The 144,179-nt window shown below is 40.5% G+C and overlaps 1 protein-coding gene across 10 annotated transcripts; it reads left to right on the top strand.

Moving 5' to 3' along the window:
- The first annotated feature begins 31,517 nt into the window (after positions 1–31,517).
- Positions 31,518–99,594, top strand: ATL2 (atlastin GTPase 2). Of its 10 annotated transcripts, none has more exons than XM_061432106.1 (14): positions 31,519–31,683; positions 60,044–60,288; positions 81,834–81,968; positions 82,215–82,319; positions 86,726–86,776; positions 87,075–87,131; positions 88,563–88,655; positions 91,290–91,428; positions 92,257–92,384; positions 93,521–93,577; positions 94,498–94,569; positions 95,207–95,638; positions 97,159–97,173; positions 97,274–99,594. In XM_061432106.1, exons 1-14 carry the CDS (start codon positions 31,566–31,568, stop codon positions 97,379–97,381), a joined length of 1,755 nt encoding a protein of 584 aa, XP_061288090.1. In that variant the 5' UTR covers positions 31,519–31,565; the 3' UTR covers positions 97,382–99,594. The 10 variants fall into 10 exon arrangements, with proteins under 10 accessions (XP_061288093.1, XP_061288090.1, XP_061288092.1 ...); XM_061432112.1 differs by lacking the exon at positions 31,519–31,683 and adding an exon at positions 31,877–32,227; XM_061432109.1 differs by lacking the exon at positions 93,521–93,577 and having other exon boundaries at positions 31,518–31,683.
- Positions 99,595–144,179: the final 44,585 nt, after the last annotated feature.

The raw sequence follows: 144,179 nt of genomic DNA, 5'->3' as shown, positions 1-144,179 counted from the left end.
TATCAAATAGAACTCTCTGTTAATTGGTATTTTCACAGATTTATGATGTAATGGTAAAGAATGTTTATAATGAGCCTGAAGTACTTGCTGAAATACCTTCTGAATCATCAAAGACAGATGCAATTTTTGCTTAATATTTTGATGTTAAGTATATTTGAGGCTCATTCTTAGAAAATTAATTATCATATGCCTAACAGTACCTTGTATCGGCAGATCAATTTCCAGTTTATTTACTATTTCATTTTATTGTTACTATTTTTATTTTTTGCTCTACCACATGTGGAATCCTAGTTCCCCATCCCTGGATTGAACCTGCACCCCCTGCAGTGGAAGCACAGAGTTCTAACCACTGGACCTCCAGGGAAATCCTATTTACTATTTTAAACAAGAATACTTTGGCATTTACAGTCTAAAGCTGGAGGAATATGAGACGAAGTGACTTTCCTAATTCCACAGGATATAGTTTATGAAAAAGCCAGGATCCCGGATCCAGGTCTCCTGTTCTCTTTCATAGCGGTTCCAGCTCTGTCACATTAATCAGTGCAAGCTCCCACCGGAGAGACTGCACGGTTTTGTGTCCCAAATCATATTTACCTGCTTTATTTACTTGACCTAAGTGGTCAATTACATTACTTCATAGTCAAGATAAAAGAAATAGAGACTTTCCATGAAAGAAAACAAAGTGTGACTCTCTGTTCCAGATGCTTAGATATTCTGAGTTCGGGGTTGTGCCCCTTCTCGGTGTGGCAGACTGGTGAACTGTAGAGATGAGTAGGTTGAGTTGTGATTCCAGGAGGAAGAGACATAGTCCAGACCCACTTGATGCCTAAGTGGCTCCCTCCTTGGCCATGCTGGGGCCCTGGTGGCTTTGTTGAAAGGTGCCTCAGCCTCTTTCCCAAGTAGACAATTTCCAGCCTCTGCACTCACCTCTGTCTTCCTAGTTTGCTCCCGGAGTGTCCAGTCCAACACCCTGAAGCCACCTGTCTCCAACTGCTACTTGGTTTCCAACCAGCCTGGTTTGGCATTGGGTGGGGTACAGGTCTCAAGATGAAGCCTCTCGGATCACTCTTCTCTGCTCCCAGGACACTTCAAGGGAACAGTTCACCCTTATTCAGTCACTCACAGCCCACCTTCCTGACCTAGCAGAGAAACAAGCATTGCCTGCCATATTTGCAAAGAAATAAGCATGGCATGACATATTTGCAAACTGTTAGGCACCTTGGTTAACATCTCCTGGTTAAGATTCGGGTTTGATCCTTGGGTTGGGAAGGTCCCCTGGAGACGGAAATGGCAACCCGCTCCAATATCCTTGCCTAGAGAATCCCATGGATGGAGGAGCCTGGCAGACTGCAGTCCATGGGGTTGCAAAGAGTTGGACACGACTGAGTGACACACACAGGTGAATAACAAAAGCCATCTCATTCTGTCTGGCCTGACAGCCTCTTATCTTCTTGTGCTTATTTGAGAATCACTCAGCACATCACTCTGGCGTTTATATAAAACCATCAATGATATGTGTAGTGCATACCAGGTGCAGTTATTTCATAGGCTTTACGGCTTCTGCAAACTTTATCATTTCAATCAGCTAAGCTGTTGAAGTGGAAAGGTTTTCTCTCCCCCTGCTCAGGCACAACACACTAATCTATAATTTAAAGAATATGCAAGTATAATTCTTCCTGCAAATATAAATCTACCTATGCTCCCTTCACTAATATTTTAATTATCTTTGATTCTTCCTTTGAAGGAATAAAAATTTAAAAGTACATGCTTCATATTTCTTTTGAGTCTTTTATCTTGTGCCTTTCTTGTCTTTGCTGATATTTTTAGAGAAATATATTAAAAACTGTCATTTTCTTTTCTGTGAGCCCCCAAAGAAGAGGAGGGAGACGGTTACAACTAATGATGAGCTGAGGGTAGAGAGGAGCTGAGCTGATGGGTGGGGAGGATGGCTGCAGACCCATCTCCACCAGGAGCAGAGTCCATCGTCAAACCACTAAGCCTGGGGAGTGAGGCTGTGTCTGATCCAGGCTGGGCTACTTGGCCAGGGTGGAGGTGGGGATTCTATCTGGGTTGAGCAAGCAAGGCACAGGGTGGTATTTTTAAGGAGAGTTTGGGTGTCCCATGTATATCCAAGATGTTTATCCAAGGGTCCATTTGTCCTGGGGAGGAGACTAGAATGAACATGGCCACAGCCCCTGGGACCAGGGTTCAGGGATAGGCTCTGATTCCAACAGGAAGGTGGAGAAGGAATTGAAGCCGAAAATGATGGCAGAGGACAGTTAGTCAGATAGGCCATATATGGTAATGGTGGATGATGCTTCTCAGAGACTCTGTGGAGTGTGTATGTCTCTGTGCCACATGTGGGAATGATAAGTGAGGATAAATTCCATTCAAGTCACAAACCAAGTCAGAAGTGAGACAGAAACAGGCTCTAAATCTCTTTACTCCTAAACTCAGTCTCTCTCTCAAAGGACAGGCAACACTGGAGAGTCTGGACCCCTGTTCTATTCAACTGGGATCAAAGAGCTAGTTATAAATCTCCTGCAGTAAAGTGTCCTAAAAATGATCAAAGGAGACACGATGCCACCAGTCATTCTTTTCTCATCTTTTGGTTTGTTTTCTAATGTCAAAAGCAAATGTTTTCGAGAAGATATTAAGGGTGGGATGGTCACAGAGTAGGGCTTTACCAAGTGCTCACCTTCACTCTCCCACTGCCTAATTCCAAAGGTACATAGAACTCTTAATCTGCGGATTATGCTCAGGGCCCCGGATGGACCTCAGGTTGCTGATCATAGGTCACATTTCTGCAGGCAGCTGAGTATCAACTGCAGTGGATCTTGGAGGCTCATGGCTTTTTGACTGTATCTGAGAGTAGACCAGACAGGTTTTGAGATAGGAAAGAAAGGACATTTTTCTTATCACTCTCTGTCTCAGGTCAGGTACCGTGGAAGCCATGCCCCAGGCTGGGTTTCAGTGTGCATGTCTTGATGGCACAGTGCTCTAGGAGAAAGGGAGTGAGAGAAGCTGAATGAGACAGAGGAAGAAGCTAAGCAAAGATGTCATCTGGGCTGGAGTCAAGCTTCAGTCTAATCCCAAAGAAGCATGAATTTAAAAATTGTGAATCACTATGTCATATACCTGAAACTTTTATGGTATTGTAAATCAATTATACCTCAATTTAAAAACAAAAAAGAAAAAAAAAAAAAAGGAAGCATGATTATACCACAGCTGATCCTACCTTCAGAAGGACTGCTGCCTTTTGTTACAAGAAGGGGCCACTCCCCATCACTCAGACATTGGTTAGCTGCCTCGGATGAGGGTGGTGGTAGAGCCTGCAGGATGAGGGGATCCCATGCAGCAGAGGGCATATTCTCTAGAGAAAGGAAGCTGGGTGCCCTGCAACCATCCAGCAGGGCATCAGCAGAGCCCACCGACTACACAAGGATGAATGGTGATCAGTAAGAGCCAGTTGGCAGAGGTGAAGTCATAGCGATGCTTGTCCTATTCTTGCTTTCTGGTAATAGACTGAGAAGCTATTATTAGAAGACCCATCTAGGTTTTGTGGGTCCTAAAGCTTATTACAATTTGGGGATCCTTTTAAGAAAAGGACACAGAACTGAATTCAAAATTAGGTTCACAGTCTGTGCAAGTGGCAGATCCTAAAGCTAAAGCTCTATTAGCTTCATCCATCTCTGGGTGTTTAAGCTCCTTTATGCAGAAAGGAAAACTAAAGTTTAGAGTTAAGTGGAATTGCCCAAGATCAGTCAAGGAAGTGGTTGGAGCCAGAGCCCATCCTTCTGGCTCATAGTCCAGAGCCTGCTGTGATAACACCAGCCAAGCCCACTGAAGAGGACTACATAGAGGGTGAAGAGATATCAAATGAGAACATGCTGTGTAAGCTGTCTCTCCAATGCCATGTGACTAGAAAGCATTATGATCAAATGGGAAATTGATCTGTGAGATGGGATCATGCCAACTTGAATAATTTGGTCAAAGGGGATATATATATATATATCCCCATATATATATATGGGCTTCCCTGGTGGCTCAGATGGTAAAGAATTTGCCTACAATAAGGGAGACCCAGATTCGATCCCTGGGTTGGAAAGAACCCCTGGAGAAGGGAATGGCTACCTAATCCAGTATTCTGGCCTGGAGAATCCATGGACAAGGGGCCTGGTGGGCTACAGTCCATGAAGTTGCAAAGAGCTGGACACGACCAAGCAACTAACACACACCTGTGAGCAATGGACAAAGACACACATGTATACATTCTCTCCCGAGTTTTCCACTCTGATTAACTAGGTTTGTATAATATTATAGCAGATATCCCTGACTTGATTCTAAGTTGCAAGCTTCAAAAATTGGCATGAATAATAAACAGATAAATATCCCAGGCTTGTGTCTACTCACCTAAGCAGGGAAACAAAAAATAGACTTTATCATAGAAAACAAGAGCATTCTTCCTTATCACTCCAGGAACAGTTGATGAATACTCAACAGTTCTTAAGAGGCAAGGCTGAGGAGATAATAGAAGTAAGCAGGGAGGAGCTCTTGAATTTTGGTGCTTAGCAGTGATGGGGTAGGTTCCTAAAAACGTGGCCTGTGTCCAAAAACTCTCTAAGTCCTGGATGCCACAGTTTGTGCCCAGTGAGTTTTCCTTCATCCAGGTTTTCATCAGCAGTGGATCAGAGGGGCCCACCAACCCCGTGAAAATATGAAAAAAAGCCTTTCAGAGAGCTTTTATTCACTTTGTTGGAAGTGAGGTCTAAGGATGGCAGGACTGGAGAATCTGAGTTGGTAGCGAGTGCTTAAGCCAACCTCCTACCCTATGTGGGCATTTCCTGTGGATGGTGGTTTCTGGCAGGTGGTCATCCAATCTCCAGTTGAACCCTCCCAGTGACAGGGCTCACTTCTTGATGCTGCTTCTTCATTGGGAGCTCAGGACAGCTCTTCTTATTCTGCCCTGGAATCTGCCTCCCTTTCACTTCTACCCACTGATATTTCTACCCATGAAGACTCATTTTAAAACTCAGACTCCTTGTCATCTCCTTTCACTACCTTGCAAACTGTTATACTTGCAATGATTTCTTTTTTAATTAAAAAAAAATTTGGCTGCCCTGTCTTCATCATGGCACAAGGCTCTTTGTTGTGGCATGTGGAGTGTCTCTAGTTGCATGCTTGTCTTGTGGTGGTGGGTCTAGAGTGCGTGGGCTTAGTAGTAGTAGCCTGAGGGCCTCTCTAGTTGCAACACGTGGGTTTAATTGTTCGGTGGCATGTTCCCCAACCAGGGATCGAACCCGTGTTCCCTGTATTGGAAGGTGGATTCTCAACCAGCAAACCACTAGGAAAGTCCCTCAGTGATTCCTTTAAAATTGGTCTTCCTGGTCACACTGCAAAGGTATATTTGGCTTGTTTCTCACTGTTGCCCACCACCTAGCTCAGTGCCCAGCACGTGATTAATGTGAGAAGTTTCTTGGATGAATGAATGAATGAATGAACAAAATTCATTTCTTTTTCTGCATGACAGCTTTTCAAATATTACAACAGAGTTGTTAGACTTTCTCTCCTATTCCCCTTCTTGCCTTTTTTCTAACAGGCTGATTACCCTTCAACAGCTCCTTGCATTTTTCAGACCCACCTAATCTTATCAACCTCCCTCACTGGCATCCTTATTAACTTGTGGTTTTTACCAGTGTTCACAACACCACAGATGAGACCTCCTCACTAGTGTGAGTAGAATACGATCATCTTGTAGACACCATGAACCTTTTTCAGAAAGAAGGTTCTGTGAGTTCTTTTCAGTATTAGACGGAGAAAGTGAAGTAGAAAGGGCTTCATGTCATGGCTATTCCTACTCAGGCTGCAGTATGTCCCATCACTGCCCTGGGAATCAGACATATCTGAGTTTGCATTTGTGTTCTATCACGTGCTGCCGTGCTCTTGAATAAGTTACTTGTTCTTTCTGCCTTTAGATTCGGTATCTAAAAACTGGAGATAATAAATGCTACAAGTCTGTTGTAAAGATGAAATGAAATTATATATGTGAAGTACCTGGGACATTTACTGACCTGTACCTAGTAGGCACTCAGTTCATGGGGGCTAGAATATTTTTCATGATCTTTGATTAAGGGAATACCAAGAGAATCAGTTAGATTCAGGTCAGATTCACGCAATTAGAATACATGATCTTTAAAGCATGACTTCCCTTTCACTTTTCACTTTCATGCATTGGAGAAGGAAATGGCAACCCACTCCAGTGTTCCTGCCTGGAGAATCCCAGGGACGGGGGAGCCTGGTGGGCTGCCGTCTATGGGGTCACACAGAGTCGGACACGACTGAAGTGACTTAGCAGCAGCAGCAGTACATAGGCTAACTTTCAGAGCCTTGGGTGTGAAAAAATATTCAATATATATTTTGCACTCAAAGAGAAATGTATAGAGTAATTATAAAAGCAACATGATAATACTCTGAGATGTCCCAGAAATTTTTATCATGTAATCTACAGTATAATCTTTCTAGGTCAGACAGGCCTGGGTACATCCACAGGGATATATAAGCTGACATACGCGGGAGATTTTGCTGCTCCAGTGGGCTACAGATTAGGCCACGGAACGGTCTCATATACTTTCTAGACTTCAAGTACAGGACACAGGATAAAGCTTACACCAACTTTAGAGCTGCCGGATGAGCACAAATAGTATAGAATTGGAGAACTTAGAGGCCTATTTCCTGGGACTGGTTTTCTCTTCTTCCTGTATAGTTGACTACTAGGCTCAGATCTGTGCTTGAAAGCTCTGACAAGTGGTCGCCAAGGGTACTTAAAGCTGAATCTCTGACCTTTGCCTTCTAGCACATTGACTGGAAGGAAGTGCTCCGAACTTCAGGCCCCAACCTCCCTCCTCCCTCCATTTCTTTTGATGGGACAGTGGATGTTTTCAGCTCCTTGGGGTCCCCCGCTCCAAGGTACCCAAACTCAGCCAGCTGAGAAAGGCCAGCTCTTGGATGGCCGATCTGCTAACAGAGGACACGCCATGATCAACTTGTAAGGTCTACGGCGAATAAAGGCATGAGAGTTTGAGACGTGTCCCTTGCCTATTTATGTCACTAGCCTACTCATCTTGCATGAGTAGAAATGACTGGTGGCATGCTATTTCTTCATTGTCTTCTAGCCTTTTCTAGTTTTCATGCTGTGAGGCCATTTCTTTCACGTCTCTCTCAGCTCCTAGGGGATGAGGATAGGGTGGGGGCATGTGGGTATTTCCTCTCACTCATCACTCTGTTTGCAGAGCTCCTCTCTGCTTGGCCTTGGAGAGGTTCTTCAGAACCATGAAGGTGTGGGAGGGGTAGAGGGATGAGTGAGGGTTGGGGTTAATGGGTATGATGATGCACAGAAGCTGAGGAGACTGGGTTTTCAAGATCCTGGGATTTTAGGATCTCGTTGATTCAAATGTGATGTTCACTGCCTAGACTGTATATTGAAGATCAACCCCTTGAAATAGAAGCGAGCCATTCACTGAGGCTGAGATGGGAGCCAAAGAGGGAAACACATCTTTTTGGAATCTTCCTAACTCTCCTTTTTGTGCATCCCAGGGCTGCAACCAACAGTCCTTTTGATGTTACATTGAATGAGGCATTTTGACTAGGAACTTTAAGTAAATAATAACCACAGCCAGTTGCAAAGAACTCCGAAATTAGAATGTACATGGTTCAGACTTTTGTCCATGGCAAGTGACATGCTTGCTATTGCCAAAAAAAGAACAAAGGTAACACAGATTGATTTTTTCTTTTCTTCAAAAGAAATGCCATGCAAACAGGAGAGGCAAGTTGGAAAGTCTGGACTTTCTATCTGTGCTAAAATTCTCTAACATTGACTAAGATCAGTAAGATGGAAACTGTTCTCATTAGTAAAATGGAATGGACAATGGACGTCACCTTCCTGCCTACTGTGATTAGAAATAATTGAAGTGTATTGGGACTTGCCTAGTGGTCCGATGGTAAAGAACTGTCTTTCAATGCAGGGGATGTGGGTTCGATTGCTGGTTGGGGAACTAAGATCCCACATGTTGAGAGGCGACTAAGCCTGTGCACCACACCTAGGGAAGCCTGTGTGCCTCAGTGAAGACCCAGCATAGCCAACAACAAAACAACACTAATAATGATGATAGCCATATAATAATAATAATAATTGAAGTGTGAGTGTACTGGGAATAATAAGACTTCAGGTGACCCATAGGCGTGGTTCCTATAGAATGGCAACCTCCCTCCTCCCTACATTTCCACTGATTGCACTGAAACTGGTCATGAGGCCAAAATGCCATGCCAAGAGCCCCTTTCCTTGGATAATATTGGAGGTGGTGGGAGCCAGTGTTTATCGAGCACATTTATGAGCTTTATCAATGTGTGTTAAGAGCTTAATCAATATTCTCTCACATTTCTCACGATAAACCTTTGTGGTGTCATCACTTTTTAGATGCAGAAGCTGAGACTTGGAGGTTGTCACTTGCCTGAGGTTTCACAGCAAATAGAAATATAATTCTTTCACTTCCTCCCAGTGTCCTTATTCACTTTGGCTCAGATCAGCTTTTTGCTGTTGTTATTTTGGTCCTCTGGTCTTTTTCTGAGGTTTTCACCTTAGCTGCCTGTTAATTTCATTGGAATAGTTATAAACTCAAGTGGATTCAGCTGGATGAATCTATCAACTTGCAAACTTTGTAAGAATAAGGAATTTTGCCTGTCATGTTCTGGGCCATATCTTCTGACTCATAGTAGGTGCCCTGCAGTTATTTGTCAAATAACTATTTGTTATTGGATGAATGATATATCTACAGAAATTAGATCCAGGGAATGTCTGGACCAAGACAGGCTTCTTGGGGCTTCCAAGGTAGCACTGTTGGTAAAGAACCCTCCTGCAATGCAGGAGACACAACAGACATGGGTTCATTCTCTGGGTTGGGAAGATCCCCTGGAGGGGAAGATCCCCTGGAGGAGGGCACAGCAACCCACTCCACTTTTCTTATCTGGAGAATCTCATGGACAGAGGAACCTGGTGGGCTATGATCAATGCGGGTCACAAAGAGTTGGACATGACTGAAGCAACTTAGCACGCATGAATGCAGGTTTCTTGAAGCCCGGGGTCTGGGTTGGCTGTCCATGGGAGATGCCCTCTGGGATTTGAGAGTCTGGACAGCCAATTTCTTCTCAGAGCAGCCCTGATAGAACCACAGATGCAGGATCCATGAAGGATATATATAACTGGGTTCTTAAGACTTTTTCCAAGAAAACGAAGTCCTGTAAGGTATTATAGCATTATGGTTCAAGAGATGTATGTCTATCCTCGGTATTAGGACCAGAACAAAATATGTTCTGAGGATCCTGAAAAAGAGAGTCTTGTGTGATGAATACACTATGTCTTCAATGAATGACATTCATGCCAGAGACACCATGGAGAAATTCTGTGGCACTTTCCTATGGCTACACTCAGTAGAGGTGGATGGCAGATTCCAGAAGCTCAATCAGAAGCCATCAGGCCCAGCCCTTGGAGGCCCCTGAAAAGGCAATCCTCCTCTTATTTTAACCATCCCTTCTCCCTGGCTGACTCAGAGGGTTTGGCCTCTGGGACTGTTGGGCACCCTGGGGAGATATCATTCTTTGATTGTTCTAAAAGCAGTGCTAGAAATTTAAACACATGCTCTCTCTGACCCATAACTTATCCTGAAATATGCTGGACCTAAAAGACCATTCCACTTGGAGGGAGCCAATAAGAAAGAAAAAAATCTCATTGCTTTCTAAATAAGATGATGGAAAAATGCAAAACAACACAGCCACAGCCACCCAGTTTGAAGCTGATGTCCTTTGTTCTGATGCAAATTGAAGACAGCCACTGCTCAGTGAAGAGAAAAGGGGCAGCTCAGGACCTCGCCCCCACCAAAATGTAAGTTGTCATTCTCTCTGGTGTGCTTGGCTGATGTGGCAGGGATTCGGAAAAGCCAGTTAATCCAAACTAGCACTTCTAAAATTCTGAAGCCCCCGGGGAGTCTTGCAATTTTCTTTGGAGTGGCAAAGTAAATTTCAGACCTATCATTTTGTCATTTAAAGCCCCAAGACCATTTAGAGCCAGAATGATGAGGGACGCTGGCAGAGGTGCAGGGTAAGAAGCTCTTTCCCAAGGCCTTGTTCTCTTCCAGGGAGCCTGCCAGTTCTGCCTGTCTGTCCAGTGAGAGATTGTGTAATTCCTAATAACCCTGCGAAACCACCGATCCTGCCAGAGCCTGCCTCCTACTTTAACCTGGTCCAGCAGGTCCCTGAGACAAAGAGTCACTTCAGCGTCCATAGAACCAGCTTGGACCACTCTGCTGGGTTTAAAGCTCTAAGCCACCCACCTACTGTTGGCTGGCACCCAACTACTGTACCCACTGGCAGGAGTGGCTAGGGAGTAGCTCTTTTCTCTTTGTGTAAGTCAGGATTTCTGAGCTGACCAGTGTTGTATGTCTCCAGGGAGGATAACATGAGAGGGCATGACCTCTGATTACAGCATGGCAAATATAGGTTCCACTAAAGGCAGAGTCCTGGCCAGGGCTGGTGATGGACACCAGGATGAGATTACTGATTAGTCTCTGAAGGAGGCAGTGCAGGGCGTTGGGCAGCTCTGATTGCCCTTTGAGCAGCAGGATGTGGAGTCCACTGCCTCTAAGCTATCATCCGGACTAGAGATCTCTTCAAGAAAATTTGAGATACCAAGGGAACATTTCATGCGAAGATGGGCTCGATAAAGGACAGAAATGGTATGGACCTAACAGAAGCAGAAGATATTAAGAAGAGGTGGCAGGAATACACAGAACTATACAAAAAAGATCTTCATGACCCAGATAACCACAATGGTATGATCACTCACCTAGAGCCAGACATCCTGGAATGTGAAGTCAAGTGGGCCTTAGAAAGCATCACTACAAACAAAGCTAGTGGAGGTGATGGAATTCCAGTTGAGCTGTTTCAAATCCTGAAAGATGACGCTGTGAAAGTGCTGCACTCAATATGCCAGCAAATCTGGAAAACTCAGCAGTGGCCACAGGACTGGAAAAGGTCAGTTTTCATTCCAATCCCAAAGAAAGGCAATGCCAAAGAATGCTCAAACTACCGCACAATTGCACTCATCTCACACGCTAGTAAAGTAATGCTCAAAATTCTCCAAGCCAGGCTTCAGCAATACGTGAACCATGAACTTCCAGATGTTCAAGCTGGTTTTAGAAAAGGCAGAGGAACCAAAGATCAAATTGCCAACATCCGCTGGATCATGGAAAAAGCAAGAGAGTTCCAGAAACCTCTATTTCTGCTTTATTGACTATGCCAAAGCCTTTGACTATGTGGATCACAATAAACTGTGGGAAATTCTGAAAGAGATGGGAATACCAGACCACCTGACCTGCCTCTTGAGAAACCTATATGCAGGTCAGGAAGCAACAGTTAGAACTGGACATGGAACAACAGACTGGTTCCAAATAGGAAAAGGAGTTAATCAAGGCTGTATATTGTCACCCTGTTTATTTAACTTCTATGCAGAGTACATCATGAGAAACGCTGAGCTGGAAGAAGCACAAGCTGGAATCAAGATTGCCAGGAAAAATATCAATAACCTCAGATATGCAGATGGTACTACCGTTTTGGCAAAAAGTGAAGAGGAACTCAAAAGTCTCTTGATGAAAGTGAAAGTGGAGAGTGAAAAAGTTGGCTTAAAGCTCAACATTCAGAAAACGAAGATCATGGCATCTGGTCCCATCACTTCATGGGAAATAGATGGGGAAACAGTGGAAACAGTGTCAGACTTTATTTTTCTGGGCTCCAAAATCACTGCAGATGGTGATTGCAGCCATGAAATTAAAAGACGCTTACTCCTTGGAAGGAAAGTTATGACCAACCTAGACAGCATATTGAAAAGCAGAGACATTACTTTGCCAACAAAGGTCCGTCTAGTCAAGGCTACGGTTTTTCCTGTGGTCATGTATGGATGTTAGAGTTGGACTGTGAAGAAGGCTGAGTGCCAAAGAATTGATGCTTTTGAACTGTGGTGTTGGAGAAGACTCTTGAGAGTCCCTTGGACTGCAAGGAGATCCAACCAGTCCATTCTGAAGGAGATCAGCCCTGGGATTTCTTTGGAAGGAATGATGCTAAAGCTGAAACTCCAGTACTTTGGCCACCTCATGCGAAGAGTTGACTCATTGGAAAAGACTCTGATGCTGGGAGGGATTGGGGGCAGGAGAAGAAGGGAATGACTGAGGATGAGATGGCTGGATGGCATCACCGACTCGATGGACATGAGTCTGAGTGAACTCTGGGAGTTGGTGATGGACAGGGAGGCCTGGCGTGCTGCGATTCATGGGGTCGCAAAGAGTCGGACACGACTGATGGACTGAACTGAACTGAACTGAAGGGAGGTTAGGACAGCCCTGTCACCAAGTATTTATTTGTTAAATGTGTCTGCTGTCAGCACTCTTGTTTCTTGTTGAAAGCTGTTGGGAATTAAAGAGTGCCGTATTAAAATGCCGTAATCTTGAGGAGGGTCCTGCCTTAAACCTGACTGGTGTTCTAGTACTGATTGTAGCGAACAGGGAGGAAAAGGCTGGGGGTGCAGGTTGAAGGGCCACCAGGCATGGCGAGGCTTAGACTGGAAGAGAGGTGGAAGAGAAGGCTGAAGGAGAAAATATTTTGTTTCTGGACTGCTCTGCCTTCCAGTGCCACCAGCAAGGGAAACAACACCTGAGGTCCCTCTGTGCTACTGTGGGTTGAGGACATAGCTGGCTTGAGGAGAAAAGGAGACAGGAGGAGAAGAGAAGGAAGAAGGAAAAGAGAAGGCTTCAAACGGGCAGGGTAGGGGTCAGCACCTATCACCGAGTTTTGGAGGCTGAGGGCAGTGTGCTCAGCGTTACCCAGCCATTGGCTCCCAACCGCAGTCATGGGCCACTGGGGGTGTCAGAAGGCATAGTAGTGTGGTGGAGGGGGAGTGGCCCCTGCCTGCGTGTCAGAGGGTCTAGGCCTGTACTAACTGCCTGGATGACCTCTTGGGCTTTTTATCCAGAACAGAAATGGGTTGGCCCAATGGTTTCAAAGGTTGCTTCCAACTGGAACAGTGTTGTGAAATGGTAATGATTTTGAAACTCTCTAATTCCACCAGCACCGAGGATCCACACCTGGCCCAGAAGACGCCGTAATTAACCCCAGGGAAAGGCTAGCTGGGTAGCCTGTGTCATCCCAATGCCCAGCCTAGCTGTTGGCAGAAAGTTTATTGGGAAAGTGCTTGGAAACTGCACCTAGCCTTAATTCCTCTCTTTAACCTTGAGATAAGAACGCCTTTGTTCAAGTCTCAAGCAAGTCTCAAGTTATGTAACTCACTCTTATTAAAACTCTCCCTGACTGTTTTATATTCAGCCTTTTCCCTGCCCTGGTTTGCAGCTTTAACTGAATAGGTGGCCTTGTATTTGTGCTAAGTTTTTTTGTCTTTCTCTTTCAGAACTTGACAGGATAATCACATTGGTTTGTTTAGTAAACACTGAAGGCCAGCTCTGCGATCCAGCGGCCTGACAAATGGCCAGTGATGGCTCTGGGAAAGAAAGCTTTGTTCCCCTTGCAAGACATGGCAAAGGCTTCCTAGGGGACAAGCCCTCACTAAGCCAAACCCCCTTAGGGAAGCAATTTCCTTCTTGTTTGTTGAGCAAACCCTGGGGACAAGATTCATTTATCCTTTACTTCTCAGAGAGGTTGTCCCTGATGCCCTGTCTAAACTACCTCCTTCCCCTCACCCTACCTCCCAGCTGTAGTCCTTTTAAAATGGTCTTCATAACACTTCCTGGGGCTTCCCCAGTGGCTCAGGGGTAAAGAATCTGCCTGCAGTGCAGGAGACCCACGTTTGATCCCTGGGTCAGCAAGACCCCCTGGAGGAGGGCATGGCAACCCATTCCAGTATTCTTGCCTGGAGAATCCCATGGACAGAGGAGCCTGTCAGGCTATAGTCCATGGGGTGGTAAAGAGTCAGACACGACTGAAGTGACTGAGCACACACAACACTTCCTACTTTCTGAAATCATCTTATTACTTATTTGTGTTGTCACGTAATAGTATTTGGCTTCTACATAAAGGTTTATGGCAGACAGCCCAGACTTCACCTCTGGGTTCAGCAGAGAATCAGGACAATGATTATATAGTGCTAATGATTAAGTTTGGACAATAACAACACATCCCTCAGGGGCAGTAGAGTTTTATTACCTGTCATGAAAATGATGAGGGACTTGAATTTTCATTTTGATTTAATGTCAAAAGCACTGACTGCTAGGCAATGTCACATATTTCACCCATAAAGGTAAATCTATGAGATGGTGAGTGAAGAATGAAAGTCAATTTTACTGTTTTTTTTTTTTTTAAACAGAGGCATTGGACATTCCAATATACAATAGATACAGACAAATCTGTTTGATTCCACCTACATGAAGTACTTAGAATAGTCAAATTCATAATCAGAAAGTATATTTTGTTAGATGTCAAGGGCCACGGTAGGAGGTGGTAGGGGGGTTGGGGAGGGAGAATGGGGACTTAGTGTTTAATGAAGACAGTTTCAGTTTAAGAAAGTGAAAAATTCAGGAGATAGTTGATGTTGAAAGTTGCACAACAGTGTGAATGCGCTTAGTGCCACTGAACTGTACAGTTAAATATGGTGAAAATAGTAGGTTTTGTATTATGTGAGGTTCACCACAATACATTTTTTCAAAAAATCCCAAAAAACAAACAAAAACAACCCCAGAGGTATCGAAAGTAATGTTTTCCTAAAATTTTCTGGAGAATCAGTGACAAAATAGAGAGTTTAGAACTCTGGAATTCCTGACCCTCATCAGAGACTATTGAAAGTTAATTTCTACAACTCTTTGGGGCTTTGATTTTCTACTAATAGAAATCATTAATAGAAAACTGTGTAAATCATATAGAGCTCAATGAATTCATACGAAGTGAACATACTCATGTAATCAGCTCTCTGATAAAGAAACATATCATTACCAGCACCCTATAATCCTCCTCTCAGCACTCATCGCAGTAACTACTCTCCCTAAATAAGGGTAACTGCCATCCTGTGTTTCACCACAATAGATGAGTTTTACCTGAGCTTTAAACAAATGGAATCATATATAATGTAGTCATCTTTTTCTGTCTGGCTTATTTTGCTCACATTATGTTCATAAGACTTATTCATATTGTTGCATATAGTTGGAGTTCGTTTTTGCTCACTGCTCTATAATAGCATGTGAGTAAGGTACATGTCTATTTGACTACTGGTGGTCATGTGGGTTGTTTCCAGTTTGGGGCTGTTATGAGCAATGCTGCTGTAACCACTTTTATCCATGTCTTTTGGTGAAAATATATATGGATTTCAGTAGCACATAAATCCAGAAGTAGAATAGATCATAGAATAGATTTACATTCATAGAGATAATTAAAGAGTTTTCCAAAATGGTTTAAACCAATTTATTGTCCCATCACTGATATATGAGAGGTCCAAATGATTCATATTCTTCTTAGCAGTTGGTGTTATCTATTTTCTTGTTTTAACTCTGCTAGAATGTGTCCTATGATAGATTTTAATACATTTAAACAATAATTAATTTAATTTTTATGATTTTATAAATACATTTGTGAAATGGTACATAAGGCATCTGACATTAGGTAGACATTACATCAGACAATTTTTTTTTAATTGTACTATAGTCAATTTGCTACTTTAAGTCAATTTTAATGCTCAGTTATAGTCTTGTGTTGTTCTATAATTCCTTTATATAATATAGGTTCAGCACACAGAGAAAGATGGACAGCTTCAAGTGGTCAAGGACTTTGTGTTCCTTTCATAGTTGTTATAGCCCTTCGAACAGTGCTGGGTACAGAGTAGGCATCCAGTAAATTTTGATTGAATTGAACTGAACTAAATGAAATGAGGCAGTTATGGCTCAGACGGTAAAGAATCTGCCTGCAATGCAGGAGACCCAGGTTCTGAGTTGGGAAGATCCCCTGGAGAAGGAAATGGTAAACCACTCCAGTATTCTTGCCTGGAGAGTTCCATGGATAAAGGAGCCTGGTGGGCTGCAGTCCATGGGGTCACAATGGAGGCAACCCACCTAGGTCTATGGAATGTCTTTCTATTCATAGTTCCCTGCCTAATCGGTCCACTTTCAGGTAATCCCTAAGGTAGTAAGGGGAACAGGAGAGAGTAATTCTAGAAAATGTCCAATTCCTTCATGTTTCTCTAGAGCCCACATTCTAAGTGCTGAAACTTCTTAGGTAAAATGAGCCCCTCTGTTTTCAAAAGGATTTTCCTGAAGCACATACCTAAGTCCACTAGAAAGTGGAACACACAGCAGACTGTCTTACCCGGGGTTGTCAGAATAGAGCATGGGTTGTGCCCTTCCATGCTGGAAGGGGTGCTCTGGACTCAAAATGTCTGGTCTTATTACACTAACCTGATTTCCTTATGGCTGCATCCAGTTTGATAGGAATTTCTCCAAAGGCCACAGTGTCTCTAGGATACTTAGTTCTTCTTCTTTTTTTTTTAATCTGTCCTAATTTTTAAGAACTATTTCTGTCATCTCATCAGCTAAAGGACCTGTACACAATTGCCCATTTCAACACACCGCGTTGTGTCATGTTATGCACATTTTTGTTCATACTGAATATTGGCTATTTTTCTATGGCTGTACTTGGCCTTCGATGCTGTGTGTGCTTTCTTTAGTTGCGGCGAGCAGGGGCCATTCTTCCTTTCCGTGCGTGGGCTCTTATTGTGGTGGCTTTTCCTGTTGCAGAGCATGGACTCCAGAGTGTGTGGGCTTCTGTAGTTGCAGCACGTGGGCTCAGTAGTTGTGATTCCTGGGCTCTAGGAAGCTGGCTCAGTGAGCTCAGAGTGCACAGGCTAAGTTGTTCCGTGGCATGTGGCATCATCTTCCGAGACCAGGGATTGAACTCATGCCCCCTGCGTTGGCACGCAGATTCCTAATCACTGGACCACCACCAGGGAAGTCCAAATATTGGCTATTTCTGGACCGAGATTCTGAGATGTTAAGTTAGTACATTTTAACTGTTCTAAGTTTGGAATTAGCACTTATTGAAAACAATTGGTGGAAATATCCACCCTCTACCTGCCTTCTTTCAGTTTTGAAATCTTTCTTTGGGAAGGTGGATCTAGAGGGAGTGGTCATAAAGGAAGGATTAAACAAGGCAGAAAATACAGACCTTGAGAAACGTGTATTGCTGATCAAACTAAGCCAGTTTTCAGACTCCATTTGGGCCCCGTGCTGTCAGGCACATCAAGTTAGAGAGTATGTGTGCTTGTGTGTGGTGACTGGTGGAAGAAATGAGAAATCCCTGAAAAGAATATTGTGATAAGATCCCTAGAGCATAACAGATTGTAACTGTATAGAGTCACTAATGGGAACAGGCTTGTTCTGCAATCGGAAATCGTGATCAGCAAGTAATCAGATCTAGTGCTCTGGGGCCTCTGCAACGTGGTGACTGTTGTAGAGTAGATCAAAAAACAATGGGCTGTTTGACTCTCTCCTCTCCTGGCTGGGCAGCTTCCCAAGACTGGTGTGGAGAGGGAGGAGAGCTATGAATTTCAGAATGTTTTTCCTTTGGGGATGGGCCTCACGTCTCAGATCTCCTGCTAGGAGATCACATGTCACATACGTATATGTTTCTCCCTTCATGTGTGAATTTGCTTTCCAATCTCAGATTGAACTGGCTATGACTCTAGGATTTATCAAGTCCATTAGGTTACTCCATGGGTATATTTGTTATGTAGCCAGGTGCCATAAGTTCAAATGCTGTGGTAGACAAGCAGGCAACATGAATATGAAGTGAGATTGGTCGCAAGCTGGGGAATCTATTTCTTTCTTTTCCAAAGAGAATATACTAGTCAGCATCAGACAATGGTTACTATATAGGTAGGCTGGCCCAGGCGGCCAGATTTTCTGATTTTTTCAAGAAAAGCCAGAAATCCAGATTTTTTTTTTAGAAAAAAGAGTGTGTAATTTGCTGATTTTTCCAATGTTTGTAATTAATTAAAAGAAATTATTTTGCAGTCCAACTATGTAACAAACAAAACAAATCTGCAGGTCTCATTCAGTTCCCAAGCCTGAACCTCCAGGTTAGATTGATTTTCTGGTGGGAAAAGCCCAACTTATTCAAGTCACTTCAAGTTATTGAGGACTATATAAACGGTCCCTGACTGGTGATAGTTTGACTTGATGATTTTTCAACTTTACAATGGTGTGAAAGTGATAAGCATTCAGAAGAAACTGGACTTTGAAGTTTGAATTTTGATCTTTTCTGGGCTACTGATGTGCAATATGGTCCTCTCTCCTGAGGCTGGGCACTGGCGGTGAGCTGCAGCTCCCAAGCAGCCACACCATCATGAGGGTGAACGACTGATACACTTAAAACTGTTCTGTCCCCATACAACCATTCCGTTTTTCCTTCCAGTCTTCAATACATTATATGACTATTCAACACTTTCTTATAAAATAGGCTTTGTGTTCGGTGATTCTGCCCAACTGTAGGCTGATATAAGGGTTCTGAGTACGTTTAAGGTAGGCTAGGCCAAGTGATGATGTTCCATAGGTGAGACCAGAAAGAGAAGAAATGACTTCGTGAGACTTTGAGGCAGTGAGAAGTGGGAGGAAAAAACTGAAAACTCTGCATTCAGGAGAGACCTTGGGAGCCTTTAAGCACAGGCAGGACTGCTTCGAACAAAGCATGGCAGGGCTGGTTGCAGCCTGACCTCTCTATCTCTGCACAGAATTTTCTCAGCTGTGGTACCCAGTGGACCAGAGGCTTTAGGAGCATCAGCAGTCTGTAGGCTTGGCCCAGATCCTAGTTCTCTCCATTGGCACTGCCAGCAAGGGGATGGCTTTGCCTTAAGAGCTCTGAAGAAAGTAGATGCTGACAGGAGGGAGTGTTGGAGGAGGTGGCAAGGCTAGGAGGAGAAGAACCCTGAACACCAACATGAATACTTGCTCAAGAAAAAACAAATTCACCTGCCTATAAATGATAACAGTATGTCGCACCCCCTTCAGTTTGGTGGAAATGAAAGCCCATAAAGGCTAAATACATTTTCAAGGATTCTTATCACAGAGTCAGAATTGCAGTCTGGAGCCCTGGCTGCTGCAGTTTCTGGGTTACCCTTAGCAAGTGTGGTTATGTTTAAGGATGAATTTCCATGGATTAAAACATGGCTGTGCTGGGAGTTGAGCATGCCTTTACAATGCACCATAGCTTCTGGAATGGAGTGGAGAAGGTGTACGTGATGGAGGGTGAGGTCAGCCACTGCCAGCATGGCCCAGTGTGCTATCCACAGGGTGGTGGCGGCTGATGGTGGCGTCTTCTCCAGCAACAGGTGACTCTCCTCTGAGGCAGTCTGGGCTCTGGATTTGAGAAGCAGACTACACCTGATACACTGGAACAGCAGTCTTACATTCTGAGATCTGCCACTGATGGCATGTGGTGACAAGGAAGGGACTTGTAGTGGGGGATAGTCAGGCCACCCCCAAGGAGCTATTGGTATCACACACCTGGAGTTCCTCAAGTTGCTATAGGAAAACAAAATTGATAGTTTCAAGTGTGAACTCCCAAGTTCTACCAGTGGGTTTAAAGCCTTAGCTCCGCTTTACTGCTGCTCTACCTGGGAAGACCCTCCATTATTTTATAAGCGTGTAACCTTTGGCAGGGCTTCCCTGGCGGCTCAGCAGTAAAGAATCCGCCTGCCAATGTAGGAGATACGGGTTTGATCCCTGGGTTGGGAAGATCCCCTGGAGAAGGGAATGGCAACCCATGCCAGTATTCTTGCCCGGAGAATCCCATGGACAGAGGAGCCTGGCAGGCCATAGTCCATGGGGTCACAAAAGAGTTGGACAAGACTTAGCCACTGAACAACAACAACAACAAACCGTGGGCAAATTATTTAATTTGTCTAGGCCTCAGGCTTCCTGGTGTAAAACAGAATACCTTTGCTTTGGAGTTGTGAAGCTTAACTGAAAAACAAGTAATATAACTATATTACCTTATTATGGTAACGTGAATTACCAGACATGTGTAAGTACCTGATAAATGTTACTTTTTTCTTTTGCTGTGTACAAGAAATGCACTTTATTTTTTTCTTCCAGTTTTATTGAGATATAATTGACATACAGCACTGTATAAGTTTAGGGTGTACAGCATAATGATTTGACTTAACAGGCATCATGAAATGATTGTCAAATAAGTTTAGTGAACATCCATCATCTCATATAGATACAAAATTAAAGAAATAGAAAACAATTTTTTGCCTTGTGCTGTTATAAGTCTTAGTAGAGGCTTCCAGGGATCCTCTCCTGTGACTTGAAGATCTAATTCTCGTATGTTAGGTTCCATGTTTCTACTTGCTCCCAGAGCACTTAGCTAAAGGAACAGGGTTGCAGAGTAGAGAGCTTACTCAGGTTTACCAGTTGTTGAGGGGAGGTTCCCAGATATACATCTGGGTCCCATTGCTCTTGTGAGGGGCCTCGCTGGACTGTGCTGTGAGGTGGCTTGGCTCCTCTTCCCTAAGCCCCTTGCACTCATCTGTGGAGCTGGAGTTGATCTGCTTGTGCTCTGTTCTCTGGGGTGTTCAGGACCCAGTGCTCTTTTTTTGCTGATCAGGTCACCTCGGTGTGGCATACCTGTCTGAATCTTGCCTGCAGCCTCCATCTGATTCCTAGCTTAGGCTGAACATGCTGTACTCACAAACGATGATGTCTGGTTCCCAACTCAGCTGCCTTCCTAGTCCTCCCTGGTGTACGTGGAGATGGCTAGACTCCAGCCAATGGATACTGAGAAGGAATAACCAAGCCCTGTTTCCACCTATCCCCATGTCCATCGTTTTTATCTTAATTTATTTCTTTGGCTGCACCATGCAGTATGAGGGACCTTACTTCCCTGACCTGGGATTGAACTCTAGTACCCTGCAGCAGAAACTTGGAGTTTTAACAACTAGACTGCCTGGGAAGTTCTGCACCATCAGTTTTAATCTGCTATGACCATTTCTTGAAGGAGCAAGGCCGCTCAATGGACGAGTTCACTCCCTGAGTACTGAATAAGGGGGAGGACACAAAATCCCTCTGGTTTCTGTTTAACATTGACTTCTTGACATAAGTCTGAAAGGGGCAAAGCAGATCACATGTACCCTTTGTCTCTCTGTTCCTGTTCTCAGGCTCAAAGGTGACAGAACCACATGCAAGGTTAGGACTTAAAGTGTCCCACGGGCCCAGCATCAGCAGTATGTATGTGGGGAGCAGAGGAAAAACGATGTGGAAAAGTCTTGAGCCAAAAACTAATCTCTGGAAAATTCTTCCAACCACTAGATGGGTAAAATTATAAAAACAGGATTTTGTCCTCATCAATGATGATGAAAAATGGAATTTCTCTCCTGTTAAGACTATTGAGAAAAGCAGCACATACAGTTATAAACCCCCGATGCATTTTCAATTCGAAGAGTATTTGAGATTCGTTGCTAAAAACAAAACTTGATATGCCCTGAAACCTGAAGCTCCTACATGAAAGAGACCTGACAGATTTTCCCAAATTTGACAGTAATCCTAAAAATTTACATGCCAGGAATAAAATGTTATGAAGCTGAAAGAGACTTTCCTAAGCTATCAATAAATGAAATTTTATTAACTCTGCTAGAGGAGAAATTAACTGTCTTATTATTTTCTTTTTGTAAAATGATACTCCAAGTCATATAATATGAAAAGCCAATCAAAGACTGTGCAGCCAAAAATGTCAGAAAGAAAGTATGAGATGTATATGTACATGCTAAGTCACTTCAGTCGTGTCCAACTCTTTGCAACCCTGTAGTACATAGCCCATCAGGCTCCTCTGTCCATGGGATTCTCCAGGCAAGAATACTAGAGTGGGTTGCCATTTCCTCCTGCAGGGGATCTTCCCAACCCAGGGATCGAAACTGCGTCTCTTAAGTCGCCTGCATTGGCAGGCAAGTTCTTTACCACTAGTGACACCTGGGAAGCCCATGGGATGTATGACATGAGGTTAATCAATATATAATTTTCCTGTATATTTGTGAAGTGTTAACATTACAAAATTTGTGATTTCTTGGGATTCCTTTTCTCATTCTAAATAAATATTTTTTTTCTGAGATTTCCCTGGTGATTCAGTGGCTAAGACTTCACCTTCCAATGCAGAGGGTATGGTTCAATCCCTGGCCGGGAACAAAGATCCCACATGCCTTGCGGCCAAAAAACCTGAAACCTAAAACAGAAACGATATTGTAACAAACTCAATAAAGACTAAAAATGGCCCACTTAACAATGCAGGAGACCTGGGTTCGATACCTGGATCGGGAAGATCGGCTGGAGAAGGAAATGGCAATCCACTCCAGTACTATTGCCTGGAAAATCCCATGGACAGAGGAGCCTGGTAGGCTACAGTCCAAGGGGTCGCAAAGAGTCGGACATGACTGAGAGACTTCACTTTCACTAAAAAAAAAATTTACTTTCAAATCTAATTTTAACTCATAATTTGTTGTCTTAAAAAAATTCTTCAAATTTACAGATGCTTTAGACCCCACAAATCCTGGATCTGCTCCTGATGGGAGTTGCATGGCCACGGTCATTGACAGTGGCCTCCAGTGGGTATTTGTGCGTGCATCGTAAGGGAACTGACCTGTAAGCAAATGCTGTATATCATCTGTATCATCTGTTTATTTGTCAAATAAAACAAAACAACAACAAATTAAGTACCACTGCTCTACACAGCAAAAGCAAACAACTATACCAGAGTGATATCCTGAATTCAATCTTTACTGTTACTATGTACTAGTTTATACTTTTACTACCTATATATGTTCACACACTGGTAGTATGCTGTGTCCATGTGGTCTGGTTGTCTATTACTGTATAACAAATTACCCTAAAACTGAATGTCAAAATAACAATCATTTCATTATGATTTATGTTAGCTCACCTTCTGGGAGGGCAATCAGGACAAGCTTCAGTTCAGTTCAGTTCAGTCGCTCGGTCGTGTCCGACTCTTTGCGACCCCATGAATCACAGCTTTGCCATCAGATCAAGTGGCAACGGCATTACGTGCAGATATCTCAGCTTGAGCATAGAACTCTTATGGGAAAAGAAATAAGGAACTCACTTTCTTGGTGTTTATACCGGAAGACCAACCTCAAGAATATTAGGGGTCAGGAGAAATGGCATTGGGCTGGGGAGGTGGGGGTGGAAGGGTGGGCAGTGTTGGAAGTGAAGTGCAGCTTTAACAGTTAGAATATAATGATGGAATTACACTGGTGGTGGTGAATCCAAGGATTAAGTAGGTTACAACAGGGACAATTAATTCTATTAATTAATCATCAAGGTGGAGTGTTTTGCCTGCCAACTTGGCAACCGGTTTTGGGGAGTCTGGAATTAAGCTTGGGTGTGAGAAAGATCTGACTGCTCTCTGGTTACAAAGAAAATATTGAACACGTTGATTGTGATATGCCCAAGTGGATATTGTCTTAATCTTAGAAGAGGCTAAGATGTGCAGCTCCTTCCGTGAAGCATGGATTTCCCACTGACTTTGAAGGCATTCCTAAGGATGGGAGTGATGGGGGAGGAGTGCTGTAAACTGTGTCTGGATGAGCTCTCTAGGGTGGGTATCATTCAGGGCCCTGTTCTCAGAGGAACTGAAAGCACGTGGCAGTGTTTGCTTTAAGATACTGGCATGTTTTGTGTACCCTGGGGGCTACATTCATTCCTTCATCGTTATTTTTGAAAGGATGTTATTGACTATAGTGTAGTTCCTAAAGAGTTCCCACCAGTGTTCTTTTGTATGCTTATCTTAATTAAAAAACCAAGTCACTACCTACTTTTCAAAATGTACGCCATCAAGTCCAGTTCATGAATTTGGATTTTTGTTTCTCCTATCACTAAACAATTTTAGTGACCACAAGACTCCATAGCATCTGTGAATTCCATAGACATTGAACATTCAGGTAATGTTTCTGTTGTTGTCACGGTGTTCCTGGGTGCCTTTTTTCTGGACTTGGAGTTCTGTTTACCTCCATTCCAGCCACTTGAAAGTTTCCTGGATATCCAGAAGCTGTTTAGTGATCAACATAAATGGTTCTTATGATTATAGCGTTTCCAGCATCTAACCCTGAGGCCAGTGTGTTATCCAGAGATTGATGGTTAAGAACATAGACTCTGGAGGAAGACAGAGCTGCATTTAGATCTCAGCTTTTCAATTTACTAAGCATGTGGCCTTGAACAATTTATGCCACCTTTTAAATTTATTTTTTTCTTTAGAATTCTGTTTATTTATTTTTAGCTGCACTGAACCTTTGTTGCTTTCCGTGGGCTTTTCTCTAGTTACAGCGAACTGGGGCTACTCTTCAATGCGATTTGCAGGTTTCTCTCTGCAGCGGCCTGTCTTGTTGGGGAGCACAGGCTCTGGGGTGCACAGGCTACAGTAGTTGCAGCATGCCCGCTCACTAGTTGTGGTGCACAGCCTGAGTTGCTCCAAGGCACGTGATGACTGAGTGACTAACACACACACACACACACACACACACACACACACATTCTTATCCACTGTACCACCAGAGAAGTCCCTATGCCAACTTTTAAAGCCCTAGTTTCTTCTTTTGTAAAAGGCTGATGGTGTCAATAGTCCTTACCTCATAGAGATTTTATAGACTAAATAAAATTATAGGTGTTATCATTTTCAATATGCTCCTGCTCTTCAATTCTTCTTAGACTTGATTGGAGTAATAATCATGATGGCTATCATTTATTGTCATGTGCCAGCCACTGGGCTAAATACTTTATCTATATTGTCTGTAATCATCATGAAAAAATGGCAAGAAGAGACCTTTATAGCAGAGGAAACTGAGGATCAAAGAAGTTAATTAACTTTCTGAAGGTCATAAAACCAAGCGGTATAGCTGGAGTTTGAACTCCAGAATTGGTGTTCTTTTCACTAAGTGACTCTGATGCTCACATATCCTGATTCAAATCACTACCTCTAAGGATGAATATGGATTGGAAGGGTCACTATTTCCTGTCACGTTCATGAGGGACAGCTGTCCCATGCTTCAGAGAACAATGGACACCTAATATTATGCAGCAAGCTGGGTGGAAATCCATCTGCCCACAGTGTTCCATGCAGAGCAAGTGCCTTTCATGATGCCCACAATTCTCAGCATGAGACCAGCCTGGCTGTATCAGAGAGGCATGTACGCATGTCCAGGGTCCTACTAGAAGTAGCCTCATGGAACCCTTGATGTTCTTCATTTGATTTCCTTTATAAGATATAATTCAATGACTCTGGCTTAGGTTTGGATAGAAATAACATTTCCCTACCAATCAATAACTCAGAGTCTATATTACTGTTCACAGCTGTTCCAGCAAGAACCTTGATTTCCCTCCTTCCCTGCAAAAATTTCCTCTTAGGCCCCTCCCTCAAAATGTTAATCCCAAAGAAAACCAAAGCCGATGTGGCAAATTGGTTGGATAGCCACAGTGGCTGTGCAACTTCTGAGATCAATCAGTGGCCACTGCTCCCGAGGTCAGTGAGAGGAGCCTGCAGAATCCACCGAGAGATGCCAGTTGATGGGGTCAAGCTCCCTGGTGCTCCCAGGCTGCTGGACCGATTTTCCAGCCTTGTTCTTCATTTTGTCAACTAGGCCCTGGAGCAGTCCTGCCTGTGTCCAGATTTAGTCTCCCGTGGCCTCAGGGAAATGACTCATTCATCTTCTGCCAACCACTGTTGGACAAAAAACACATATCTTCACATAAAGGAGCAACAATTTGCAAACGTGGTATGTACCTTAAATTAAATTTCTAGCAAACACATCACTGAAAGGATACGGTCTACAGAGATGCAATTTTCCTCTATCACAACCTTCGTCATTCTCAGAGAGCAATTTATCTCATTTTAGCCACAGCAATATCCAACTTTTCTATTGTGGCCTTTGTTTTACATTTGTTTTCTTGTTCCCCTACTCTAGCCCTGCCCCATCCATTTGCTGTCCCTCCCCTGAATCAAGGTAACAGGTTTCATTAATGGTTACCCAAATCTCTGACTCTTACAGGAAGGGAAGTTTCTGTCTGTCTTATACATTTCCATTAAGGTTAAAAAGATCTTACAATTGGTTCCCGTTAGATCTCATACACAGTAACCTGTACTTTCCTTCCCTAAAAGACTCAGAAGGAAAGTCTCCCTGAGACATGCTCCATCATATTTTTGACTACTTCCTTCATTTCTGCCACAAAGGTGATGCTCATGGCTCACCTGGTATGCATCCTACCCCAGCTCTGGAACCAGTCATTTCTCCAAGGACTCTACTTCTTTTTAGTAGGGAATAGAATTAAGAGCAAGAGTGGGCACTAGGTCATGATCATTGCTACTTGGGTGTCTGTGCTTATAGGCCTGTTCTGTGGACAAAACTAGGAAATATATTCATGTACATACACGTCTGCTGAAGTTGAAGCTCAAAACTTTGGCCACCTGATGCGAAGAGCTGGCTAATTGGAAAAGACCCTGATGTTGGGACAGACTGAAGGCAAAAGGAGAAGGCAGCAGAGGATGAAATGGCTAGATAGCATCATCGACTCAGTGGACATGAATTTGAGCAAACTCCTAGAGATAGCGAAGGATAGGGAAGCCTGGGTCGCTGCAGTCCATGGGGTTGCAAAAAGTTGGACGTGACTTAGCGACTGAATAACAACAACAATCATTTTTTTGGTTTGCTTTCAGTTTTAGCACCCTGTTCCCTTTCTTGTTGATTTTACTTTTTGATCATGTAACAGAAGTCAACACTAGATAAAAAGGTATTCTCTATTCTGTATTACTTCTACCTTATCCCCCTTACTCCCAACTCCTTGGAGGCAACTAACTTTATTTTTTCACCTCTCCAAGTTTCTTTTTGGATAGGTTGATAGATATATGTATGTTTTCTTATTTTTTTCCTTTGGCACAATAGGTAGGCTCTACAGAGGCTCTTTTGCAGTTTGGCTTTTTCTTACGAATGTCTCTTGGAAATCACTCTGTATCAGTTCATAGATATCCTCCTGTTCTTTCTTTACAGTTAAGAAGTGCTCATCATGAAGAATTATCATAGCTTATTTAACCAATCATTTATGCTCAGATATTTAGCTTCCAGTATTTCGCAACTGCAAATAACACTACAGTGAATAACCTTGTGCACAAAAATTTTTTTTTGGATTATTGGAGTTGTATCTTCAGGGTTAATGCCCAGAAGCGAGATTGGCATGTCGAAGTGCAAATGTGAATGAAATTTGTTGGATATTGCCAACTTCTTCTCCATAGGGGTTATACCATTTTGCATTCCCAGTGAGGATGCAATGTAGGAGAGTGCCTGAGTTCCCCAACATACTTGCCAACTGAGTGTAATCGTCAGCTTTTGATTTTTTGCCAACCTGATGGGTGAAAAATGGTGTCTCAGTGTTGTTTTAATTTGCATTTCTCTTATTATGAGTAAAGCTAAATGTTTTTTTATATGTTTAAGGTCCATAATTTGATCATTCTTTTTGGTGAGTAGTCTGTGGATGTTTTTGCCCATTTAGTAACAGGATTTTAAACATTTAAAAGTTGTTTATTTGGCAGAAATAGCTTTTAAAATAATTTATGCTACCTGAGAGAAGAATCCCAAAGTACCTGGCTGTGGATAAACTATGGATTCTGCCCTCCAGGAATTTACAGTCTGTAAGCTGAACACCATTACAGTGGGTATCAGCATAAGCTGTGGACCCAGACTGCCTGCCTTCAAATGCCAGTCCTGCCACTTAGGCAAGTTTTTAATCTCTTAGTGCCTCAGTTTCTCCATTTGTAAGATGAAAGTAACATTAGCATTTATCTCTTAAGATTATTGTTAGGATTAAATGACTTAGCATATGTAAAGTACTTTGAGCAGGAAACATTCCATAATGTTGGCTATCTTAAGTGTCAAAAAAATCCTCTCAGTATGTTGATTTAATCCCATAAGAATCTTGTTATATAGTTATTTATAAAAAATGAAGACCTGGAAGTGTAGAAACATTAGGTGAATCAGTAGATAGAATCGGAATTGTAACCCATTAATTAATTAATTTATTCATTTATTCTCAGCTATTTTTTGAGGCCCTACTAGGCACTGGCTTAGGTACTGGAGATATAGTCTGAACAAGACAGATCTTTGGGCTCCTGAATGCTCACTTTTTTGTGGTGGAAGAGGCCTGTGTAGGGTGTGGAAAGAAAGAAAACCGAAGGAAACCAATTTTGTTTTTTGGCCACACCATGCGGCATGTGGAATCTTAGTTCCCCAACCAGGGATCAAACCCGAAGCCCCTTTATTGGAAACATGGAGTCTTAACCACGGGACTTCTAGGGAAGTCCCCAAGGAAACCAATTTTGTCTGTCTTGTTTATCAGTAGTCTGTTCAGCACACACAACAGTGTCAAAATTCGTTTGTTTAAATGAAAGAATGAAGGAAGAAATGACAGAGTAGTGAAAAATGAGGCTTGATGCATAGGTAGGGCCCAGATCATGAAAAGCCTTGTCAACTCTTTTGAAGAGTTTGGACTTCATCCTGAGCAGAGAAATCATGTGAAACAGATTTGCATCTAAGAAACTCAAGTCGGTCTGTGTGGAGGATCTACAAGGGGAAGAACAACAGGGAGGTTGTTATAATAAGTCCAGCGCAAGATGATGAGGTCCAAATCAAGCGGGAAGCTGAGGGGATGGAGAGGAGATGAGCTGAAGGGAGGTTTAGAAGTCAGAGTTGACATCACCCGGACTTGCTGGGTGTAGAGGGAGGAAGAAAGCTGCAGCATCACTGAGATTTCACTGCGATGAGAAACTGAAGACAGGAACTTCCCTGGCGGTCCAGTGGTTAACACTATGTGTTCCCAGGGCAGAGGGCATATGTTTGATCCCTGGTTGGGAAATTAAGATTCTATATGCTTCTTGGAACAGCCAAAAAAAGAGAAAGAAATTGAAAAGGCATGACTGATGGGGAAAATGGAGAAAGGCTTTACAAAAAAAATTTTATTTACTTATTTTTAGCTGCACTGGGTCTTCATTGTTGCCCTCCGGCTTTTCTTAGCTGTGGTGAGCAGGGGCGACTCTGTAGTTGTGGTGCAATGGGCTTCTCACCGTGGTGGCTTTTCTTTTTGTGGAGCATGGGCTCTTGGTGCAGGGGCTTCAGTGGTTGTGGCTAATGGGCTTAGTTGCCCCACTGCATGTGGGATCTTCCCAGACCAGGGATTGAACCTGTGTCCTCTGCATTGCAAGGTGAATTCCCAACCATTGGACCACCAGGGAGGCCCAAGGATGGCCTTTTAAACTTATGGATTTGAGGTGACCACGGGACAGTGCTCAATCTCCTGACTGTACTTGCTTTTGGCTTCTTTACACTCCTTGGAGTCAGGAGACTGGGCCCTGTCCAGCACACTGTAGTGGCCCATGAGGTAAACGGTCTAATACTGGAAAGTACACTGGTTAGGGGCATTACTTTGCCAACAAAGGTACGTATAGTCAAAGCTATGGTTTTTCCAGTAGTCATGTATGGATGTGAGAACTGGACCATAAAGAAGGCTGAGCACTGAAGAATTGATGCTTTTGAAATGTGGTGTCGTAGAGTCCCTTGGTGGAGAAGGAAATGGCAACCCACTCCGGTATTCTTGCCTAGATAATCCTGTGGACAGAGGAGCCTGGTGGGCTGCTGTCCATGGGGTCGCACAGACTCGGACACAACTGAAGCGACTTAGCAGCAGCAGCAGAGTCCCTTGGACTGCAAGGAGATCAAACCAGGCAATCTTAAAGGAAATCAATCCTGAATATTCATTGGAAGGACTGATGATGAAGCTGAAGTTCCAATACTTTGGCCACCTGATGCAAAGAGTGGATTCATTAGAAAAGACCCTGATGCTGGGGAAGATTGAAGGCAGGAGGAGAAGGGGACAGAGGAGAGATGGTTGGATGGCATCACCGACTCGATGCACATGAATTTGAGCAAGCTCCAAGAGATGGTGATGGACAGGGAAGCCCGGCATGCTGCAGTCCATGGGGTCGCAATGAATTGGACACGACTGAGCAACTGAAAAACAACAACATTGCTTGGGAGGTCTCTTGACTAGTAGTGCAGCCTTAACCCCCCAGGGGTCCCTGATGGGGCGTGCTGGTGCTAAGTTTATTGCTAATTGTAACTGGAAGTTTATTCTTTGATGACAAAAATAACTCATCTTTGCATCTTCTCTCACACCTTAGAGGATGCATAATGCAGACTGCGGGCAATATTAAATAGATGTCTCATAGGAGATTAGGAAATGTAGGGAATCCATCATAGGAAATTAGGAAATCCATCATCAAGCAGGGCTCATGGCTTGGGGGGTTGCCCCAGGGTCACTGAGCCAAGATGGAGAGTTATCACGTGCAGGAGGAACTCCAAATCCCTTTCCATTGATACAGAAAACAGATGAATAAAGAGTTCAACAAAACCCCCTCTAGAATGGCACTCTGCAAGCTTTGATGACACCAGTGCTTTTCTAGAGGTCATGCTAGATGAAAGGCTGTGAAAAGACCAGGACAAGACTGCAATTGGACACTGGACACATGCCTTTACCAGAGAGAAGGAATTTCTGATGAAGCTGGTGATAGGGCAAAGATCCAAAAGAATAGAAACCATGTTTCACAGAAGCCTGCACAGGCAGATATTTATTTTTAAAAGTGACCCGAACTTTCTCTAGGATGTCACTGGATCCCCACAAGAAGGTGCATCAGTTAGGAAAGGACCTGTTACAATTCATTTTCTGATTACAGCGCTTTCTGGTTGACCCTATAAGGGGCTAGGAGCAGAAGGGCAAGGGTATGCGCAGTTAAGAAGATAGGAGGAGGGTCTCAAGCAGAAGGAAGCTATGATAAACAAAGCAGAGGATGGTCTCTAGATGGGAAACGGTATGAGAGACTTGTGCGAAGAAAGACCAAAAGGAAAAGCAGGCCACCAGCAATAGCTCGGGAATGGAGGGAAAGCGAGGGAAGGAGGGAGAGACTAGCACTGGGGGAGGAGGTAGGGGATAAAAAAGGAGAGAAGGAAAGGAGTATGAAACATTTGCGTTGCACGAGTCAACGATTATGGAGAAGAAACGTAAAGAGAATTGGGTTACTGAATTGGGAAGGGGGAACTTGGTTCTCCGGAGAATCCTGCGATTACACAGCGCTCGGGGGGTGTGGTCCTGAGTTTAGGGCGGTGGGAGTGCGAGAAGGTTGCGGTGAGGGCGCCGCCCAATTTCTCCCCGAAGTGGAAGCCTGGGAAAACCGAGGGGCAGGCAAGCAGGCTAGCAGGGAGGAGGCGGAGCGAGGGCGCCGAGGGGCGGGACGAGGGAGGGCGTGGGCAGAAGGAGGAGGAGGCACAGATTGCGGGCGGCGCTAGGACCTGCCGGCTCCCCGCCGGCTCCCGGGAGGTTGATAAAGCGGCGGCGGCGTTTGACGTCAGTGGGGAGTTAATTTTAAATCGGTACAAGATGGCGGAGGGGGACGAGGTAACGCGAAGCCAAGAACCGCACCAAGGGCTGCGGCGCCGGCGGCGGACCAGCGACTCAAACACCGGGGTTAACCACGTCTCGTCCACGACCCTCCTAGGTACGGGCCGGCAGGGTGGAGGCCGCAAGGCCCGCGCAAGGAGAGGGCGCGGGCCGCTCGGGCTCGCGGGCACCGGCCGCAGGCGGCGGGGTCGTCGTCCGCGGCTGGCTCCGCTCTCCTCCCGCCGCCGCGTCTGGCCGCCAGGCCTAGCCCCCTCCGCGCCCCGAGCTCCCGCGGCGCGCGGCCTGAAAAAGGCGGCCCTGGGGCCGCGGCTCCCGCAGCTGTCGGGTGAACGGGCGGCGCGCGCGTCTGCGTCCGACCCGGCCCCCCTGCCCGCCCGCCGCCGCGTGGCTGTCGCGGTGTCCGCCCCGACCTGAGGGGGCGGCCTTGAGCAGGGGCTGCAGACCCAGGGCGAGGGGAGGTCGGCGGCGGCGCGGCTCTGTCCTCGGGAGCTCCGGACTCGCCCGGGCGACCTGTCACCCGCCGCCACTCGCTGCCCTGTGTCTCGCGCGCGGAGAGGAAGGAAGGGTTAACCAGGTCGTGATGGGCCCGGCGGTGGAGGAGGACGCGCAGCGCGCGGGAGGAGCAGACACCTCGCTGCCAGGTCGGGAGGCTCTCCAGACACCCTTCCAGGAGGGAACCGCAGCCCGCAGGCCAGGGCTGCGTCCCCGGGCTTGGGTTCCGGGGCCCCGCAGTTCCCGAACCTATTCCTGTGGGTAGTGCGTGGCTAGGATGCAAGTTCAGATTTAATTGTCAAAACTGGGCTTTTGAGCTGTTTACTAGTTCTGAGACCATAGTGAGGCCCAGTCGGGCTGAAAGTGTCGGTGGTGTGAAGTCACCTGATCCTTCGCTCGCCGGTTTTGCTGAATGTGAGCTCCTACTGTACGGGTAAAGGAGCGCCCCTGCCCCTTGGAAGACGCACTTGGCAGCAGAGTGTTGTGTGTCTCTCTTACTCATTACACCCTATTTTTAGGAGTTTAGCATTTGATCTTTCACTGTGGTGTGAATTGAACGCCTGAAATCTTGATTGAGAATTTTGATGGTACTTAAAGGCATAAAGTTTTCCCAAGGCTTATAAATTAGTAAAAGCTTGAGCTTAGGCAAGTGTGGCCATGACATAGATAAGAGTTTATTAAGTATATTAAGTATGAACTGTGTTTTTCAAGTTTCTCTCCACAGTCTGATAAAGGTTTTGTGAGGTAAAATGTAAAACATTTTGATGAAGAACTCCCTTTAATAGAAAAGTTTATGTGAAATACATTTTATCATTTACGTTAGCCCTTGGACGTGTTGAACGTATGTCAGAGGTAAGGACAAACTGGAAGTTTTGTTAAGGTACAGGGAACAGGAAATAAAGTTGATTTTATTATTGCTTGCCAACCAAAGCACTTGACAGAGCTGTTTATGCAGGGAAAAAATGCCACCAGAGAAGAGAGGTATGCCTTAAGTCTATTCTGGTTGGAATTCTCAAGTCATTAGTTGTTCTGGAATGCCGATGGATTGGTTAGTTTAGCTCTTTTGGACCTGGGAATGTGTGTGCACGTGTTTGTTTACTTATACCGTTTTAGATGTAGTTTCAGAGCGTTTTATGTGCTTGCCTTATTAGGAGAAACATTGCTTTATGACTCACAGTTATGAACATCGTTTTTAGGCTATGGCATATTGAGAAGAGATGCTATTCTTAAGACTTGATATATCGGGGTCATCATTTATTAAATGCTCTGTCTGCTACTCACAGGTTTTTGTCTTGTGTGTGTGTTTGTGAAGTTAGTCCTTCACTTGAAAGCCATTTCTATCAAATGACTGCCCAAAATAGTCCCTCTCCCTGCTGATTTTCTCTGAATCACCCTTTACTACATTAAAAACTAAGTAAATTGGCTGAGATTTGTGCAAACAGGCTCTGAATGAGCAGGTTAGATTTCGGCTGTAGAAACTCTGTCTCCCTCTGCTTCCTGGATAAAGTTGAAGAGTTGGGGTGAGTCAGGTGCTGCTCTTGTAGTTCAGTCTTAGGAAGATGCTGTGTCTCTTCAGTGTTCATTCTTTTTAGGATTGTAAGACCTTTATAAAAGACCTAGGAACTCTTCCGTTGACTTTGTAGGATGATAAGAATCTGTGGATGTGATTAAATATATTTAGTAAAGTGTTTTGAAATCCTTCAGATTTTTCGTTTGGGGAAGATGGAGCTGCCTTATAGTAAAGAGGCACTTATTATAGGGCAGATAAACCACGACTTAAAATGAGATTCAGTCCTTAAATGGAATGCACCTGTTTTCAAATTCATTTTTTAGGTTGCCTCTCTGTTTTAACTTTAGGGTAGGGTTTTGGAATACTCACAAGTGAAAGTAAGTTTCTTGAAATTTTTAGACCCGTTTCCAAAATTGTGCCTTTTCCATTTATCCGCTATTAAGCAGCTACTAAGAGTATAGGGTCGTGAAGAGTCGGACACGACTGAGCAACTGAACTGAACTGAAGAGTATACTTGGAGGATTGTCGCCTAGTTTGATGCTGGAGTTCAAGACATATTTAAAATTGTGAGACCTAGTAGTAAGATGCATTTAAAAAATGCATCTTATGCACATTGTTTATGTTGTTTATGCTTAACTGGGAGACCTTTTTGACACACAGTTGTAAGTAAAGCTGTTTGGCAGTCTGTCAAAGGGCCAGAAATGTACGGGGTGGGAATAGAAGTTAGACTTTTTATAATAGTGACTTATAGCTTTACAGAAGGAGTTTTTCTCTAGAGTGGGTGCAGGGAAACAGCTTTTTAAAATTTTTTTTTAAAAAGTGTGATGGTATTGTCTAGCCATTTTGGGGTTGTATTGTTTACTCTTTGGGGCATTATTTAACTTTAGGAAGATAGATGTGAATATAGAATAACCAAACTTGATCCTCCAATTCATTACTGATGTAAGTTTCTTGCTATCCTTTACTCTTCTTTATCACCCATAATACAGAAGACCTATTGAGGGCTTTCTCCATAGCTTTAAAAGTGGATATCCAGAAAAAAAGACCAACCTGAGGATATAGTGTCAGCAGGATAATACTTGATACTTTATAAAGCACTTCAAACATCGTGCTTTGATTTTATTCTTAAAACCTTCCTCTGGAGGAATTAAGTTATTGCCGCTGAAGGGAGTGATTGAGACTGGTCTACAGTCACAGAAGTGACTCAGAGGTGCTCTTACTGCTCCTCACCAGACTTGGAGGAGGGTAGGGGCCTCTTTTCATTCAGATTGTCATGTATCATAGTCATGACCAGGTAAAATTTTGTTGAATGAAGTCTGAAATCATACTAATGAGATGATGGAGCAGTTAAAAAGTAAAGGTAGGGCAAATCACTTAAGTGGAGTGGGAAATTTTAAAGTAGGAAGGGAAAAGGTGGATATTGTAGAAAGAAGAATTAATAATGTAGATGTTGGGGTTAGTCTTCTGGCCAGTATAAGTAGAATCTAGGGGATTCCCTTTACCAGTTTAGTAAAGTTATTTGTACAACTTGTATTTCTATGATTGGCATCAAAATAAATAGTGACTAATAACTTGGTGAAATGTGTAACTGATGAAAGATAATTTAGGCTCTCTAGTGGTTTTGCCTTTTTATTATATAATACTGATTGTGGGGGCAATGTTTCTTTACCATGTCGCTCAGTCGTGTCCGACTCTCTGCGACCCCATGGACTGTAGCCTACCAGGCTCCTCCGTCCTTGGGATTTTACAGGCAAGAATACTGGAGTGGGTTGCCATTTCCTTTTCCAGGAAATCTTCCCAACCCAGGGATTGAACCCAGGTCTCCCGCACTGTAGGCAGATGCTTTACCATCTGAGCCACCAGGGAAGTCCAGTGGAAAAAAAATGAGGACTCCAAAGCTGAGTGACTTCATTTAAACTCTGAGCTTGAAACCCCTCACACGCAGTAGTGATAATCATCCCATAAGGGCTGTTGTGGGAAACAAATGAGGTGAGGGTACCAGTGTTTTATAAATTATAAAGCTGTGTGTAAGATACAGTAATGTATAGGTAAGAATATGCCAGTTGGACTACTTATGCTGTTATATTAATATATGTGTATATTTGCAGTCAGAAAGTTTCTTTTTTTTCCCCTGTAATGTGAAAGTTTAGTGTGGTCAAGAGTGGTGGGTGAATTTTTAACTTTATCTATAAAATGCTGATAATGTGTTCATGATTAGGGTTATTAAATGTGATTAAAGTGCTTAACTCAGTATCAAACATTCTATTTGGTGGTACTTACTATAATGTGTGGTTATTTAAGATGAGACTTAAAAATTAAACATTTAATTTTTAAAATAGGTGATTTGAAAAGTCTTTGTTTAGTTTTTATCAGATAAAAATAAACATATTTCTCAGCTACCTTTATTTTAATAAACTTGCATTTTAGAGAATCATTTAATCATGTGGCAGATAATCTTCTGAAGTTTATTTCAGTTTCAGGATTCAATATGAATCATGGCAGTTTTCAAGTAGAAAACATTGGCTTTTCAAACAGTAAAGGTGCGAAATCTAATTAATGTCTGTATGCACAAGAATGCCTGAAACAGTGATTGATTTGAAACCACACTAATCATGAATCCCATAAAAAGCTTTTTTTCCCCCTTTCTGTAGTCGTCATTCATAGAAGAGTCTTGGGTAGTGATAAGAAAGTACTTATTTTAACTCAAGACTTAATTTTGAATTTTGAGTAGTGTAGACTTCCATGGCCTTCGGAATGGAATAACATTTTTTCCTTCCCGAAGGAAATATCTACCCTAACAAGCTGGTGTCTTTTTTTTTTGGATTACTAAGTAGTTAATCTGTGGAGGTACTTTAGAAACTTTAAAGCCTCCTATAACGAAACTCTGTAAAGGGCTGAAATTGGCACCCCTTGAGTTGCTCTTTTCCTATTTGAATGACTGGGTTTATGAGCTGGATTAAAAGCTGGATTAAGTTCACTTTTATCAGAATGGTGGGAGGGGGTTTGAATTTTGAATAAGTTGGAGAGAAATTTTGACGAAATTTGAACGAAATTCACCATTGTTCTCAGTTTTTTTGATGTCAGTGGGTGATGCCATCCAACCATCTCATCCTCTGTCACTCCCTTCTCCTGCCCTCTGTCTTTCCCAGCATGAATCTTTTCCAATGAGTTGGCTCTTCCCATCAGGTGCCCAAAGTATTGGAGTTTCAGCTTCAGCATCTGTCCTTCCAATGAATATTCAGGACTGATTTCCTTTAGGATTGACTGGTTAGGAGACTTGGTCTCCTTGTAGTCCAAGGGGCTCTCTCAAGAGTCTTCTCCAGCACCACAGTTTGAAAGCATCAGTTCCTCGGCACTCAGCCTTCTTTATGGCCCAACTCTCTCATCTGTACTTCACTACTGGAAAACCCATAGCTTTGACTGGATGGACCTGTGTTGGCAAAGTGATGCTAGGTTCACTAAGTGATGCTAAGTGATCACTGTCTAGGTTTGTCATAGCTCTTCTTCCAAGGAGCAAGTGCCTTTTAATTTCCTGGCTGCAGTCACTGTCCTCAGTGATTTTGGAGCCCAAGAAAATAAAGTCTGTCACTGTTTCCACATCTGTTCAGTCTTCCTTTTGATTATGGAGTTATTTCTTACTGAATAATGCTGGCCAAACATCTTTCTAGATAAATCTTGACTTACAGGGTAAGGTCTTAAAAGTAGTTTTCAGGGTTCAAATGGCCTGTACAGTTTCAAAATTGAAGACCACATCAGCATATCCATTCAGAAAGGTTATACCCATTTATTCTGTCTCCATTTGTTCACAAATGAGTGTTGTTAATTAAAAATAAATACCAACAAATGGGAAAAATGGGGATCCCACTGTTTGTTTCATTTGCATTTCTTTGATTACAGTTGATATTGAAATTTTAACATGGTAATTGAATGTGAATTTTTGGTAATTGACCTGCTGTCAGTGTTTATCTTATCTTTGTAAAAGTTCTTTTATATACAAGAAATTCTTTTTCCTGTTTGCTTTTTGACTTTGTGGGTTGTTTTTGCGAAATACTATATTTAAAAAAAATACTTAATAAAATGGTTCGATATGAGTTCTTTCCTTAAATTGGCATCTCTGATGGCATGTCTGAACTTAGTAACTTAGTGCTAGTCTCTTGAATATTTAGGTATGCACACCTGGAGGTTTTTTCCTTCTTTTTTGTTTTGAATTCTTTGTGAGATATTGTTCCCATCTCTTTTTAATACCAAAGTATGGGCATCTGCTTCCCTGATAGCTCAGTTGGTAAAGAATCAGCCTGCAATGCAGGAGACCCTGGTTTGATTCCTGGCTTGGGAAGATCCTGTGGCGAAAGGATGGGCTACCCATTCCAGTATTCTTGGGCTTCCCTTGTGGCTCAGCTGGTAAAGAATCCGCCTGCAATGTGGGAGACCTGGGTTCAATCTCTGGGTTGGGAAGATCCCCTGGAGAAGGAAAAGGCTACCCACTCAAGTATTCTGGCCTGGAGAATTCCCTGAACTATAATATAATAGTCCATGGGGTTGCAAAGAGTTGGACACGACTGAGCGACTTTCACTCACATAGGCATCTGCTTCAGTGCTTAGTAGGGTGGTAGAAGCATCCAAACTTAGGAGCTGGATTCAGATCACCATCGTTTTTAAGCTTTGGCTTCCTTAACAAAACAAACAAACCCTACTTTAGAAATTTAAGGTTCAAAGATAATATTTTTCAAAGCTGACGTCTATTGAGTGTACAGGGTTACTCCTCAGGGTAAAGGAGAGCCTGAAGGGGCTGCGGCTAGTTTTTTCTTTTGGGGGTAAAGAGGTGGAGTAGGACAGTCAGGTAGAGGGCCATCCTTGGACAAAGAACTAGCTTATTTCTCCCCTTGATGTTATGTTGCTATATTGACACCTTATAAAAAGGCTTTCTGTTTCTTGTAGTGAATACCTATGTAGAAAAGTGCAAAAGAGATCACTCTTTTCTAAAGCTTTCATGTAGTTGGGAGATCAGATAGACCTTATGCATATTTGTGAGTAAAGTTTATCATGAAGTTTCTAATTTCAGAAGTAGAAATTAGTGTGTTAATATTGTTAAGGAAGACTTGGGGGAAGTTGGGCTTATCAGTCCTTGAAGTCCTTAGCAGAGTTGTAGGATATACCACTTGTTTGAAGATAGAAAGATAGGCTTATGTTGGGAAGCTTTAAAGTACTTGTTCCTGCTTTCTAAGAATTTTTCTAAAAAGGATGCTTGAAATATTTAAAAGCAATTAGAAGCAACTGAAAGATCAAATTTGTTAGAGCATGTTTAATAAAAAACGATATGAGTTTTTCTGTAGCCAAGTACAGCAAAGAATTGATTTAAATAACTGAATAACTACTAGAAAAACTGTTTGAATAGCCCCCCTAGCTGTACCTAAAAACTGTAAAGATGTGTGCTCCATGCCGCTATTTTTGATTATGTGTGTATTTCTCTGCCGCAGGAAATCCTGACACTTACTCTAAAATTGCCAAACTTAGAGAAAGAACAAAGGAGAGGATAGTGAGAAATCCTGTTTTTTTTTTTTTTTTTTTCAAATTAATCACATTTTATCTAGCTGGAAAGATGGTTATTTGTCCCTTTTGGCTCTACTTCCTTTTTACCCCTGCTTTTAGTAGGATTTTGCCTGCACTGAGCCAGGGTTGGGATTTGAGTATACTCTTTGCTTTCCTTTCTTTAAACTGTTGCTGTAATAAGTCATCTGAGGTTGAGAGTTGAAGCAAAGTGGAACGTAGTGTCTTGTTTACAGAGACTTGACACATACCTGTTTGAGATTTGTCATGAAAAGCCTATTCGAAATTTAAGCTTGAGTGTATTTTTTTTTTAATAACTTCTTTGCTAGCCTGTTACCCCAAATTTCAATAGCTCTTCTATGAGTTTAATATCTTTTATCTTACTGCAGAGTTAGTTGGAAGGCCTTCAGAGTAAATGATTAAACCATTTGCCTAAATTGAGGCAACGCACTCTGGTTTTGTTGGATTCCTGATTGCTTTGTTAAAGTCTTGGGAGTCACTGTAGCAACAGTACGTTTGGAAATGGGAATTCAGTGCTTTGTCGCTTTATAAAGGCTTATAGAGAAGAGAATGTCCCTTATAAAAAATATGGAATAATTTGGTATTATTTGTTGCCTACTCTTAAGAACGATGTTGAAGCTAGCTAGCTCTTGCATGCATCACTTTTCTATTTTTACTGTCACCTCTTGACTTTGAGCTTTTCACCTTATACTCAGGCTCCTTCGTTTGCTTTTATATCTGATTTCCCTGTTTTTAGACTCATTATTATACTTCTTACTCACTCATCACTTTAAGTTTATCTGTGCAGCACAGCTTTGATCCTATCACTCTGCTTCAGAATTTTCCATGGCTCTCCTCAGGATGATGCTTAGCATTTTTAAACTTTTTTATTCTTTTGTTTTAAAAATTTTATTTTGTGGCACTGGGTCTTAGTTGTGGCACATGGAATCTTCCATTTTTGTTACAGCATGCAGGATCTTCAGTTGCTGCATGTGAGACCTAGTTCTGACCGGTGATTGAATCCAGACCCTCTACACTGGAGTGCATCTTAGCCACAGGACTACCAGAGAAGTCCTAGCTTAAATTGTTTAGCTTAATCTGATTCTCATGACTTAGAGAAATGCAGCCTTCTCCAGGGTATCTTCATTGATAACCCTGGTTTAAATAATCCCATATTATCTCTTTCTCGTTATACTGTCACTTTATACTCATTTGTGTCAGAACTTTGAGTAAGGACTGTTAGTAGCAGATTGTACTTCCTCTCAGATCAGATCAGATCAGTCGCTCAGTCGTGTCCGACTCCTTGCGACCCCATGAATCGCAGCACGCCAGGCCTCTCTGTCCATCACCAACTCCTGGAGTTCACTCAGACTCACGTCCATCGAGTCAGTGATGCCATCCAGCCATCTCATCCTCTGTCGTCCCCTTCTCCTCCTGCCCCCAATACCTCCCAGCATTAGAGTCTTTTCCAATGAGTCAACTCTTCGCATGAGGTGCCCGAAGTACTGGAGTTTCAGCTTTAGCATCATTCCTTCCAAAGAAATCCCAGGGCTGATCTCCTTCAGAATGGACTGGTTGGATCTCCTTGCAGTCCAAGGGACTCCCAAGAGACTTCTCCAACACCACAGTTCAAAAGCATCAATTCTTTGGCGCTCAGCCTTCTTCACAGTCCAACTCTCACATCCGTACTTCTCTAGTGTCTAGCAATAGTGCCTTGCTCTCTGATGATTAGTCTGAAGTAGTTAGGTTGAGAGAATCTTCATGACACATCGCTGAGCATCGCTGGAATCAGTGAATAGGAAACAGTAAGTTGCGTATTTGTTTACATATACATATATATGCATATCTTACCAAAGATGGGAAAGTATAATTTTATTGCATCTTATGTTTTTAAAGTCTTCAATTAAAACCTGCCCTTCTAGAAGTTATGAAGGAAAAATTTTTTTCCTAATGGAGGACTGTATAAATGATTTGCTAACTATAAATGATTAAGTTTTCACAAGGAAATTTTTTGAAAAAATAAAGAGAAAGATAGCTGTACGCTAAGATTTGTTATAAAAAATGAGAAATAAACTTCTTTGCTTTTAAACAAACTGTATTTTTGGTAACTTTTTTTTTAACTTTATAACTTTATAAAGATCTTGAGCACATAAGAATTGACTTGTGAGTTTGTTCAACAAACATGCTCATTTGGCATAGTTGGAGAATGATGGATCTGACAGTTACAAAGACTGGGTGTACATTGTGATCTGACCACTTCAAAATGTTAGATTTTGTTTACATTAAGCAAACCTCAGTGTCCTCCTTCATACAGATACGAAAACTCTTAGCTGCTTTTGAGGCTTATATAGTTATTAGCATAGAGTAGGCATTCTAAGTGCTTTTCTCTCTTCTAAAGTAACATCTAAAATTATTTCGTAAAGTAAATTATTTCAAGGAATGAGAAAATTCTTAATAATATCCCTTCTCCCAGTACCCAATTCTTTCAGTTCTCTGTTCAAATGCCTCCTTATTGAGGAGCCTTGCCTGACTGTTCTGTAAAATGGCAACCCCTGTTTTCATTTCCCTTGACTGGTTTTATTTTTCTCTATAGCATTGGCTTCCCTGGTGGCTCACATGGTAAAGAATCTGCCTGCAATGTGGGAGACCTCGGTTCTATCCCTGGGTCAGGAAGATCCCCTGGAGAAGGGAATGGCAACCCACTCCAGTATTCTTGCCTGGAGGATTCCATGGACAGAGGAGCCTGGTGGGCTACAGTCCTTGGGGTCTCCAAGAGTCAGACACAACTGAGTGATTAACATTTTTCACCTCTCACATTTGGATCTTATGCACTAATTTTAATTCTCTTTCATACTTTATTTATCAGTAGATATTCAGGTTCCAAATTTTTTTTGCAGTTAGAGACAGTCCTCCATTGAAAAGGAACCATGTCTCTTCTGTGCATTTGGGTAAGAATTCCTCTGGCATGTAAATAACTTATCTAAAATTAAATTTAAAAAGTTTCAATACTGTTTACTCAAATTCTCTAAAATAGTGTACCACACAACAAAAAATGTGTCTCCCATCCCTTTTTTTTTTTTTTTTAAAGGTACAAAAGATGCAGGCCCCTTGGGGTGACTTGGGTGAGATTTTCTGTAAGACTTTCCTTTAGGAACGTCCTTTCCTACTGAGGACTCTTAAGTTGCAGAACCTAAATAGAATTTTTCTGAATTTCTGTCTTGTTGCTTAGAGCCTCCCAAGCCATTATTTATTCTAGCATTTCTTAGCTAGTCAACAAAATTCACTTCATAAACTGCCACCTTTTAAAAAATAATCTAATTTAATTTCAGTTGCAAATTTGTAATCTTAAAGTATATGCATGTATATTTAAATGTATGCTTTAAGAGCTGGTTAATATTTGATGATAAACTTTGAGAGAAATATTTTGTGATCTATTTTACATTTTTCTTCTATTTAGATAAATGCATAAAAACATTCTTATTCATTTTTTTTTAATAGATTCAGATTTTATTGTTTGCTCAATGTGGGGAATAATCTAAGTCCTCCATATTGAGGAAAGTCAACTTTGTTTTATATAAACTTAAAAGCCAACCAGAGTCAAATCATGTTTGATAAAATGAACAGTTTTAAATTAGAAGTGAGTATATAATGAACAGTTTTAAATCAGAAGCCAGTACTTTGGCCATCTGATGTGAAGAGCTGACTCATTGGAAAAGACCCTGATGCTGGGAAAGACTGAAGGCAGGAGGAGAAGGGGACGACAGCAGATGCAGTGGTTGGATGGCATCACCGACTCGATGGACATGAGTTTGAGCAAGCTCTGGGAGTTGGTGATGGACAGGGAAGCCTAGCATGCTGCAGTCCATGGGGTTGCAGAGTCAAACATGACTGAACAACATTTTTGTCTCCCAGAGAAACCCTGTATATACAGTAACTTTTAGTTACCTTGTCTTTTATTAACAATGTTTGGGCATACTAATTTTATCTTTTTTAAATCCTATTTTTAAAGCAGCAGTGGCAATAAGAAAATATCCTTCATTCTTGAAAATATTTTTAGCATAGTCTTGTTGTTAGTTGCTAAGTTGTGTCCATCTCTTTTGCGACCCAATGGACAGGCTCCTCTGCCCATGGCATTTCTCAGGCGAGAATACTGAAGTGGGTTGTTCAGTATTCTTTAAATGGAAACAGCAAAAATTCTATGTCATCACTGCCGGTTACTGTGGAAACAGTAGATTACAAGTGGGAAATAATGTTTGAGTCTTATAGGAAAACATTTTTTTGTTTATCTCATGATTTGAGAGTAATGAAGGAAGGAAATATGAACTACTGTATATGCTCTTTAAAAGTATTTTTAAAGCTTGGTGATTTAGGATGGTCTTGTTGGTCAGATGGGCAAAGCTGATGGGGGAAAGTATCTGATGTATGACATTAGTGGAAGGTCTCCTGGAGTCTTTAAAGTTTTCATTTTTACCATTTGCATCATAGTTCCAGTTTTATAGGAGAGAAATTTAAGTTATTAATAACAGTATTTTATAGGAGCAAATTGTTAAACTCTTTTTTGTGGTACCTGTTTGGCTAATAGCTACTTCTCTTCTTAAAAATGTTTGAAGTCCAAGTTTGTGTCTTTGTCAGTATGCTTATTCTGGGCTGCATCTGTTTGGGCAGGGAAAGGGAAGCCTGCTATTAGACGCTCACCAGGTGATTGATGATGGCTCCAGGCCAATACTTTTCAACCCTCGCTATATATCATATTAACACATTAGAAAAAATTCTATATTTATATTTTGAAATAGGGGTGTCTATGTACACTACCTCTTTTCACTTTATACAGCATCCAGAGTAGCTCAGCTAGAGTGGTTAGCAGTCTCTCAGGAAAATGGAGGATTATAGCATAGCTTGAAAACCTGTTTTCCTTTACTGAAAACGTTAGCATCACTGAATGCTACATGAAATAAAATAAAATGAATGGTCTTTACCTTCTAAATACCTGTACAATACCGTGATCATCAGTACTCTGTTCTGTTCAGAGGACCGTCAATGTTGGCATCACAACATTATCAAGTTGGGAGTTAGAAATGCAGTTTTAGCCTCCCATCCCAGGTTGCCTGAATCAGAATGTTCAAGAAGAGCCAGGTGATTCATATGCATTTAAAAAGTTTGAGAAACACTAATGTAGAGGAAATAACACTAAATAAAACCACAGTCAGGTCTCCCTCCACACGGTGGTCCAATCATGTGTTTTCCTTGTCTTAAAAATGAGTGAGTTTGGCTGCATAATCTCTAAAGCCCCTGTGAGTGATATATTAGATTTAATTTTAAATATGGAGGCTAATTTTTCAGCATCTGTACTAGAACTTGAATGCCCTAAAATTTCTTGACATTCTGGGGAGTGTATTCATATATTCTCTTTATGCGTAAACACTTGTAAGGAGTTTAAAAATGTCCCCCTCTCCAATTAAGAAAGCTGTTTCTTGAGTTCTTTTAAAAAAATATTCATTGTTTAACCATAATATCTTGGTGTGATGAGGACTCACAGGAATTGATTCACAAAGGAGTGAATTTGTCACTATTGGAGATACTCAGAATTACCTTTTTTGTTTTAATCTTTCGTGGCACCATCCTGCCCCTCCTGGTCACTAAAAATGCTGTGGAAGTAGCAGAAACATTGAGAGGTACAGTTTGAGAGACCTTTTCTCACTTCTAATAGCTCTGGTCTATATTTCTATCTTTTGTACTTAGATCTACTTCATTTCCTAATAAAGACTATTAGCCTCACCACATAAAAAACTTACTATTATGGGAAATTTCAGATATGTACAGAAGAGAACAACGTTAGAAACCTGTGTATAAACATCTACAAGATTAAACGATCATCAATATAATGGCCACTTTGTTTTATCTATTTTCCATACCCAGCCTCCCTACCAGATTACTCTGAAGCAAATAACAGATTATATGAATGTTCTGTGTCTTTAAAAGAGTAAAGGTTTTTAAAGAAACAGCCTTGGTACTATTACCATGCTAGAAAAATAATTCTTTAATACCACATATCCAGAGTTCATATTTCCTTGATTGCTTGAACAAGGCCCCCTCGCTGCCTTTGGTTGATACGGCTCTTAAGTCTCCTTCTCTTTTTTCCCGCCTTTATTTTTTCAATTGTTTGTCCAGGTTTGCTTGTCCAGTGAAATTTCCTATATTCTTGTTTTCTGACTCCATCTCTGTGGTGGTAGTGAATGCGTCTCTTTTCTTTCCCATAGTTAGATCTAGAGGCTTGATCAGTTTGATGTTTTTAAAAATTTTCCTCAAACATATGTCTTTGGTGGTATCTTTTGGTTTCTGATACATCACACTTCAGTTCAGTTCAGTCGCTTTGTGTCCAACTCTTTGCGTCCAACTCTTTGCAGCCTCAAGGATTGCAGCATGCCAGGCCTCCCTGTCCATCACCAATTCCTGGAGTTTACTCAAACTCATGTCCATTGAGTCAGTGATGCCATCCAACCATCTCATCCTCTGTCGTCCCCTTCTCCTCCCACCTTCAATCTTTCCCAGCATCAGGGTCTTTTCCAGTGAGTCGGTTCTTCACAGCAGGTGGACAAAGTACTGAAGCTTCAGCTTCAGCATCAGTCCTTCCAATGAGTATTTAGGACTGATTTTCTTTAGGATTGATTGGTTGGATCTCCTTGCAGTCCAAGGGACTCTCTCAAGAGTCTTCTCCAACACCACAGTTCAAAAGCATCAATTCTTTAGCGCTCAGCTTGCTTCATAGTCCAACTCTCACATCCATACATGACTACTGAAAAAACTATAATTTTGACTAGACTGACTTTATAACTTTGACTGACTAGACTTTTGTTGGCAAAGTAATGTCTTTGCTTTTTAATATGCTGTCTAGGTTGGTCATAACTTTACTTCCAAGGAGTAAGCGTCTTTTAATTTCATGGCTGCAGTCACCATCTGCAGTGATTTTGGAGTCCCCCCAAAATAAAGCCTATTACTGTTTCCATTGTTTCCCCATCTGTTTGCCATCAAGTGATGGGACCGGATGCCATGATCTTAGTTTTCTGAATGTTGAGTTTTAAGCCAACTTTCTCACTCTCCTCTTTGACTTTCATCAGGAGGCTCTTTAGTTCTTCTCTGCTTTCTACCATAAGGGTGATGTCATCTGCATATCCTGGCAGTCTTGAATCTAGCTTGTGCTTCATCCAACCCGGTGTTTCGCATGATGTCCATGAAACTTTTGATTGTCTCTTTGTAATGCTGCTGCTGCTAAGTCGCTTCAGTGTTTCGACTCTGTGCCACCCTGTAGATGGCAGCCCACCAGGCTCCACAGTCCCTGGGATTCTCCAGGCAAAAACACTGGAGTGGGTTGCCATTTCCTTCTCCAATGCATGAAAGAGAAAAGTGAAAGTGAAGCCGCTCAATCGTGTCCAACTCTTCACGACCCCATGGTCTGTAGCCCACCAGGCTCCTCCGTCCATGGGAATTTCCAGACAAAAGTACTCGAGTGGGGTGCCATTGTCTTCTCCGCTTTGGATATTAAGGGTGGGTTAATCTATCCGTTGTAATCTATCCCCTTTGCTTTTCACTCAGTTATCTTAGTAGTCTTGACTCAGTAGTCTTAGTAGTCTTCATGCATTGTTGCCTTTTGAAGTCCTCATTTCTAGGGAATGAAGACTACCTGGATTTTCTTCAAGACCTTACTACTTAATTGTTTCCTGGATAAACAGTCTTAAGTCAGATCATTAGTTCCTGTAAGTGTGTTTTATTTTCAGTTGAGTTTTGTTTTAGAGAATCTTTCTATATCGTGCTTGATCTTGAAAATAAATGAAAAGAAAATTGGACAAAAATTTTTCAGGCATTGATTAAGAATATAAACTAGACACGTAACATATAAATAAATAAATGAATGTATTATTACTTAGTAATGATCATATGGCTTCCCTGATGGCTCAGTGGTAAAGAATCCACCTGCCAGTACTGGAGACTTAACGTCCCATTCCTGGGTTGGGAAGATCCCCTGGAGAAGGAAATAACAACCTAAGTCCAGTATTCTTGCCTGGAAAATCCCATGGACAGAGGAGCCTGGTGGGCTGCAGTCCATGGAGTCGCAAAAGAGTCAGACAGGACTTAGCAACTAAACAATAATAATGATTATATATTTACTGCTACTACAACCTTTTAAGGAATATTTTTTCTTAAACTAGGGTTGCTGAATTATTAGATGGACCAGGGGTCGAACCCGTGTCTTCTGCAGTGGAAGCATGGAGTCCTAACCACCAGACTGCCAGGGAATTCCCTATAACCAGCCTCTTCTTAAGAGCAAGATAAAGTGCAAGTCAGGAGTCCTTCATTCCTTGGTAGAATTTGCTTTAGCAAGTTAAGTCTGCATTATTCCAAAGATCTTATAATTATTTCCAAAATTAATATTAAAATTGTTTCATATTTTTCTTGGTGATTCTTTAAAACTTTGAATAGCAGATGTCTTCAGTGATTACTTGCTTTTTCCACTTTGAAAGTGCTTTGTAGCTAAACTATTTTGAGTGGTGACTACATTGACCTACAGATCTCTGCAGCCTTCAGTTATATTTTCTTGTCTTTCACAACTGTATTTTGTTGAACATGATAGTTTGAACCTGAAAGATAACTCGTACTCTTTCATATCTCACTTCTGTAGATTTAAATGCCATCCTTTATTTCTAGAGTGACAATTTTTTTATTTAAGATTTTTTTTGGGTGATCTACTATTTTTATTTTTTTTTGAGATCATAGTTAAAGCAAAAAAGTTCCAGAGTTTGAAGAAAATATACAAAAAGCAGAGAGCAGAGTATGTATTTATGTTGAGCACTGACTCCAGATTTTTTTTGCTGGATTATTAACCTCAGCTCATTAGCCGATGATCCTTAATTTTGAGTTGTTCACAGTGTTTATAGTTATAGATTTGAATTTTGACCCTGATTGTGGTAATATTAATTGTAATAAAGGTCATGGAAGCAGAGTAGGGTTATTGAAAATAGAACCATTTCTTTCAGAGGCTTTGTCTGTATGTCTGTAAGAGAGGCAGCAATGGGACTTTAACTAGTTCTGTTGTGTGTTTACAGCCAGTTCCAGCTTTTTAACCCCATTCAGTTGAGAGAACCACAATTATTCTAATGGGAAAAACACAGTTTGCTTTATAATGTTAAATTGAAACGAAACATTCTTGACTGAGCATTCTGTAAGAAGTAAATCACTGATATATTATGCAAGCAACTGTACATCGACTAAATCTTCTAGTTTTCAGCGTTAAATTATGTGTTGTATACAAGGTACCCCTCTGTGCTCTAAAATATGCAAGCAGCACATGATTGTTTTTGAATTTAAAAAACTGTCTGCAAAATATACTGTTTAAGCATTTAATAATTTGCTACTGTTGAATTAAGGGGCTTCCCTGGTAGCTCAGTGGTAAAGAATCCGCCTGCCAAGCAGGAGACGTGGGTTCAAGCCCTGGGTCTTGAAGATCCCCTGGAGAAGGAAATGACAATCCAGTCTGTATTCTTGCCTGGGAAATCTTATGGACAGAGGAGCCTGGTGGGCTACAGTTCGCAGGGTCGCAAAAGTCAGACACGACTTAGCGACTAAACATAGAGTTAAAGTAACTTCTGGGTTACAGTTTATGACTATGTGTTTTCTTAAAGCTGCCTAGATTATGAATAGACAGTTCATACAAGAGGAAACAAATATGCATAGAAAAATGATCAGTCTCAGTCAAGGATATGCGTATTAAAGCAAAATGGATACTGTGACTAAAGAAATGAGTTTTAAATTTTCATTTTAGTTTATGTTTTAAAAACAATTTTGTCAGTATAGGTTTACATATGAATGGAAAGTGATTTTTTGGTATTTGATTCAGTTATTGGAAAACTTATGTTGGGAACACCTTGTGTATGTGAATCTTATTGAGTTGTAAATTTTATGAAATCTGAGTGATCATGTATTTTTAATAAGCATTTAATGTCTGAGTTGAAAGGTGCTATAAGTGTAAAATACACAGTGAATTTCAAAGACAGTGTGAAAGAGAAATGTATATGCCTTAATTTTAAAACATTGATTTTGAGTCAAAATGAGAATATTGACTATTTGTCATAATTTTAAAAAATCTTCTACATACTTTATAAACCCCACATTGCAGTCTATATTTTTGTTCTATATGATCAATTACCTTTTAAGGACATTACTTGGGGGAAACAACCAGTTTTTTATTTTTGTATCCATTTATTTGCTACTTTGGATACTATAGGAAGGAGTGAGGAGGCTTTCCATCTGGTATCATTTCTTTTCAGCTTGAAGAATGAAGAACATCATTTAGCATCTCATGTAAAGCATATCTTCTGGTGACAAATTTGTGTAGCTTTTTTGCTCATTGTCTATATACTGGTTTCATTTTTCAATAATAGTTTCTGAATATAGAAGTCTCAACTGGCATTCTTTTTTTAATTTAAAGATATTATTTTTTTGTCTTCTGGCTTCCATTGCTTCTGATGAAAAGTAGTCATTTGAATTATTCCCTTTACTGTCTGGTGGCTTAGATGCTAAAGAATCCTGCAGAAGACCTGGGTTCCATCCCTGGGTTGGAAAGATCCCCCGGAGAAGGGAATGACTGCCCACTCCAGTATTCTGGCCTGGAGATTTCCATGGATTGTATAGGCCATTGGGTCTCGAAGAGTTGGACACGGCTCAGTGACTTTCACTTTCTTCACCACATCATTTCTTTAAAAATTTTCCCTTTATCTTTGGTTTTTAGCAGTCTGACTGATGTGGTTTTCTTTTTGTGTTTACCCTATTTGAGGTTTGCTTTTTGGATCTTTAAGTCTCTGACACCAAATTTAGTAACATTTGACTCAGTTCAGTTCAGTCACTCAATCATGTATGACTCTTTGCGACCCCATGGACTGCAGCATGCCAGTCTTCCCTGTCCACCAACTCCCCAAGCTTGCTCAAACTCATGTCCATCCAGTTGGTGATGCCATCTGAACATCTCATCCTTTGTCGTCCCATTCTCCTCCTGCCTTCAATCTTTCCTAGCATCAGGATCTTTTCTAATGAGTCAGTTCTTTCTCATCAGTGGCCAGAGTCTGTCCAGTGAATATTTCATTTTAATTATTGTACTTTGCAGCTCTAGAATATTCATTTGTTTTCTATTCATCTATTTATTGGCTGAAACTCCCTAACTGTTCACTTGTTAAGAGCTTATTGAACATATTTGTTATGTCTTCTTTAACGCTTTTGTTGAACATCTGGGCCACTGCAGGATTGTTTTTCTGCAGCTGCTTTTTTTTTTCTTTACTGTGGGCCACATTTTCTTCTCTGCATTTCTGATGATTTCTGATCATGTTCTTTAATTGTACATTAGCATTCTGGAGATTCTGGATTCTGTTGTCTGATTTGTGTTGTGGCTCAAAGTTCAGTTACGAATTGCTCTTGACCTTTTATAGGCTTGACTTTGTTATCTTTTTAGTATGACTCTGTAGAAAGCTTAGAGGAAATCCTCCTAACTTGGGGATACTAAATCTCCGAAGTGTCTCCTCTCTTTTCAGGTCTTAGTGTTAGGCTTTGTTTGGGTGAATCTTCAGTAGATCTTAAAATAGATAAGCATGGGCTTTGAATCTAAGGTATGGCATTCCTGGTGTTTTAGCTTTCTGCCTGAGGTGTTCTGCCCACAGTGGCTGGGCCAGAATGTCACAGCGTCCCAGTACAGTTTGACTTCTGGTATCTCTGTTGCTCTTGCAACCCTGTGGTTGCTGCTTTTTGGTGAGCCTTGTGTAGTGTGTTCTCCTGTGCCTGGGAAGCTTATCACCCTTGGCCAGGGACTTCTGGGCTCTGCCTCTGTGTTGGTGGTGTTTAGTCTCAGTCGTGTCTGGCTCTTTGCGACCCCATGGACTGCAGCATGGTGGGCTTCTCTGTCCTTCGCCATCTCCCGGTTTGCTCTGACTCATGTCCACTGAGTTGGTGATGCCATCCAACCATCTTGTTCTCTGTCAGCTCCTTCTCCTCCTGCCTTCTGCCTTTCCCTGCATCAGGGTCTTTCCTAATGGCTCTTCACATCAGGTGGCCAAAGTATCGGAGCTTCAGCTTCAGCATCCGTCCTTCCAATGAATACTTCTGCATAGTTCCTTTTTCTCTGTCCTGCCTCACAGCTTCCCATCCCACTGCCTTTAGTAGTCCTGAACTCAGATCTTTGCTTGTGCTTTGGTTCCCCACTCTAGTTTAGGAAATTGTTCCTAGGTAGAGAGTGGCCGTGGATGGATGTATGTGTGCGTGCGCAGAGTGGCTGTGGATGGGGGGGTGGGGGGTGTGATCTTTTCCCAAGGATTCTTCTCTCTGTTGTACAGTGCTTGAAAAAAGATGCCTTGTATATTTAGTTTAGTTTTATAGTTTGTGGCAGAGGGCCAGTCTGGTAGCAGTTATTCTAATGACTGAAAGAAGAAGCCTCAAATGTTTCTGTCTCCCACTGCAACTCCCAAGTGAGCCTGTGTTTTTAAAAACAAAGCAAAACAGAATTGAGGAAGATTTGTACTACTTTGTGATCTGCCTTTTTCCTGGTGATTTTATACCAGTCTTAAAGATATCTTTAATTTCTTAAATGTGTATATGTGTTTTAAAACTGCATAATATGTGAATATGTAGTTAAAATATTAGGCCAGTTTCCAGTTTTGAGACATTCAGCATTAATTTTCCCTACCATAAATAACACTGATAAACCAACTTGTATATCTTTGTTAGTATCTTTATTTATTTTCTTGTAATAAATATCTAGAAATAGATTTACCATGATATAACCTCTTTAAAGCTTTTAAAATATGTGCTGAAATAAACTTTTGAGCACTTATATACTATTTTTATTTTGTTACAGAGTGTGGATGTGGAACAAATAAATACCAGACACCAAAATATCACTTTGCTTTTGTTGAATAGCTAATTTTTGTAAATAGACTAAATGCACTGAGTCCAGGCCACTTTCCACAAAAATTTGTTTTAAGTTTTTATTTGGAATGTGAGTAATAAAATATACTTTCATTGCTTCTGAAAAGTGAAATATTTTTTACTTGGTTCTCTTTCTACAAGTTTAGTTTTGGGTTGATGTAACCTAATGCTAGTAGCATTTTATTGTAATGTAGATTTACAGCACCTTTTATTGTATAGCTTCTAATTAAGCTTGAAGTTTTCAAATGTACTTAGGTCAGTCCTGAAGTGTCACTTTTCCTGTTGGAATATGTACTGAATGTATGAGTTTGGCAAATATAAGAAAAAAAGCAAAATGATAGGTGTCTTTTTTTTTTAATAATTGACTTTTACGTTTTAAAGCAGTTTAAAACGGTTCACAGCAAAATAGAGCACAAAGACTGCTGGGCCCCCCACTTCCTCACACACCTGCAGCCCCATCAATATCCCACACCAGAGTGGTATATTTGTTACAGTCAGCAAACTTTCATTGACACATTATTATCATCCAAAGTCCAGAGTTTACGGTAGGTTTCAACTTTTTTGGGAGTTGTATATTCTGTGGGTTTTGGCAAATGTATAATGACATATCTGTAACATTAGTTTCATAGCCCTAAAATTCCTCTGTGCTCCACCTACTCATCTCTGTTTTCCCCAACCCTTGGTAAATACTGACTTTTGTTTTTAAACAAAGGTAGTGTCTTTTTTTTTTTTTTTGTAGGCCTTGTAGCAAATAGGTTAAGTATTTGTAGCAAATAGGTTAAGTATATTAGGAAAGCTATATTGGCGGGCTGAAACCTACTTTCCCAGCAATCTCTTAGTACTGAAAAGTGGAAATTGAAATCAGTATTCTCCACATAGAATTTAACTTCAGTTTAAAAACTTCCCTGGTGGCTCAGATGGTAAAGCGTCTGTCTACAATGCGGGAGACCAGGGTTCGATCCCTGGGTTGGGAAGATCCCTTGGAGAAGGAAATGGCAATCCACTCCGGTACTATTGCCTGGAAAATCCCATGGACAGAGGAGCCTGGTAGGCTACAGTCCATGGGGTCGCAAAGAGTCAGACACGACTGAGCGACTTCATGTTACACGTTATGTTACGTAAAATCTTAAGTAATGCTAAATTTAAAAAGACTTCCGCTTGTAGGTGATCACTATTCATATTTACAGGTAGTCTAAATAAATTTGCATATAATTCTTAATTTTTTTTCCAGTGGCCTAAATCAGTATTTGTGAATGAAATACTTTGCCTATATGTAGTCCAGACTTGGTCTAGCAAGTATGGTGGGAGTGAAGTTAGCTGAGCCATGGGACTGTGCTCCAGAATATCTTTGCAGCATTGGCGACACCTCCTTTTATTATCTGTTGACTAGAAATAGTGACAAATACGCTGCCTGTGTATCTGTAGTATCTATCTTTATCCATGATATTAAAGGAAAACAGGCTACTGTAGCCAACTAATTTAGGTGAAATTTCAAGATAACAAAGATTTCCTGCCAGATGGTTATTTTTTGTTTTTATTTTTAAGAAACCAACTAAGACTTTCTTTACATTAAAGATAAGACTACTTGTTGGTTTTAACAAAATCAACAATCTCCATATTTGGTCATTGTGATATTTTAGCACTTACTGGTTTTGAGTTCTTTTAATTGTGCACGTGAGTACGTGGTCAGTTGTGTTTGGCTCTTTGTGGTCCCATGTATGTATGTAGCCCACCAGGCTCCTCTGTCCATGGAATTTTCCAGGCAAGAGTACTGGAGTGGGTTGCCATTTCTTACTCCAGGGTCTTTTTAATTAAAATGTGTTGTTAGATCTTTGTACTTTTATTTGTGATTTTTGTGATAAATATACTACTCTTGAGTTGCTAGAAGTATTTCCCCAAACTAATTATATGATTGTTAAATTTCCTTATAAAATGGGTGGGAAGGGGCATGTGTAAAACTCCTGAGTAAAATATGTACATTTCATTCCTTCAAGAAATATTTATTAAACACTTGCTAGGTGCCAAGTGGTTTTCTAAATGCTAAGAGCAAGAGTAGTCAACAGGGTGATTAGGATCCTTCTTTTGGTGGCCTGCACCTTCTATGCAGGAGGGGAGCGATGATGTACACATGTAAATGAATGAAAAAAGGTCATTTTTAAATACTGAAAAAGGCTCTGGGGGAGAAAAACCCTGTTCTGTTAAAGTGATGGGTAGGATCTGTAATTTAGACAGAGTGATTAAGGAAAGCCACATGGAGGAGATAACATTTGCAGTGACACCTAAATGATGGAGAAGCAAGCCACTTGAATTTCCAGGGACAGAGCTTTCCAGATGGGGAAGAATACAAGACAAAGATTTTAAGGTAGGGAACAGGTTTGGCCTATTCAAGGAACAGCAGGAGGGCTGGATTGCCCAGAACTGTGGAGGCTGTGATCAGGAACTTAGATTTTTTTCCCCTCTATTTTCTGGTTACAGTGGGAAACTAGCTGAGGGTGTTCCGCAAGGGTTGCTAATCTAGGGGGCATATAATAAATGAGCACTGACATACATATGCAAATGATGGGTGCATAGAATGTGGGGGCTTGTGGGGGGACTGGGAACCTTGGGAGAAGACATTCATGAGGCAGTGACATTTAAACTGAGGAGTAAGGAATTAATTAGGGGAACAGCATGGGAAAGAGCATTCCACACAGAGGAATAGCATGGTGAAATATGAGTCTAGAAAGAGCTTAGTGGCATAAGGCTCTGAAAAAGGCTAGCTTGTCTATTTGTAGTTTACGGAGGGGAAATAGCACCAAATGGGGCAGGAGAGATTTGGCAGTGAGTACAGGGTTTTATGACAAAGGTCCGTCTAGTCAAAAGCTATGGTTTTTCCAGTAATCATGTATGGATGTGAGAATTGGACCATAAAGAAAGCTTAGCGCCAAAGAATTGATGCTTTTGAACTGTGGTGTTGGAAAAAACACTTAGAGTCCCTTGGACTGCAAGGAGATCAAACCAGTCCATCCTAAAGGAAATCAGTCCTGAATAGTCATTGGAAGGACTGATGCTGAAGCTGAAGCTCCAATACTTTGGCCACCTGATGCAAAGAACTGACTCAATGGAAAAGATCGTGATGCTGGGAAACACTGAAGGTAGGAGAAGGGGCAGACAGAGGATGAGATGGTTAGATGGCATCACCGACTTGTTGGACATGAGTTTGAGCAAGCTCCAGGAGTTGGTGGTGGATAGGGAAGCCTGGCCTGCTGCAGTCTTTGGGGTAGCAAAGAGTCGTTCATGACTGAGCGACTGAACTGAATTGAACAGGATTTTATGAAGCACGTGTGCGATTTTAGCTGTTAATCCTCTGTAACAGTGATTTTAATGAGAGTAACTTAATCACTAGTGCATTTAATATTATTAGTAGTTGCTACTCTGTGAGGATTAGATTGGAGAAGGGGGCGAGAATGGAGACCAGTTTGGTTCCACTTTAAGTGAGCTAGGATGGTGTTTTTGCTTTCACTTTTGTCTCAAGTTTAAAGGATTTATTAAACAAAATAAGCCACTCATTATATATAAATAAATAATACAAATATTTATTGGAGAATCATCTAGCTAACATTCAGTTCAGTTCAGTTGCTCAGTCGTGTCCAACTCTTTGCAACCCCATGAATCACAGCACTCCAGGCCTCCCTGTCCATCACCAACACCCGGAGTTCACTCAAACTCACGTCCATCGAGTCGGTGATGCCATCCAGCCATCTCATCCTCTGTCATCTCCTTCTCCTCCTGCCCCCAATCCCTCCTAGCATCAGAGTCTTTTCCAATGAGTCAACTCTTCGCATGAGGTGGCCAAAGTACTGGAGTTTCAGCTTCAGCATCAGTCCTTCCAATGAACACCCAGGACTGACCTCCTTTAGGATGGACTGGTTGGATCTCCTTGCAGTCCAAGGGACTCTCAAAAGTCTTCTCCAACACCACAGTTCAAAAGCATCAATTCTTCGGCACTCAGCTTTCTTCACAGTCCAACTCTCACATCCATATGTGACCACTGGAAAAACCATAGCCTTGACTAGATGGACCTTTGTTGGCAAAGTAATGTCTCTGCTTTTCAATATGCTATCTAGGTTGCTAACATTAAAAGAATATACTAACATTAAAAAAAAAGAGAAATAGAGCAGAAGATACATTACCTAATTGGTTTTAACCAACATCCAAACTTAAACAACGCTAGAAAGTCTCGTGACGCAGCACATCTGGAGTCCCAATTGGGAAAAGGTCCCAGGGGTCCACTCTGTGGGTGAGACGTCAAAGATTGCAGTTTGGGGTTCCCATTTATAATCCCAGGATGCACACTGATATCATAATCAATCTGTGACCAAATTGCAAGCCTCAGTTCAGTCGCTCAGTTGTGTCCGATTCTTTGCAACCCCATGAATCGCAGCACGCCAGACCTCCCTGTCCATCACCAACTCTCGGAGTTCACTCAAACTCATGTCCATCGAGTCGGTGATGCCATCCAGCCATCTCATCCTCTGTCATTCCCTTTTCCTCCTGCCCTCAATCCCTCCCAGCATCAGAGTCTTTTCCAATTGCAAGCCTAGTTTCCTGTTAATGCTGTTTGTTTTGTCTTGTAAAACTTGGAATGTTGTTAAGCCTGAGGCTTGGTTGGCCAGGCCCACTTCAGGGGCTCAGCCATCTCAAAATTTTTCCCCCCTTTTGTCTGCAACTCTTGCACTCACAGCAGGCAGTCACTCCAGGTCACTCACAGACCAAGCAGTGTCCCGGCAGTTTGGAAGCCAGGTCAGAGGCCTACTCTGCTTTGTCTCTGAAGCCTAAACAAGACTGTTTATTTAATTTCCCTGACAGATGGTGGTGATGAGAATACGGATGGTATCAGTAGAGATTTTGAGTGAAGACAGATTTAGGACCTTGGTTAGATTTAGGGGTATGGAAAAGGAGAAATGTATCATGGACAGGCCTCAGGTGTGTACCTGCAAATGGGTAGATGGTGATGTTACATAGCGACACTGGTCAATTAAAGGTCACTGCAGAGATTTAGCATTCTAAGGTTGCAAATAAAAGCTTCTCCTATGGGATTGATTATTTTAAAATTACAGTGCAGTGTGTGCTCAGTCACGTCTGACTCTGCGTCCCTGTGGACTGTAGCCTATCAGGCTCCTCTGTCCATGGGAGTTTTCCAGGCAAGAATACTGGAGTGAGTTGCCATTTCCTTTCTCCAGGGGATCTTCCGGACTAAAGGATCCAACTTTCATCTCTTGTGTCTCCTTCACTGGCAGGCGGATTCTTTACCCCTGAGCCATTTACTGTCACTTTATGACAAGCACATATAATGCTTACTATGTATTAAGCATATTTCGAATCCTGATGACTTAATGGGGTCGGTGCTGTGACTATCCCCATGTTACAGATGAGAAGACAGGCACAGAGAAGTTAAAAGACATGTATCTAGACAGTTTTGCTTCCTGCTTCATTCTTAACTACTAATTAGGCTTAGAAGGTTTTAATCACACAGTTTGCATACTGTGTGGTAATTATCTAGACTCACCTAATGATACATTAAATTGGCACTTAACTGTGTTAGACTTTTCCTGGGAAGTTTACTTTTTTTGTGCATTCAGATAGCATACCTGGCTATATCTTTATAGCATTGGAACAAGCAGTGGTAATATCCTCTTTAATTAAATATTGCTTTCTTTTATTTTCTAAAATTCTTTGAAATTGCTTAGTCTTTATGTATGTGTGTATGTGTGTGTGTGCGCTAAGTCACTTCAGTCATGTTTGATTTTTTGCGACCCTATGGACTGTAGCCCGCCAGGCTCCTCTGTCTATGTGATTCTCCAGGCAAGAATACTGGAGTGGGTTGCCATGCCCTCCTCCAGGGGATCTTCCTGACCTAGGGATCAAACCTGCATCTCTTATGTCACCTGTATTGGCAGGCAAATTCTTTACCACTAGTGCCACCCTAATTCTTTGAAATTGCTTGGTCTTTGTATTGTTACTGTTTGCAGCACCTTTTGAAATAGTGTTGATTTTACTTTGTACATTAAATGTGGCTCATAAAGTGAAGGTAAAGGCTCTAATGTGTGTGCATACTCAGTCGCTCCACTTCTTGTGTCCAACTTCTTGTGACCCCATGGACTGTAGCCCGCCAGGCTGTCCTGTCCGTGGAATATTTCAGGCAAGAATACTGGAGTGGGTTGCCATTTCCCCCTCCAGGGGGTCTTCCCACCCAGTGATTGAACCTGCATTGGCAGGTGGATTCTTTATCACTTTGCCACCTGGGAAGCCTGAAGTCTCTAATAATCTTTGGAAATCACATAAGCTAGATGTTTCTTTTTGTAAAGAGACAAAAAATTCATTAAAGTGGGTGTGTGATCTTTGCTCTGAGAATAGTGTCTCTGTGGACTGATATTGGCACACTAATAATGTGCCACTCCTCAGTGGACTGGCTGTCTCCTCCTCTGAGAGGAGAGGCTGTCATTGGGTTGAACGTAGTAGATTCTATATATTTCCTTAGATTGGAAACTGGCACTTAGACAAGCTCGAGGGGGAGAGTCTCTTAAAGACACTCATGTGGGAAAAGGATAAGATCCCCCAGGAGTGTACTAGTGGGATCAAGCAGTTGATAGGGAAGAAAGGCAGACAAAGGATTATGGTACATAGCCTCTGAAACTAGCCATTTGCTGTTTAGTCGCTAAGTTGTGTCCAACTCTTTTGTGACCCCATGAACTGTAGCCTGCCAGGCTCCACGGTCCATGGGATTTCCCAGGCAAGAATACTGGAGTGGGTTGCCATTTCCTTTACCAGATAGATGATCTTCCCTGTGCAGAGATTTAACCTGCGTCTCCTGCATTGGCAGGCAGGTTCTTTACCACTGGGCCACCACTAGCTATTCGGTGGGTTTAAAAAAACAGAACGGAACAAAATAGAAACCTAAACTTTAGGATTGTTACTTTTCCACCACTATTCAGTAAAGTTCTTCTGCAAAGGTTAACTTCTTGTTGTGTGCTGGGTGAACAAAAGAGTTTATGTAGCTGTTTCTTAGTGAAAGTCGCTCAGTTGTGTCCTGCTCTTTACGACCCCATGGGCTATATAGGACATGGAATTCTCCAGGCCAGAATACTGGGGTGGGTAGCCTTTCCCTTCTCCAGGGGATCTTCCCAACCCAGGAATTGAACTGGGGTCTCCTGCATTGCAGGCAGATTCTTTACCAACTGAGCTAGCTGTTTCTTAGGAGTTATGTAATTTTGAAAGGGTATTTATGGTGTTTGGTGAGAAAGGGTCCTAGAGGCAAACGAAACTCTGTCCCTCACTAATTGTCCTTCTTGTGTCTTCCACTGAAACATTAATCATGTGCTCTGTTTTAATAAGGAAGGCTATTCTTTTAGGTAACTTTTATTAAATTAGGACCCATTAGCTTTATCATATGCCATTTTGGAAAACTTTTTAGGATCTTAACAATTATATATATATATACACACACATGTATATATTTATATATATTCACACACATAAGTAAATATATATATTTTAGTCTTTGTAACTTGGAATTTTTCCAGGTGAGTCTGGGGGGAAGAATGGAATCTGAATTATTAGGTGAAATTGATAGTTTCTGTGTGCATCCAGTAGCAGGAGTTGTTTATGGCAGAATACAGTGTTCACGAACAGTGCTGCTCACATTTAGCTGTTAAGACTTAATTGAGGCCATATTTAGTATTGCTGCTTATCTGTATATGTAGTAGGAAAGTGACTGGTATTCTTGGTCCTAATATTACAGAGGGAGTGAGACGTTCAGTATGTATTTGAGCATCACTTTTGTAACTATTTCCAAATGACCTATAATGGGGAAGAAGTTATTTGAAATATTGCTTTAGTTGTGGTCCTTTAGGAAAAAGTTCAGAATGCAGGAATTAAAGTAACCTGTTTCTCTCTTTTTTAACTCTAGGTGAGAATTATGAAGATGATGACCTAGTAAACTCTGATGAGGTTATGAAGAAACCATGTCCAGTACAGATTGTCCTTGCACATGAAGATGACCATAACTTTGAGCTTGATGAAGAAGCTTTGGAGCAGATATTACTACAGGAACACATACGAGACCTAAACATAGTAGTGGTGTCTGTGGCAGGAGCTTTCCGTAAAGGGAAATCATTTCTGCTGGACTTCATGCTTAGATATATGTATAACAAGGTGAATAGTGTCTTTTAAATTGAACCAAGTTAAACACAAAAATTACCAACCAGTCTTGTTTAAAAATAATAGATAAAAAGCAGTAAGAACTGTATCTTTAGTTTTAAAAAATACAGTTCTTGATAAGACTTCTCAGTTAAGACAGTAATGTAAGTTTGTTTGAGCTCTTGATTCTTCTTCATCTCCCATCTCCATAATTCCTCTTTGCAGGTAGTACATATTGAGGCATATGATTGAGCACCTGTGTACAATGTGTTCCAAGCATTGTAACTCTAACTCAGAATGTCTGAGTGTACTTTAAATTTCCTGAGTATTGTTCAGTCTCTCCTATTTTGTATTTCCTCACACCTTCCCCTTCTTGATCACCTTTGCAGTAATGGGTGAAGTAGGCTGATAGAGACTTCTGAAAAGGTATACTTATGCTCCTCAAATAAGTCTCCTTTAGAGAATTTTTCTTTTTGAGGTAAGATTCAGTTCCTTAAAGTGACTTCCATGGCCTTCCATGATCTCTAAGCCTCATTCCTTACCTCTGTAGTTTTTGCAGTTCCTTGACTATGCCATATTCTCTCTCAAATGTTGCTGTATTGTTGGCTTATTTTTTCACTGGAAGCCTTCCATGATTCTAAGACTATGTTATGACTCTATGGCTCAGGTCATGTGTTGCATTGATACTACTTTAGTTACTTATTTTTCCTGGCTAGTGTAACCTCTGTCAGGAGTGGCCTTATCTTGATTACCATGTCTCTCGTGCCTGGCACAGTAATTGGCCCATAGTAAGCACTTATTTTCTATTTTGACTAATGAATCACCCTTTCTATTTTCACTTTTTGACAGTTGTTATTTTCCAGACAATTGTTATTTCCTTCTCTTTCCCTGACTTCAACTTTCTTCCCTGGAAAAAAAGCAAAAAAAAAAAAAAAAAAAAAGAATTTCTCCCCGACTTGAGTCAGAATATTTTTCTAGTAGTTGAAAGTTGGGCTGAGGGAATGAGAGTTTGGTAGGAACTAAGAAGGAGGAATTGAAATTTTGGAGTGAAACACTTAGTGGGGAACGGCTTTATAGGAAGAGGCTAGATGTTCAGAAGGCCACGTGAAGGTGCTGGAAGTAACACTTAGAATTATGTAATTGTCTAAACATCTGTCGTGGTGTTCATCTGTACGAATTCTGTGTAAAATCTGTAACTGGCTGTGTATGTGCCTTGAGATTAAGTAATAAGGCAAACATTGCTAGTTGATTTTCCAGGAAGCTTTTCAGAATTCTTTTTCTAGGAATCTTTTCAGGCATACTTAAATACACCTGAGTATCAAGGATATAGTTCATGTTAAAGAACACTATTTTGCAGAAATTGGGAGTTGAGAAAGATACAGTAAAGTTTTTCCACTTGATTATTTTCCAGAATTTTACATCTGAAATAGAGAAATGTATAATGACTTATTCTTAAAAAAAAAAAAAAAGAAAGAAAAACTACATTTAAAGATGATGAATTTCTGTATTTTGAGGCTCTAACTTCTTAAGTTAGCTTGTGTATATTGTATCTATCTGTGTCTGGCTGTTCACTGCAAGTGTGTTTGATTCCACGTAGGTGACAGATAGAACGTTAGAAGGGGAAGGAAACTTAGATCACTTGTCTAGCAAGTTTCACCTTAGGTGCAATTTCTTATTTGATCTCTGATCAGTTAGTAGTGGCTGTTCAGAGGGGGAGTAGCAGCCCACACATGTGTCATATTTGTTATTTCTGAACTAATAGACAGTGTAGCCTTCTCAGTTAATATCTTCAAAGGTAACCACTGTTCTGAACTCTCACCACAGGCTAATTTTGTCTGTTTTTGAACTTCACATGAATGAAATCATACCGTATGGGTTTATGTTTGGTTTATTCATTAACATATCTGTGAACTACCTATGTTTTTGCATCTGTGATAGTCCATTGTTTTTGTTACTTTGGTATTCCATTATATGATTATACCACATTTTTTTTATCCATTTGTCAATGGATAATCTTAATAAGTTTTAGTAAGCTGATTTTTGAATCACATGTTTCCAAAGAAAAGTAGGTTACTCTGTTAACAGTCAGTAGGAATTGCTAGAAAAATCTTGATCAAGTGGTCATATAAAAGTGATTCCAATTTCAAGAATCAGTTTAGGAAGGTAGAAACTTAATGTAGTAGAATTAAATTAGTAAAACTTAATTTTGGGGATATATTGAACACTAAGTAATGGGAGCTGTTCTAGGTAAGGATTCTTGATCCTTTATCGAGTTGCTTCCCTTTTTAAGTGTTTCTTATTTTTTTAATTTATTTTTAATCATTCCTTATTTTTTAAAAAACTTTTGTGAACAATTTTTAATGTATGAAAGTAGACAGTGAATGCCCATGTACTTAATAATTTTTAGCAAAAAGTGGTTTTAATTCTTTTAAGATTTTCCTCCATTTCTTTTTCTTGGTAAATTTATTTGTTGAAAAATGTGATTGTTGGTCTTACAGAGTTTCCCAGTCTGGGTTTGCTGATTTTACCCCATTGGTGCAGTTTTCTTGTTCTTTTGTTTTATGAATTTCCTGTAAATTGTTGGTTGAACCTAGATCAGACTCAGATTTGACTTTTTGGCAAGAGCATTTCGTAGATGATATTTTCTTCTATGAGGAGGCACATGTTATCTTTTCACGTAACAGTTTTTGAATCTTTATTGATTTCTGGGTATTCTGATTACTAAGCATTTAATAGATATTATACATAATAGTTTTTAAAATAAAGGCTTTGGCATCAAATTGCCTGGCTTGAAATCCCAGCTGTGCCACTTACTCTGAGTTTCATTCTTCAACTCCAAGCTGAAATACTAATACAGCTCCATAGCGTTACTGTGAATACTGCTACTGCTGCTGCTAAGTCGCTTCAGTCGTGTCCGACTCTGTGCGACCCCATAGATGGCAGCCCACCAGGCTCTTCTGTCCCTGGGATTCTCCAGGCAAGAACACTGGAGTGGGTTGCCATTTCCTTCTCCAATGCATGAAAGTGAAAAGTGAAAGTGAAGTCGCTCAGTCATGTCCGACTCTGTGCGAGCCCATAGATGGCAGCCCACCAGGCTCCTCTGTCCCTGGGATTCTCCAGAGGAGCCTGGTGGGCTGCTGTCTATGGGGTCGCAGAGAGTCGGACACGACTGAAGCGACTTAGCAGCAGCAGTAGCTGTATTCACAGTAACACTATGGAGTTGTATTAGTATTTCAGCTTGGAGTTGAAGAATGAAACTCAGAGTAAGGGGCACAGCTGGGATTCCAAGCCAGCCAATTTGACGCCAAAGCCTTTATTCTAAAAACTATTATGTAAAATGATGTTTGGTCCATTTATATACTTATCCTCAATTGTTCTTTTGTAAGTGTTTACTTTTCATTGTTTACTTGAGAAATTGAAAGAGACTGACAGGAGTACATACCTGATAACTTTTCTTGCTGCCCACTGGTATCTTTGCTTAATAAGTATGAGTTTTGACTGTTTGTATCATAATTGCTAGTGGCACTTTAAGGGGAGTTATCTATAGTTTTTATTCTTTTCCATTTTAAGAGCTGCTCCCAGAACTTCTTCCAGAGATCAAGAGTAGGAACTATCTTTAAGGATTATATGTGCTGCTACATATAATTTGCCAAAAGCACAACTATATCAGGATCAGTATATGGGATGTTGAACTTGGTTTCACTTTTTTCTCTAAGGCTAGTAATATCTGAGATTAAGACTTGGAAATGTTAATCTATGAAAAAAAACTTGGTTTCTTGTGCTTTCTAAGAAAGAAATGTATGTAGAGGAAGAATAATGCTTTTATAAGTTTCTTCCTAGGGTCACTTTTATTATTATTATTATTTTGTGGTGTAAAATACAGCAAAGTATGTAAGCCTTAGTACAGCCAGTGAATTTTCATTGAGTTATACTTTTGTGACCACTGCCTCTCAGATAAAGAAAAACAGCATTTTCAGCACTCCAGAAGGCTCTCTTGTTCTTTCTCCTAGTTACTACTATCTCCAGCTCTCAGGAGCCACTGCTGTTCTGACTTAAATTGCCATCGATCAGTTTTGTCTACTTTTGAATTTCATATAAATGTAATTATAAAGTGTGCGCTCATGTCTGGTTTCTTTCACTTTATATTAAGTCTAAGAGATTCATGTTGTTGCATGTATCAGTAATTGTTTTTTTAATTGCTGAATAGTATTTCATTGGATGAAGATACCATAGGCCTGGAAAAGGTCAGTTTTCATTCCAATCCCAAAGAAAGGCAATGCTGAAGAATGCTCAAACCGCTGCACAATTGCACTCATCTCACACCCTAGTAAAGTAATGATCAAAATTCTCCAAGCCAGGCTTCAGCAGTACGTGAACCGTGAACTTCCAGATGTTCAAGCTGGTTTTAAAAAAGGCAGAGGAACCAGAGATCAAATTGCCATCCACTGGATTTTGGAAAAAGCAAGAGAGTTCCAGAAAAACATCTGTTTCTGCTTTATTGACTATGCCAAAGGCTTTGCCTATGTGGATCACAATAAACTGTGGAAAATTCTGAAAGAGGTGGGAATACCAGACCACCTGACCTGCCTCTGGAGTAATCTATATGCAGATCAGGAAGCAAGAGTTAGAACTGGATATGAAACAACAGACTGATTCCGAATCAGGAAAGGAGTACGTCAAGGCTGTATGTTGTCACCCTGCTTATTTAACTTACATGCAGAGTACATCATGAGAAATGCTGTACTGTACATCCATCTCATCCATCCATGAGATGGATGAAGCACAAGCTGGGAATCAAGATTACTGGGAGAAGTGTCAGTAACCTCAGATATGCAGATGACACCTCTCATGGCAGAAATTGAAGAACTAAAGAGCCTCTTGATGAAAGTGAAAGAGGAGAGTGAAAAAGTTGGCTTGAAACTCAACATTCAGAAAACTAAGATCATGGCATCTGGTTCCATCACTTCATGGCAAATAGATGGGGAAACAATGGAAACAGTGTCAGACTTTAATTTTGGGGGGCTCCAAAATCACTGCAGATGGTGACTGCAGCCATGAAGTTAAAAGATGCTTACTCCTTGGAAGGAAAGTTATGACCAATCTAGACAATATATTAAAAAGCAGAGACATTACTTTGCTAACAAAGGTCCGTCTAGTCAAGGCTAAGGTTTTCCCAGTAATCACGTATGGATGTGAGAGTTGGACTATAAAGCTGAGTGCCGAAGAATTGATGCTTTTGAACTGTGGTGTTGGAGAAGATTCTTGAGAGTGCCTTGGACTGTAAGGAGATCCAACCAGTCCATCCTAAAGGAGATCAGTCCTGAGTGTTCATTGGAAGGACTGATGTTGAAGCTGAAGCTCCAATATTTTGGCCACCTGATGCAAACAGCTGACTCATTTGAAAAGACCCTGATATTGGGAAGGATTTGTGGCGGGAGGAAAGGGGATGACAGAGTTTGAAATGGTTGGATGGCATCACCAAGTCGATGGACATGAGTTTGGGTAAACTCCGGGAGTTGATGATGGACAGAGAGTCCTGGCGTGCTGCAGTCCATGGGGTCACAGAGTCAGACATGACTGAGCGACTGAACTGATCTGAATTTGAATTAACGGTTTTATGGGTTGTTTGTAATTTTTGTTTGTTATGGATCAAGCTATGATGAATGTTCTTATAAAAGTCTTGGTGAAGTAAGCACTTATTTCTGTTGAGTTTATACCCAGGAGTAGGAATGTTAGGATCAAAATTTTTTCAATAGTGGGTTTACCAATTTTGTACTCCCATCAGCTATGTGTAAAGACTTACAGTTCCTTTACATTTTATAAAACAATACTGTCATTTAGCCATTCTAATAGATGTGCATTTAAAAAATTTTAAGGCATCACTTTGTTCGGGTTCATATGCTCATAAAATTGCCAGATTTGATGTAGAAGTTTAGCTTATTCATTTAATTATTGCTTTAACTGAATTTGCTTTTGAATATTTCACCTATTCCAAGTGATACACTGAATATAACTTATGTAACAAACTGGTGAAATTGAAAATTTGATATTGTTACTAGTTTTGCTTATGTAAGAAGCAGGCAGAACTTGGTCAGAGTTTTAAGATTTGGTAAGGAAAAATGAAAATCGGTGGTCTAATTTTGTCTGCTGAAAATATGCTAAAGAGTTGGGTATAGAGGTTATGTGGACTATTGACTACTTTCTTTCTGTCAGCATATTAGATTTCCCCCCCTTGATTTCTGAATTATATATTTCTGTTCTTTCATATGCAGATTTAAAATTAGTGTAATTTCACTTAGAAGGCTTCACCAAATGTTGCCAAAGCCAGAGGAATCAGAAACAGATGACGTGGAGGAGGCTACAGTGCGTTGTTCAAAGTCCTTACTGCCGTGTTTGAGGAGGGCCTGCCTTGGTTGCGTTTCTGTACTTGTTCCCTGAAAATGTTGTGTCATCTGTAGCCTTTGAAATACCTTTCTAGCTTTAAGCCCCAAATGTATGTACTGCCTGTTTTGTGATATCAAAAGTATTATACCTATGTTATCACTTATTTCAGTTTTGTACTTGAGAGAGCATTAATTATTTTTTCCAGTAGACCTTTTCCTACTCCAAAGTATTTGTTCTTGCAAGTGAAAGTTTACTTTCTCTAAAATAATTGACTTTATGAGGTCATTTTTTGAAGAATATCTCAAGTAATAATACTGTTATACATGAGCACTAATTACTCAAACACCAGCTTTAAAACAGTTGGGGAGTTAAAACAGTTTTATACAATTCAAGTTCCTTAATACTAACTTTTTTTGGAGGAGAAAGAAATTTTTAAGTAATTAATAACTCCCTGCTTCATTCCCCTATTCCCCCTGGGACAATTTTGATGTTTGACTCATGAGTTCTAGTTCAAGATTTCTTTTTTCTCTTAAAACATTTTTTTTTCTTGCAACGTTTCTTTTTATAGTTAATAGGATGTATTTTCTATAGATGCTTTAGAGAATGTTCACTGTAATCCTTTTGTCAAGAAGCAAGTTAAAATAACAATTTATGCCACGTTGCAGTAGTATATGGACATTTAACAGAACTACCAGTGGACCATTCTCTTTCCTATTAGGCTTCTGTAGTGTTATAGGGTGCGTTTTGTATGGCTGGGAGTCTCTTGTTAAGTTCATGTACTAAGTGTATTTGATACTTTGTTTTTCTTTTAACAGCTTTATTGAGGTATGATTCATACATAGTATATAATTTCATCTACTTGAAACCTGTAGTGTACAGTCCCATGATTTTAGTATATTCACAGTTGTATAATCATCATCACAATAAATTTTAGAACATTTTTACCATCTCAGAATGAAAAATATGAAGCCCTGTACCTTTTAAGCTGTTAACCCACCTATCCCCTATAACCTCTTCTCCCAGCCTCTCTCCCTAAGGAACTATAATCTTATTTACTGTCTCCCTGATTCTGTGGGAGGTTAGTTGGGATTCTGTTGGTGATTGTATTGAATCTAAAAGATCAGTTTGGGTAATGTTGTCTGAATATTAAGCACTTTGATCTTTGAACATGGCATGTTTTTCCATTTATGTGGGTCGTCTTTAAATAAATAAATCCAGATTGTGGGGGGAGAATGTTTTGTAGTTTGTATTTTTTATACTTTTGTTAAATTTACTCCTGATTTGATGATGATATAAATATAATTGTTTTCTTAATTTCATTTTCAGGTTGTTCGTTGTAAGTATACAATTGATATTTTTATATTGATCTTTTATCCTGAAATCTTATTTAACTCATTTATTCATTCCAGTAGCTTTTTAGTGGACTTTTTAAATGTTTTCTCTCTATCAGATCAGATCAGATCAGTCGCTCAGTCGTGTCCGACTCTTTGCGACCCCATGAATCGCAGCACGCCAGGCCTCCCTGTCCATCACCAACTCCCGGGGTTCACTCAGACTCACATCCATCGAGTCAGTGATGCCATCCAGCCATCTCATCCTCTGTCGTCCCCTTCTCCTCCTGCCCCCAATTCCTCCCAGCATCAGAGTCTTTTCCAATGAGTCAGCTCTTCGCATGAGGTGGCCAAAGGACTGGAGTTTCAGCTTTAGCATCATTCCTTCCAAAGAAATCCCAGGGCTGATCTCCTTCAGAATGGACTGGTTGGATCTCCTTGCATTCCAGGGGACTCTCAAGAGTCTTCTCCAACACCACAGTTCAAAAGCATCAATTCTTCAATGCTCAGTCTTCTTCACAGTCCAACTCTCACATCCACACATGACCACAGGAAAAACCATAGCCTTGACTAGACGAACCTTTGTTGGAAAAGTAATGTCTCTGCTTTTGAATATGCTCTCTAGGTTGGTCATAACTTTCCTTCCAAGGAGTAAGCATCTTTTAATTTCATGGCTGCAGTCACCATCTGCAGTGACTTTGGAGCCCAGAAAAATAAAGTCTGACACTGTTTCCACTGTTTCCCCATCTATTTCCCATGAAGTGATGGGACCAGATGCCATGATCATTGTTTTCTGAATGTTGAGCTTTAAGCCAACTTTTTCACTCTCCACTTTCACTTTCATCAAGAGGCTTTTTAGTTCCTCTTCACTTTCTGCTGTAAGGGTGGTATCATCTGCATATCTGAGGTTATTGATATTTCTCCCGGCAATCTTGATTCCAGCTTGTGTTTCTTCCAGTCCAGTGTTTCTCATGATGTACTCTGCATATAAGTTAAATAAACAGGGTGACAATATACAACCTTGACGAACTCTTTTTCCTATTTGGAACCAGTCTGCTGTTCCATGTCCAGTTCTAACTGTTGCTTCCTGACCTGCATACAAATTTCTCAAGAGGCAGATCAGGTGGTCTGGTATTCCCATCTCTTTCAGAATTTCCCACAGTTTATTGTGATCCACACAGTCAAAGGCTTTGGCATAGTCAATAAAGCAGAAATATATATATATATAAGACCATGTCATCTGTAAATATAGTTTTCCTTTTTCCCTTCCAATCTGAGTACCTCTTATCTCTTTTTCTTGGCTGATTGTGCTGGCTAGACTCTCCAGTACAATACAGGTGATAAGAACATGTCTTCTTATTGCTTTCCTAACCTTTAGGGAGAAACACCTAGGTTTTCACCACTGTGTATGATGTTAGCTGTAGAATTTTTTTGGAGATATTGTTAGGTTCAGGAAGTTCTCTCTTTCTAGTGTGCTAAGACAGTTTTTGTTTGCTTTTAAAATCATGAATGGACATTGGATTTTGTCAGATGCCTTTTCTGCATCTATTCATATGATCATATGGTTTTTCTTTAGTCTGTTGATTTGATCAGTTCAGTCTCTCAGTTGTGTCTGACTGTTTGTGACCCCATGGACTGCAGCACGCAGGGCTTCCCTATCCGTTACCAACTCCTGGAGCCTACTCAAACTCATGTCCATTGAGTCGGTGATGTCATTAACCATCTCATCTTCTGTCAGGCCCTTCTCCTGCCTTCAATCCTTCCCAACATTAGGGTCTTTGCAAATGAGTTAGTTATTTGCATCAGGTGCCCAAGTATTGGAGCTTCAGCTTCAACATCAGTCCTTCCAATGAATATTCAGGACTAATTTCCTTTAGGATTGACTGGTTGGATCTCCTTGCAGTCCGAGGGACTCTGAAGAATCTTCTCGAACACCACAGTTCAAAAGCATCAATTCTTCGGCACTCAGCTTTCTTTATAGTGCAACTCTCACATCCATACGTGACTACTGGAAAAACAATAGCTTTGACTATACAGACCTTTGTTGTCAAAGTAATGACTCTGCTTTTTAATATGTTGTCTAGGTTGGTCATGACTTTTCTTCCAAGGAGCAAACGTCTTTTAATTTCATGGCTGCAATCACCATCTGCGGTGATTTTGGAGCCCCCCAAAATTAAAGTCTGTCACTGTTTCCATTGTTTCCCCATCTGTTTGCCATGAAGTGATTGAGACCAGATGCCATGATCTTAGTTTTTTGAATGTTGAGTTTTAAGCCAACTTTTTCACTCTCCTCTTTCACTTTCATCAAGAGGCTCTTTAGTTCTTTTTCGCTTTCTGCCATAAAGATGGTGTCATCTGCGTATCTGAGGTTACTGATATTTCTTCTGGCAGTCTTGATTCCAGCTTGTGCTTCATCCAGTCCAGCATTTCTCATGATGTACTCTGCATATAAGTTAAATAAGCAAGGTGACAATATATAACCTTGATGTAATTCTTTCCCAATTTGGAACCAGTCTGTTGTTCCATGTCCAGTTCTAACTGTTGCTTCTTGACCTGCGTACAGATTTCTTAGGTGGCAGGTCAGGTGGTCTGGTATTCCCATCTCTTTAAGAATTTTCCACAGTTTGTTGTAATCCACACAGTCAGAGGCTTTGGCATAGTCAGTACAGCAGAAATAGATATTTTTCTGGAATCCTCTCACTTTTTCAGTGAAATGGATCATATTTTTTGAATGTTCAGTTAGCCTTGCATCCCTAGAACAGTCCACTTAGTTGTGGTATATAATTCTTTTTATACATTGTTAGATTCAATTTTCTAATATTTTGTTGAGTATTATTACATCTATATTCCTGAAATATATTGGTCTTTAGTTTTCTTTTTTGTAATGTCTTCATTTGGTTTTAATATTAAGATAGCACTGGCCTCATAGAAGGAATTAGGAAGTATTCCCTCTGCTTCTATGTCCTGGGAAAGTTTAGGGAGAACTAGTATCATTTCTTCCTTAAATGTTTGGAAGAACTTAGCAGTGAAACTGTCTGAACTTAGTTCATTCTTTTTTTGAAGGTTATTAATTGTTGATTAAATTTCATTAGTAGATACAGACCTATTCAGATGATGTATTTTTTTCTCATGTGAGTTTGCTAGGTTATGTCTTACAGATAATCAATCCACTTCAAGTCAGTTATCAAAATTGTGGGCATAGAATTGTTCTTAATATTCTTTTATTATCTTTCTAAAGTCCATGAAATTAGTAGTTTTGACTCCTCTGATTTCTCATATTTTTAATTTATCTTTTCTCGCTGAAAACAATTTTATTGATCTTTTAAAGGACCAGCTTTGGTTTGATTTTTTTTTTTCCTGTTGCCTTGATATCCTGTTTTCTTATGTTCAGTGTTATTAAGGTTTCTGCTGTAATTTTATTCAGCTTCTTTAGATTAAATTATTCTTCTAGTTTTGGTTTTAGATCTCTTTCCTAATATGTGCACCCATTTCTATAAATTCTTTGCTAATCATTGCTGTCACTGCATTTCACATGTTTTCATAAGTTGTTTTTCTCATTTTCATTTAGTTCAAAATACTTAAAAATTTCTGTTGGGATTTTTTTGACCCATGTGTTATTTAGAAGTGTGTTGTGTAAACTTCTACTGTTTTGGGGTTTTCCAACTATGTTTACCTTATTGGTCACTAGTTTAATTCATTTGTGGTCTGAGAACATGCTTTGTATGATCTGTTCTTTAAAGTTTATTTTAAGGTGTGTTTTAAAGCCCAGGGTTCTATTCTATTGGGGAATGTTGTGTATGAGACTGAGAGGAATGTGTATTCCGTTGTTGGATGAAGGATTCTATAAGGTCAGTTAGATCTGCTTTAATGTTGGTGCTGTTTAGTTCAGCTGTATCTTTGAAAGTGAAAGTCGCTCAGTCATGTCCCGACTTTTTGCAACCATGGACTGTATAGTCCATGGAATTCTCCAGGCCAGAATACTGGAGTGGGTAGCCTTTCCCTTCTCCAGAGGATCTTCCCAATCCAATCATCGAACCCAGGTCTCCCACATGGCAGGTGGATTCTTCATCAGCTGAGCCACAAAGGAAGCCCAAGAATACTGGAGTGGGTAGCCTATTCCTTCTCCAGTGGGTCTTCCCTACCCAGGAATTGAACCAGGGTCTGCTGCATTGCAGGGGGATTCTTTCCAACTGTACTATCAGGGAACTGATAGTTTGTCTTCTGGATCCGTCAATTACTGATTGAGGGGTGTTGAAGTCTCCAAGTGTAATAGCGGATTTTCTTGTTTCTCCTTGGAATTCATATATTTTGATGCTTTCTTATTAAGCACATACACATTGAAGAGTGTCAAGTTTTTCTGGAGAAATGAATGACTCCTTTTATCATTATGTATTACCACTCTTTATAATGATAATTTCCTTGTCTTAAAGTCAGCTCTGTCTGAAATTAGTATAGCTACTCTAGCTTTTATTTGATTAGTGTTAGCATTGTATGTCTTTCTCCATTCCTTTTCTTTATGTTTAAACTGGGTTTTTTTTGTGGACAGCAGATAGTTGGATTTATTTTTAATCCAGTGACAGTTTCTTTCATTTAATTGGTTTATTTCAGTCATGCATGTCTGAAGTGATTATTGATACTTGTTATACTTGGTTCTTTTTTATTCTCTTTTTCTGCCTTCTTTAGCTTTAATTGACTATTTTATATGATTCCACATTCTGTTCTTTCTTAGTGTATCTATTATTTATTTAAACATTAAAAAAATCTAATTGCCTGGAGTTTGCAATATACATTTACAACTGATCTAAGTTTGCTTTTAGAATATTACTATACTGCTTTATGGGTAGTACAGGTATCTTATTCCCAGTCCTCCGTATGTACCATAATCGCCTAATACATTGTCGCAATTAGAACTTTGGATATGCTGTTGTCTATTAAATGAATTAAGAGAAGAATAAAAGATTTTCTTGTCTTTCTCTGATACTCTTTTATATATATATATGTTTGAGTTTCCAGCGTGTGTTATTTTCTTTCTGTGTGAAGAACTTTTAACATTTCTTGCAAGGCAGGTGTACTGGTGACGACATCCTTCATTTTTTATCTAAGGAAGAATTTAGTTCTCCTTCGGTTTCGTAGGATAACTTTTACTGGATACAGAATTTTAGGTTGGTGGCTTTTTTCTTTTAACACTTTACATATTTCATTCCATTTTCTTCCTGTTTGTATGGTTTCAGACTAGAAGTCCAAAGTGATTCTTATCGTTCCTTGATCATCTATAGATATGTGTTTTTATCTTTGTTTTGTTTTGGGATTTCCTTTTAGTCTTTGTCATTTTGCAGTTAGGCTGTGATACGCCTGGTATAGATCTTTTGATATTTATCTTGTTTGGTGTTATCTGATTGTCTTAGATCTGTTCTTTAGTATTCGTCATTAATTTTAGAAAATTCTCAGCCATTATTACCATGAAATTAAAGACACTTGCTCCTTGGAAGAAAAGTTATGACCAACCTAGACAGCATATTAAAAAGCAGAGATACTACTTTGCTGACAAAGGTCTATCTAGTCAAGCTATGGTTTTTCCAGTAGTCATGTGTGGATGTGAGAGTTGGACTATAAAGAAAGCTGAGCACCGAAGAATTGATGCTTTTGAACCGTGGTGTTGGAGAAGATTCTTGAGAGTCCCTTGGACTGCAAGGAGATTCAACCAGTCCGTCCTAAAGGAAATCAGTCCTGAATATTCATTGGAAGGACTGATGCTGAAGCTGAAACTTCAGTACTTTGGCCATCTGATGTGAAGAACTGACTCATTTGAAAAGACCCTGATACTGGGAAAGATTGAAGGCAGCAGGAGAAGGGGCTGACACAGGGTGAAATGATTGGATGGCATCACAGACTCGATGGACATGAGTTTGAACAAGCTCCAGGAGTTGGTGATAGGCAGGGAAGCCTGGTGTGCTGCAGTCCATGGGGTGGCAGAGTCAGACACGACTGAGCAACTGAACTGAATTGATGACTTCTGATGTTTCTTTTATGCCTTTTCCCCTCCTCCTTCTGGTATTCCCATTATACCTACTTACTGGTTTAGTCACTCAGTCATGTCCGACTCTTTATGACCCCATGGACTATGACTATAGCCCACCAGGCTCCTCTGTCCATAGGCTTTTCCAGGCAAGAATACTGGAGTGGGTTGCCATCTCCTCCTCCAGTATACCTTCCCGACCCAGGGATCGAATCCACGTCTCCTGCTTGCAAGCAGATTCTTTACCACTGAGCCACCAGGGAAGCCATACCTATTTATACCTTTTTGTAATTGTCCCACAGTTCTTGAATAGTCTTTTCTGTTATTCTTATCCTTTTTTGTCTATGCATTTCAGTTTGGGAAGTTTCTGTTGATACATTTTAGTGTTCACTGATTCTTTTGTTGATGTGTCCAGTCTGTGGATAAGTATATTAAAAGTGAAAGTCGCTCAGTCGTGTCCAACTCTTTGTGACCCCAGAGACTATACAGTCCATGGAATTCTCCAGGCCAGAATACTGGAGTGGGTAGCCTTTCCCTTCTCCAGCGGGTCTTCCCAACCCAGGGATTGAACCCAGGTCTCCGCAGTGCAAGCGGATTCTTCACCAGCTGAGCCACAAGGAAAGCCCAGGTATATTAAAGGTATTCTTTATTTCTATAATAGTATTTTTCTATCTAGCATTTTCTTTTGATACTAGCTTAGAGTTTCCATCTCTCTGCTTACATTACTTGTTTTTGCACGGTTTCCACTTTTTAAAATTAGAGCTTTTATGATATTTACCTTAGTTACTTTAAATTTGCTGTCTAGTATTTCAAAATCTGCAACATACCTGAGTTTGATTCTTAAGGTTGCTTTGTCTCATCAGTCTGTTTTTCCTCAACTTTTGAGGAAAGTACATGGCTTGTACTTATCAGACGTGAACTATCAGAAAACAGGAACTGAGAGTTAAGCTTTTACTGTGAAGTTTTGTTAATCTAGTTCTAGCTCAGAGATGTGGTTAGTGTTTGCTGCTTTAGATCCCAGAGACTTCAGTATTCTGTCCCACTTCCATTGTCCTTGGGTTTCCCTAAGAACTCCTTAAATAGAATCTGTGTCTTGCCGCTGTGTCAGTTGTAATCCACTGATTGATGTGGTGGTAATGTGTGCATGAGGAGAGCTTTATCATTTTATGATTAAATCTCAGTTTTGTAAGTGGACCTGAGTCCCTGGGCTATGACCTTCAGAAATTTTTTTTCTCCCTTTACTTGAAACAGGAAGGCTAGAGGGAACTGGAGTTGATGAATTGGACTTTCCCAGGGTTAGATAAAGCTCTGATCAGGTAGTTTGCCTTGAAGGGCTGGCCTTCGTTAGTGGGGACTGCTCTCAGGGCTTGCTTGCCCCTCTGTGTGTTTGGAAATGGTTGCAGGGAATTCCCTGGTGGTCCAGTTGTTAGGGCTCAATGCTTTCACTGCCACGGCTTGGGTTCAACCCCTGGTTGAAGAACTAAGATTCCGCAAACCATGTGCAGGGTCAAAACAAACAGAAAGAGAGAACCTCAGGGAACTTCTTGTGGTAAAAATGAAGAGCTCTTAGGTCTCAAGCTAGTTTCTTTTAGCTTTTAGCAGTTTGTCCATATTTATTTAAGTGTTTCTTCAGTTTGCTCTAGCAGTTTCTGCTTCTGGTAAACTGACTTTCAGCTTGCAATTCTTTGTATTTGCCTCTCTCCAGAGTTCAGTGTGCAATTTGCCCTGTGACCTTGATTCTCTGATCAAAAAGAAAGAAAGGTCATTGATTTTCATGTTGAGCTTTTTCTTGCGAGGCTGATATGCTTTTTTATATTAGCTTTATACATGGGAGCACTGAGACTGGAAGTCCAGTGGAAGGCTATAAAGTCAGATCTCAACACCAAACATCAATAACTAGAAGTGTTTTCCCTTTCCTGTTCTAGTAGCACTTAAGTACACTTGAAAAATTGTGGTTAAAAAATGCATAACAATTTACCTTTTTAGTCACTTTTAAGTGTACAATTTAAATGGCATTAAGACTGTTCATATTATTGTGCAGTCATCACCACCAATACATTTCCAGAACTTTTTCATTTTCCCAGACTAAAGATCTGTACACAATAAACTCTTTCTTCCAGCCCCTGATAACTGCTTTCCCACTTTCTGTCTCAATGAGTTTAACTGCTCTAGATATTTCATGTAAGTATAATCGTACAATTTTGTTATTTTGTATCTGGCTTATTTTACTAAGTGTGTCTTCCAGGTCAAGGTCACCTTTTAACCAGAATCATAAGAAAAAAAGATTATTTAAACTTATTCTTCTTTCGCGTGTAACTAAGTTGATATAGTTGTCCTTTGTCTGAGCTTGTGAATTAGGTCAGTCATTATGTTATCTGTCTGTCCAGCCCCAAAAGGGAAGAGTTGGATGAGGAGATGGGTAAGATGTTAGACAGTTTTAAAATTGTTTTAAAAGTCTAATGTTTCTTAATTTGCTCTCGGACTTGCAGAGTATTCTTACATATTCAAATGAAAACTCTTTAAGTTATGCTTGGTGGTCAGAATGTTAGTATTAGCTTATTCTGTCGTTTGGTGTTAATAATCTACCTCCTAAGTTAGGTACTAGTTTATACAGTTAAGATTTTTATCTGTTATGTTTTTATGGGGAATGCTTCATAGCTCGAAGGATCTGCTGTTTTGTTGTACAGTTACTTGGATCTTTAATTTCATCCTTCTGTCCATTTTCCTTATAGCTGTGTTGAGTTGTTACGGCTTCTCAATGCACCTTTATCTTCTGGCATGCCCATTGTTGAAGTTAGGAGACCTGGCTGGACTACCAACTCAGTGTGCAAATTTACCTAGCTTTTGTTTCACTTTGTTGCTGCTGCTGCTGTCAGTCGTGTCTGACTCTGTGTGATTCCATAGACGGCAGCCCACCAGGCTCCACAGTCCCTGGGATTCTCCAGGCAAGGACACTGGAGTGGGTTGCCATTTCCTTCTCCAGTGCATGAAAGTGAAAAGTGAAAGTGAAATCGCTCAGTCGTGCCTGACTCTTAGTGACCCCATGGACTGCAGCCTACCAGGCTTCTCCATTCATGGGGTTTTCCAGGCAAGAGTACTGGAGTGGGGTGCCATTGCCTTTTCCATTGCTGCTGCTAAGTTGCTTCAGTCGTGTCCAACTCTGTGCGACCCCAGAGATGGCAGCCCACTAGGCTCCCTGGCCCCTGGGATTCTCCAGGCAAGAACACTGGAGTGGGTTGCCATTTCCTCCTTCAATGCATGAAAGTGCAAAGTGAAAGTGAAGTTGCTCAGTCGTGCCTGACTCTTAGCGACCCCATGGACTGCAGCCCACCAGGCTCCTCCATCCATGGGATTTTCCAGGCAGGAGTACTGGAGTGGGGTGCCATTGCCTTCTCCGATCTCCATTGCTAGAGAATGTTATCTTTCCTATGGTGAAATAAGAATTTGTTTCTTATTGTTTAGAGCAGGTAGGGGTTCTTTATTGTTGATAATTATATTGCTGAGTCTTTTTGGCAAGGATTTCTGTTTATTCACTGTAATATTTGACTACATTCAAAGTTCAAGTCTTTTCAGCTGAGATGCCTTTTGCAACTGGGACTTACTCAGTAAGCTTTTGTTTTTTTTGAACTGGAGGATTAAGATAATTTTTTAAATTTTTAGTTTTTGTCCCTGTATTAATAAAAGGTATCAGGTACTGTTTTTCAAGTTCTTAAGTTTGCTTCTACTCATGACAGCAGACGGTATCTGTTATGAGCGAGGCTCCTTCTCGAATTCATTAGCATCCTCCTGAGGGCAGAGATGTTTGTTCTTTTTCACTGCTCTGTCCCTTGAATCTAGAACAGTGGCTGGCACACAGTAGGGGTTCAATAAATATTTGTTGAATGATTATTAAATTTACCAGTGTTCAGTATGTTAGAGAAATAACAAGACTTCTTAATTTCATGTTTTGAAATGTCAAAACTTAACTGGTTTTAATTAGGTTCTCTGATTTACCTTTTCTCTCATTCTTTTATTGACTGATCAATTTAGTCCTTCTGCTTCATTGACTACGCTAAAGCCTTTGACTGTATGGATCACAACAAACTCTGGAAAATTCTTAACAGGATGGGAATACCAGACCACTTTACCTGCCTCCTGAGAAACCTGTGTACCGGTCAAGAAACAACAGTTAGAACTGGATGTGGAGTTATGGACCAGTTCAAAATTAGGGAAGAAATATGTCAAGGCTGTATATTGTCACCCTGCTTATTTAACTTCTATTCAGAGTGCATCATGCGAAACGCCTGGCTGAAGGAAGCACACAAGCTGGAATTAAGATTGCCAGGAGAAATATCAACAACTTCAGATATGCAGATGATATCACTCTAATGGCAGAAAGCTAAGAGGAACTAAAGAGTGTCTTGATGAGGGTGAAAGAGAAGAGTTAAAAAGCTGGCTTAAAACTCAACATTCAAAAAAGTAAATCATGGCATCCAGTCCCATCACTTCATGGCAAATAAATGGAAAAAAAGTGGAAATATTGACAGACTTTATTTTCTCAGGCTCCAAAATCACTGCAGATGGTAATTGCAGCCATGAAATTAAAAGATGCTTGCTCCTCGGAAGGAAAGCTGTGACAAACCTAGACAGCGCATTAAAAAACAGAGACATCACTTTGTCAACCAAGGTCTGTATAGTGAAAGCTGTGGTGGCTCAAGTGGTAAAGGACCTGCCGGCAGTGCAGGAGACCCAGGTTTGATCCCTGGGTTGGGAAGATACCCTAGAGGGGAAATGGTAACCGACTACAGTATTCTTGCCTGGAGAATTACATGGACAGAGGAGCCTGGCAGGCTACAGTTGATTGCTGAAGAATTGATGCTTTCGAACTGTGGTGATGGAGAAGACTCTTGAGAGTCCCTTGAAGATCAAGGAGTCAAACCAGTCAATCCTAAAGGAAATCAACCCTGAACGTTCACTGAAGGACTCATGGTGAAGCTGGAGCTTCAGTACTTTGGCCATCTGATGTGAAGAGGCGACTCATTGGAAAAGACTGATGCTGGGAAAGACAGGGCAAGAGGAGAAGCGGGCAACAGAGGATGAGATGGTTGAATGGCATCACCAGCCCAATGACATGAGTTTGAGCAACGTCCAGGAGATAGTGAAGGACAAGAAAACCTGATGTGCTGTAGTGGATGGAGTCACAAAGAGTTGGGCGACTTAGTGACTGAACAATAGCAATTTCGTAAACATTTCCATTACAGGGTAAACCAAGAAGAGATAATATATAGTTAGTACATCTTTTTTAATGAGACACCAATTCTTTTTAAAGTTCTTTTGGAGATAGTAAGGTTAACAAGCATCTTACTTAGCTTATGATTTCAGTCATCTGTACTTTTTAAAATTCAGTTTTACTCTTATTCATGTATTATTTCTAGCAGTGATTGAAAGGATTTTATTTCTTCCATCTCTCTTACCCATGTGCAAAAAGGAACATGTTGAAGCTTACTAATTTAAAAAATTTGACGTATTTATTGAGCAAATATTTTGAGTACCTACTGCGAGCCAGGCACTATTCTATGTTCTGGGGATACTATCCTGTGTTTTGAGAGGAAAAAAATGACAAGACTTTTTTTCTTCATGGAACTTAAATTCTCATAGAAGAGATAGGGAAAAAAATAAGTAAAATTAAGTAATAAAGTAAAAAGTAATATGTAGAATAAAAGTAGATTTCTCTAATAGGATAAATTCTTTTAAGTTACTTGTGTAGGTTGAATCAGTTCATTAAATATCACTTTGACACTTTTGGGGAATGAGGTGCTATGTGTGAGGACCTAGAATATGGAAGGCATTTTGGTAGAAACAGTTTTGTAAATCAGATGGGTTTATAGCCCGTGCTCGCAATACTTACACAAGAACTGCAGTGCAAAGCCATTTAAAGGGAGCCACCTGAACTGTCAATAATAGGCTTTAAGAGTTCAGAAAAGTTGGAGTTTCTTTTCCTGACCACCCACTCAGTCCAGGCTGAGAGCAGATTGAGCAAAGGTATAGAGATGCTAAGCAACCTGTGTATTTGGGAATATTGACCTTTTTTGTTGTGGGACAAACTGGAAGAGGTGTGTGTGTTGGGGGGACATAAGGAGCAGAGATAGGAAATGTAAATTAAAGGTGGATTGTATACAGCACGTCTCCAGATGGTCCTGTAAAGAAATGGGGAGCCACAGATGGCTTTTTAGTGGGACCATGGCATGATTTTAGATTTCTTGTTGAGAACATTAAGTGACAGTTGGGAAGGATGGGTTGGAGGGTACAACAGGGAGGTTCAAGGTGATTTGGAGCATCTAAAAAGTATAGTCAGTGCAAGACCGTAACTGGGCTTATCTAGGGTGTACTGTTAATCCCTTGATCCCTGTGAAGGGTGCTTCTTGAAGCACAAGTCTGTAGTATATAGTATAAATAGAGCTGTACCATGTGTCAGCCTTGTGACCAGCAGAGGATGAGGGTCTTAAGTTGAAGGTACTGAAAGTGAAGAGAGTCCAAGAGAATTTTGTAAGTGATAGGATTGGTAACAACTGGGGATGGAGTTCTGTGGAATAATTATTATAGATGGTTTGTGTTTTACCATCTGAGCCACCAGGGAAGCCCACTGATGTTTAAGACTGATCTTTATATAAAGTAGTGATAATTTGGGCAACACTTTTGTTTCCCGCCTTTTCCTCATTAAGTCTACCTTATACATCTTTCTCCACCCCTAATTGGACCTTTGTTATCTATTTTGGACTATGTAGTAAAGCTTATTTAGAAGTATTTCTGAAACAAAGGAATTTTTCCTGTGAGGGAAGGTACTTTGAGAAAAGGATATATGGGCTTTAAATATACTTAAAGTAGAGGGCTCTTAATATATGTCAAAGTTAACTCATTTATCATATTCTAGATTTAATTTTCTAGATAAACTAGCCTATGGTATATTAAATTTCATATAATTTTATAATATTACAACAGTTTAGTCCCGTAATGTATGTGCTAAAACATTTTATTATAGAAAAATTTAAATATACCCCAAAATAGTAGAATACAATGAACTCCAGTGTACCCGCCAACATTTTCCTGGTCTTATTTCATCTGTTTTCCTCTCTGCCCTTTTACTTATTTATTTTAACTAGATAAGACTTTATTATTATTAGTACAACCTCAAAGCCATTATTACCTCACACAATCATCTTTACCCCAACTTAGCACCATATAATACCATACCCAGTCTGGATTCAGATTTCCCTTTTGGTTTTGAAAAAGACTTACAGTTGGATTGTTTGAATCGGATTTTATACAAATCTTGTGGTTATTTTTAAAGTTGATGTTTTTTAAAGAGAAAATTAAGGCAGTGTGAAAACATTTTAGTATATAAGCTATTCTAAGAGAGCAGTGCTGTTTTGACAGTCATTCTGTCTGGAACTTGGTTTTGTAGAAGGAGGTGTCAAAATAGCTGGTATCTTATTTTTATGATTTTGAACATAGGAAGTCTTTCCAAAGTGGGAAAAGTGGGTGTGACCCCACTTATCTAGAAGCCTAGCGTGTGAAAATGGGAGCAGATGTGAGAAGGTTCAGGTCCCTCTGTGAAGGATGTGGGATTTGTTTTTGTAACTACTTGTGTAATGTTACAGTATATTTTATCTCCCTGGATGTACCGTCCTTATCTATAAAATAAGGAGTGGATGATTTCTTTCTTTTTTTCCTAAAATTTTTATTGAAGTGTAGTTGATTTACAATGTTGTAAAGAGTGGGTGATTTCCTACATTCCTTTTGAGTTCTTATTTTTGTGTGTTTTATTTTATATTTATGCTTGATTTCAACAGGATTCTCAGAGTTGGATTGGTGGAAACAATGAACCATTGACTGGCTTTACATGGCGAGGTGGTTGCGAAAGAGAAACAACAGGCATACAAGTCTGGAATGAAGTGTTTGTGATCGAGAGACCTAATGGAACAAAAGTAAAATTCTTTTTAGAGTTTTTTTTTTTAAACTATTTTTTCTTCCTTATTTCTTGAGCAAAACAATGCAGAACTCTTACCTTATTATCCAATAACTTAAACATGTGGACTATTAAGTCAAAATGTGTGAGATATGTACTTTTCTTGACTTAATTAGTGGTTTTTATAGTAACCGTTTTATATTTGACTTTTATAAATCACTGTCGGTGAGTTTTTACGTAGTATTTCTAACTTTTAAATTCCTAGGTGGCTGTGCTGCTAATGGATACCCAGGGTGCCTTTGACAGCCAGTCGACGATCAAGGATTGTGCCACAGTGTTTGCTCTGAGCACCATGACTAGCTCTGTTCAGGTGAGACGCAGGGATGCTGTAGCATGATCAGTTCTCATGACTAGCTCTGTTCAGGTGAGACGCAGGGATGCTGTAGCATGATCAGTTCTCATGACTAGCTCTGTTCAGGTGAGACGCAGGGATGCTGTAGCATGATCAGTTCTCATGACTAGCTCTGTTCAGGTGAGACGCAGGGATGCTGTAGCATGATCAGTTCTCATGACTAGCTCTGTTCAGGTGAGACGCAGGGATGCTCCAGCATGATCAGTTCACAGAACTCCAGTACCTTTGCTCTTCCTCAGAATGCCATTTGATTGAAGAAAAGACGGATTAAAATTAGAGAAACTGTTTACATTTCTTATCGCTCACTTACATTTCTGTGCTTGCTGTCCTGGCTTACAGTGTGAAATTTCGTACTTTTAAGTGCTTACCAGGGAAGCAGTGAACCAACAGCCAATGCCTTTGGTATTTTGTTGTAGCATCAATGCTCTTTTTTTTTAAGGAGTATATATTGTATATTATCCTTAATTGAATTCTAGGATATTCAGTTGATACTGTGGCTGCCAGATACAGTAAAATGTAGAGTATATTTTTATTTTTTGGCTAAATCAACCAAACAGCAAAATCAAGTAATTAAATTTAGTTTTCTACTTGATGTGCATGGCAACTAGTACTTGATTATTTGAATGAATGGAGGTATGTTTATATAATAAACTAGGGTCCTATGTAACTTAGGAAACCTGAGTGATGTTTATATAATCTAGGATAGCACCTGTTTCACTTAGAAAGAAGTAAAATTCTTTTCTCTTTCACTTATGCTGTACCCTAGGTGTGTTTGGTGTTTTGTCAAGTTCTAGTCTCTTTGAGCTAGGCCATCTTTTTTCTGTATAATTTAGACTGATTGGACTGAATTAAACCACCACAGGTCATTTTGTATTTTTTTACTTTCCCTTTTATGAGCTCATTTGTGGTTGATACTTCTCTGGCTGAAAAAAGAATTATTGAAGTATGGTGGTTAGGTCCAGCTGGTGGTGGTGTTTCGAGATACGTATTTGCAAATATTTTAAAAAGTATGTGCCTCTTCTGAGGTAAGAAATATTTCTTACTGATGAGAGATTATAGATGATACCGTCACAGTGTCTTGGTTTTTGTGCTTTCTATTAGTATCTGGAATGTATGACTTGTCTCGATTAAAGTTCCCATCTCCTTCCTCAATTCGAAGTATTTAGCTGTCAGTGGAAACAACTTTTGGAGATTATTATGAGATAAAAGAGAAGGGGCTTCTTTTTATTATAGGGATGGAAATATCTGTCTCTATAAACTAAATGATATTATTGGGGACCCTCAGAATCTCTCTTTTCCAATATGTTCTACTTTTTTTCCTCCAATCTTACAGGGCGGCACAACTGCCATTTTCCTGAGGCAACCAGAAAATGCATCTTTGTGTTTGTATTATCACATTATAGCCCTTCAGATTAGCTGACTCTCTGACTTGCTTTAAATTATAAGCTCTCTGTCCTAAAACTTATATACCATGGTGTTCTGTTGTTTGTTTAACTTTATGATAGTGAGAGGCCTAATTTTGGAAACTTAAAGCCACTTTCTTACTGTAAAATGAAAATTCTTGCTTTGCTTGACTGTCTCATAATGTGGTTTTATGTGCAGTCAGAAATGAAATCCAGATGCGATAATGCATAAAAAAGTGCTTTGTAAACTAAATAATCAAAAAGATTGATTTTTTGTTTTTTTTTTAAGGCTGAACTGACTGGCATTTGGGATCTTAGTTCCCTAACCAGGGATCGAACCCATTCCCCCTGTCTTGGGAGCACAGAGTCTTAATCACTGAACTTGTAGGGAAGTCCCTGAAATTATTTTTTATTATTGCGTCTTTCCTGATTCTTGAGGCCAGATTTCTGTCCTTCCTTATTATATAAGTTATATGATTGATAGGCTAATGACAGATTGATCCCTTTGTCATTTATTTTTTCAAAAAATAATTGTTGAGCATCTTGTTAAATACAGTGTGGTATATTAAGTACAGCACGGTATACTAAGTACTAATGGTCTACAGTAAACAAATCTTTTCTCTTTGCTGTTTATAACCTGGCCCTGACAATGAAAGGATCTGGGCCTATTTTCTAAACGCTAAGGCCCGTATCAGTGAGAATAGGTTGGTCATGCTCTCAGATTTTAAGTTTAAATAGAGTTTAACCACCTCAATCATTAATTTCTTTGTAAGTACCTGTTTGAAATTAGCTGAGAAAATAATTTTAAGTTTGCTGGCTTATAGTGGCTGTTTATTTTCTTGACCTCCAAGTGATTAAGTTTGATCGGCATTTTTTTGTGGTTAGCATAGCTTGTTCTATATTTGGAGTAACCCTGTTTTCTTAGATATGTTATTTCTTAGCAGAGGCTGCAACTATGGACACCTACTACTTTTCTCCTTTGGTGGCCTAGTTGACCTCTTAAAAGATTTGATTCAGAAAGACTGTACCTAGTGAATCTTCTCTCCAGTTTCTCTTTCTTGCGAGTACTTGAGTGAGTGATAGTCACTCAGTTGTGTTCAACTCTTTGCGACCCCATGGACTGTAGCCTGCCAGGCTCCTCTGTCCATGGAATTCTCCAGGCAAGAATACTGGAAAGGGTTGCCATTTCCTTTTCCAAATGACCTTCATGCCCCTCTCACAAAAAGGAGCAATCCCTCATGGTGGAATTTTGGGGCACTGGGGTGCTGCCTGCATCCACTCAGAAACCTGCATGGTGGGTAGATAGGTAGTCAAGTCTGACTGTTCATTATCCTCCCTAAGCACAGCTCCAGTCCCAAGACACATCCCTTTAATTCCCACTGGCCAGTGGCACTTTCCAGATTTTTCGCAAAGCCTCTAAAATTCTGCATGGATGAGGTACTTGCGGTTCCATTCTAGGGTATAATGGTTTCAGAAGGTACCCTGATGCTCCACAGATATTAGGTCTCAAACCCAGTTCTTCTTACCTTTCCCCTGCCCCCACCCAAACCATTCCATTTCCAGAATGCCAGGTCACATTGGTCCATCTCCCAATGAACTGAACACTCCTTCCCCAGACTTGGGGACTGAAGAGAGAAAAGGGGTCAGGAGCCATGAGTTCTCCATGTTTTTCAGCAAACAGGATTCTGGACCCAAACTGGACCCAAAGGGTCTCAGTTTTACCCATGGACAATACAAAGTTAGGGTCAGATGCTCCTTCAATGTTCCTTCTAGTTCTAAAATTCTGTTTTTGATAACTGTGCATTTTTCACATTCCTTCAAAAATATGTGCAAAAACAGTAATTTTCAAATAAGCTATAAAATGTATAATATATCATAATTCTTTGAAAAGCTACTTTTCAAATATAATCAGTATTTAAATTAGCAATTTTTAAGATTTTTTTTTTTCGGTATAATGGGGGTTCTTTCCAACAGGCAAAAAAAACCCAACCAAAGGCACTTAAGAAATCACTTAATAAATTATAAGACCTTCCCTGGTGGCTCATATGGTAAAGAATCTGCCTGCAATGCAGGAGACCGGATTCAATCCCTGGGTTAGGAAGATCCCATGGAGAGGGATGTCCATTCCAGTATTCTTGCCTGGAGAGTCCCATGGACAGAAGAGCCGGGCGGGCTATAGTCCATAGGATCACACAGAATTGGACACGACTGAAGTGACTTAGCATACAAGATTATATGTCATTGTACTCAGTTTGAAAACTTAGCCTCTTTGATATTTATACTTACTTAACTTACCATTATCAGCTCTGGTCTGTGTGGCTTGGAAAGCCTCCTAAAAATTTGTGGAAAGGGCAAGAGTGCCACCTACTGTTGTGTGTTTTTTTTTTTAAACAGCTACTACAGTCTGGTAAAATTTTCATGTTATTTAGACTGAGTTTGCTTAAGTAAAAAGATAATCATATTAGAGTCAATGGTAGTTGAGGCACCCATGATATATGGGTGATACATATATTCACCCATATATATTGTGAATGCTCCAAGGAGGAATTTGATCTTTGTAGAACTATGCCCTTCACATCCATTCACTTAGAAAAATAATTGGGGAAATCCTATACTTAAGAAAAAAAAAAAACCTGGTGTAACATTAAAGAAACTTACTACCTAAGTGTAAGTATGTAAACGTACAATATAAGTATACTACATATACTTTAAAAAAAGGTCTGCTGCTCTCTTGGCCCCATATGCATGTATTCATGATTTTTACATAGTTTACCACCACTGCTCCCCCCTTAATGTTTTATAGTTAGGGAAAAAGAAATCCTTTTCATCACCAGTTAAGATAATGATCGAGTCATTCATATGTGTTCAGGTATAAAATAGCCTTCATTTCCACAAGTAAAGTTATACACAGATGGGTATTCAAAGTAAAGCACTAATGAAAACCATATTCTGTTTTAACAGGTATATAATTTGTCTCAAAATATTCAGGAAGATGATCTTCAACACTTACAAGTATGTATGTCTCAAAGAATGTATGCCAAAGTATTGAAAATTTAATTCCTACATTATTGTTACTTTACACCAAGAATCTATAATATTGTAAGAAGATTGACTATTATATGATTTTAAACAGATACATGATTTCTTAACTAAAAGAAATTTTGATGTATACTTGGTCTTAAAAATTAAATGCTTGGCTTTCAAATGATTTTAAAGGCCCTGACATCTAGTGCTCTGATATAGAACAGCTTTACAGATGTCTTCTTTCAACGTCTTTGGGGGCATTATTTTAAATAATTTGATTTAATAGTTATTTACAGAATACGGCAGACTTGCAATGGAAGAAATCTACCAGAAACCATTTCAGGTAAATTAAGTATTTTATCATTAAAAGAAATTTATCTGTGAAAAGCTGTCATCTTGTATTTCTGAAGACATAAGGACATTATGCCAAACTCATTTTTAGCAACAGATCCAGTGGAATTGAAACTAATTTATGGTAGAGTCATTACCAACTTAACAGTAGCAATTTACAAGATAGGAAATAGAACAAATGATTATAGATTGATTCTTAGAATTTTTACTTAAAGAAGTTAATAACATTTCTCTTAATTAGGTGTTAATTCCCAGAGTTGAGATAGTCATGTGAACTTCTTGTATATATCATAAACTACTGCCATATTGCTGGTTGTGTGTGTGGGGGGGAGTATATTACAAGTTGAAGTTAGACCTGTTACTGTTCATTTTTGATTCATAGAAAAGTTTCAGAATTTATTATGTCTCTCCCTCATGTTTTTTCATTACCTTTAAATGCTAGATGCAGAATATTAAGTCAGAAATTAATCTGGGTGGAGTTATTTGAGAAGCATAATTTGATATTGCTTCTTTGGAGTCTTAACATTACAGAGATTTAAAAGAAAAAAAGCTAATTTTAGATAGTTTCTTTTTTGAAATAAGTGGTTTATAAGTTGACATAGTGTTACTTGGTTAGTTGTGTTACAGTAGGTAAGAATGACTCCACCCTGTTTGCTCATCCGTGTGTGAAGTCTTCCCTTACATGAAAGCATCACTGGTGCTTCTTACTGTCAGTGGGTTTACACTGATTCAGCCTCAGTCTTGCCTGGCTCAAGTGATTACTTTCATGAAATATTTAGACAGGTTATGGTGTCATTTTTTGTATATGATAAAATGTACTCTATTTTGCCTATATCTGTTTTTCTGAACTGGGGTAATTTTGCCACCCAAATGGCATTTGCTGATATTTGGAGACATTTTAGGTTATCACAGTTTTGGGGAGGAAGTTAATACCATTGGTATTTAGTTTTTAGAGACCAGACATGCTGTTCAACATCCTGTAATACATAGGACAAGTGTGTACAGCTAAGAATTATCTGACCCAAAGCATCAATAATGCTGAATTGAGAAACCTAAGCATGTAAGAATACAAAATTCTGTGAATTATTTGGTCTTTTAATTATACAATCTTGGCTTAAAATTATGATCTGTATACCCTGATACGTCTTTTGTTTCTTCTTAAAAATCCCTGTGTTATTACTTGTGGTGACAATATATAGAGTAAGTTTCTCAAGTGGATGTAGATTCTTGGATAGGAGTTGGGAGTGTTACTGGTTTATGTAGTAGGCTCTTGATATAACTATGATTAGTAGTAAACCATTTGGTTGCTGTAACTTTTGATAAGGATTGTTTCTGGGGAGTAAGGGATGCTTCAGTTGTTAAGGTAGTAATTTTTGGTAAAATTTTATAAGAAATGATTCTATGTTTTTCCTTTTTTCTGTAGACATTAATGTTTTTGATTCGAGACTGGAGTTATCCTTATGAACATTCATATGGTTTGGAAGGTGGCAAACAATTCCTTGAAAAGAGATTGCAGGTAAGTCCCTATTTCTGAGAGAGGAGAGCATAAGCACCGAGTCAGGCAAAGGAGTGGGCTGCCTGGACTGCTGCTTAGACCACCAATGTCTAAGTATGATCGGGACAAATAGAGTATCCCTGGTTAACCTAGGTAACCCCATACATAATTGATGAGGTATAAATTGGTAGCACTCCTGAGAAAGAGAACAGTAGAAATGCCCTTGAATAGAAATTAAGGAACAGATATTTCTCCAGAGACATATTGAAGGGACATTTCAATAAATCAATATTCACAGGATAAGAGTTTGAGGTAGACTAACCTTTTGATCTGTTCAGATTGCATGCATGTCTCTTTCTGGCCCAGCTGAGCTTCTGAACATTTGAGACAGGATGGATAATCTAGTGTGCATGCATTGAACGCAAATGATGTGAGACTTTCTTTCCAAGGAATATTGCCTCATAGAGTGGCAGCATATAGAGAGCTAGAAAAGGGATCTTAAACATTTTATCTAGCTTAGCATTTATACACAGTTCAGTTCAGTCGCTCAGTCGTGTCCGACTCTTTGCGACCCCATGAACTGTAGCACGCCAGGCCTCCCTGTCCATGACCAACTCCCGGAGTCCACCCAAACCCATGTCCATTAAGTCAATGATGCCATCCAAGCATCTCATCCTCCATCGTCCCCTTCTCCTCCTGCCCTCAATCTTTCCCAGCATCTGGGTCTTTTCAAATGAGTCAGCTCTTCGCATGAGGTGGCCAAAGTATTGGAGTTTCAGCTTCAACATCAGTCCTTCCAGTGAACACCCAGGACTGATCTCTAGGAGGGATTGGTTTGATCTCCTTGCAGTCCAAGAGACTCTCAAGAGTCTTCTCCAAAACCACAGTTCCACACACACCTCAAAACTGGAACCCAGAAAAGTGACTTGCCTTTGTTTATTTAACACATTATCAGTAACTGTAATAGGACCCAGATATCCAGACTCTTGTTCTGACCCATGCAAAATGCCATACCAAGGCAGTCCTGGAAAATAAACTCACCACCATGATCCTTTATTCCTAGAGGTATCCTCCTGTGGAAACCCTCAGGTCAAATACTACCCGCCTACTGACATCAATAAAAGATGTATAAAAATCCCTTTATTCATAAATAGGAGATTTCTTTCTTTGGGGTAATAAACTTTTGTTTTTTCCCTGTGGAAGGATGAATTTAGTTTTGCAACCATATTCAAAGACTGAGGGTATAATATAATTTTTCTTGATCCTAAACTGAGATTAAAACCAAATGCTTATTCTTAGATTATATGAAAGGCGTTTCTAGACTGTCAAAGATTTTCATTCATCAGCATTTTCTTTGGTTTGTTCAGAAGAAATTAACACGAAGTACATTAGGCATACTAACTAAATTCAGAATTATGGACTTCAAAGACAAAGGGGTTTTTAAATACATTATTAAAGTGATACAGAAAAGTACACAGACCATAAGTATGCACCTTGGTGAATTTGTGCAAATTGAACATAGCCATATAATGACCCAGAAGCACCCACCTCTGTCTGCTAACTCCCCCTGGTCCCCAAACCCTTCATTGCTGTTCAGACCTTCAGGAGGCTTTGTTTTGGGACTTTTTATGAAAGGAATCACACATGATATGTATTCTCTTGTGTCCAGTTTCTTTTGCCCAGTATTACGTTTCTGAGATTAGTTCAGATTGTTGCCTGTAGTTTAGTTCCCTTATTCTCATTGATATTCAGTATTCCATTGTAAGAATAACAATAATTTTTCCATTCTACTCTCAATGGAGATTTGGGTCGTTTCCAGGTTTTGTTGATTACTAACAGTACATGTATTTTAGAATGGTTTTTGAGAAGAGTTTAGGAGGGAATATGTGAATTATATTGGGATAAGTAGTTATTAAAAATCTAACTATAGTATATTCTTCCAGAAAACACATAGCAGTTTCTCTTCTGCAGAAAACTGATGACTAGCATATGTCATAAGTAATCACTTGGGATGAGTGCTGAAATCTTACAGTTCTTTAGACTGTACTGGTAGTTTTCACCTTATCTGTTGTTTTGCCCGAGGGCTGACCTTTTTATTTGTAGGCAGATTAGTACTTTGTTTTTCTCTTTGCCATTATAAGTACTTTAAAGACGGGTTTATAAATCACAGTCACACCTGTTGTTCTGGTGTTAGATATTATGATTGATTATTATTTGTATTTATTCATATCCTTGGTAGCTAATGGGCTTCCCTTGTGACTCAACTGGTGAAGAATCCGCCTGCAGTGTGGGAGACATGGGTGATTCCTGGGTTGGGAAGATCCGCTGGAGAAGGGAAAGGCTACCCACTTCAATATTCTGTCTAGAGAATTCCATGGACTGTATAATGCATGGGGTTGCAAAGAGTCAGATTCGGAATTTCACTTTCTCTTTGGTAGCTAACGGGGAAAAAAAATCTCTTGGTTTAGGAGAGGAGGTGGGTCTTACCCAATGGTTAGAAATGGGTCTTTAATAAAATTTTATATTGTCAAAAAACACCCATGTGGAGTAGCATTTGAATTACTGTGCATGCTTGTGAGTATGTGTGTGTACTTTTTTAAAAAAAATTTGTTTTTCTCTTGTTTGCTCCTTTACCCTGTCTCCTCCTACCTCCAGGTAAAACAGAATCAACATGAAGAGCTGCAGAATGTAAGGAAGCACATTCACAATTGTTTCTCAAATCTTGGTTGCTTCCTTTTGCCACATCCTGGTCTTAAAGTTGCAACTAATCCTAGTTTTGATGGGAGATTGAAAGGTGGGAATTCCCATTCTTGCTAAAATCAGAACTGAAGTTTTAGAGACTGAAAGTTAAAAAAAAATAATATATATATATATGGTTCCTTAAAATTTCTCTCTTATACTGGAGGATATTTCAGTGCATTGTTACTGAAGTGATTGTAGTGCTCTGTGTGGTCTTTGTAGCTTTCCATTTCATTGGTTTGTTGCAAACACCTAGCATATTGATTAACATATTTTTTAATGTCTGTTGCTCAGCACTGATGTCCTAAAAACACTGAAGACTAAGAACATTTCAGTATTTCATCTGATTGCAGTCTGCTAAAAAGCATTACCAATGTATTGTATTGATATAATTAGATTTAAGTCTGTTTCGGGGTGATGGTATAATTTTCTGTGTATGTTTTAGGATTATTTTGAGCATGATAGCAGAAGACTTGGGGACTAACAAAACTTCACCAGTATGGCTAGAAAAACAAAATTTAGTTTTAATATTTAATACAGTTTCATGAATTGCCTGCCATTTGGAAAGGATAGTTTACTTAAAATACTTGATGTGGAATTTGTTTTGATAGTTCACAGTTTTTTATTATTTGAGCTGACAGAATTATTGGAAGATGAAGAAAATGGGGTATAGAGTTGGGTGGGGGCATTATATTTTTTCCTAGGAGATGTGTCAGTATGACAGATTTGGATGAGTTTTTTGAAATGAATCTATACTTAAGTATCATACTCTTGTTCTATCAAACAGAATCTCATTAACTCTTACCAATGGTGACTTTACTTCTTCTTCTTCTTCTTTTTTTTTTTATTTTACTAATATGTTGACTAATTTCATGCCCATCAGATATTGATGAAGAGTTTAAACGAGAGCTTCGAAATCTGGTTCCATTGCTCCTTGCCCCAGAAAATTTGGTAGAAAAAGAGATAAGTGGATCTAAAGTCACTTGTAGAGATCTTGTAGAATACTTTAAGGTAGGAAAATACTTATATTAAATGACTTTGTGTAAGTTAGAAATATAGTTGACTTAAAACTCATCTGTATGGTATAAAAATTTATCTGTATTTTAAAACAATGAAGTAAAATTTATAATGTATTTTTTTGCCTTGAATTGGATGTATCAATATTTTAGAATATTGAAGATTATAGCAGATTGTAACACGTATCTTCTACACAGTGATTTTATTTGTTTATACAGTTATCTTACTTTTTCTCCAGCTCTGATATGCAGAGAAGAACCATTCATAATATTATAATACCACTCTTATCATTTGAAAATAATAATAGATATTGGGAGCATAATTCTGCATCTTGAGTTCTCATAAAAAACCTTGTCTCAGAGTCTGAGTACTTGATGAGAGCCTTTGAAAGTTATCAAAACTGGGTTCTGAGCTCAAGTAAATTATTCATAGATTATTTCCCCCCCCTCTGCTCTCTAGTCTTTATAGCTTACTTGCCAGAGCAAGGCCACTGTTGAGGGTTGTAATTATTTGTAGTAGTTGTAGATGGATGGGAAAACACAGTTAATGAAAGAGTGTATTTTTGTGTTATTTAATGGACACTTGATCACTTTCATACTGTCTTTGTTTAGTTATGAAATAATTTAAGAGTCAGATGAAAGTTGAGATGAAAGATTCCTATATGAAACTTACCTAAAAATTTTCATCTTTCTTACTCTTAAACCACAAATTCGGTAATTTTTTTTGCTCTTGAACTGAAATATACTTTAATCTGATCAAAGTAAAATACTGAGTTAAAATGTTTTGTTACATATTTATTTGAAACATTGGCAGTTTGGCAGTAGGAGAGAATTGTGGATTTCTTTTCATAGGGTAGATAGCATTTTATATATAACTTTAAATATGAAACAACTTTTCTGCCAAGTTGGAGTTAACATTTAGAGATATTTCTCTAGGATATTACTTAGCAACACACGTTTTTAATAATGTTGAGAATAGGGTTAACTTCGTTGGAATGAGAGTATATGATTTTTAAAGCTTAGACTTTCCTTTTAATAGTGTGAATCATTTTTCTATCTAATGATTTTTCTTTGGGGATATGGAGCCAAATTGCATAACCTATCAATATAATGAGTCTTCTGTATTTTTAGGCTTACATTAAAATTTATCAAGGAGAGGAACTTCCACATCCAAAGTCCATGCTTCAGGTAGTGTGTGCATTGTACATACATTTATTTATGAGGTAGAAAAAAAATTTGCTTTAGAGAGAAATGCTGGAAATGGGGTGGTGCTTCTTTGCATGCAAATACATTTTAGATACTCAAGGCATGGGTCCTGAAGTTTTTGAGTTTTTGTAACTACAGATTGCAGACCTTGTACACACACAGTTCATAGAAATGAAGGTCCTTGGTGCTTTCTCTTCAGTTGCTCAAGAAGTGTAGGAAAATTTCTGTTTCAGAAGATAGCTTGGTGTGGGCCATGCTGAACCAAGCTGCTTCTGTTCTCTGGGTCTTTGACAATGAATGTTGTTTGAAATAGGCTTATTTTCTCTTTAATGAATGACAGCTACTTCTAGTGACTATAGTTTTGTTTTTTTTTTTCTTTCTTTAAAAAAAAAGGTATTCTTTAGGGACAATGTTATTTTAACCTGTTTCATTTTTTAAAAATTTGCTACTTTGGGCAATTTCCCAGTTTTATAGTGGATTAAACTTTTTTCATAAAATACATGTAGTAAACAGTTTTGTGGATTTAAAAATGTATCCTGTGTCATACTGATTATGAGAGAGAGGACCATATGAGTAACCCTTGATTCTTTGCACCTGGAGACGGGACATATTTTAGGGCTGTATTTATTTAATTCTCTTATAATTTCCTGGGCATATGTGTTCTATTCTACAAACCCACTTTAACAAATCTAAGCAAAACAAAATTAATCAGGTAGTCCTATTAGAAGCAGTTGTTATATCATTTTTACTAGTGTTTCCTCCATTAGAAAGGAAAACTGGAAGTTGATAATATTTTTCTGTTTCATTTTCAGACTTGGTCACTGTACATAATTTATTGTCTTAAGCATTTATAGTCATCAGTTATTTCACATAAAGTTGGCACATTTTATTTTATTTTTTAGGCAACAGCTGAAGCTAATAATCTTGCTGCAGTAGCAGGAGCAAGAGAGATCTATTGCAAAAGTATGGAGCAGGTTTGTGACTAACATTTATATTAGACACTAGAGTGAGAAGATTTTTATATTTAAAATCATTGAACCAATTCATACTCCTTATACATTGTCATGTTACATCATTCCCAAATCTTCTTTTATCATCTCTACAGAAAATAAACTTAAGATTATAATTTCCATCGTTAGAGTGCAGGATGAGAGTAGTAAGTTATTTACATAGACCACAATAAAATATTTTTTGACACATGATTCAGAGTGCTATTATCAGTAGCTTCTGATGTTAGTAACATTGTCCTAAGACCAATAGCAATTTCTTTGCTAAGCTTGCTAATTCAAATATTCAAGTACCTTTTTTATGTGTTACAGCTCTTAACACACTTTCTTGCCAGCAGTCTTTTGTGGTGTATTGCTGGGTCAGCTGACATCAATACAGATTGTAGTGTAATTCTTTTTGTCTTTATTGGTATATAGTTAATTGGGAAAATTTATTTTGCCTGAGTCAGTTAAATATATAAGAAATGCATAGATTATGATGAAGTGTGGAGTATTACAAACAAATTTAAAACTAAATCATGTAGGTGGTTTAACTTCACTGATGGGGAATTTCTTTCAAGTGTGACTTATTTCCAGCATGTAATCTGTCCTGCTGTCTGCACAGGTATGTGGTGGGGACAAGCCTTACATTGCACCTTCAGATCTGGAGCGAAAACACCTGGATCTTAAGGAAGTGGCGATTAAACAGTTTCGTTCAGTGAAAAAAATGGGTGGAGATGAATTCTGCCGTCGTTATCAGGACCAGCTTGAGGCTGAAATTGAAGAAACCTATGCAAATTTTATAAAGCACAATGATGGCAAAAATATCTTCTATGCTGCTCGTACCCCTGCCACACTGTTTGCGGTCATGTTTGCTATGTATATAATCTCAGGACTGACTGGCTTCGTTGGCCTAAACTCTATAGCCGTCTTGTGTAACCTTGTCATGGGGTTAGCACTGACGTCTCTTTGTACTTGGGCATATGTTAAATACTCTGGGGAGTTCAGAGAAATTGGAACAATGATCGATCAGATTGCTGAAACACTATGGGAACAGGTTGGTATCTCTCTTTTGGTTTTTCAGTGACTAATCTTATCCTTGTGGCTCCCCACCCCTCCTCCAGTCCCCCATTCCCCACCCTCACCCCCAATATTTCCACACCTACTTTTTCTTTATATGGAGAATGGCAAAAGGATATTTTCTGTTTTGTTTAGATGCATAATCCAAATATAAAGTATAAACTGAAGAGTTTTTTTTCCTTGAAAGTTTTAGTGTGCTTTGGTTAACTTATATCTGTAATACTCTGGATAGTTTCTTAATTATAGGCCTGATTATACCAGACAAGTGGGCAGGACCAGAGTCTTTAAGGATTTTCCCCTTTTTTTTTGTTTTTTTGAGAAAAGAAAATATCAGTGCAAGAGTAATGAAGGTAAGGAAGTAAGTTCGGAAGTGCAGTTCCCTTGAAGTTTCTTACTAGGGTTGATAAGAAGCAATGCATGCTTATATTCCAGGAAAAATGGGTGATATTCAGGTCTTCATTGCCTTCCATGAAGATAGTAGTGGTTTACTGATGTACTTACTACAAAGAACAATCTTATAGGGAATTCTTACAGCAAATAATCTTTTACTTCTGTACTATGGAAATGCTAATGAGCAAAGCAAAGTACCACAGTGAGCCAGCTTTTCTTAATCATAATCTGTTGCCGCAACCAGAATTCAAATCATGATTTTTTACCTTAAACCAGAATTCAAAGTTGGGCCTGACAAGTATCTACTAAGGAAAGCCTTGTGTATCAGCCAACTGTTGTCTGGAATTGCCTGTGTTCAGAAAATTCCACTTAAGGATATTGTCATTAAAATGGTCATCGTGAAATACCTGAGCATCATATCAAGAATGAAAGCTACAGTTATTACTGATGGACAATATGAAAGGCGTTTTCAGATACCATTTCTGGGCCGATGAAGTATTGGGCTTATTTTGAAGATTTAAGATAATGCAGGTCCATGCTGGTTTTGGTTTTAAAGTCAAAGACTGAAGAAGTTGATTGATGCTGATTTTTCTACTAATAATGTCGTTACTATTTTATACAGTGACCTGCTATATTAATTTCCATTTTATATTTCTTTAGAGAAATGCTCTATTCAGATCTGATTTGGAACCTTATGTCTGGATATTTATTAAATTTTTATATCTTTAAAAAGTTCATTCTTTATATTCCTCTGATATGTTCTGACAGAAGATGGATTAAAAGCTATCACAACCTAAAAAAAAAAAAGCTATCACAGCATCACTTAAAATAGTATCTACTTTAAAAGTGTTGAATCATTATTAATTTTCTGCCACATGGAATTTTGATAATTGTACAGAGTCTTCTGAAAATCAGTCATCTCCAGTATAGCGCTGATTCTAGGATTTTAGAGGTGCCACTATCACAAAACAAGTCAATGGAAGAATCTAAAGTGTGTACAAGTATTTTTAGTACAGTTGAGGTAAGATGATCACTAGGCAGAAGGTCTGTGCAGTGTCAACAAACCTTGTCTAAATTTTTTTGCATTTCTCTTTTCTTTTGCTTCAGAGGAGTCCCAGGAAGGTGAGAAACTATGAAGTCTCAAATTTTTATAGTCTTAATTAAACTCTTTAAGTTCAAGGCCCTCTGAATCATTCTCCTAACGAATCACTCCATGTTTTAGGTGTTTTCCAAACTTTTCGAAGTTACTAGACGTCGAATGGTTCATCGTGTTCTTTCGTCAGCACAGCGACAGAGACTGTCATCCAACAATAACAAGAAGAAAAATTAGACAGTATTTTTAACTTTTTTCCCTATCTGAAGTGTTCACACTTATACATGTAGGACAATAAGCAGGACCGTCTGGGCCGGTCTGCATAAATGCTGTATACATACCAGATTTGATGCTGCATATAGGGTATGGAATTGCACATCCATCTCATAGGAATTGTAATGGTTTGAATAGGAGGAAAGTAATTTTTGTTACATTATAAAATGTCTAACTGCATTATTTGTAGCATCATAACTTTTTTTTTGGGAGAAGCATCTTTTTATTTCCCACATTCCTGGTTATTTTCTTCATTGCTTTGAATTGAATTTTTTATATCTATTTTTATATGTAACTCTTTTTTTACCTCATGTTTTTATTTGTTTTGCACATTTCTCATACCACAGGTATTGAAGCCCCTGGGTGATAATTTGATGGAGGAAAACATAAGGCAGTCTGTAACAAACTCTATCAAAGCAGGCCTGACTGACCAGGTGTCTCATCATGCCAGATTAAAGACAGACTGACACTTCATCTCCTCATGGACTCCACTCTCCCTTTTTTTCATGCTTGCTGTACAATGAGAACTCAAATAAAAATAAACCAAAGTTTACAATCAACTGTAGAAGTAGTTTAGTATAACTGGCTTCACAGATGGCTGCCACAGAGTGTGAAATTGTTTGTTGGTTTTAAGCATTCTGTTCATGGCTCCTGAGACATGATGATTGGCTGAGGAGCATTAGTTTATCATGCACACTGGTGCCATGTTTAATTCTTTTTTTTTCTTTTTCCCTTCTTTGATGTTAGTGAAATTTGTCTTATGTAAAAGGATATTTCAGGGAAATATTTTAAGAAATCTATTTAGAGTCTTTTTAACACAGTGTCCCATTGAAATTTTAATTTTTAGAGAAGTTAATGAATCACTGTAGCAAGATTCAGATTGGAATGACAATGAAGCCTTTATTGAGCCACGACATTAAAAGTATATATTGCTTTACTGCCTTCAATACCAGTATTACATAAATGCATGTATCAGAAATTTCACAGAAATTACACGACAACTCTTGTAGCTAAGAAAGTGATTCTGAAGTGTACATTTGTCTTGCCTTTTTAAATTTATAAACCTGCCCTAAAACGAGATGCATATCTGGGAAACTAAACTGTCTTTATGCAGTTTAGCCTTCATGTACATAAAATATGCCATTAATTTTATTGGGGGAGAAATTCCATCCAAAAATGTTGCCTACAGCTATGAGTTAAGAGTGTCTGTACAGTGTGTAGCTTTTATTTTCTAAAATCACAGATAGGGCATGTATATGAATTATAAATATATAAATACAATTTTGTATTAAAAGTTTTGTAGTTTATGGCAAAATCTGGTTCTGTGGTAGGCTAATGAGTACAGTCCCTGTGAAGGAGTGTTTGTGGCTCATGTCAGTGTATGAATGCATAGACAATTTGAAGTTTTTGATATATTTGTGATATTTATCTTCTTGAGCACTGCAGTCTCACTCCCCACCCCACCCCCCACCCTCGAGGGAATTCAATGGGAATGTTTATTGTGACTTTGTCCTCTGTTGCATTTTAAAGTTATTTTCTGTAATTTATTTTCAGTACATAATTAAAAATTTGTTGCATATATAAAATGGAACTTGTGATTTTTTTTTTTTAAGGAATTCTTCAAATATGTATTCCATTACATAAACCTATTTGTTTATACTAAAAAGAGCATGAGTGAGGAACACCCATGTGAGAGCTGTAAGCCATTGTACCTCAAAGCTAAGCTTGTAAACAGTTATTTTTCTGTCTGTCTCTGTCAGGGAAAACTTGTGATTAGCTAGGGGATTTATTAATTTTCATTTCTCTCTCTTTTTTCTGGTGTATGTAAGGCTAACATTTTGCAGTACTTTTGTAGCCTTTTCTGTGAACACCTGTTTAAAGCACCTAGTTTGGTTTTTAAATGGAGAACTCAGATGTTGAGTTGCATGGCCGAAAGCTCAAAATTTACTTTGGTATATATCTCCCCCCTCCCGCTTCAAATCCTGTTTTTATATGGATTGTGTTTGTTTCCATCTATTATTAAACTGCTACCAACTCATCTGTTCTTTAAGAGAATCCACCTGAAAAGTGTCTCATTTTACTGTTTTATGAATGTTGTGGACTGTTTTTATGAATGGAAAAAATAAAAAGTTTGTTGTATAATAGCAATTCTTCTGAAATTAAAGAGACACAGGTAACTGTTTTGTTTTTTTGTTTTTTGTTTTTTTAATAAAAGAGTTGTGAAATCTAGACCATTGGATTTCTTAATATTTCTTGTTGGAAAGAGTATTTTTCCCAAAGATAACAATTCTATTAAGGATTCCAAGAAAGTACTTTGGTTTCAGCTGGAAGACTGAATATTGTTAAGAAGCAGTAAAAGGGATTAAAGACAAATTCAAACTGTTCCCTGAAATAATTTTGGTGTTAGTATATTTTCTGTGGTAAAATTTTTTAGTAATTTATATTACAAGGTTTTTTTTTTTTTTTTTTTAAAGCAAACTGTCTTCCCCATTGAGATATAAATAACTTCTATGGAAGAGAGAAAATTTGTGACCCTACTATTGAGTATGCCTTATATATTCCTCATGAAAATAGTCATCCTTGCTTGACTAAGTATATTCTGCTTGTGAAATGGAGTAGCAGTGATTTTTGAGAATTTATATTATTTGGTGAACTTTAATTAGTCATTTTATTCCAGAACTGGGCGGCTTGAGCAGTTACTCTTGGTGTAGGTGTGACTGCTGCTGGAGTTTGTTACATTGTTTGATTATTGCAGGGTTAAACATTTTTTGGGTGGACTTAGCTTGGTTAAGAACCTATTGGGAATAAATATATCATAAAATTGCAGAAAGCACTATAATGTTACTGTTAATGGTTCCCTAAGGTCAAAATGGGCTTATAGAAAGTTTTTAAGCAGTTGCTTAGTCTTTTGGCTTTCCGATTAGCTGTTTCTTTGCCACTGTGGGTTGCCTGGGTCTGTTGCACACATTTTTAGGTTTCAGCAGTTTCATTCTTGGCATGAGGGTTTTTTTTCCTACTTTGACCAGGATTGCTCTGTGCACCTAAATATTTTTCCATCTGTGTCCTAGTTGTGAGGTGATGGCGAACGTCGGCTTGGAGAGCTGGCAGCTGTTCCTGGCAGCCATCTACTTGGCCAGAATGTACTCATCAAATGACTCTTGGATTCAGTCTGGAGCCTCTGTCAGAAAGGGAACTTAACTTTGGGGAATTCTTGGCTTTGGGGCAAACAAAGCTACATGAGGGCTTTCTCATGCAGGACAGAGAAATGCCACCTTCTCTACCTAAGTCTTTTATCAGATTTTAGGAATTTCTCCTCTCCAGATTTGCAGTTTGCTGTAATTTAGGATGAGGAATTGATCTACCCTTGACATACTTGAGGGCAATACAGCTCCTGTTAACATTCTTCAGTGAAAGCTAGGAGCTGACCAGGTCAAAAGTGCCTGAAGAGGAGTGTAAAACAAGCTTAGGAGAAAGGGGGGCATCACAGCCTTCGTGTAGTCAGTCAAGCACTTGCACATACATTAGTACTTTCTGTTCAACCGTCGTGTGGTAGGAAACCACTTAAAAAAAGCTGTCTCGGGTGTCTCAGGCTTGCGAACCAGGATTCTGCCTCTCCACACCAGGGGTTTGAGTCCGTGGAAAGTTTCAGACAGACAGTGATATTCATAACTCAAAACTGTCTTACCTGCATTTTAAAATTACTAAAGCTGGAGAAGAATTTGTTAATACTGAAGCAAGGTGAAAATGACCCATAATACCACGTTTAAAAAGTGGTATTAATCAAGTAGTGAAAGTCTCCCTGTCCTTTTGATTGTATGTGCCAGAGGTAACCATATATTTGGTGTGTGTGCTATGGAAAACTTCCCCTGTGCTTATTGACACATCTTTATGTATGTATAAAACATGGTTTTTGTTCTACACAAAAATAGAATTACCCTGTACATTATACATTTTCCCCGTACAACACTGACATTTTCTTGGGCTGTTAAGTAATTCTTCAATGCTCATGCAGTGGCTTTGACCCTTCTGAGGGTCGATGGGGTTTTGTGGGGAGAGCCCAGACCTTGGATCTTACTTTTTGTGCCGTTCTCCCCCCTACCACAGGATTGGTGAGAGAATCAGATACGTGGAGGGTGCTTGGGAGGCAGGTACTGTAGGAAATTTGTACTCCGTTTTGTCTGTCTGTCTGCTGGCTCTATTTGGCCAGTTGACTAATGACTACTTCCTGAAGCTTGTCCATACTTTGATAGGGTGTGGGGGTTATCCGGACTGTGATTTGTGTGTGTGCTCAATTGTGTCTGACTCTGTGTAACCCCATGGACTGTAGGCCACCAGGCTCCTTTGTCCATGGGATTTCCAGGCAAGAATACTGGAGTGGGTTGCCATTTACTTCTCCAGGGGAACTTCCCAACCCAGGGATTGAACCCAAATTTTCCTGCATTGACAGGCAGATTTTTTACACTGTACCACCTGGGCTGTTATTTAAATAACAATTTTAAACTTTCTGAAAGTTTATATGTCAAACAATGTGGTCATTGAGTAAAATGGTTCTGTAGCTACTGACAGAGCAAGAAAGGTCATCTAAAATGTCATAGTTTAGACTTTCCAATTAAAAAATGTGAAGACTCTGTAAATGCTTGGGTGACCTGGAGCTGGAAGAATACTTGAATTTAAACTCGGGGGGAAAAGGAGATGAACCTTGGGGTTAAAACAGCTTTGTTCCTAGCACCACCACTTCCAAGCTTTGTGAACTTGGGCCAACACTTAGTAACAGTTGAGCCTCACTTTCATCTATTAAATAGAGATAATACCTACCTCTCAGGGTTGTTAGGAGAATAGGATGAGAACATAAAATCCTCATAGACATTCTTTTGAATCCCTTTTATGGGGGATGATATTTGTAAATGTGCATCTGTCTTACAAATCATACCTACTCTTAATCTTACACCCTCTGCTTTCTGAAGAGAAAAACCATGATGACTCTTGGAGGGTGATAGTCATTGTGGAGAAAAGCAGTATCAGGAGTTCCTTTCCTCAATAGGACTAAGTTCCTTGGAAAGAAGAAACTATACTTCATGCATCTTTTAGCCTTTCATATTGTCTAGTATTTTTTTATACATGGTAAATGCTCAGAATATTTGAACATGGGCTGGACTGGGCAACTGCATCCCTTCACCCACCTTCCGTACTTAAACATCCACTATAGATGAGCTATACCATCTGCTGTAGATGGGCAAGGGGGTCATGTGGCAGCTATGGACCCTAAGTATCAGTAGTTGTATTATTCCACCTTGACCTCAAAATAAGGAACATGATTATTAACTAAAAAAATCGTAACTGAGGAAGTGAGGGTAGGCTACCCTTAGGGATTTGGATTATCTTTAGAACTTATACTGATTTAATGCAGCTTCTTAAGTATCTGCTCTGTGTGTGTGTGTGTGAATGTATAAATTTATAAAGTATTTATGGAAAATGAGTGCGTGATTACTTAAACTGACACATGAATTTTATTTCTGAAACTCCAGTTGTAAAAAGTCATTTCAAATTAAGTGTCTACTCTTTTAAGTTCTTACAGAACTGGATTTATAGACCTGCACAGTAAGGAGTTTAGAGTTCTTATATTCATTGTGTCTCTAGGAATGCTAACACTGCTTAAAACAGAGGGGAGAGCTGTTAGTTCTATTAGTGTTGAAGGTTTTACAGGAGGTAAGAAAACCAAATTAATACATTTAGCCTCTAAACGAAATACCGCTGGTGCTGACGTACTAATAACCTTGGGGTGGCTATTTAAACAGTCTTTGATAGAGGAGTTATCTGAGACTCAGAGGTTGGCCACTTTTACCAAACAGTTCTGGGACTGGAAGCCAGGTGTACTGGCTTTAGAGTCTAGATAGCGATGAAAGTGAAAGTGAAGAGTGGAAAAGTTGGTTTAAAGCTCGACATTCAGAAAACGAAGATCATGGCATCTGGTCCCACCACTTCATGGGAAATAGATGGGGAAACAGTGGAAACTGTCAGACTTTATTTTTGGGGTTCCAAAATCACTGCAGATGGTGACTGCAGCCATGAAATGAAAAGACGCTTACTCCTTGGAAGAAAAGTTAGGACCAACCTAGATAGCATATTCAAAAGCAGAGACATTACTTAGCCAACTAAGGTCCGTCTAGTCCAGGCTATGGTTTTTCCAGTGGTCATATATGGATGTGAGAGTTGGACTGTGAAGAAGGCTGAGCATTGAAGAATTGATGCTTTTGAACTGTGGTGTTGGAGAAGACTCTTGAGAGTCCCTTGGACTGCAAGGAGATCCAACCAGTCCATTCTGAAGGAGATCAGCCCTGGGATTTCTTTGGAAGGAATGATGCTAAAGCTGAAACTCCAGTACTTTGGCCACCTCATGCGAAGAGTTGACTCATTGGAAAAGACTCTGATGCTGGGAGGGATTGGGGGCGGGAGGAGAAGGGGATGACAGAGGATGAGATGGCTGGATGGCATCACCGACTCGATGGCCGTGAGTCTGAGTGAACTCTGGGAGTTGTTGATGGACAGGGAGGCCTGGCATGCTGAGATTCATGGGGTCGCAAAGAGTCGGACACGACTGAGCGACTGAACTGAACTGAACCCTCTCTATTGCACCGTTGTAAAGAATAAGCAGTCCTGCATAGGCAGGGCAAGGGAGAAGGAAAGAGGTCAACAATAAGGAGGAGTGCAGCAGTGGGTTCCAGTGTAGGAGGTGGTTGTAGGGTGGAGAAGGATGGAGTGGTGGGAGAGAAAGTTGTGAAGACCCTGGTCAGATTGTGAAGTCCTTTTACAGACCACGTAGAAGGACTTGGCATGTAGATGTTAAGGATACATGGGTGATTCTTAGAAAAACAGAGGCGGTCAGTTAGCAGTGGTTTTAATTGTCTTGGTTTCTCAAAGTACGGTTTTATTTTTAAATCAGTCACCTGGAAGTGCTTGTTTTAAATGCACATTGTTGCCCCGCCCCACACTAATGAACTCAAATCTGTTTCTGATAGGCCTCTCAGATCATTCTGATGTGTACTGGAGCTTAATATTTTAGTATTTTGAGAAGTGTTTCCTAATGCATAGTAGGGTAATCAACTTCTGGTGTTTTTTTCCCCTTTGGCAATTGAAAATATTTTTTCCTTTGAAATAAAATGTACAACTAAAAGAGCACAGGGCTTGAGGCAGTAGGGAGGATGGGGGGACACCAGAGCCCATTCTGGGATAGGAATTTGTGCTTCTGATCCCTCTGCTGCTGCTGCTGCTAAGTCGCTTCAGTCGTGTCCGACTCTGTGCGACCCCATAGACGGCAGCCCACCAGGCTCCCCCGTCCCTGGGATTCTCCAGGCAAGAACACTGGAGTGGGTTGCCATTTGCTTCTCCAATGCATGAAAGTGAAAAGTGAAAGTGAAGTCGCTCAGTCGTGTCTGACTCTTAGCGACCCCATGGACTGCAGCCTACCAGGCTCCTCCGTCCATGGGATTTTCCAGGCAAGAGTACTGGAGTGGGGTGCCATTGCCTTCTCCGAATGAGGAAGCTGATAAGGTGGCAAAGCTGGTTGGAAGCAGAATTGGAGGAACAGGAGTTACGTAGTCTACCAGAAAGGGTGTTTTGAAATGAGTGTGCTGAGTGATCTAAGCCTTCTAAAGTGAATAGCAAAGTCAAACCTCTAGGTTAGTGAGTCTCAAGGACTTTTATTCTTAGGACTCCTTATATTCTTAAAAACTGAGGATCCCAAGTGATCTATCAGTATTAACCTTATTTGACACTAAAACAAAAATGTTTAAATATTATAGTAGGCTCTTGAACAAGGTTGGGGTTAGGGTTACCCACCCTCCCCACAGTCAAAACTCCAGGAATCACTTTAGAGTCCACCCTTCATCCTGGGTTCTGCTTCTCTGGATTCAACCAGCCACAGATTATGTAGCACAGCAGCTGGTATCTACAGAAAAATTTGTTGTTGTTAGCCATTTCCTTCTCTAGGGGATCTTCCCAACCCAGGGATTGAACCCGCTGCTTCTGCTTGGCAGAATGGATTCTTTACCATTCAGACACCAGGGAAGACCCTAGAGAAAAATATCTTTGTATAACAGACCTGTGACGTCCAAATCTATGTTTTTCAAGGGTCAGCTGTATTTTCTTAAAAGATTTTTTTCTTTTATGTGGACCATTATTTTTTAAAAAGTCTTTATTTGTTGCAATATTTTTTGTTTTCTGTTTTTTTTTTTTTTTGCTATGAGGCATGTAGGATCTCAGTTCCCTGACAAAGGATCCCATTGCATTGGAAGGTGAAGTCTTAACTGCTAGACTACCAGAGAAGTCCCAAAGGTCAACCATATTTTAAAAATAAGAAGAACAAGCCTATTAACATTTTTAAATGAAAAATAACTTGAGATATGTTTTCAGAAAAAAAGGCATTTTTACACTTTGGCAAAAAGAACACTAAACTGGCTTATCAGAAGACAGCTGAATTCTTATATCAATTTCTTCATTCACATGTTGCAGTATGTTGTTTTGGTTGAAGTATATGAGGAAAATCTGACCTCACACTTATGTAGTTGGAAAGGGAGGACCTTACAGAGTCCCAAAATGTCTTGGGAAATCTCAGGGGTCCTTAGATTACACTTTGAGAACCACTATTAAAAAATACCCTTGGCAGGCATGTCCCAGTAGAACTTTGAAAGTACATGCTGTACTGTCTTTTGCTTACTTCCAAGGTTTGGATGATTTTTCTTATTTATATTTCAAAGCCTATGTTATACTCCTATCACCAGAAACAGATTGGGTCAGACAGACCAAATTCCATTTGTGAACAGTGAGAATTGGGACTACATTGTAAACACATTTCTTTAAACAATCCCCCCAAGCAAAAATGTCTTTTTTTCCTCTCAGTGTAAAATGCACAAAATTCAGAAAATATAAAAGACAATTCTCTCTAGTACTTTGAACTTACTGGAGGTAAACACTGATACCTTCTTTTTTTAATTTCCTTCAGTCTGTCATCTGTGTTGGTATATAGAATGAAAGTGAAAGTTGCTCAGCCATGTCCGACTCTTTGCGACCCCATGGTGGAATTCTCCAGGTCATAATACTGGAGTAGGTAGCCTTTCCCTTCTTCAGGGGATCTTCCCAATCCAGGGATCAAACCCAGGTCTCCTGCATTGCAGGAGGATTCTTTACCAGCTGAACCACCAGGGGAGCCCAAGAATACTGGAGTAGGTAGTCTATCCCTTCTCCAGGGGATCTTCCCAACCCAGGAATCGAACGAGGGTCTCCTGCATTGCAGGCAGTGTAGGTATATAAAAGTAAGCATATGTTTGAATTTGAGACCATGTTTTTTAAAAAAAATTTAATATATTTTAAAATTTAACATATCACAAGCCTTTTTCATGACAGTAAATCATGTCCTAAGTTTTTTAACAGCTATTTTATTTTGTTATAATCTATTTACTTAGTTTCATAATGTATGCTTGACATCTTCATTCTTGGTGTGTTCATAACACAGCAGTGAATAACTCTGTACCTATCTCTTTGTGGACATCTCTGCTAATAATGTGGAGACTGGGACAAATCCTAGAAATAGAATTACCGACCTATAGAAGTCTTGTACCAGTCCACACCTCCTTTAGCAGTGTTTGAGAATACTGACCCATCACCAGTGCTTTTAGGACCAACCCCATCATGTTCCTGTCATCCATCTACCATCAGAAAATGAAGTCATTTATCTTCTTACTGCTTCATTAATCATTGAATCCAGTAGTTCTCATTCTTGTCCGTATAACAGGATCACCACACGCAGCCAACCCTCAAGATTGTGTTTCAGGGGGTGTGCGGCACAGGCTTCATTTTCTAAAAGTTCCCCAGGTGATTCTGTTGTGCACTTAGGACTGAAGACCCTCCCCTGCCCTCCTGCCCCTTCCTCTGTGCTGTCTACAGCTCAGTCCCTCTGTGTTCTCTCTTCATGTCTTGCCTTAACTGAAACTGGGTTTCCTCTTGCACTCCCTCAGTAGAATGTCTCCCTATATGTCTTCGAGGCTGGTTTTCTCCATACCTGTGTTCTTCAAGTCCTGAAGTAGGGTTAGATTAATTGTGCTCTATTGCTGATTCAAATCTTTTTTTCCATTAACTGACCACAAACAAACCAGCTTCTTCAGAGCTGTCAGACTTTTCCACTCCTCACCCCAACTTGCTACTGGCATTTGCCACACCTCTCACCTTCACTAATAACTACAGCACTTGGCTTGCAGTGCTTCTTCTCTGCTCCTTCTGTGGTCATTGTTGGCAACTGTAATACCACAGAAATGACCCATCACATACCTGAACTTTTTTTTCAGCTCCCATGATATCTTTTTTTCCACTCCATTTCCACCTAGTCCTAAGTAGGACTAGTCTTCAGTCACACTGTCCTACTATATCCATACTGCCTCCCAAATCTAAATTTTTGACAGTTATCACTCCTAACCTTTCAACTCATTTACTCCTGTATTTCCTTTCAAGCAATCCTCTGATCTCACCAAAACCTTATTCTCTGGCCTTACCACTTATTCATACATATCACACCCATCTCACTTCCTTTCTTACTCAGCTTAGATGCAGTGGTCCAGCAAGACAACCATTCTTCTCTTTTTTAAAAAATTTGGCCGTGCCATGTGGGATCTTAGTTTCCCCACCAGGGATGGAACTCGTGGCCCTGGCATTGGAAGTGCAGAGTCTTAACCACTGGACCTCCAGGGAAGTTCCAGTTATTCTTGTACGTATATTCTTAGTCTCTTTGTGGTGTGTATGCGTATTAGTCGCTCAGTCGTGTCTGACTCTTTGTGACCCCATGGACTGTAGCCCACCAGGCTCTTCTGTCCATGGCATTTTCCAGGCAAGAATTCTGGAGTGGGTTCCCATTTCCTTCTCCAGGGGATCTTCCTAACCCAGGGGTCAAACCTGTGTCTCTTGTGTCTCCTGCATTTGCCACTTAAGTCACCTGAGAAGCCACAAGAATGTGGTAAGTGCTACAGAAAAAAAAAAAAAAAAGGATCAGGATGAGGAGTGCTAGGGGTGGGGAGGTTTAATTAATTAATTTAAAAATTATGGCATAATTTACATAAGATGCACACATCTTGTACAGCTCAGTTTTCACAAATGTACACACCTACATAACTACCACCTAGGTAAAAATATAGAAGCTTTCCACTGTTCCAGAAAGTTCCCATGTGCTCCCTTTCCATAGGTAGTTCCATGTCAACCCTCCTGTTATTGGGGGGTGGGGAACTGACCTATATTCTGTTACTCTATTTTGCCTGATTTTGAACATTATCTGCATGAATTCATGCATATGTATGCTTGGGTCTGCTTTCCTTCAGCTTCAGCCAACACTGAACGTTTGTAGCGCTGAGTTGCCAGGATTCACGCTTTAGTAGGCTCTATTGCATCCCACTGGTAGATATGTATGTATATGTCCATGGATGACATTTGAACGGATTCCAGTTTGGGTTGCTGTGACATTCCCGTGCATGTCTCTTGGGTGGGTTGTAGGAGAGAAACTGCCTAGTTGAAGGGTTGACCAAGGAAGGTCCTGTTCACCTCTTTGCCCAGGGGCCTGAGGCATAACCTAGAGTACTTTCTTTCTTTCTCTCTCTCTCTCTTTTTTAAAGATTTGCTTTAAATTATGAAAGTACAATAACACATTTTCAGGAGACTTGGAAAATACAGAACAAGGTTACATATAATTCCACTGTATATTAAGATTTTTCGTTGGAGGACTTTCCTGGTGGCTCAGCGGTAAGGGATCTGCTTGCCAATGCACGTGGGCTCTTCACTGAGCCTGTGTGCCACAGCTATTGAACCTGTGCTCTAGAGCCCGTGCCCTGCAACAAGAGAAGCCACTGTAATGAGCAGCCTGAGCACCGCAACTAGAGAAAAAGCCCACATAGCAACAAAGACCCAGCACAGCCAATAAACAAATAATTACAAAAAGATTTTTAGTTGGAGAGTTCAATGTCAAACTCTCAAAAATTAATAGAATGAATATACAGAGAAGTAGAAGGATATAGTAGACCTGAAAAGCACTGTGAACCAATTCAACATAATTAATATTTATAAAATTTTCACACAACAGTAGGATACAAATTCTATTCAAGTTCCCATAGACTGTAAACTAGGAGACACTGGAACACATCCAGGGATATAAAAAGCGCAAAATTGTCATGGTCTAAAGGTACTAAAATCATATAAAGTCTGTTCTCTTATCACTGTGGAATTATACTAGAAATCAATATCTAAAGATATTCGAAAACAACCCACATGGTTTCAAGTGTGGTGTGACATTTACCAAGAGAGATCTTCGACTTAGGCATCAAAAGCCTCAAAGTTAGACTGAAAAAAACACCTTGGGTGACTGCACAGAAGAAAGTGTTTAAACGAGAAATTAGTATCAAGATGATAATATTAATGATACTTTAAACAAAATCCCATGTATTTGGAAGTTAAATGTCCACTTTTAAATGATGGTTGCATCTAAGAAGCCATAACAAGGAAAATGAGAAAACGTTTGTAATAGAATAAAAATAAAAAGAGTATTTACCAGAATTTGCTGCATGTAGCTGAAGTTGCTCAATGCAATTAAATACAAGGGGGATCTTGAATAAGGTATGAAAACAAATAATGGACACAAGCATAAAATTTTGTGAAATTTTAACAAAATCTGTACTTTAATGATGTTGTAGAGGTTTACTGTTTTAAGTGGGATGGTGGCGGTACGATTCATCGTCAAGGTGACATTTGAACCAAGACTTGGAGGAGGTGAGGCAATGAACCATGCAGATGTTTCAGGGAAGAGTATGCCAGAAAAAAGGAAGTACTGGGGCCTGAGGAATGAGGGTGCATATCCTGTGAAAGGGATCAGTCAGGCTCTTAGTGGTCAGGTCATGTAGGGCTTCTACACAGTTAAAAGAAATTTTTAGTAGAAGGCAAACTGGAAACTATTAGGGCATTTTGAGCAGAAGAGTGATAGGAACTGATTGTGACTGGGTCATTTTGGTTGTTGGAATGAGACTAGATTGTAGGGGGTTGGGCAGGGCAGAAAAAGAAAGATCAATTAGGAAGTGATGGAAATAGTCCAGATGAGAGATGATGATAATTGTGGATCAGATGGTAAGAAATAGATTAGGGATATACTTTGAAAAACGTCAAAGGACAAACAAAGGTCTGTCTAGTCAAAACTATGGATTTTCCTGTGGTCATGTGTGGATGTGAGAGTGGATCATAAAGAAAGCTGAGCACTGAAGAATTGATGCTTTTGAACTGTGGCATTGGAGAAGACTCTTGAGAGTCCCTTGGACTGCAAGGAGATCCAACCAGTCTATCCTAAAGGAAATCAGTCCCAATATTCATTGGAAGGACTGATGCTGAAGCTGAAATTCCAATACGTTGGCCATGTGATGTGAAAAACTGACCCATTGGAAAAGACCCTGATGCTGGGAAAGATTGAGGGCAGGAGGAGAAGGGGATGACAGAGGATAAGATGGTTGGATGGTATCACTGACTCAATGGACTTGGGTTCATCCCGGAGCAAGCTCTGGGAGTTGGTGATGGACAGGGAAGCCTGGCATGCTGCAGTCCATGGGGTCACAAAGAGTTAGACATGAGTGAATAGCTAACTGAATTGATAGTTTGATGAAATAATAAGCCATAATATAATGTTTTTTTAAAAAAATATAAGACATTTTGTATTATTTCTAGTCTTTACAACAGTGCTTGAAATTTTTCAAGGATGATAAAACTGAGTCTGAGAGAGGCAAAACAAATTGCCTTAGGCACGTGGCTACTGAATTTTTCTATACTAATCAGATGTCTTAGTTCTCACAATAGAATCCTCTCTAGCTAGTTTACATGGGAAGGGATTCACAAAGGCTCTTCAAAATTTGCAGAATTTTTGGAGAAGCTAGGCTGAGCTGCTAGGAACAACAGATCACAGAACCACAGATCAGATTCGACCGGTAATGGAGCTGCAGGCAAAACACAGGGACTCTGCTGTGGACAGAGGAGACGGTTCCATCACCACTGACTTCAGAACCAGCTACCTTTGCTTCCCTGGACGTTCTTTGTTTTTGTTTTTGTTTTTTTCCGGAAAACTTGCTTTCAAAACAAAGTCTTGCACGTGTATTTCTGGTTGGTAGACTTTAATACACTTACATTAATTTCAAAATTTCAAATGTATCTTTGAAATGAATTCAAAATGCATTTTGAAATGGATTCAAAATTTCAATGCATTTAAAAAATCTGTTTCCGATGAGGGAGGTAAGATTTATATGGGGGGAATTATCCAAGTGAGAAGAAGCTGTTTGAGAGATCCAGGAAAGGATAAATGTTCGCTGCAGTCACTCTGTGGATGCCCTACATCAGTGTACACCCTTCCTCCATCCTTAAACCCCCAGCCTGCAGAACACAGCCTCGCTCCTCAAAAGGGGAAGCCCCTAGTTTCAGTGGATTGCATTCAGCTCTATAGTCAGGATTTTGGTTTGCTGTTCATTCTAATTTAAACACATTCTTTTCTTAATGCCTTGGAAAGTGAAAGTGAAGTCTCTCAGTCGTGTCTCACTCTTTGCAACCCCATGACTATAGCCTACCAGGCTCCTCCATCCATGGGATTTTCCAGGTAAGAATACTGGAGTGGGTTGCCATTTCCTTCTCCAGGGGATCTTCCTGACCCAGTGAACGAAGCCGGGTCTCCCGCATTGCAGGCAGACTCTTTACGTCTGAGCTGTCAGGGAATCCCTACCCTGGATAAATTATAAAATATATCAACAGAGACTATATACAATATATATTGGGAAAGGGAGAGGAGAAAGATTTAGCAATACATTTATATAACATAACTCACCAACAAGGGGAAATATAAGAATACAGTTAATATTTATTACTCTATGTTGCTTTGCCCTCAGCCATAACTTGGTTTGCCTTTACCTGGTTCAGTTCAGTCGCTTAGTTATATCCTACCTTTTGCAGCCCCATGGACTGCATCATGCCAGGCTTCCCTGTCCATCACCAACTCCCAGAGCTTGCTCAGACTCATGTCCTTTGAGTCGTTGATGCCATCCAACCATCTCATCCTCTGTCAGCCCCTTTTCCTCTTGCCTTCAATCTTTCCCAGCATCAGTGTCTTTTCTAAAGAGTCAGTTCTTTGCGCCACATGGCCGAAGTATTGGAGTTTCAGCTTCAGCATCAGTCCTTCCAATGAATATTCAGAACTGATTTCCTTTAGGACTGACTGGTTTGATCTCGTTGCTGTCCAAGGGACTCTCAAGAGTCTTCTCCAACACCATAGTTCAAAAGCATTAATTCTCTGGTGCTCAGTTTTCTTTATGGGCCAACTCTCATATCCATACATGACTACTGGAAAAACCATAACTTTGACTAAATGGACCTTTGTTGGTAAAGTAATGTCTCTGCTTTTTAATATGCTGTCTAGGTTGGTCATAACTTTTCTTCCAAGGACCAAGTGTCTTTTAATTTCATGGCTGCAGTCACCATCTGTAGTGATTTTGGAGCCCCCCAAAATAAAGTCTCTCATTGTTTCCATTGTTTCTCCATCTATTTGCTATGAAGTGATGGGACCAGATGCCATGATCTTAGTTTTTTGAATGTTGAGTTTTAAGCTGACTTTTTCACTCTCCTCTCTCACTGTCATCAAGAGGCTTTTGAGTTCCTCTTCACTTTCTGCCATAAGGGTGGTGTCATCTGCATATCTGAGGTTATTGATATTTCTCCAGACAGTCTTGATTCCAGCTTGTGCTTCATTCAGTTCGGCATTTCGCATGATGTACTCTGCATATAAGTTAAAAAGGCAAGGTGACAATATACAGCCTTGATGTACTCCTTTCTCAATTTGGAACCAGTCTGTTGTTCCATGTCCCATTCTAACTGTTGCTTCTTGACCTGCATACGTATTTCTCAGGAGGCAGGTAAGGTGGTCTGGTATTCCCATCTCTAAGAATTTTCCACAGTTTGTTGTGATCCACACAGTAAAAGGCTTTAGTGTAGTCAATGAAGCAGAAGTAGATGTTTTTCTGGAATTCTTTTGCTTTTTCTATGATACAATGGGTGTTGGCAACTTGATCTCTGGTTCCTCTGCCTTTTCTAAATCCAGCTTGAACATCTGAAAGTTCTTGGTTCACATACTGTTGAAGCCTAGCTTGGAGAATTTTGAGCATTACTTTGCTAGCATCCTTTACCTGGTGGAGGATTTTTATTCCTGAGGATGTGAGTCTGGGGTGACCTTCTGTTTCTCTGGGGTTGCTTTAGTTGTGTTAATTTTCACCATTTGATGGGGAAGTACAAGGAGGGCACTTTAGTTTTGAACATTCCTCCAGCCTGTCTCAGGAAGCAGAGCTATTTCCCTAACAGCCAGGATCAGTGACCCCAGCTGAAATGGTCAACCCTCCCCCTTCCACCCCATTTTATTTGCTTATTTAGTCATGTGGTGTACAGAACCTGAAACGACCAAGCGCCAGTCTCCACTGGTAGATACCCCCGGTGGAAACATTTCTCTTCTGGACATTTTCTGTATCACATGCACTGGCACATATTTATATTCCCTTCAGAATTGTTCTGCCTACACTGATTGTTTTGACTCATCAGAGAAACCTAAGCTTCCAGGTGGGTACAGAGGTATATCAAATGTCAAAATCTTTTTCCTAACGTGACTCTTTTCATATTCAATAAATCCACCCCCAACTAAAGATGATGCCTATAAGAAAAAGAAAGAAGGAAGAAGAGAGAAGAGTTGTTTTGTAATGGAAGAGCTGCCTCAAGATGTGATGAGTGTTCCAGAAGAATATGGTGACTTCCCTTTGGGGACATTATAGAATTCTTTTATTTTAAACTTTACAAAATATTTATTATTTTATTTATTTTTTGGTTGTACTGGGTCTCAGTTGCAACATGTGGGATCTAGTTCCCTGAGCAGGGATTGAACCTGCCCCCCTGCATTGGGATGAAAGAGTGAGTGGGCCACTAAGGAATCCCAGGACACTGTAGAATTCTTGAGTTGGATGGGTGGGTCAGGGTAAAGCCCTTCTGTTTCAAAGGATCTATTTCTGTCCTTGCATTCATTGATGCTTGAGAGATACACGGATTGTGACTGACTGTGACCTTAGGACTAGCAGCAGGGATCTCGGAGAACAGATGAAAGATAACACTGAGAACTTTATATCTTAACCAGCTCTGCCATCTTGGAAACCATCATTTTTTTTTTTTTTTTAACCTTGCAGCTTTTAGATCCTAAGCTCTCAAATATTTATTTTTTGGCAGTAAGCAACATTCAGAAAATATATCTTTATTGTTAAGTCTAAATATTCCAGTTTATTAATTTGTTTAACCCAGTGGAATTATTAGAGGACATCAGGTATGTCTAATTGCCACCAATTTATTTCAAACAGTTACGAACAGAGAATTGCAAAGCATTTCTTTCCTTGGGCCTGTATACTCTCTGTGTTATGTCTCTGCAAACAGAGTATGTAAGCCTATTTTCTTTTCTGTTTGTGTATGCATTCAGCACATTAATCGAGTGCCTGCTACATTCCAGCTAATTTCATGCTGGGGACACACTGGTGAGCCGCAGGCACGGTCTTTTTGCCATAGCCTTTCCATTCTAGCAAGGGATGCTAGTACACACCAAAAGCAGCTCTATCTCCTGCTGGTTAGGATGTCCTGTCATTTACCTTGAAAACAGCAGGGGGCAACCCAGCGTTTTAGATGACAGCAGATTAGAATTGTTACTTCAGTTTTTGAAAGAAGCTGGAATCTAGTTTTGCATTTTGCTCAGGGCTTACCTGACTTTAGGTATCTCTGGTATCAAATCTGGGAAAAAGTCAAACTACAGGAACATTTTCTCTTCATATTCAATGAACATCTGAATTCAGACTTCAGAGTAAGTATTTTTGGGGAATAGTTGTGAGGGATGCTTGCTAAGTAAAGGGATTTTATTCTCAATGCTTTAAAAAATAACAACTATTAAGTAGATTTAATATTAACATATAATATTGTCTACAAATCTGATTTTTTAATTTAGATGTTTACTTAAACTGAGTTGTAGCCACGCTTTGATTTTTGATGAGAGGATGAGTAAAGAGGCCATTGTTTTCATTAGCTAACCTTATTCCCATTTCAGAAATAGTAGCCACTCCCACATCCCGTCAGAGTGAATGAGAGGAAACGTTAGAAATGTAGAGAAAGAAACTGCACATGCGTGTATGTGTATGTGTGTGTGTGTGTGTGTGACATAGTGTTATGGCCATGAGAATGCATCAGAGGAGCAGAAGAGAGGAAAGGACCAGGGATGTGGGGTGTTGCATTTTGGCCAAAGACCTTGAGAGACTATTCTAATTTTGGACTTTTTAATGGTACATTAGGTTTGCTGGGTACTCTAAAGCAGTAAGTATTCAATTGAGCTATGAGGCTAGGCATTGGGCTTTTCTACGCAAAGGAAAATCTGAGCTAGAGAGGAGAAATACCTGAGCAGATGCCTTTTATCAACCAGCACCTTGCTGGGCTCGTTCTTTAATCTACGGCTTCCCTGGCCCTCCTGTTCTGTTACTCTCCATGGGTCAAAGTGCACCAACTCTCTTTGGCAATGACTTCCTAGGCAGCAAGTGGGTGAGTGGAAAGGGAGGGAGCTAAATCAATCTCTAGTGAATCTGAGAGTCAATCACATCTTCTTATTCCGTTGAATTATTTCTCTTCCCCAATAGATAGTAAGTTCTGTGGCCCAGGGTCGTGTTTATCTTGCTCACCACTGACTTTGCTGTGCCTATACATTTTTCACACACCAGTGTTTAGGAGCATAAATAACAGCCCTCCCACTGACCTCATTAAGAAAAGCCTAAAGAGATTAAAAAATGTGGATAATCCCAGCCATGAGTTATTTGGAATTGTATGTGTGCATGTATGTGACTGATTTCCAATCACCTGTCACTGGTTCACCTATGAGTATGATGAAATAGAGAGGTAATGAGCAGGAATAGCTAAGGAATTCTGAATAGGCTCAATGGTAAAGAATCCATCTGTAAGGAAGGAGATGAGGGAGACCTGGGTTCAATCCCTGGGTCAGGAAGATTCCTTGAAGAAGGAAATGGCAACCCAGTCCCATATTCTTGCCTGGAGAATCCCATGGACAGAGGGGCCTGGTGGGCTACAGTCTATGGGGTCACAAAGAGTCAGACATGACTTAGTAACTAAACACACACACACAATACAAGGAGTCCTGAAATGTCTTCAAAGTTGACCATCTACGAGACTTCCCTGGAGGTCTAGTAGTTAAGAATCCACCTTGCAATGCAAGTTTGACCCCCTGGTCAGGAAACTAAGATCCCACATGTCACAGAGCAACTAAGCCCACATGCTGCAACTAGAGAATCCATGAGCTGCAAGGAAAGATCCTACATGAGGCAATGAAGATCCAGCAAGCCGCAGCTAAGATCCGACGCCAGCCAAATAAATTTTTGTTGACCATCTAATATTGTGAAATGAAAGTGAAGTGAGAGTCGCTCAGCCGTGTCCGACTCTTATGGACTATACAGTCCATGGAATTCTCCAGGCTAGAATACTGGAGTGGGTAGCCTTTCCCTTTTCCAGGGGATCTTTCCAACACAGGGATCGAACCCAGGTCTCCTGCATTGCAGGCGGATTCTTTACCAACTGAACTATCAGGGAAGCCCTATCCAATATTGTAGACTCTTTGAATTAGAAGGGCCTTACCCTGCCACCCATCCAAGTCAGGAATTCTACAGTGTCTCCAAAGGAAGTCACCATAATCTGCTGAAACACTTACCAAATCTTGAGACAGTTCTTCCAGTACTACAAAGCTTTCCTTCCTCCTTCTTTCTTTCTTTTTGGCAGGAGGATGTTTAAAAAATATAGAAAAAGCCTAGAATGAACAAGTACTAATGTTTTGTTGTTTGACCTCAGTCATCCATCACTGGGGAATAATTCTCCATGGATCGCTCACCTTTTTGCACGTATAGGAGTGAACTACTGGGCCATCTTTTCAAGGACGTTTGGATGGTCAATAAGTGTGGAAGGTAGAGATAGTGGTTGCCTTCAGAATAAAGGGCAGATTTCTTAAAATCTTGGAAGACAAGAGTTTGTCTTGCACTGGAGCTACTAAATGCTGATTTCTCACTACTGCTATGGCTGCGAGTAACAATCTGCCTTTTGTTTCTGGCCTAAGACTGGGAAACTGTGGCACATTACTATTTAAACTGTCCTAGGCCAGAGAAAACAGGTGGAAATAGCTCCCAAGTAATATTAATATTAAAACTTGAGAAGGATAGAAAAAGAAGAAAACTAGACAATTTCACTTATGAATGTAGAAGCTAAACTACTAAACAAAAATTAGTAAGCACAATCCAGTAGAAAGTTATACAAAGAATGAAAGGAAATTAAGCTCACATTTATTTCAGATTTGTAAAGATAGTCTAAAAGTTGAAAATTCAGCAAAAAAATTTCTGTGTTCAGATGAAAAGAGAAAAAAACCTGCATTATTACAGCAGTAGAAAGTAAAGTCATTGATAAAATCTAGCAACGATTACTAATAGAAATCCCATGTAAATTAAAAATAAAATAAGGCTTTTAAAACATGCTGATGGCTGTATTGAATTATGAAATAGAGAAGCCACTTTAAAATCGGGAACAAATAGCATTGACCACTTTTATTGTTACTGTTGTTTTGGAAGTTTCAAATAATTCAATAGGACAATAAAATATGTAGAATGTTAGAGAAAAACCAGTCACAGAGAGTCAGGATGAGCCACGGAAAGATTCGGAACTTGAAATGCACAGACATGGATCGAAATCTCACTTTGTATCCATTTCATCTGTGGAACTTTGGGCAAGCTATTTAATTTTTTTACAGTTCAGTTTTCAGTGAAACGGATATAATAATCATTTTGGAGATTCTGCACATATTAAATTCCCTCCACTCTTGTCAAAGGGCCCAGCTCAGTGGCCTGACACATACTCGGTTCAACTGCTCATTCCTTCCAACACTTTCAACCTCTGAGAATTCGAAAAACAGTAAGATTCTGGATGTTTGTGAAGCCTATATATCACTATATGCGAAGCCTATAATGTCACTATAACAATTTCTGTGATTAAGAATGACACCAATATAGAGATGCCTAATTTTTTTTTCGTTCAAGCTTCTTCCAGAAACCTGAGAACTTTCAATACTTGCAATCCAAATTGATGATTCTGCCTCTTCCAGAAGAAAATCAATAAACATTAGTGCCTCCTTGGCAGACAAATTATAGGAACCACAAGTTCCACAATGTTTCATAATCTTATGAAATGTCATAATCTTATGACAAACCCCATCTGAGTTCCTGCAGGAGGAATCTTTTCTTACCAGGATCCCACTGGTCAGGCCCAGAGTCGGCTGTGCCTCCCTCCCTTGGTTTTGCCACTTTGCTCATGTGATTTGTCTGCACTTCCACCTTCTGTGAGCTTGGCCATTTCCTGGCTTGGTGGGTTCCCAGCCCTGCAGAACCAGCCAGCCCTTCTTCATGGAGAGGCCTGGGAGGGCTCCTGCTTTGGCCGCAGACTATTGGGCCTCAGCTCCAGCAATAACATGTCAGGCTGAAGGTTTACTCCTCTGGAACATTTAAAAATAGGATTTATTTATTTATTTATTTTTGGCTGTTCTGAGTCTTTGTGGCTGTGTGGGCTCTCTTTACTTGTGGTGAGTGGGGGCAGCTCTCGTTGCGGACCACAGGCTCTAGAGCGCGTGAGCTTCAGTAGCTGCAGCTCACGGGCTTGATGCTCTGGGGCCTGTGGGAATCTTCCTAGACCAAGGATCGAAACCATGTCCCCTGCATTGGCAGGTGGGTTCTTATCTACTGGACCACCAGGGAAGTGGTCTCTGGAACACTTTTTTAGAACATTTATGGTTCAGCCTTCTCTGCTCATCTGTGTGAAGTAATCTTTGAGTTACTTCACTTCTGGATCTTCTTTCTCAAAACCCATACTTTTAATCAATTCAAAGAAAACATCAGACAACTCGGAGGGAGGGACAGTGTATGACCAGGAATCTTCACAATGGTCAAAGTCGTGATAAACAAGGAAAGACAGAAAAATGGTCACAGATTGGAGGAGACAGAGGAGACACGATGACTAAACTCAACGTAGGATCCTGGAACGTTAACGGAGAAGTGGGTGAAATCCGAATCATATCTGGAGTGTAGCTTATGGCATGATCCCAACGTTAATTTCTTATTAATAATTTTGACAAAAGCGGCATGGTCAGAAAAGATGTTACCATTAGCAGACACTGGGCACAGGATACATGGGAACCCTCAGAACTACATTTGTAACTCTTCTGTAAATATAAATTTATTTCAAAATCAAAAGTTTACTAAAAAGAAAAAGTCCCTTCTAAGCCTGAGATAACCTCTGGTTGTTATGGTTCAGAAAATGAAGCCAGGTTTCCAATGTTACAACAAATGCTGACCCACTGGTGGTCTCTCTTCCACTCAGTGATGTGTGCATAGTACAGTGTCAAATAACTGTCATTTTCTTTTAGCTCAAATGGGACCAGGGACCCCTAAGATGTGCCTGTGAGCGAGCCCAGAAACATGCAGGGGGTCAAGCAATGTTACAAAATGGTGCCTCTCTTTTCTACTAGAAAGAGAAGCTCTGTTTAATGACCACACACACAGCCCTGTCCCTACTCCAACTGCCCTACAGTGACTGGAGTCAGTTTGAAACTCATCACTAGAGTTTCAGATGCACTCCCAGGATTGACATTTGCCTAAGGACACTTGGACCTGTCAGCCAGGTTGTGTGGCTGGGTCATTTTCTAAATGGCTTCTGGCATTGTGTAGCAGGATCCAAGAAGGACCCCCCTTCTCTCTAAAGAAAACAAAACCAGCATCAGGAACACTGGGGAAGCAGAGGGGGCTGAAGTGAGCTGTCAGAGTGAGGAAGGGGCCAGCAGGAGAGTTAGAAACCTTGATAAGTATTTTCATCTCTCCAGAGGAGTCAAGCTTCTCCAAATTTGTGGTTCCTCTGACTCCACAGGAATTGTATCACTCTGCAGTGTTCCCAGGCAATTATTTCTCCTTGCAAAGCTGAGCCTCCCCTTTCAGGATCCAATCAAGCGACCACAAATCAAAGATAGCTTGGACTCATTCCACTAATAGCATGGAAAGCCATTAGCTGAAGTTGTTTGAAAAGGGAAGTGGCTCAGATATCTCTGGTCTCACCAGAAAAGCTTCTGTAATGTCAGATTATAGTTACCAAATGGCTTAGGGGCTGAGGCATCATGTTTCTCATAAGGAGAGGTTATTTATTGCACCACTGAACCAACACACTCTCCCTTACTCACTTGCACAAGATAAGATGAAGAGTCCTTTCAAGTTGAATTAAGTTTAAAAGGAAAAGCAACACACATGTTCCCAGCTAATGCTTGGGTTTAGCTCTGGTTGTGTAGGAAGAAAGAGTAGATGGTGCCCTCTGTGGGTGGTCTGCGGGGCTCTGCAAGGCCCTCTTTGCCCCAGTGAACTTGTGGGGATCATTCCTTTTGGTTAGGGCACTCTTTCCGAGTGTCTTGGTCAAAATGCTAAAAGTCGGGGCTGTTCATCACCATTAACTTACCAGGGACCCATGTTTCTTTGGGGAATTATTTCTCCCAGTCTCCCTTCCCTGTGGTTCTGAGGGCCTGGCAAGCCCAGAACTCCATGCACTTGTCCAGGGCTTAGATGGGTATCCTTCTCTCAGACCACAGTGATTGGTTGAGGGATGGGCACATGACAGATTCTGGGGTGATCAGAGGCCTTTCTTCAGACTGATCTAAGAAGAGCTAGTGGTGAGAGTCATCTTAACTTGGGGAGGCTGGAGGGATGGATGGGAATCTAGATTCCGGAGGCTATGTTTTCAGCCACACAGAATGAAGGGAATAAAGCCAAGTATGGGGTAAGGAAAAAGGAGTTTTCATGGCATCGAGACTCAATTCTAGGCCTTGAGAGCACAGACATGTGTTTGGATGCTCCAGGTTCTTTACAACGAAGCCCCATTTTAACTAAGCATGTTTATACTGGCTTCCATCACTCTCAAGAAAGAATATTCTAACACTCTCATCAATGTGCCTGACTTCTAGGGCTTTCCATAAATACCAATCCTGCATGGACAAGAAAAGGCTGCTTGCTGGCCTGATTTTGTTGGGGTTAGAGTCCCTGAGTGCACACCCTAGGTGGGCTCCCAACTACCAGGGGCCTCTTCTGGTCAGGAATAAAAACATTTTGACTGGACAGCTGTGAAAGTGGAGGGCCCAAGTGTGGCCTGTTCTTCCTGGCGTTTTCTCCTTTTTGCTTACTGGATTTTCTGGAAGTTTCTTTTGAAGAAAGGGCTCTGTAGCTAGAATTGTTTTATGTTTACCAGCTGAGAAGATCTTTACTGGCCTCTCCAAGGCTAATGTTCTTTATGGTTTCCCTTTCTTAATCACCTGGCCTGGGCATGATTAGAGACCTAAGAGATTGCTGTGTTCACAGGCCGGGCAGCCCAGGGGATGGGGCAGGAGGTTGTCACCTGGGTGGAGACAGGCCTGAGCTCCCATCTGGGCCTTCCCCGCGGGGCCTCCGTTTCTGCCAGCCTCTGTAGGCCCCCGCTGAGATAAGCCTGGAGTATGTCAGTCTCATGGAGTTTCCGCCTCAGCTGGCCATTCCCATCCTTGGATGCTCCGTCCCAGTCAAAAGGGTACGTGTGGGTGTGCAGGGTGGTCTGCGATTCCCGACTCCTGGGAAGGCGGCCGCCCGCCCAGCCCAGGTGCTCCGAGGCCCGCTCGAGCCAGAGAGCCTGCTGTGAGTGAGGCCGGATGTGAGGCGGAGGGGGAGGCGGAGCACGTGGGGTGGAGAATAATAAACTCCTTCATGGCTCTGAAGGCTCGCAGAGCCTGATTTTCAATTATAAATAATCCCTGGATTTGTTCAAAGCTCAACAATAGCCCCGACTGCCCTACAGCTGGCCAGAGCAGCCCACGTGACTTTTCAGATCTCAGGGGTGTCCCACCTCTCTTCTGGCCTTTGCCGTGATGGGGGCGGGGGTCTGAGAACACAGCTGAGACACATTTATCGAACTGAAATCGAAGTTTTACGGCGTATGTTAACCGAGTTTCTGTGCAACAGAGCTCAGTAAACAAAGAACCTTGTGCTTGCAGTGGAGAACTGTTCATCTGTACAGCTCATCTTCACTGAACACCTACTGTGTGCCTATACACCCATCCTGCGCTAGGGACTCAGGTAGGGGGCGGGGCGGAGAAAAATATGTCCTTGTTCCTGAGTGGAGGAAGCAAAGACGAGGGGGAGATAAAATGCTGGGATCCTGGTTTTGTTCGGATGGGCTAGAACGGGCCTCGTATCATGAGGAAGGCCTGGAGGGGCTGTTACCTTTGAGCCGGTTCTCGCTGGAGCAGGAGGGAAACTGGTCAGGAGGACTGAGCTTTGAGTCCTGTCAAAGAAGCTCTAGGAATCACCTGAGAATCCCGAAGTCCAGCGCACAGAAGCTGGTGCACAGAAAGAACCCGACCAAAGGGAAGGGGCTGATGGGAGGGCTGGGGGTGAGGGGTGCGTGGAGCCTGAAGCTGCCGGCTCAACACAGAGGCTGTGGGCTTGTTTGTAAACCCTGTGGCTGGTGGTGGCTGGATAAGACGTTATCCATCTCATTTTTTCTGCAAAAAAGCTGTGAGCAGCCTGAAAGCTGGGGGAGGGTGTGGTGGTCCCTGGGCGCCTGGCCTCGGGGGAGTGGAGTGGGGTGGGAGATAGGTCCTTCCTCCTCCTTTTCTGCAATCCCAGCCCCAATCTGCTTTGCCCCTGCACGTAGCCATGGCCTAGGCCAAAATGTTTTGATTCAATAAATACTTTTCAGGGAAAACCAAGAAATCCCAGAAAACATCACTTGAAGAAAATGTCCTTCTGGAGTTTTAATGAAGGTGGAGTGAAGGGAGGGTGGAGGGTGAAAATCACATTTTCACCCAAAGGAATGAAATGGTGCATGGTGTCCTTTCAAACGGTGCTGTGTTTCAAGAATGGCTTGGGCTCTAGGGATGTAGGGGAGGGTAAAATTATCTCACTGTAATTTGAGAAAAACTGTCTATTTTTTTTTTTATTCCCTGTAGAAGTGAAAGCAGAATGTGTGTGTGTGTGTGTGGTGCTGGCTGGAATATCAGATGACATGACATCTGATAAACGACTCATGTTATATATATTATTCAATCAGTTGCCTCTGAAAGAAATTGTTAAAATTTTCAGAATCAGCATTATCAAGCTTCCCAGCAAGGATTTTATGAGAACAACAGGGAAAGACGTCAGGTCTTTCCTACTTCAGCCCTCCTACTGCTCTCTTCTTTTCCCTACTGCTTTTTCTTCAAAGAACAGATTTGTCCAAGGGAGGAAGATTCAGGATACTGCATCCTGATTCAGGACAACTCCCTGTTGTCCCCTAAACTGCACCTTGAACAATTAATTTCCTGAACTTCTTTTAAAGTATCTATTTTATTTATCAAAAGTTTTTACTGTATGTAGAGCAATTCAGATCAGATCAGATCAGTCGCTCAGTCGTGTCTGACTCTTTGCGACCCCATGAATCGCAGCACGCCAGGCCTCCCTGTCCATCACCAACTCCCGGAGTTCACTCAAACTCACGTCCATTGAGTCAGTGATGCCATCCAGCCATCTCATCCTCTGTCGTCCCCTTCTCCTCCTGCCCCCAATCCCTCCCAGCATCAGAGTCTTTTCCAATGAGTCAGCTCTTCTCATGAGGTGGCCAAAGTACTGGAGTTTCAGCTTTAGCATCATTCCTTCCAAAGAAATCCCAGGGCTGATCTCCTTCAGAATGGACTGGTTGGATCTCCTTGCAGTCCAAGGGACTCTCAAGAGTCTTCTCCAACACCACAGTTCAAAAGCATCAATTCTTCGGCGCTCAGCCTTCTTCATAGTCCAACTCTCACGTCCATACATGACCACAGGAAAAACCATAGCCTTGACTAGACGAACCTTTGTTGGCAAAGTAATGTCTCTGCTTTTGAATATGCTATCTAGGTTGGTCATAACTTTCCTTCCAAGGAGTAAGCGTCTTTTAATTTCATGGCTGCAGTCACCATCTGCAGTGACTTTGGAGCCCAGAAAAATAAAGTCTGACACTGTTTCCACTGTTTCCCCATCTATTTCCCATAAAGTGGTGGGACTGGATGCCATGATCTTTGTTTTCTGAATGTTGAGCTTTAAGCCAACTTTTTCACTCTCCTCTCTCACTGTCATCAAGAGGCTTTTGAGTTCCTCTTCACTTTCTGCCATAAGCGTGGTGTCATCTGCATATCTGAGGTTATTGATATTTCTCCCGGCAATCTTGATTCCAGCTTGTGTTTCTTCCAGTCCAGCGTTTCTCATGATGTACTCTGCATATAAGTTAAACAAACAGGGTGACAATATACAGCCTTGACAAACTCCTTTTCCTATTTGGAACCAGTCTGCTGTTCCATGTCCAGTTCTAACTGTTGCTTCCTGACCTGCATACAAATTTCTCAAGAGGCAGATCAGGTGGTCTGGTATTGCCATCTCTTTCAGAATTTTCCACAGTTTATTGTGATCCACACAGTCAAAGGCTTTGGCATAGTCAATGAAGCAGAAATAGATGTTTTTCTGGAACTCTCTTGCTTTTTCCATGATCCAGCGGATGTTGGCAATTTGATCTCTGGTTCCTCTGCCTTTTCTAAAACCAGCTTGAACATCAGGAAGTTCACGGTTCACATATTGCTGAAGCCTGGCTTGGAGAATTTTGAGCATTACTTTACTAGCGTGTGAGATGAGTGCAATTGTGCGGTAGCTTGAGCATTCTTTGACATTGCCTTTCTTTGGGATTGGAATGAAAACTGACCTTTTCCAGTCCTGTGGCCACTGCTGAGTTTTCCAAATTTGCTGGCATATTGAGTGCAGCACTTTCACAGCATCATCTTTCAGGATTTGGAATAGCTCAACTGGAATTCCATCACCTCCACTAGCTTTGTTCGTAGTGATGCTTTCTAAGGCCCACTTGACTTCACATTCCAGGATGTCTGGCTCTAGGTCAGTGATCACACCATCGTGATTATCTGGGTCATGAAGATCTTTTTTGTACAGTTCTTCTGTGTATTCTTGCCATCTCTTCTTAATATCTTCTGCTTCTGTTAGGTCCATACAATTTCTGTCCTTTATCGAGCTCATCTTTGCATGAAATGTTCCTTTGGTATCTCTGATTTTCTTGAAGAGATCCCTAGTCTTTCCCATTCTGTTGTTTTCCTCTATTTCTTTGCATTGGTCGCTGAAGAAGGCTTTCTTATTTCTTCTTGCTATTCTTTGGAACTCTGCATTCAGATGTTTATATCTTTCCTTTTCTCCTTTGCTTTTTGCTTCTCTTCTTTTCACAGCTATTTGTAAGGCCTCCCCAGACAGCCATTTTGCTTTTTTGCATTTCTTTTCTATGGGAATGGTCTTGATCCCTGTCTCCTGTACAATGTCACGAACCTCATTCTATAGTTCATCAGGCACTCTATCTATCAGATCTAGGCCCTTAAATCTATTTCTCACTTCTACTGTATAATCATAAGGGATTTGATTTAGGTCATACCTGAATGGTCTAGTGGTTTTCCCTACTTTCTTCAATTTAAGTCTGAATTTGGCAATAAGGAGTTCATGGTCTGAGCCACAGTCAGCTCTTGGTCTTGTTTTTGCTGACTGTATAGAGCTTCTCCATCTTTGGCTGCAAATAATATAATCAATCTGATTTAACAGAATGTGGTCCACTGGAGAAGGGAATGGCAAACCACTTCAGTATTCCTGCCTTGAGAACCCCATGAACAGTATGAAAAGGCAAAATGATAGGATACTGAAAGAGAAACTCCCCAGGTCAGTAGGTGCCCAATATGCTACTGGAGATCAGTGGAGAAATAACTCCAGAAAGAATGAAGGGATGGAGCCAAAGCAAAAACAATACCCAGCTGTGGACGTGACTGGTGATAGAAGCAAGGTCCAATGCTGTAAAGAGCAATATTGCATAGGAACCTGGAATGTCAGGTCCATGAATCAAGGCAAATTGGAAGTGGTCAAACAAGAGATGGCAAGAATGAGTGTTGACATTCTAGGAATCAGCGAATTGAAATGGACTGGAATGGGTGAATTTAACTCAGATGACCATTATGTCTACTACTGCGGGCAGGAATCCCTCAGAAGAAATGGAGTGGCCATCATGGTCAACAAAAGAGTTCGAAATGCAGTACTTGGATGCAATCTCAAAAACACCAATACAGTATACTAACGCATATATATGGAATTTAGAAAGATGGTAACAATAACCCTGCGTACGAGACAGCAAAAGAGACACTGATGTATAGATCGTCTTATGGACTCTGTGGGAGAGGGAGAGGGTGGGAAGATTTGGGAGAATGGCATTGAAACATGTATAATATCATGTTTGAAATGAGTCGCCAGTCCAGGTTCGATGCACGATACTGGATGCTTGGGGCTGGTGCACTGGGACGACCCAGAGGGAGGGTATGGGGAGGGAGGAGGGAGGAGGGTTCAGGATGGGGAACACAGGTATACCTGTGGCGGATTCATTTCGATATTTGGCAAAACTAATACAATATTGTAAAGTTTAAAAATAAAATAAAATTAAAAAAAAAATGACAGAATGATCTCTGTTCGTTTCCAAGGCAAACCATTCAATATCACAGTAATCCAAGTCTATGCCCCAACCAGTAACGCTGAAGAAGCTGAAGTTGAATGGTTCTATGAAGACCTACAAGACCTTTTAGAACTAACACCCAAAAAAGATGTCCTTTTCATTATAGGGGACTGGAATGCAAAAGTAGGAAGTTAAGAAACACCTGGAGTAACAGGCAAATTTGGCCTTGGAATACGGAATGAAGCAGGGCAAAGGCTAATAGAGTTTTGCCAAGAAAATGCACTGGTCATAACAAACACCCTCTTCCAAAAACACAAGAGAAGACTCGATACATGGACATCACCAGATGGTCAACACCGAAATCAGATTGATTATATTCTTTGTAGCCAAAGATGTAGAGCAATTATCCTTCAGTAAATAAATTAATTACAAAATAGCATTAGCATTATAGCTTCTTAGTAAGTATAAGAAAATCTGAACAGTATCAAAAATAATGTCTGTAATGTATATTTTTGGGGGCTCCAAAATCACTGCAGATGGTGACTGCGGCCATGAAATTAAAAGACGCTTACTCCTTGGAAGAAAAGTTATGACCAACCTAGATAGCATATTGAAAAGCAGAGACATTACTTTGCCAACAAAGGTCCGTCTAGTCAAGGCTTTGGGTTTTCCAGTGGTCATGTATGGATGTGAGAGCTGGACTGTGAAGAAAGCTGAGAGCCAAAGAATTGATGCTTTTGTTTTCTTTTTTTTTTCTTTTTCTTTTATTAATAATAAAATAATTCAATTTTAATTAAAAAAAATTATACATGTGTTCCCCATCCTGAACCCTCCTCCCTCCTCCCTCCCCATACCATCCCTCTGGGTCGTCCCAGTGCACCAGCCCCAAGCATCCAGCATCGTGCATTGAACTTGGACTGGCATCTCATTTCATACATGACATTTCACATGTTTCAATGCCATTCTCCCAAATCTTCCCACCCTCTCCCTCTCCCACAGAGTCCATAAGCCTGTTCTATACATCAGTGTCTCTTTTGCTGTCTCGTATACAGGGTTATCGTTACCATCTTTCTAAATTCCATATATATGCGTTAGTATACTGTATTGGTGTTTGTCCTTCTGGCTTACTTCACTCTGTATAATAGGCTCCAGTTTCATCCACCTCATTAGAACTGATTCAAATGTATTCTTTTTAATGGCTGAGTAATACTCCATTGTGTATATGTACCACAGCTTTCTTATCCATTCATCTGCTGATGGACATCTAGGTTGTTTCCATGTCCTGGCTATTATAAACAGTGCTGCGATGAACATTGGGGTACACGTGTCTCTTTCCCTTCTGGTTTCCTCAGTGTGTATGCCCAGCAGTGGGATTGCTGGATCATAAGGCAGTTCTATTTCCAGTTTTTTAAGGAATCTCCACACTGTTCTCCATAGTGGCTGTACTAGTTTGCATTCCCACCAACAGTGTAAGAGGGTTCCCTTTTCTCCACACCCTCTCCAGCATTTATTATTTGTAGAATTTTGGATCGCAGCCATTCTGACTGGTGTGAAATGGTATCTCATAGTGGTTTTGATTTGCATTTCTCTGATAGTGAGTGATGTTGAGCATCTTTTCATGTGTTTGTTAGCCATCTGTATGTCTTCTTTGGAGAAATGTCTATTTAGATCTTTGGCCCATTTTTTGATTGGGTCATTTATTTTTCTAGAGTTGAGCTGTAGGAGTTGCTTGTATATTTTTGAGATTAGTTGTTTGTTGGTTGCTTCATTTGCTATTATTTTCTCCCATTCTGAAGGCTGTCTTTTCACCTTGCTAATAGTTTCCTTTGATGTGCAGAAGCTTTTAAGTTTAATTAGGTCCCATTTGTTTATTTTTGCTTTTCTTTCCAATATTCTGGGAGGTGGGTCATAGAGGATCCTGCTGTGATGTATGTCAGAGAGTGTTTTGCCTATGTTCTCCTCTAGGAGTTTTATAGTTTCTGGTCTTACATTGAGATCTTTAATCCATTTTGAGTTTATTTTTGTATATGGTGTTAGAAAGTGTTCTAGTTTCATTCTTTTACAAGTGGTTGACCAGATTTCCCAGCACCACTTGTTAAAGAGATTGTCTTTAATCCATTGTATATTCTTGCCTCCTTTGTCAAAGATAAGGTGTCCATATGTGTGTGGATTTATCTCTGGGCTTTCTATTTTGTTCCATTGATCTATATTTCTGTCTTTGTGCCAGTACCATACTGTCTTGATAACTGTGGCTTTGTAGTAGAGCCTGAAGTCAGGTAGGTTGATTCCTCCAGTTCCATTTTTCTTTCTCAAGATCGCTTTGGCTATTCGAGGTTTTTTGTATTTCCATACAAATTGTGAAATTATTTGTTCTAGCTCTGTGAAGAATACTGTTGGTAGCTTGATAGGGATTGCATTGAATCTATAAATTGCTTTGGGTAGTATACTCATTTTCACTATATTGATTCTTCCAATCCATGAACATGGTATATTTCTCCATCTATTAGTGTCCTCTTTGATTTCTTTCACCAGTGTTTTATAGTTTTCTATATATAGGTCTTTAGTTTCTTTAGGTAGATATATTCCTAAGTATTTTATTCTTTTTGTTGCAATGGTGAATGGAATTGTTTCCTTAATTTCTCTTTCTGTTTTCTCATTATTAGTGTATAGGAATGCAAGGGATTTCTGTGTGTTGATTTTATATCCTGCAACTTTACTATAATCATTGATTAGTTCTAGTAATTTTCTGGTGGAGTCTTTAGGGTTTTCTGTGTAGAGGATCATGTCATCTGCAAATAGTGAGAGTTTTACTTCTTCTTTTCCAATTTGGATTCCTTTTATTTCTTTTTCTGCTCTGATTGCTGTGGCCAAAACTTCCAAAACTATGTTGAATAGTAATGGTGAAAGTGGGCACCCTTGTCTTGTTCCTGACTTTAGAGGAAATGCTTTCAATTTTTCACCATTGAGAATAATGTTTGCTGTGGGTTTGTCATATATAGCTTTTATTATGTTGAGGTATGTTCCTTCTATTCCTGCTTTCTGGAGAGTTTTTATCATAAATGGGTGTTGAATTTTGTCAAAGGCTTTCTCTGCATCTATTGAGATAATCATATGGTTTTTGTTTTTCAATTTGTTAATGTGGTGTATTACATTGATTGATTTGCAGATATTGAAGAATCCTTGCATCCCTGGGGTAAAGCCCACTTGGTCATGGTGTATGATCTTTTTAATGTGTTGTTGGATTCTGATTGCTAGAATTTTGTTTAGGATTTTTGCATCTATGTTCATCAGTGATATTGGCCTGTAGTTTTCTTTTTTTGTGGGATCTTTGTCAGGTTTTGGTATTAGGGTGATGGTGGCCTCATAGAATGAGTTTGGAAGTTTACCTTCCTCTGCAATTTTCTGGAAGAGTTTGAGCAGGATAGGTGTTAGCTCTTCTCTAAATTTTTGGTAGAATTCAGCTGTGAAGCCGTCTGGACCTGGGCTTTTGTTTGCTGGAAGATTTTTGATTACAGTTTCAATTTCCGTGCTTGTGATGGGTCTGTTAAGGTTTTCTATTACTTCCTGGTCGAGTTTTGGAAAGTTGTACTTTTCTAAGAATTTGTCCATTTCTTCCTCGTTGTCCATTTTATTGGCATATAATTGTTGATAATAGTCTCTTATGATCCTTTGTATTTCTGTGTTGTCTGTTGTGATCTCTCCATTTTCGTTTCTAATTTTATTGATTTGATTTTTCTCCCTTTGTTTCTTGATGAGTCTGGCTAATGGTTTATCAATTTTATTTATCCTTTCAAAGAACCAGCTTTTGGCTTTGTTGATTTTTGCTATGGTCTCTTTTGTTTCTTTTGCATTTATCTCTGCTCTAATTTTTAAGATTTCTTTCCTTCTACTAACCCTGGGGTTCTTCATTTCTTCCTTTTCTAGTTGCTTTAGGTGTACAGTTAGGTTATTTATTTGACTTTTTTCTTGTTTCTTGAGGTGTGCCTGTATTGCTATGAACTTTCCCCTTAGGACTACTTTTACTGTGTCCCACAGGTTTTGGGTTGTTGTGTTTTCATTTTCATTCGTTTCTATGCAAATTTTGATTTCTTTTTTGATTTCTTCTGTGATTTGTTGGTTATTCAGCAGGGTGTTGTTCATCCTCCATATGTTGGAATTTTTAATAGTTTTTCTCCTGTAATTGAGATCTAATCTTACTGCATTGTGGTCATAAAAGATGCTTGGAATGATTTCTATTTTTTTGAATTTACCAAGGCTAGCTTTATGGCCCAGGATGTGATCTATCCTGGAGAAGGTTCCATGTACGCTTGAGAAAAAGGTGAAGTTCATTGTTTTGGGATGAAATGTCCTATAGATATCAATTAGGTCTAACTGGCCTATTGTATTGTTTAAAGTTTGTGTTTCCTTGTTAATTTTCTGTTTAGTTGATCTATCCATAGGTGTGAGTGGGGTATTAAAGTCTCCCACTATTATTGTGTTATTGTTAATTTCTCCTTTCATACTTGTTAGCATTTGTCTTACATACTGCGGTGCTCCCGTGTTGGGCGCATATATATTTATAATTGTTATATCTTCTTCTTGGATTGATCCTTTGATCATTATGTAGTGACCTTCTTTGTCTCTTTTCACAGCCTTTGTTTTAAAGTCTATTTTATCTGATATGAGTATTGCTACTCCTGCTTTCTTTTGGTCCCTATTTGCATGGAAAATCTTTTTCCAGCCCTTCACTTTCAGTCTGTATGTGTCCCCTGTTTTGAGGTGGGTCTCCTGTAGACAACATATGTAGGGGTCTTGTTTTTTGTATCCATTCAGCCAGTCTTTGTCTTTTGGTTGGGGCATTCAACCCATTTACGTTTAAGGTAATTACTGATAAGTATGATCCCATTGCCATTTACTTTATTGTTTGGGGTTCGAATTTATACACCATTTTTGTGTTTCCTGTCTAGAGAATATCCTTTAGTATTTGTTAGAGAGCTGGTTTGGTGGTGCAGAATTCTCTCAGCTTTTGCTTGTCTGAGAAGCTTTTGATTTCTCCTTCATACTTGAATGAAATCCTTGCTGGGTACAATAATCTGGGCTGTAGGTTATTTTCTTTCATCATTTTAAGTATGTCTTGCCATTCCCTCCTGGCTTGAAGAGTTTCTATTGAAAGATCAGCTGTTATCCTTATGGGAATTCCCTTGTGTGTTATTTGTTGTTTTTCCCTTGCTGCTTTTAATATTTGTTCTTTGTGTTTGATCTTTGTTAATTTGATTAATATGTGTCTTGGGGTGTTTCGCCTTGGGTTTATCCTGTTTGGGATTCTCTGGGTTTCTTGGGTGATTATTTCCTTCCCCAGTTTAGGGAAGTTTTCAACTATTATCTCCTCAAGTATTTTCTCATGGTCTTTCTTTTTGTCTTTTTCTTCTGGAACCCCTATGATTCGAATGTTGTAGCGTTTAATATTGTCCTGGAGGTCTCTGAGATTGTCCTCATTTCTTTTAATTCGTTTTTCTTTTATTCTCTCTGATTCATTTATTTCTACCATTCTATCTTCTAATTCACTAATCCTATCTTCTGCCTCTGTTATTCTACTATTTGTTGCCTCCAGAGTGTTTTTAATTTCATTTATTGCATTATTCATTATATATTGACTCTTTTTTATTTCTTCTAGGTCCTTGTTAAACCTTTCTTGCATCTTCTCAATCCTTGTCTCCAGGCTATTTATCTGTGATTCCATTTTAATTTCAAGATTTTGGATCAATTTCACTATCATTATTCGGAATTCTTTATCAGGTAGATTCCCTATCTCTTGCTCTTTTGTTTGGTTTGGTGGGCATTTATCCTGTTCCTTTATCTGCTGGCTATTCCTCTGTCTCTTCATCTTGTTTAAATTGCTGAGTTTGGGGTGTCCTTTCTGTATTCTGGCAGTTTGTGGGGTTCTCTTTATTGTGGCTTTTCCTCTCTGTGTGTGGGTTTGTACAGGTGGCTTGTCAAGGTTTCCTGGTTAGGGAAGCTTGTGTCGGTGTTCTGATGGGTGGAGCTGTATTTCTTCTCTTTGTTCAGTCGCGCTGTGGGGAGGGAGGGAGGGATGCTGCAAACAAATAACACTGGCGTGCGCTCGCAGTGCCTCAGCCACACTGGGTCTGCCCCCGCTCATGGAGCATGTAGCCTCCCTGCCCACACTGCTCGTGCTCTAGGTTGTTCCGCCAGGAACAATCCGAGGCTGGCCCTGGGTTGCATGTACCTCCCAGGTCCAAGCCGCTCAGGTTCAGGCACTCGGGTAGTCCTCAGAGGCGCAGACTCAGTTGGGCCTGAGTTTTGTGCTCTTCCCAGGTCCGAGCAGCTCAAGTGATGAGGTGTTTGGCGAGCGCCAATGGTGCGACTTATCGCCTCCCCGCCACTCGGTTATCTGGGTGTAAAACCGGCGCACCTTCTCAGGCAGATGTTAACCGTCCAGACCCCCAAAAAGTTTTAGTTAGCAAAGAAGCCTGCTTACAGTTTTATAGATAATGTCTCTCTGGGGCTGCGATTGCCCCCTTCCGGCTCTGGCTGCCTGTCACCGGAGGGGGAAGGTCTGCAGCCGGCTATCTCTGTTCAAATCTTTGTTCCGTGCGTGGGCCTGGCGGTGTCTTAGGTTGGGGCTGGCTTTTCTCGTGGTAGATATCCCACAGTCTGGTTTGCTAGCCCAAATTATTTCGCTCAGATAGTGCTCAGGGTATTCAGGCCAGATTCTTACTCTAAGTGATGCAGCCCGCGCTGCGCCTCCCTGCCCAGCCCCCGCTTGCTAATGGCGCATGCAGGCGTCTGCGCTGCTTCTCTGCTGGGGGAGTTACCGTAGGACTCGCAATCTTCGAGTTTTAATTGTTTATTTATTTTTTCTTCCTGTTATGTTGCCCTCTGTGCTTCCAAAGCTCGGCACAGATTCGGCAGTGAGAAGGTTTCCTGGTGTTTGGAAACTTCTCTCTTTTTAAGACTCCCTTCCGGGAACGGAACTCCGTCCCTCCCTCTTTTGTCTCTTTTTTTGTCTTTTATATTTTTTCCTACCTCCTTTCAAAGAGTTGGATTGCTTTTCTGGGTGCCTGATGTCCTCTGCCAGCATTCAGAAGTTGTTTTGTGGAATTTACTCGACGTTTAAATGCTCTTTTGATGAATTTGTGGGGGAGAAAGTGTTCTCCCCGTCCTACTCCTCCGCCATCTTGGCTCCTCCTAGAATTGATGCTTTTGAACTGTGGTGTTGGAGAAGACTCTTGAGAGTCCCTTGGACTGCAAGGAGATCCAACCAGTCCATTCTGAAGGAGATCAGCCCTGGGATTTCTTTGGAAGGAATGATGCTAAAGCTGAAACTCCAGTACTTTGGCCACCTCATGAGAAGAGCTGACTCATTGGAAAAGACTCTGATGCTGGGAGGGATTGGGGGCAGGAGGAGAAGGGGACGACAGAGGATGAGATGGCTGGATGGCATCACTGACTCGATGGACGTGAGTCTGGGTGAACTCTGGGAGTTGGTGATGGACAGGGAGGCCTGGCGTGCTGCGATTCATGGGGTCGCAAAGAGTCAGACACCACTGAGCGACTGAACTGAACTGAATGTATATGTTTGATTCTATTTATGATTACATAATTTTTATTCATACCAATATAATTGTATTTTAAATAAAATATAGCGTTTAAAGCCTAAAAAAAGTTTTTATTGTCGTATAATTGATTTACCATGTTGTTTTAGTTTCTGTTGTTCAGCAAAGTGAATCAGTTATACGTGTATGTATATCCACTCTTTTTAAAGATTCTTTTCCTTTATAGGTCACTACAGAGTTTTGAGAAGAGTTCCATGAGCTATACAGCATTTCCTAAACTTTTGAAGGCCTTATGGCCTTACTAGAAACTGAGTATTCCCAAGAACAGAACACGTGTCTGTTGAAAGTCCCCAGGTGCCCAGGGCTGGCGGGACTCGTTGTTGGTTAAGATCTTGTCTGGCTGTTGAATGTGTGGGAGTGATCCCTAGCGGGGGGGAATCCAGGATGGTGGGAATGTGGCCAAGATATGCAGAGCTGCAAAGAAACTAACGGCTTGGTTCCACTGCCCTTGAACCGTGGGGATGAGCCTGGCTCTAGGAACCCTGGGATCATCATGGGAAGGGGTGGGTGTGAGAGAACCTGGACAAAGGCAGATCTGAGAGTTGTGGGTCCCTCTGGATTTAGCGTGTTTCAGTAAACCCCTCGCTCACTCCTCAAGGCCTGAAGATGGATGAAGGCCCTTCCCTCCCACGCTTCTCTTTTCATTTCCTGAGCAAGACGTCACTTGGCCTCTCTGGACCTCATCTTCCCTGTCTGATGAAGGGACTGAGCTAGATAATCTCCAGGGTCTTTTCAGCACTAACCTCCTGAGCAGGGCTGAATCAAAGTGGAAATACAAGACCCTTGTTCAAAAATCAGGGGAAAATTGCCCTTAAAGTTTCTAAAATATAAAGCTCTTTTCTTTCTCCTGTGTTATCTCACTTTCGACTTACGATTTTTAAAAAATCTAGGTTGACAGTCTTTAAAATTTTTTTTAATTTATTTTTGGTCGTGCTGGGTCTTCACTGCTGCCCTGGGTTTTGCTGCTTGCAGTGAGTGGCAGTTACTCTCTAGCTGTGGTGCGCGGGCTGCTTATTGCAGTGGCTTCTCTTGTGGAGCACAGGCTCTAGACTGCGTGGGCTTCAGTAGTTGCGGCAGGGGGTCAGTGGTGAGCTCACAGGCTCCAGAGCACAGGCTCAGTAGTTGTGGTGTACAGGCCTAGCCGCTCTGCTGCATGGGGGATCTTCCAGGACCAGGAATCGAACCCGTATCCCTTGCATAGGCACATGCGTCTTCATCAGTGAGCCACTAGGGAAGTCCCAACTTAGGATGTTTTTAATTTACTAGTTAATGTTTTTCTAAGAAAAGAAAGATTAAAATTTAGAATTAGCATGAATGTTACCATTCATCCTTAAATCATGCACTGAATTACACAGTTCACATTTTGTAGCTTGCACATGCAGATGTATTTTGTCTTTAAATATAAAGAACAGCAGAAACACTGCACACAATGAACTTAGTTCTTTTCACTTGTTGATCTGTGCACCTTCTGCCCACGTTCTCAACTTCCTGATGGGTAAGGAAGGACTGAAAGGAAAAGAATTATGAAAGTGCTTTATCTCTCCCCTTCCTTCCATGTCATAATTTTCAGCATAAGCGGTGGACTAATACAGGCAAATAACATGAGTAAGAAAGCCAAAAGCTGCTACAGGAAAATATCACCTGCTTCTATAAAAAGAAATAAAAAATGAACCACCATAGGGTCTTGTACAAATATATTAGAAGAAGGAAGAACGAAAGTAACAGGAAAAACAAATGTTAAATGAAGTACACGCTGCAGAAAAACACCGCAGTCCCACTGATAAAATTATGACATTAAAACAACATTACACTAGAGTGGCCAAAATTCAGAACACAGACAGCACAAGATGCTGACCAGGATATGGAGCCGCAGAAACTGGCGTTCGTTGGTGGTGAGAATGTAAAATGGTACAGCCATTTTTTCTTTCTTAATTGAAGTTTAGTGGATTTACAACATTGTGCTGATTTCTGCTGTATGGCAGTGACTCAGGTCCAGCCACTTTGGAAGACAGTTGGACAGTTTCACACAATTCAGCAATTGTGCTCCTTAGCCTTTGCCCAAATGCATTGAAAATTTACGTCTGCACAAAATCCTGCACACTGATGTTTATAGAAGAGTTTTCACAATTGCCGAAACTATTGAGCAACCAAGACATCCTTTGATAGGTGAATGGACAAATAAACTGTGGTACATTCTGACAATGGAATGTTATTCAGTGCTACAAGGAAATGGGCTTAAGCTATAAGAAGATTTGGAGGAACCTTAAATGCATATTATTACTAATGAAAGAAGCCAATCTGAAAAGGCTACATACCATTTGATTCCAACTCTGACGAATTGTGGTGCTAGAGGACTCTTGAGAATCCCTGGGACTGCAAGGACATCCAACCAGTCCATCCTAAAGGAAATCAACCCTGAATATTCATTGGAAGGGCTGATGCTGAAGCTGAAGCTCCAATATTTTGGCCACCTGATGCAAAGAGCTGACTCATTGGAAAAGACCCTGATGCTGGGAAAGATTGAGGGCAGGAGGAGAAGGGGGCGATAGAGGAGGAGATGGTTGGGTAGCAAACTAAGTGAATGGACATGAGTCAGAGCAAACTCTGGGAGATAGTGAAGGACAGGGAAGCCTGGTGTGCTGCAGTCCATGGGGTCACAAAGAATTGGACACAACTTAGCAACTGAACAACAACAAGTATGACATTCTGGAAAAGGCAGAACTGTGATGACAGTAAAAATGGATCTGTGGTTGCCAGGGGCTTGTGTGGATGCAGGGATGGAGAGATGGAGCGCAGAGGATTTCAAGGGTGTGGAACTATTCTGCATGATACTATTATGGTGGCTACAAGCCATCATTCATTTGTCAAAACACATAGAAGGTACAGCACCGTCAGGGAACCTTGGTGTAAACTAAGGACTTTGAGTGATGATGGTATGTCCGTGTAGATTCGTGAACTGTAACCCATGTGCCACACTGTGGGGGATATTGATAGTGGAGGAGGCTAAGCATGTGTCGGGGCAAGGGGTGTATAGGAACTCTGTTCTTTTCACTCGATTTTGCTATGGACCTAAAAATTCTCTCAAAAGTAAAGTCTATTGGAAAAAATTATGACAAAATGTTTTGGAATTAATTTCAAAAGTAATCAAATCAAGAGCCCAAGGTAGAGATACAAAGATCAGGCGAGATATGTTGCAATGACAAAAGCTGCTGAAATGTAAACAGGTATAATGTGAATGACCAAGTAAGATTCACAGGAAGTTAGAGTTAGAGAAGGAGGCTGGCTGCCCAGGTCGTCACAGACGAGGTCCCTGCCTCAGCCTTCTTGTGATAGGGAAGGTCTGGAAAAACTAGGGAAGGAAGAATAATGATACTTGAATCTGGGTGATTTGCTTTTCGATTCTGGCATCCACAGTGAGAACAAGGCCAAGCAAGTCTACAGAAGATGGGAGACTTCATGGAGGAGACCTGAGGGGCTCCAGTCACCAGCCAATCATTTGACTTCTTGCCTAATCAACCCAGAGCTGACCACCATGTATGATATAACTTAGCCAAGACTGCGAAACCATCCTCAATCGTTTATTTTTAATTTTATTGAAATATAATTGCTTTACCATGTCGTGGTAGTTTCTGCTGTACAATGAAGTGAATCAGCTACATGTATACATGTATCCTCTCCTCTTGGACTGCCCTTCCGCCCCATCCTCACCCTGCCCCTCTGGGTCATCACAGAGCACTGAGCTAAGCTCCCTGGGCTATATAACAGCTTCCCACTAGCTATCTGTCTTACACATGGTAGTGTATATATGTGAATCCTAATCTCCCAGTTCATCCCACACTTCCCATTCCCTGCTGTGTCCACTGGTCTGTTCTTTATGTCTGTGTCTCTGTTGTTGCTCTGCAGATAGATTCTAAATTGTTGCTGCACAGAATTTTAAGCTTAATGTATAGAGTATGTTTCGGGGTGGTTTATTCCATAGCCATAATAACTGATTCAACTCTGCCACCGTGGACTTATCAAAACTCACATGGCTTCACTCTTTTCATCTGTAATTTGAGGATAAGATCAACTTGAAGTTGTCATCATATTAACAAATGAACATTTAAGACATATAGAACATAATAGGGTTCCAACAAAATGTTTTAACTGAATGAATAAATGGTTAGTATTTGATAAATATCCCCCACAGAACAACTACTATAATGATGATACCTAAGAGGCCTTTCACCACACAGACTTTGGGGACTGGGGAAACCCGAGGTTCAGGGAAGCCATCAGTGAAGTAAGATGGAAACTGCTCTCCTTGCCAGGAACTTACTCACACGACTGGGATCAGCCAGGCTGTTATTGCACATGTAATGGAAGAGAAAGTGCTTCCACTGCTCATTCCACAGCCAAACCACAGATCCTGGCAACTCCTCGCCTCGGAGGCAACAAAGACACATTCACAGGGCTTGGCTCCTTTCTTGTGAATCCTACACCTCAAGCTAAGGCAGTCTGTCACGCAAGGCTGGCCTGCTGGGAGCAGCTGGGCAGTCCGTCCGGGCTGTGCCGGGCCACCCTTCCCTCAGTTGCCTTCTCTTGTGTACCCTCACATGTGAGTTCTGGGAATGCCCGGGAATGGCAGGACTGGTAGCTTCTTCTGTTTTGCTTCCAGGAATCTTTTTTTTTTTTTGAAGCTCTTGAACCAGGAAAGAGGGTTCCCTTTTATCACTTGAGAGATACCTCATGGACAGACCGTCGAGAATCTCTTAATATCCAGTTAACAGATATTTTGAGAGCCAGCATATTGTCAGGCTTTGTGCCAGATCTTGGAGAGGCAGAGATAGAGAAGATTAGAGTTGCCTATTCTTTTTATTATCCATCAGACAAGAGGGCATGGCCTGGAGACAGGGCACAGGGCAGGAAGTGTCAGGAGACTGGGCTTTGGCTCCTGGTTTAGCCAGGTGATCACGGAACAGTTGCCTGGGCTTTCTGAGCCTCAGGTTCCTCATCAGTAACATTAGTGATGGGCCTCGATGACCGCGCTGTTCCATCCACCTCTAATGTTAGGTGCTGGCGAGCCTGTGGGCACTGGCAAAATCATGGAAGAATCTTGTTTCCATATGCTCAGAAAAGCCTGGCCACCTGGTTTTTCCTTTTATTATTATTATGTCATATTTGATACTGGCAACAGAATGTGACTCTCACACAGGTAATGATGAAGCAGAGGGACAGCAGGAAGATCTGTGTGCCTTAGAGGTCATGGTCAATACCATTGCATCAGCTGGTGGGCTTCTTTCCTATACCACACCATGCCTACCCCAAGAAGTAACCACCATTCTGAATTTTATTGCTATAAACTCTTGGTTTTGAAAAATAAGTTAGCACGTATGTATACAACATCAGGCAATATATTTAATTTTGCTTTATAAAAATGTTATTATACTATACTATACCGAGCTACTTTGGGACAAGAGTTGTCCAGTTATTATTACAGTGTTACTGTGAACATTTCCGGAGAAGGCGATGGCACCCCACTCCAGGACTTTTGCCTGGAAAATCCCATGGACGGAGGAGCCTGGTAGGCTGCAGTCCATGGGGTCGCTAAGAGTCGGACACGAGTGAGCAACTTCACTTTCACTTTTCACTTTCATGCATTGGAGAAGGAAATGGCAACCCACTTCAGTGTTCTTGCCTGGAGAATCCCAGGGACGGGGAGCCTGGTGGGCTGCCGTCTATGGGGTCGCACAGAGTCGGACATGACTGAAGCGACTTAGCAGCAGCAGCAGTGAACATTTCTCTATATAAATGCTGTGCAAAACTCTATAAACTTCTAGAGTTTATACTGAGAAAGAAGTAGAATCACTTGAATCTTAGGCATGTGTGCAAGAGTTTCTTCAAGGTAGAGTAACTAGGCTATAAAATACTTGAACATTCAACTAATTTTTCCAAAGGAGTTGTACTAATTTAGACTTCTACCAGCAGAATATAAAACTTCCTGTTGACTCACACCCTCTCTAAGACTATGACAGTGTCTGACTTCTTAATTTTTGCCAATCCAGTGGGCGAAAAATGGCATCTCGCTGCTGTCTTAATTAGTCTCAGAGGTCGAGTGTTCTTTGATGGGTTTAGAGATGACTCAAGTTTACTACTCTGTCAACTGACTGTTCCTGTCCTTTGCATATTTTTCTACTGGGCTGTTGGCTTTGTATTTATTCATCTAATCACTGGACTTTGAAGATGAAAAGAAATCCTCTTTATGTGTGTTTTATTGGTTATATATATTGCACATATCTTCCCCTGGTTTGTGGCTTTCTGATCACTTTCATCATGGGATCTATTGTGAAACAGAAGTTCTTAATTTGAAAGCAGTCAAATTTATTATTTTTTCTTTCATAATTTGTACTTTCATGTTTTGTTTTAAGAAGTCTTTACCACCCTGAGTTCCTAAAGATGTTCTCTAACATTTTCTTCAAAAATTTGATTTTTGCCTTTTATGTCTTCAACTCTCCAGGATTTGATTTTTCTGTGTAGTGTGATCTGATTATAGTTTTTTTTTTTTCTCTCCATATAGGTAACCAGTTGACCTGTACTATTTATTGAAGAATTTTGTTGTTTCCTTAGTGATCTACAGTGCCTTCTCCATCATATCTCGGGGACCTACCCCTTTCTCCTTCTCTTTCTGTTTCTACAGAGTTCTCTAGTCTGTTCCATTGGGCAGTGTATCTATATCTGTGCCAGTAAATACTGTGTTCATTACATTAGCTCTATAATAAGTCTTGATATTCCTCTTCAGGAGTGCCTTGTTTATTCTGAGATCTTGGCTTCTCCACATAAATTTGAGAATTATTGGTTAAGTTCCTCAGCAATTCTGTTTGACTTTTTGTTGGAGCTGTAGCCAATCTTTAGATCAGTTTGGAGAGAAGCACCTATGTGTGATTTTCCAAAAGGTTATATTATGATCTTTGAGTAGCTGATGGTGTAGTGGGGAAGACAGGCCCAGACACACTGGGACAAAACCATGTGGTAAGTAGTATATGAAAATGAAGCACAGAGGAGGAGTTAGGGAAAGAGTGACAGAGAAGACAGCGTGTGTGAAGAGTCTCCGTGAACAAAGATTCTGCATTCTGGCTTCAGATGTAAAAAGTCTGTCTATCCCATTTTGTCAGACCCCTCCTCCCTCAGGAGATAACCACCAAGATTACCCTCACTGAAAGTGAAAGTGAAGTCGCTCAGTCGTGTCCGACTCTTTGCGACCCCATGGACTGTAGCCTACTGGGATGGAGAGAGGAGCCTGGTAGGCTACAGTCCATGGGGTCGCAAAGAGTCGGACACGACTGAGCGACTTCACTTTCATCCTCACTGAAGCCCTAGAATTATTGTGATGGTCGCACAGTGGGATCAGTTTGTCCAGGACCTAAACGTAAACCAGTGTGCCCCATGCACTCTTTTCTCTGCATCCAAACATGGTATCTCTTTCATATTATGTTCACCCCACACCCTACACATTTTGGTTACCTTTGTAGGTCTGACTCAACTTTCCCAGAGAGACCTACTTAGGGTCTCTGCTGTCTTTTTTATGAAGCCAATTCATTTGATGACTGAGTTTTACAAGTTCAACTTTCGATAGCTTTGCCTCCACATTTTATTCAATTCTGGACCAAGTTTTCCTAGTTGTATTTCAACAATCAATTAGTACAGGACACTGAATATCTATTCTGGGGCTAGGAACTTTCAGAGGATGCAGAGTCCAGGGATATAGAGTCAGGTAGACCTGGGTTCGAATCTTGGCTTTCTCCTTTTTAGCTGGGCAACTACTTAATTTTTCTAGTCATATGGTTCTTTATGAATACTTCTTCACTTAGTCACTCAGTCATGTCTGACTCTTTGTGACCCCATGGACTGTAGCCCTCCAGGCTTCTCTGTACATGGGGATTCTCCAGGCAAGAATACTGAAGTGGGTTGCCATGCCTTTCTCCAACCCAGGGAGATCTTTCCAACCAAGGGATTGAATCCAGGTCTCCCATATTGCAGGCACATTCTTAACCATCTGAGCCACCAGGGAAGCCCTCATGAGTAACAAGCTATGATAACTCTGGGTTCAGATAATATATATAAAGATATCTTGTACATATAATATTTTAATCAAAAGAAGAACAAAAAATGTTAATTTCAAAAACTAGAACAGAAGATGGTAACTTGCTTCTGAAATATTTTTTCCTTTGAGGAGCATATGAGGTAGTGGGAGGTAAGACCCTCAGAGAGGATGTGTACTAAAGGAAAAGCACAGTTCATAAAGGTTCATAAAGCTGAATGTAGATCAAGAAGCAACAGTTAGAACTGCATGTGGAACAATAGACAGGTTCCAAATCGGGAAAGGAGTACGTCAAGGCTGCATATTGTCACCCTGCTTATTTAACTTATATGCAGAGTACATCATTCGAAATGCTGGGCTGAATGAAGCACAAGCTGGAATCAAGATTGCCAGGAGAAATATCAATAACCTCAGATATGCAGATGACACCACCCTTATGGCAGAAATCAAAGAACTGAAGAGCCTCTTGATGAAAGTGAAAGAGGAAAGGTGAAAAAGTTGGCTTCAAGCTCAACATTCAGAAAACTAAGATCATGGCATCCAGTCCCATCACTTCATGGCAAACAGATGGGGAAACAATGGAAATGGTAAGAGACTTATTTTGGGGGGGCTCCAAAATCACTGCAGATGGTGACTACAGCCATGAAATTAAAAGACACTTGCTCCTTGAAAGGAAAGCTATGATCAACCTAGACAGCATATTAAAAAGCAGAGACATTACTTTGCCAACAAAGGTCCATCTAGTCGAAGATATGGTTTTTCCATTAGTCATGTAGGGATGTGAGAGTTGGACTATAAAGAAAGCTGAGCACTGAAGTATTGATGCTTTTGAACCGTGGTGTTGGAGAAGACTCTTGAGAGTCCCTTGGACTGGAAGGAGATCCAACCAGTCCATCCTAAAGGAAATCAGTCCTGAATATTCATTGGAAGGACTGATGTTGAAGCTGAAACTCCAATACTTGGGCCACCTGATGCGAAGAACTGACACATTAGAAAAGACCCTGATGCTGGGAAAGATTGAAGGCAGGAGGAGAAGGGGCCGACAGAGGATGAGATGGTTGGATGGCATCACTGACTCGATGGACATGAATTTGAGTAAACTCCAGGAGTTGGTGATGGACAAAAAAGCCTGGCATGCTGCAGTCGATGGGGTCACCAAGAGTCGGACACGGCTGAGCGACTGAACTGAACTGAACTGAATAAGGTCCAAAAAATCATGTTGACACTCTGCTTTGATCCACAAAAGATTTAAGATAGCATGTAAAATAGTTAAATTAGAGCAAGGTAACAACTTAGAAGTGATGAAAAGCAAAGAAAAAATCAAGGGTGACCCTCACAGTGAAGGTAGGAAGAAGGAAGTGCAGAAAAT

Source organism: Bos javanicus, chromosome 11 (assembly GCF_032452875.1).
Source record: "Bos javanicus breed banteng chromosome 11, ARS-OSU_banteng_1.0, whole genome shotgun sequence".
In the NCBI taxonomy this organism is placed as follows: domain Eukaryota; kingdom Metazoa; phylum Chordata; class Mammalia; order Artiodactyla; family Bovidae; genus Bos; species Bos javanicus.
The sequence above is the reverse complement of the archived record's forward strand: the minus strand, read 5'-3'. Positions and strand labels throughout refer to the sequence as shown.

Coding starts and splice junctions, on each gene's coding strand:
- ATL2 (XM_061432106.1), top strand. CDS start 31,566: ATGGCGGAGGGGGACGAGGTAACGCGAAGCCAAGAACCGCACCAAGGG. Junction 31,684..60,043: donor CTCGTCCACGACCCTCCTAG/GTACGGGCCGGC, acceptor TTTTAACTCTAG/GTGAGAATTATGAAGATGAT. Junction 86,777..87,074: donor ATGATCTTCAACACTTACAA/GTATGTATGTCT, acceptor TTGATTTAATAG/TTATTTACAGAATACGGCAG.